General features: G+C 40.9%; 7 protein-coding genes across 15 annotated transcripts; 4 read left to right on the top strand and 3 right to left on the bottom strand.

The window, feature by feature from the left end:
* The first annotated feature begins 7,806 nt into the window (after window positions 1-7,806).
* cysltr1 (cysteinyl leukotriene receptor 1) lies at window positions 7,807-10,827 on the top strand. Of its 2 annotated transcripts, none has more exons than XM_031751425.2 (2): window positions 7,807-7,947; window positions 8,702-10,827. In XM_031751425.2, the coding sequence occupies exon 2, from the start codon at window positions 8,710-8,712 to the stop codon at window positions 9,742-9,744; it is 1,035 nt and encodes a 344-aa protein (XP_031607285.1). In that variant the 5' UTR covers window positions 7,807-7,947; window positions 8,702-8,709; the 3' UTR covers window positions 9,745-10,827. The 2 variants fall into 2 exon arrangements, with proteins under 2 accessions (XP_031607285.1, XP_031607284.1); XM_031751424.2 differs by having other exon boundaries at window positions 8,699-10,827.
* A 44,547-nt stretch (window positions 10,828-55,374) lies between these two features.
* Window positions 55,375-67,921, top strand: LOC116329414 (endothelin receptor type B-like). The gene is made up of 9 exons (XM_031751426.2): window positions 55,375-55,517; window positions 58,712-59,217; window positions 60,569-60,681; window positions 60,767-60,971; window positions 64,302-64,451; window positions 64,742-64,875; window positions 64,964-65,072; window positions 65,161-65,242; window positions 65,344-67,921. Exons 2-9 carry the CDS (start codon window positions 58,831-58,833, stop codon window positions 65,448-65,450), a joined length of 1,287 nt encoding a protein of 428 aa, XP_031607286.1. The 5' UTR covers window positions 55,375-55,517; window positions 58,712-58,830; the 3' UTR covers window positions 65,451-67,921.
* Window positions 67,922-70,769: 2,848 nt separating this feature from the next.
* polr1d (RNA polymerase I and III subunit D) lies at window positions 70,770-81,146 on the bottom strand. Of its 3 annotated transcripts, none has more exons than XM_031751400.2 (5): window positions 81,039-81,146; window positions 79,210-79,307; window positions 78,718-78,794; window positions 73,790-73,872; window positions 70,770-71,683 (listed from the first exon to the last, which is right to left on the bottom strand). In XM_031751400.2, the coding sequence occupies exons 1-5, from the start codon at window positions 81,075-81,077 to the stop codon at window positions 71,636-71,638; spliced, it is 345 nt and encodes a 114-aa protein (XP_031607260.1). In that variant the 5' UTR covers window positions 81,078-81,146; the 3' UTR covers window positions 70,770-71,635. The 3 variants fall into 3 exon arrangements, with proteins under 3 accessions (XP_031607260.1, XP_031607261.1, XP_039471620.1); XM_031751401.2 differs by lacking the exon at window positions 70,770-71,683 and adding an exon at window positions 71,690-71,941; XM_039615686.1 differs by lacking the exon at window positions 70,770-71,683 and adding an exon at window positions 71,690-71,923.
* A 477-nt stretch (window positions 81,147-81,623) lies between these two features.
* sybl1 (synaptobrevin-like 1) lies at window positions 81,624-85,024 on the top strand. 2 transcript variants are annotated; one of them, XM_031751398.2, is made up of 8 exons: window positions 81,624-81,846; window positions 82,258-82,436; window positions 82,630-82,687; window positions 82,958-83,095; window positions 83,238-83,328; window positions 83,618-83,685; window positions 83,837-83,929; window positions 84,045-85,024. In XM_031751398.2, the coding sequence occupies exons 2-8, from the start codon at window positions 82,291-82,293 to the stop codon at window positions 84,108-84,110; spliced, it is 660 nt and encodes a 219-aa protein (XP_031607258.1). In that variant the 5' UTR covers window positions 81,624-81,846; window positions 82,258-82,290; the 3' UTR covers window positions 84,111-85,024. The 2 variants fall into 2 exon arrangements, with proteins under 2 accessions (XP_031607258.1, XP_031607257.1); XM_031751397.2 differs by having other exon boundaries at window positions 81,625-81,846; window positions 82,216-82,436.
* A 194-nt stretch (window positions 85,025-85,218) lies between these two features.
* On the top strand, window positions 85,219-113,813 carry mtus1a (microtubule associated tumor suppressor 1a). 4 transcript variants are annotated; one of them, XM_031751413.2, is made up of 15 exons: window positions 85,219-85,410; window positions 89,613-91,646; window positions 94,492-94,714; window positions 95,738-95,971; window positions 97,255-97,347; window positions 97,725-97,844; window positions 102,633-102,850; window positions 107,256-107,322; window positions 109,398-109,612; window positions 109,740-109,845; window positions 109,985-110,058; window positions 110,158-110,253; window positions 110,847-110,963; window positions 111,050-111,147; window positions 112,774-113,813. In XM_031751413.2, exons 2-15 carry the CDS (start codon window positions 89,733-89,735, stop codon window positions 113,000-113,002), a joined length of 3,804 nt encoding a protein of 1,267 aa, XP_031607273.1. In that variant the 5' UTR covers window positions 85,219-85,410; window positions 89,613-89,732; the 3' UTR covers window positions 113,003-113,813. The 4 variants fall into 4 exon arrangements, with proteins under 4 accessions (XP_031607273.1, XP_031607274.1, XP_039471599.1 ...); XM_031751414.2 differs by having other exon boundaries at window positions 85,408-85,494; XM_039615665.1 differs by lacking the exon at window positions 85,219-85,410 and adding an exon at window positions 87,348-87,615.
* Window positions 113,814-113,921: 108 nt separating this feature from the next.
* On the bottom strand, window positions 113,922-119,989 carry pdgfrl (platelet-derived growth factor receptor-like). Its single transcript, XM_031751418.2, has 6 exons — window positions 119,742-119,989; window positions 118,488-118,758; window positions 118,257-118,408; window positions 116,272-116,565; window positions 115,551-115,687; window positions 113,922-114,977 (listed from the first exon to the last, which is right to left on the bottom strand). Exons 1-6 carry the CDS (start codon window positions 119,794-119,796, stop codon window positions 114,789-114,791), a joined length of 1,098 nt encoding a protein of 365 aa, XP_031607278.1. The 5' UTR covers window positions 119,797-119,989; the 3' UTR covers window positions 113,922-114,788.
* A 1,729-nt stretch (window positions 119,990-121,718) lies between these two features.
* Window positions 121,719-131,812, bottom strand: slc7a2 (solute carrier family 7 member 2). 2 transcript variants are annotated; one of them, XM_031751417.2, is made up of 12 exons: window positions 131,566-131,812; window positions 130,091-130,468; window positions 129,851-130,006; window positions 128,792-128,957; window positions 128,510-128,646; window positions 128,207-128,429; window positions 127,349-127,488; window positions 124,867-124,969; window positions 124,214-124,425; window positions 123,936-124,102; window positions 123,725-123,833; window positions 121,719-123,132 (listed from the first exon to the last, which is right to left on the bottom strand). In XM_031751417.2, exons 2-12 carry the CDS (start codon window positions 130,458-130,460, stop codon window positions 122,951-122,953), a joined length of 1,965 nt encoding a protein of 654 aa, XP_031607277.2. In that variant the 5' UTR covers window positions 130,461-130,468; window positions 131,566-131,812; the 3' UTR covers window positions 121,719-122,950. The 2 variants fall into 2 exon arrangements, with proteins under 2 accessions (XP_031607277.2, XP_031607276.2); XM_031751416.2 differs by lacking the exon at window positions 127,349-127,488 and adding an exon at window positions 126,956-127,092.
* Window positions 131,813-136,400: the final 4,588 nt, after the last annotated feature.

The following is a 136,400-nucleotide window of genomic DNA, read 5'->3' as shown; positions in this document are numbered from 1 at the left end:
AAAGATGACTGAAAAGGAAAAACTCAGTGCATCATGGGCATCCCCCAGCAGTCTACACCTATTGCAGCATAACTAAGGGAGGATTCAGGGTCACCCAAACAAACATAGAAAACATTTTACAATACATCCTGAGGCTAAGCATGGAAAATGATTGTCATTGTGACATATCAGCATGCCATCACACTGCCAGCTCACGCACCGTCTATCTATCATCAGCAAGGAATCCGGTCTTTAGGTGATGACGTATGAGCCCTGCTTCAGGGTCCAAACTACTCTGTGTTTATTAAGGCTGTTATGTTTTTAACATGTTTTAATGTTTTGTATCTTGTTCTATTTAATCTGAACAAGCCCCTAAAAACAGTCAGTGATCCCTGTCGGCCTCTCTCGGTTTTTATCACCACTGTTCATTTTAAAGCTCAGTTTTTAAAACCTTACGATGTAACTACAGCCCAGCCCCTGCAGCAGTATATTAATGACTAACCTCGTATTGTGGATGGATTATCTCAGTTGTTCTCCTGACTGAAGTTTGGTCCGTTTATAGCAGGAGTCGGCAACCCTAGGCACACGTGCCACCGTTGGCACGCAAAGGGTTAACTGATGGCACGCACGACCATAGCTGGACTGGCCATCGGGCATACCGGACATTTGCTCGGTGGCCCGATGATTTTGGTTTTTTGGTTTTTTTGGTGGTGGACTGACCAGACGCTGGTCGGTGTGTAAAAATAACTCAGTTGTTTGGTGGTGGCTATGGTGGAGCTTCCACAGATTCAGTAAAATTAACAAGTGGTGGAGGCCAGCAGGTGGATGAGGGAAGGGGAGGCAGGAGGAGGAGAGACCCGAGGCAGCCGCCGGTCGGAGGGTCAGGTGAACTAAACTTCAGGTAAGAAGTTAATGACCTGGGTCAAGTTTAGGTGGAGTTTATTTTCGTTGTGCTGACTTTTTACAGTCAGTTACAATAACTCGTACTGCGTACTAGCTAGCATGACGGAATTTATATATAGCTGGGCGGGTGCTATGATTTTATTGATAGTGAACTTTATTTTATTCATAAGGTTAGTTAGTAGAGTTGCCAACCGTCCCGTACAAACGGAATCGTCCTGCATTCAGAGAAATTATTACCCGTTTGGTGTTGAGCTGAGAAGGAACACAGTTTGTCCCGTACTTCAGCCAGGATGGAAAAAGACACAAAGCTGGAGTTATTGTGTCTTTGCTGCACAGCTGCATCTTCTTCTCCTCTCATTCTCCCCCCTCTCTCTCCTGTTGCTACTTCAATCGTGAAACTGATCAATGATCAGCTGATCAGCTTTTCTCTCTTGTTTATTTATCGCCCACTTTGCGCCAGAAAGAGGAAACTGCCGGATGTCGCACTAAACAACAGCAGCACGTTTAAGCTTGGTCAGCTGTTGTTAGAATTTATTTAATATTAATTTCTAGTATCAGCTGATGTTTGCTGGAGCCACAGCTGTAAAAACTGCTGGTCATGATATCGGTTTGTATATCTGGTGAGAGGGAAACATGAAGATGAAACCAGGAGATGTCCTTACTGAATCATCAGAGCTGAACAGGTGATGTAGAAACAGGTTTACCTTTTAGGTGACATGAATGAGTTGAAGGGAAGTTATGAACTGTTTCTGAGAGACAAATAACACCAGGATCCTTTTCTACGTAGCTGACAGCTGGTAACTGTGCAGGGGCGGGTCTAGCAAAGTTTTGCCAGGGGGCCAGGTAGGGCATTAACAGGGAAAGGGGGGCACAAGGAAATACTTTCTCATTCTCATTTAAAATGTCTGGCTGTTATTAAATAATTATCTGAAGCTTACAACCAAAGTTTTCATCTGACGTAAAATGAATAGAAATCATACATTTACCAACAAGACAGTGTACATCACTGTCACAACAGCGTTTGTTTTCATTCAAAGGCTTTATGGCTTTAATATCTGGGGGGCCGGTCTTTAGTCCAAATGCATCCATAGACTCGAGACACAATGCATTTTTGGGACTTTCAGGTGTATGGACCAATGTTTTATTTTCTGATCAAACCAGAAATCTTTAATGAGCAGCTAGATTTGTCTGGCATTAACTGGCTGAGTTAATGCCAGTTACTGCGACATCGAAGCAGCTGGAATCTACAGCTGTGCATGTTCATGGAGCTTGCATTTTCACCTGCGGGACATCACTACCTGACAAGTTTAACTGTCTTCAGAACATTGCAGAGGCCTTATTGACGGTATTTGGCTCTACATATCCGTGTGAGCAGATTTTCTCTCACATGAGTGTCCTCAGGTAGCCGTCTGAATGCTGGACACTCGGAGACCTGTGTCTCTGAGTGGGAGACCAGAGATCACATTAACATGTGTGTCTCTGTATTAACAAACAAACCATATTGGCCCAGTTATATAATGAGTAACTGTTCATATAGAGCTTTATTAAATTTATTGCTAATGCAATCATATGGCACACTGACTTCTGAGGAAATTTTAAATGGCACTCGCCATCAGAAAGGTTGCCTACCCCTGGTTTACAGCATCCTGCCATCCGATTGCATTTGTCCATAACCATCGGGAACCCTCACGTTAACTTTTATCGAGTGGAAAAAAGTTAGCATTCATCCTCCAGCTTCACTGTGTTTATGCTATGCTAACATAACTCACGTAGCACATCATTATATACCAGCTAGTCCAACTTCAGTAACCCTACAAAACTCAGTGCTGTTTAGTTTTTTGGCTTCATTTATGTTGGAAGTGATAGCAGAGCTGTACGTTTTAATTTTTTCATGCTATATTATATTTAGATGCTAACTTCTAACTCAGTTAAATGTCATAAATTCTGTTTTCATGGATGCCTGGATGTTAAACTTAATTGTTACACCTGGTAAAGCAGCAACGCTGATCGTTTTATTAAAGATGAAAGAATTTAGACAGTTTTTAACTCTCAGTGATGCCGCAGTGATCGTTTGACTTTGGGACCTGCAACATAGTTTGGGCCCAGATACGGCTAATGACGTCATAGGTTATAAACAGTGCACTAAATGAATACCCTCTGTTCCACATCAAAACCGTTATATATAATCTCAAATGAATAAGGAGCCTTCATCTGTCAGTCTGTCTATTTTTGAGAAATGTTCTTGTAATCCACCTCTAGTTGGTGACTCTTTGGCCCAAGCTGGAGGTTGTTAGGATGACCAGTGTGTATGGGGTGGTGGTGGTATTGGGGGCGTCCGCGTACACTGAGCCACATTTCTTTCTTGTGATTTCTTTAAGCAGCCTCCAGGAATAGCTCACTCTTAAAGCCAAATTTTCAAACAGCTATTTGAAAAGATCTAAAATACTCTTCACTTCACTCCAGTGACCTAAAGCTCAGACTGGGTCTCGCTACAAAAAATGTTTTCAGTTAATTTAATCTTTGTCTCTGTTTTCCTGATCTTAGTCACGGATGAGCGGCTGTTGAGAAAGTCTGAAACCCACAGTCTGCATATTCTGCACAGTCACATTTTGAGCAATCGCATACAGACATCCTTCTAGCTGTCTTCATTTCAAAACGAACTTTATAATTTACGATAATCTGTAAATAGAAGCTGCAAAACACTGGACTGAAAGAACACTCGGCTAGTCTACACAATGAGCAGATTTACTAGTAAAACTCTTGAAAATGTGTCTCTTGTTTGGCTGATTTATTTGAATAATTGAAATGTTAGTGAATACAAAGAAACCCAGGATATATGAACTGTCTACAATGTAACAGTAGGTACTATGAGTGATGATCTAATCAATGATTTGATTAGAATCTGCATGACCATTTAGGTTAACATGCTCATGATGAGACTCACAGACTTAAAGGACACTTGACTTAATGCATCTGGAATCCTCTTGAGCAGTTGGTGTCCTCAGTTTCCAGATGTTGACTGACTGCTGTTAAAGAAGAGGGAATGCTACACATAGGTAAACATGACTGAGCCGTGTTACTGGCAACAAATTCAAAGTACGCTCCTATTTTTCCTAAAACGGTTCATTGTCTCAGTTGAAACACTTGATATGTGCTCTCTTGTGAATAAAATATGGGATTATTACATTTGGAAATCTGTGCATTCTGATGTATTTTGATTTTAAACAACATCTCAACTTTGTTTTTTACAATCGGGGTCATACAAAGGTTGACACAGATGTAGACTAGATACACTTTCACACAAAGTGTGTCCTCATCTTTACTTCCACTGAAAGTGGCTTTTAAGTTGTCCTGCTTTTGCAGGATGCTACAAACAGTGCTTGCACAATGTTAATGGCACATCATCAGATAAACAACAGTTTCCCCATGAATATTTCTTTTGCTTGATTCTTGTTTTATTGCTTTTTATACGCTATTAGATTTATCTGTTTTTTTATTTGTTTGCATGCACTAAACTAGTCTGGTTACATCTTCGTTTGACAGGTGTTATGTGGTAAATATGGTAAAAATATGAAACACAACAATGCTGAGCATCATATAACCATACACACTCTGCATGAGGACTATAACGACTAGCAGGGTGTCATCTGAAGGGACTATATTCTTACATATGTGCAGGATACACTGTGGCTTAAATTCTTTATCATGATGGGTAAAATGAAGCTGTAACATTCAAAGAAGTATCGCTATTTCCACTGACCCAAAGCATCCGGGTGTTTGAAATAATATCTCTAGATCACTTACCAAGAACTCTGTATTCATGCACGAACAATGTCAGCTCCTAGAAAACCACAAAGCTTTACATGTTGTTTGTTTCCTATGACTGTTCTGGCAGGGTTCTATCTCAGAGGTAAGTGCTGAGGTAAGTGGTAATTTCAGAGATAAAGTGACCTACATAAACATCTGCACGATAGCACCGGCTCTGCAAAAGCCCACAGAACGGACCATTTTTAAAGTCAGGTATCACATTAATCTATGAAGACTTTCTTTCTCATATGATTTGAAACAGATTTGAGTTTAAGGGGATTACCCACATATTTAAGGGTGCTTTGAATCTCACAAGATCTCTCTTTAATCTACAACAGCTAATTGTGGAAATTATGGAGGTGAATAATGACAGACTCAACAGTGGTTTAAAAGTATTTAATTAAATTAAGGTCTATTAGTTCATGATGAGGAATGGCGGCTGCTTTTGTTTCCATGAAAGGACTGGAGCTGCTGTGAAGTCATAAGTGTTGTTGGGCCCATTTCAAGTATGTAGGGTGGCTACATCCAATAAACACAAGTTGACAAGAGTAATACCTAAATTTTGCGACTACTACCAAAAGAAGTCATGATTGTTTCTTCTAGCATTAATACTTGACACAAAAGAAGTCTGTGTTCCAGTTTACAGTGCGGCGACTGCTTTAAACACGCTTTTATGTTTAGTGTTTTTTTTTTCCAAATGTGAGCGTTAACCCACAGATAAGTCAGCTGTGTCAGCGCTTCCTCTTTTTTAGTGGGTTATTTGTTTCCCCAATCATTGCTAACCCAGTGTAAGCCACATACTTAGCATCAAGCCTAGCAACTAGCTAGTGAACGTCCATCTGTTCTTGTCCATCCATCTATTTTCTTCCCCTTATCAAATTCAGGGTTACAGGTGGGTGGCTAACACAGAGAGGCAGACAACTGCTCACGCTAATATTCACACCTAAAGCCAATTTAGAATCATCGTTAGCTTAGCATGCATGTTAGCACTCGGAGAACATGCAAACTGCACACAGAAAAATCCCAGCAAGCACATGGACCTTCTCGTGCTGAGGCAGCAGTGCTAATCACTGTGTTGCCCTATGACCATCACAGAAAATTTAGCATGCAAGATAAACTAAAACTGATACGCTGATAGCGCTCAAACACAGGCTAAAAAGTCAGAATATCTAACTTGTGTGGCTAATAAAGCTTAATTTTCTCCATAGCAGCATCTATCCGTAGCTATTCATATATTTAGCTGCATATCTAGCTTGGAAGGACTTGATCTTATCCTAGCTGAAAATGGGTAATAAACAGAATACTCGCCACTCAGGTCATGTTTACACCCACGGCCAATTTAGAACTAACAAGTAAACCTTTACGCATGTCTTTGGGTCACTGTAGGAAGCCAGAGCACCTGGAGGGAACGCACACAGGCGCAGGAAGAACATAGCAATCAGCAATTACACAGCTGTCGCAACCATGGCAACCGGGAAACAAGGCTCGTCTTTTTTGTCTTTTTCAAAGAGCTACAAGTTAGCTGGAAATGCTGAGGCGAGACAGCAAAAGAGGTCTGTGTAAATGAGCGATTTCAGTCAGTCTTGTAAAATTCTGAGTAAATGAGGTAAATCTGGGATGATGCACTCAACATGCTAAGCGTCTCCACTTCCCGCCCACATCGGATTGTTTTATTGCATTTTGCAGATCAATACAATTATGATCCACAAAGAAACCACAGTTCAGAATCCACAAAGTGCACTCGGGTTCATCACCAGTTGTTTTCAAGTGCACGCTCACAGATGCAAACAGATAACTTTAATCTGTCGGGCAAGTGTTTTTGAGTCTGCCACCGCCTATGTGCACTTTGATGTACTGATTAATGCTCTAGATGCGACTCGAGATTCCTCAATGCGCCATTAAGTTTTGCGATGGCGGAGGAAAGCATTTGTTGCCAACATTTAGAGTCAAATCTCATTGAAGTCACACAAAGAACAGCTACATGTGGTAAACACTTTGTAAGTTTTTCAGTTTCTGGCGCTCGTATTTCGTGGAATGTAAAATGGAATGACTCAGAAAAACACACAAATGTCCTCTCAACATCTTTCAACGTCTCAAAAGCCCTGCCCCCACCTACCCATCATTACTCCCTGCGTTTGGCGCTAATGCACTTTCAAGCTAATACATAACTGATTGTCTTATCATGTTAATGACACAGACGCCTTTGTTTTTCTTTGCTGGTGCTGAACCACTAAATGGGTTACAGATGAATTATCTTGCCCTTCCATCCCAAAGGCCGTTCAACTGTGAAAATGAGTTTGCCCATTTCCACTGCAGCATCCGCACTCCATTAACTTAGCGTAAACCACGCTCATTGGCAATATACAAAGGAAATGCAGCACAACAGCTGTTGATGATGTTGTTGTGTTTTCCTTCTTTTGGGGTAAACAACTATCTCTGCATCTCCTTTCTTTTGACCTAATCATCATCATCACCTGTGTCAACCCGAGTTCCAACTTGTAGTCGACATGTTCAGACGAAACAGCTGCGCTAAACTCACCAGTTTAGTCGACAGCTACATCCTAAACAACACGTTCATTACAAAGCGACTAGACATAAGCACCGATGTCACCTAAAGCAAAGACTTTAAGTGTTTCTATTTCTCAACGCTTTTCATACAATGCCCGGTGAAATTAGACACTATGTACACAATATGTTGTTAGAAGTTGCTGTGTCAACAAGGTGTGAGACTCGAACAGGTCAGGCAGGCTGATATAACCATCTAAGGGGGAAATATGAGAAAATAAATAAAGAAGTGATGGTGTTTGCATTGCACCAGGAAAGTGTGAAGTGCGTGGAAAATATGGGTTTAGGGTGTGTGTTCAGCAGAAGCAGATACTGGCCTATCAGGATAAACCAGTAACTGGCAGGAAAAAAATATCAGTAACAAATTTTGGCAAATGACAGCACAATATTGCCTACAGCAAAGAAGTACCACCTTTACAGTGGTTTCCCCCCACCCGCATCTGTGCATGAGCTAAAGTGTTTGTGATGTCACTGAGTTTGATGTGACTGTGCTGCGTGGTTAAAGGGAAAGACCAGCCCCACTTCGACTTGCTTTCAAAGTGAGCCTCTGAAGACGCAGCATCATTCTATTACTGTGACAACATCTGGTAGATGAAGCAGGCAGTCGGTCTGAGGCAGCATTGTGATTGCGGACGTCAAGCGGGAGTGAAGATCGACATACCAGCCGCGGTTTATGAAAACAAGAATTCACCGGTAAGGAGAACATGCCTTAGCTGGAGTTGAATTTGCTGGAATGTGGGTTTTATTTATACTTTTACTAACAGCTGTGGGCGACAGAGAAAGTGCTCAGCAGCGTGTAAGCTTATTGTTAGAAGTTACCACTCATTGTCTGAGCGGTGCAAATATTGCATTTGTTAATTTAAAGAGTGCTTTGTGAACGTCTTTCAATTAAAAGTGAAAGAGCAACAGAAAGTCTGTTTACTGAAACTGAATCAATGAGTTTTTAGCTTCACAGTAGTGAACGTGCATTAGAGTTACGCTCAGGTGCACGGTGCGTTACATAACAAATATGCACGCTCCTTAATAATTTATCACCTGACGTGTACATTGCTAAATGAAACAATTTGCCCTCTAGTGAAGTGGAGTCTGACAGAATGTGATCCATCTGTCAATAATGAGTCTGTGACAAGTGCTCACTATGAACAGTGTCTCAACATTTCACAAGACCTGCATCTAAAAGAGACCTTAGCTTATGAAACCAAAAACAGAAGCTTTACCATGTGACAGGATGGAGGTCAAAAGTGCTTATCTGTTTTCGGTGTTTCTTCCAGATTTGCACGACAGGCTCACAGACTATCTGAGAAACAATCTACCACATTAGGGTTACAGCACTTTACACAGCTCTGCGTTTTTGTTTTCTCATATGCATATTTTCTGGGGGCTTGAACCACTTTCATTTACACATTCTTATGCACGCTCATAATGCGCTTTCCCTCTGTCTCAGCAGCTACACAAATGGAGAATGTGACAGACGGCTTGCAGGACAACTCCAGCCGGTGCGAGTCCATCGATGACTTCCGTAACCAGGTGTACTCAACAGCCTACTCCCTCATCACAGTTCTAGGCCTGGTTGGGAATGGCTTTGCCCTGGTGGTGCTTATCAGAACGTATCGCCAGAGCTCGCCCTTTCACGTCTACATGCTGAACCTGGCTGTATCTGATCTGCTGTGCGTTATGACGCTGCCGCTGCGAGTTCTCTACTATGTCAGAAAGGGAGACTGGCATGAGGGGGACTTTCTCTGTCGTATCAGCTCTTACGCCCTCTATGTAAACCTGTACTGTAGTATTTACTTCATGGCAGCTATGTCTTTCACACGTTTCTTGGCTATTGTTTTCCCTGTGCAGAACCTGCGGCTGGTGACAGAGAACCGTGCACGCCTTGTTTGCGGTGCTATCTGGGTAGTGATCTGTCTTTTATCCTCACCCTTCTTGATATCTGGCCAGAAGTTTGATCCGGTAACGAATAAAACCAAATGCTTCGAGCCACCTCCACCTGGGAAAAGCTTGAAGAAACTAATGGCGCTGAACTATGTGTCGCTGATGGTGGGCTTTGTCCTGCCCTTTCTGGTCATCATACTTTGCTACGCTGGCATAGTCCGAACCCTGCTTTCCCGCACCCACGCTGCCCGCCGTCAGCGGGGCACAGGCACCAGAGCCATCCGGATGATTGTCATCGTCCTGCTGACCTTTCTGGTCAGCTTCATGCCTTACCACGTGCAGCGCACCGTGCACCTGAACTTTCTGTCTCGGGGGGACACTACCCACTGCGAGAACGTTTCCATGCAGAAGTCTGTGGTGGTGACGCTGTGCCTGGCTGCTGCCAACTCCTGTTTCGATCCGCTGCTTTACTTCTTCTCTGGGGAGGGTTTCCGCAGCCGGCTGTCCTCGCTGCGCCAATCCATGAAGGCAAGCACTATGCAACGCACAGACAGGCGAAAGCCCATCATGGCTTCAGAGTCAGGCGAAAACCAACAGCTGAAGACCGGTTAAATGGCACCACGAAGACAAGTTGTCAACGAGAACATTTTATCAGGCTTAGAGTGACTAGTGCTCTCATGCGGACAGAAGACAGAAGTTTAAAAATGTTGACAGTTTTAAGTATTTAAACAGAATGTCTCCAGAGGATGATCCTCACGTAAGTTGATATTTATTATGTCAAAGTATTTGTTAAATATTTAAGTGATGTTATATATTTCCAGTATAATGTAGCCTGTTGTGTTCTAAAGGTTGTGGTGTAAATGCAAATATATATGTTGTGTCACTGCATGAATGTATTTATATGATGGTGTAGTAGGCTATGATTTTTTATTTGAAGGTTCAAGAAGGTCAAGGTTCGAACTTTGTAACTTGCATATGAAGGGTTAACCTCTGCCTCATGGTGAATACTGTAGAAAGAGCAGTATGGTAAAGACTGTGGTTATTTACTTTCCTTTGTAATTATTCTACTCTATGCTGTCGCTTTTATTTTTCACACGACTTTGTGGAAACATTACTTTGATTTCTGGTTTTTCAGTACGAGTTATCATCATTTCCTGTCTTAGTTTATGTGTTTTGGTTTACTCTGAGATTTCTACACATTTTGGACATTTATTTTCTTTTTTTAAAATGTATAAATAGTAATAAATATTTCACATTTTTACAGTGTAATCTGGAGGAAGGTTTGCGGATTTAGAGGGTACCTCTAAAGCAATAGTTGACATTTTGGGAGATGAAGAGCGTACTCATGTGAAACTGCAGCCAATGACTGGAAAAGGGAGTAAATAGCTTGCATGGCGCTCTCCACAGGTAACACATCCACCTACAGGTGTCTGTAAGGCTCACTACTCAGTGCACATATTTAATCCCTCTAATGTTTACAGCTTTAGCTTTATGCTGAATTAAACGTCACTTTCACATAGCAACATGAGAATGGTGCCAGTCTATTTACTACCTGACGATAGCAAAAATAAGCAACATTTATTACCCAAAATGTCCAACTATTCGTTTAAGCACATGAAAATATGTTGCTGTATTCAAGCAATTTTTCAAGCCATGTATAATAACTGCATTAATAAAAGATTCTGTATGTGTTTATTCAAACTGATCGTTTGTCATAAAAGTCTATTAAATTCCCAGAGCCCTTACGAGCAGCTACACCCTCCGGCCACTGGGGGTCAACACCAGTACAAATATTGTTGGTTCTTGTGTACAGCTCATTGTCTCCCTTGCCATAGTATCTTTTTAGAAAAACAATGAGCCACTGTTTGCATTTCTAGAAACTGTGGAGATCTTTCACAAATTGAATTTGTGAGAAACATATAAGTCATATGACCATTTGTATGGTATGTGAGCATACAACCCCATCTCCCAAAATAGTTGGCACGCTGGACGATCATCTGATTTGTCAACTCTTTTATCGACACTCTGTGCCCAATGTTTGTTTTTTTCTGTTTTTTTGTTTTGTTGATTTTTTGTGGCTTGTTTGTTTGCTTTGTTGTTGTTGGGATGTTTTTTGTGTGGTTTTGTGTGTGTTTTGCTGGGTTTTTTGTTTTTTTTGGAGTGATTTTGAGGGTAAGTAAAGGCTAAGAGCATATTTCATCCTTCCATAAACCCACAACAGCCATACATGAATTATGCTTGGGGGGTAATTTAGAAATACAAAAACAGTGAGAGAAGACCAGACTGCTGAGGCTGACCCTGCTGATTAGAACATAGAAGGCCACTGTATTACCGCTTCATACACAGATAATATCAAGCACATGATCGGCTCCCCCTCCATTGGCACAAAAAGCTGTTTGTCTCAGTCTGGAAAACAGGAGCTATCTATCCCATAACAGTATTAGTGTACCTCACAGCAAGGATGCTAGCTATACAGGAAGCAGAGAAAGTCCCTGCTTGATTCTTACTCGCTTCTAAAGAGGGTATAGATAATGGTGCACTATTCATTGCAGGAAGTCACTCACATAGCGTTATTCAATTCATACTGTAGATTCATTGCTGTTTAATTGATTTAGCCTTCATTTATGTATCATACTTATTTCTAGCTCTGTATTGTTTTTCTGGGACAATCATTTCATTCATTGAACTCCGCTTAAGGCTATTTGAGGCCCACCTTACTAAAGACACTCTTGTCTGTGATTGGCCAGCATCTGGAAGAACGGTGAGGGGCAGAAATCGGGGCTTGTAAAAGTTGTTTTATTGTCAGAAAGGTTCGAAACCTGTAAACCTACTAAGTAATATGATTTTCTAATAATATTTTAATTATAATTAATAATTTTCCAGGTTGGACACACTTAAAAAAAGATCTTGACAGATTTCATCTGTTGAATGTAACAGAATATTCCTGTTATTCTTAAGTACATGAAACAGCAATAAAATTAAGACTTTTATTTAAAAAATGAACAAAGATTAATAATAATAAAGACCTAAAATAGAATTAAAATGTCAAATGTAAAATATAATTAAAAACTATACTTTTAAATAAACATAAAATTTGCTTTATTTTTTTTAAAGATAAAATTAAATAATATTAAAATACAATTACAAATTTAACATAATATCAGAAAATGCTATTTTTTAAATAGAAAAAACTTAAAGTATAGTTTGCCATAAATACATATCTAACTTTTTTTAAACTAATTTTACAGATGTTATTCAACCAAGATAATAAAATTCTGGAAAAGTATCAATAATAGAAAAGTCATGGATCGTTTTCAAGAGATTTGTTTTTAATAAATACACAAATTTGATGACTTTGAGGAATCATCCATGTTTGATCATTAAAAATATACTAAATATAAAAGATGACTTTAGAGATAACTCATTAAACTTCTATGATTAAAATATTAGTAATAGTAATAGTAATAGTAATAGTAAATTTAAATCAGGAGCATTCGGCAACAATCACATTTTGTATTTAAACTTTGAACAGAAACAGTGCGTAGAGGGACTCTTTAGTTTAATTTATATATACTAAATCACAGCAAAAGTTGCCTCAGCATGCTTTATATTGTAAGGTAAAGATCCTACAATAACACACAGATATATCAACGGAAGTTAAATTTCAGAGGATGCAGGAAATGAACTGACCTGACATGTTGAGGCAGTTAAAGAGTCGTGGACATTTACAGAGCGACACTGTGGAATTTTTAACTTTTTGCAGAAAATTTGAACACTTAGTCAGCAACAAGTGAAACATTTGTGGGAGAAATTGGGCCATTTATAACTTGAACCAGGTGAAGAATAACAAACAGACCTTACAAGTCTGTAAGCCACCAACCAGTGTTAATGTTTACTATTGGATAAGTACCATGGATGCAGCAGCTAATGTTGAGGGAGGAAAAAGGGCTGTTCACAGCCAGCAATGAGCACGATGCATCTGCAAACTCAAGCTCAAACTCACGTAGCATTGCTACTATAACACTACCTTTACTCCAGCTTGGCAGTAAATATCTATGAGCAATCACACTGACTATTGTTTACATATACTTAAAGTGTCAGCTACCATTAAACTAATGAAACCAATGCTTTTCTTTCACGATGTTTATATAAAGTTTATATAAAGGCAGCATATGGTGGCGTAGCATATGGTCAGGATTTAGCACTATGCAGTTAGTGGGATTCGGCTAATTGATGATGGGTGATTTGCCCATAGGTGGGTGTCTGTTTCGATAATGAATTTTAAGAACTGCTCTTTGACATCACTTTGGAGGAATCTTGTCCCATTCTTCTTTGCAGACTTGTTTTAATTCAGCAACACTGGAAATTTGAGCATGAACAGCCTGTTTAAGGTCACTCGAGAGCATCTCGATCCAGTCTGAGTTTGGACTTCAAACTCAAAACCTTCATTTGTTTTTATTTGTTTACTGTTTTTTTTTCTAATCCACTTTCACTGACTTCACCTTGTCTAACAGGTTCTATTTAAGTGATATCCTTATTCATCAGGTCTGAAAGTAATGAGGCCTGGGTGTGGTTACTGAAACTGAACTAACTATTCAGACTATTGTCCTCAGATATTTTACTCATACAGTAGGAGCGACTTTTAAACATGTTTAAGTCATTACTTAAAACTTTACCCACGTTAAATGTAAATGTCCAACACTCATTATATTATATTCACATTATACTGAATGGTTTTTGGGGGTTTTTTGTTTGTTTTTTAAGGGGAAACGGACTTACTTTTACAACATGTGTAAACGCTCAGTCTGTTAGATGAGAAACACTTGGAGGAGCTTCCTGGGAGAGCTGTTTCTGTGTCAGGCCTTTAGCCTTTCAGTCATATTTTCAAATTTAGTAACCTATATAATTAGAAAAGCTTGCTAAAATTGTTCTGAGGGATTTTTGTATTTGCCTTAGACAAAGAGATCACACTGATAAATACCACGAGAGGAACAGGCCCTGAATATGTAGTCGTCCAGGGTGTTTTTATCATTCTGTGTTTGAGAGGCTGATCGAATTTAGGGTTTTTATGGAGCTGATCAAAAACAGAATGGCCCAAAGTGATACAGAATTACCCCACAGATGTTTATTCATTCACTAATATCTAATTCATGGGCATTCAACAGGGAAAAGTAGAACAAGTTTTCAGGCATCGTCATTTTATATCATCACAATCAGTTACTGAGTTTTTGAGAGGTCCTTTTGTTGCTGTTGTTTTTATGCCTGGAACTTTGCAATGAAGTATTATGGGCAGAAATTAGAGTCGAGTACTCTTTTCCTTTGCACATGCAGCTATAATTTTTGAAAGTTTTTGTCAGCTGATTTGAAATCTTCGAAAAATGTTTTTCCATAGTGTCTTCAGCTATGGTTTTCCTGCTCGGTAAACAGTCGTATCTGTTAAACTAGTGTGTAACAAAAGCTTTCTGTTGAAACTCTGAAATCTCTAAACACAAGCTGATATTTTTCTTAGACTGGAGAAAGCACATCAAGAGCCAAAGGCCATACGTATGCAACACGTTTTCATCCCCGGGCGTCACATCCCGGCATTCTGTGAAATCCTGCTTGCGTCACAGAGATACACACAAGGTGTCCTTTGGCTCTCGTGCCTTGAGACAGTGTCTGCATTGATATTAAACGCAGGGAGAGAACAGCCTCTTTTTAGGAACGAAAAATGTAGCTTCAATGCAGCTTGAAGAGCTGGTCAGCTACAAGATCACAGTTCATGACCTGTGTGGGAGGTTTACACTTTGTTTTCCTCACTTTTTACTTTCACTTTCACTCACTGCTTGGTTGGGCTTGGCCACCACATTTTTTGTATTGCTGAATTTGTAAGCAACCACAGTCAAGGTGTGATTGACGTGTCAGTCAAGTCTACAATCAAGAGAAGCCTTCACGAATGGAAATATAAAAGGTTTAAGGTACAAACAATGGGTTACACTTGATTTGGCACTATATAAATAAAATTGAATTGAATTGAATTGAACAACAGGACGATCAGATTAGACTTTGCCAGAAAACATTTTAAAAAATCTCCTGCACAGTTCTGTAAAAAAGTTATTTAGACAGATGATCAGGATGCCCTAAAAACTCCCTGAAAAGCCTTTAGTTGATCCAAAATGCTGCAGCAAGAGTCCTGGCAGAGACTAGGAAAACAGAGCATAATTCTTCTCTATTGGCTTCTCTTCATTGGCTCCCTGTTAAATCTGTATCCTACTCATCACCTACTTGAATAATGTCTTGAATAATCAGGCCCCATCTTATCTTAATGACCTTATATTACCGTATCACCCCATTACAGCTCTTTGCTCTCAGACTGCAGGCTTACTTGTGGTTCCTATAATATTTTAATAGGAGGCTCCCAGTTTGGATTCAGGAGACAGACGCCCTCTCTAATATTACCATTAGATTTAAACTTTCCTTTTTGATAAAGTATATAGTTAGGGCTGGATCAGGTGACCCTGAATCCTCCCTCAGTTGCGCTGCTCTAGGCTCCCATGATGCATTGAGTTATTCTTCTTCACTCACCTTTTTCACTCACTATGTGTTAATGCACCTCTTTGCATTTAATTATTTGTTATTATTAATCTCTGGCTCTCTTCCCCAGCATGCCTTCTGTCCTGTCTTCATCCACTCATCCCCAGTCGGTTGCGGAAAACAGCGGCCCCTCCCTGAGCCTGGTTCTACTGGAGGTTTCTTCCTGTTAAAAGGGAGTTTTTCCTTCCCACTCTCGCCAAAGTGTTTGTTCATAGGGGGTCATATGATTGTTGGGGTTTTCTTTGTGTTAATGTGGGGTCTTGAGGGAACTGTTGTTGTGATTTGACACTCTATAAATATAATTGAATTGAATTGAAATGTCAAGACACAGAAGCTCCTCACAATGCATCCAAAGTCCATCACCCCAAGACTCTATGAGCAACAGAAAGGGGTAGGGCAAGGATTAATGAGTGCCAGAGACACAATCCAGGATGAAACATGGAGCATCTGTGAACAGATCAGGAAGATGGCCCCCTGGAAAGGAAGCTAGAAGAAGTGGCTGACATCAAGAAATCATACCAGTGGCTAGAAAAGCCTGGCTTACAGGACAACAGAAGCTCTGATCATGGATGCACAAGAACAGGCCCTAAGCAACAGATCCATAGAGGCAGAAGTCTACCACAGCTAACAGGGCCCAAGTTGCAGACTCTACAAAGATGACCTGAGACTATCTAATACTTAGTAGCAGGATATTTGTTGGGACTGTCTACACTGAGAGGCTAATCAAGTGGCTGAGACAGTACACAGGAACATCTGTGCCACATATGGACTAGAAGTCCCCAACTCCCGATGGGAGACACCACCAGTGGTGTTTGGAAACAACAGGGCAAAGGTCCCGTGGGACTTCAAGTTCCAGACAAGCAGCTGCTGGTCAACCAACCGGACATAGTGGTGGTTGAAAAGGAGGAGAAGACCACAGTTGTGACAGATGTGGCAGTGCTAGCAGACAGCAACATCAGGAAGGAGGAGAAAATAGAAAAGTACCAGATGCTGAAGGCACAACTAGAGCACATGTTGAAGGTAAAGTCCAAAGTAGTAACAGGAGCATTAGGAGCTGAAAGAGTGGTACCAACAGATCTCTGACCAGGAGAGCACAGTCCTAAGAACCGCCTCTGGAGGAGGACCCAAGCTTCAGGAACATATAGATATATGTGTTACATACAGCATGTTTGGCCTTGTGGTTTTGAAATTACTAACTGAATTTGGAGACTAGAGCCTTGAACATAAATAACTACTAGACTCAAGTCATATCAGGCAATTAGCCAAACTTCTTCCAATCAGAGAAGACCGCTACACTAAAAAAACCCCAGACAGTCACATTTGCTGTACTAACCCTCCAGACGAGGCCCCACCTGCTCTAACAGGAAACTTGTGAAGAGTGCAGCAGTGTCAATGACAGTAATTGTGTACCGTATTGAAAATATTTTTAGCCAGCAGTGTATTTTTGTCCACGCTGTGACGCACGCAGAGAGAAAGGCCCCTTCAGTCTGCATGACTTCGAAAATGTTATCATCCCATCACTTCTCTAAATCACATAAAGCCTTGTGGCATTTGTTTTCCACAAAACAAATGAAAACGAGGCCCCCTTAAAATGGATTGGGAACTGTTGGGATGTTACAGTGTTGGTGTTGTGTACGTTCTTGTTTGTATCCTGCACTTACATACCTGACGAGAACTCGTCTGACATCAAGTCCCTGAAGTAGGAAGTGCTAAAAGAATTAGGCTCTTGACAGGGTTTCTCGTGACTTTGTGCAATATTTCATATTAATTAAAATTGGCAAACGCCATAGTTTCACTGCTTTCTGTCCAGCCAGCTTACCTCTCCAATAAACAGAATGAATAAGACTCCTCTTGAGGGTTGAACACGGAATGAAATTTGCATTTGCAGATTCCTAAAACTCTCCAAGTCTCAAACTCCAAGAAGCCTAAATCTTGTTCAATCTGTGTGAGCACCAATGACCAAATGAGTCACAGACTTGCTGATCTTCTACCAACAAAACAAAACAAAACAAAAAAACTCTTTCGCCATGAAATTCTCACATAATCTGAATCAGATCAGTCTGAGCAGAACTTCACAGCTGAGTCCACACTACGAGAGGACTTTAATGGCAAAATCTGCAAATGAATGTTTGGCAGAAAACTTGACTTTGGGAGGATTATTCAAACAGAAAGCTCATTGTTCAGGGGAGGTCAAAAGAAGCAGTCCCTTTTGAAAATTTCAGTTTGACTCTTTGAGGCGGAAAACGGCTTTGTTAGTCAATGAGGGAAGAAAGAGAGGATTTGGAGCTTTGGTAAGGAGAAGACAGCTGTGATGCAAAATTCACTGAAATGCTGCAGCATGTCCAGATGCAGTGAAACTGGGTCATTCTGCTCCCAGTCTGTAGGTGCCTTATTCACGTCACTGCCTGAACGTTAGCAACACGTACTGGCCGGTTTGAAAGCTTCAAGACAAACTGGTTAGGAGTATACTGGGACAGTTTGTGAGCAGCCTGTACAAGTTCATCTGAACCAAAGAGACCACTTCACAGAGCAGATCTTGAGCAAATAAAAAAATGTAAACACAATTTGTTCCCTATGAATAGTAAAAAGTTATCAGTTATCATCATTTATAAGCATGCAATGCTTAGGTCATGCAATTTAAAACAACAAGAAAACTTTTGACTCATTTTAATTCTTCAATTAAACTGAAAACTTAATCAGAAACAAAAGACTAGCTTTACAAGGAACAACAAAAGCACAGTAATCACACTCCTCTATAACACAAGGCATAAAAGAAACCGTTTTATTAAAGAGCAAACCTGTGAATTTGAGTCCGGCTTATTACAAACTCATTGATCCAGGAAAACATTAGATTCATCAAAGATGTTACTTTTTGGCTCATATCTCGTGTTTCCTGCCATCGGAATGACCTTTTCAAACAAAACCGAGCGTAATAGCAAAATATTTTGACACTTGGAAATAACTGCCAGGTCCTTTGAGGTGTCGGAAGAAACTCAACTGATTCAGCAAGACTGGAGATAAGCTAAAAACCCTGTTTCCAGAATATAGGACGTTGTGTGTTATATAAATAAAAATAGAATACAACAGTGTGAAAAAACCCATCACATTTTAACTGATATTTGCATGAAAACATGACAAATCTGAAAAAGTGAAACATGCTCATTTTGATTTTGATTCCATCAACATGTTTCAGGAAAGTTCAGCTCAGTCTGGAAAAGTGCAAGAGGACAACTTCTGGAAACGACTGTCGGGAAATCATCAGGAATTCTTTTTAGAAATGATCAGCACACACTGCATGGGGGGCATTAGTGAACATGGCCTGGGTTATTCACAGTGAAGGTGTCATTAATGCTGATTAGACTGGGCAAAAGCACAACTCCTCATTTCCTTATATTTTAATTAGAAAGAGACAGACTTTGTGTTTGGTTTATAAGTGTTCTTGAGCAACAGTTCTCCAGGCTTTCTGGAGTTCTTTCAGCTTTTCTTTAGACATTTGGCTGCTTTTTCACCATTTTCAATCCAGTCTTTGTAAGAGACCATTTTCAGAGGAATGTTTTTTGTTTGTTTGTTTCTTGAACCACTTAACGCTGACTTATGAATAATTCAGTTAAAAAAGGCACCTAACTCAAGGAATGCACCAGTGTTGTGTCTACACAAAACAGAAAACTCAGCAAAGAAACAATTTTAAATTGTATCTTTGAGAACTTAGTTACTTGGAATCTGTTGAAAACACATCATTTGTTTCCGTTTCTTTCGTTTAATGTACAGAAAACGGCAACGCTGATACAGTTCGAAAGGCATAAAACAATATTTTTGCATCCAACAAGATAACTTCAAAGGAAACATTGGCTAAAAACTTAGCATATAATAATAATAATAATACATTTTATTTGAGGGCGCCTTTCAGAAACCCAAGGTCACCTTACAAAAAACACAATTAATAAAAGGAACAGTAGTCATAATATACATAAAATAAGTTAAAATTACAAAACAGAGCGTGACAACAGATAAAATCAGCATTAAAGCAAATAAGCCAGTTTAAACAGATGTGTTTTGAGCTGTGTCTTAAATACGGAGAGGGAGTCAATATTTCTTAGTGCAGGGGGAAGAGAGTTCCAGAGCCGGGGAGCAGAGCGACTGAAAGCTCTGTTTCCCATAGTAATAAGGTGTGAGGACGGAACAGTAAGATGAATAGCAGATGATGATCTGAGAGGGCAGGAAACAGTGGTGATATGGAGCAGGTCACACAAATATGAAGGAGCAGATTCATGGATACACTTGTATGTAAGAAGTAAGATTTTAAAATTTATCCTGGCTTCTATGGGCAACCAGTGAAGCTGCTGAAGAACTGGGGTAATATGAGCACTTAACGGAGTACGGGTTATGATCCGAGCTGCAGAATTTTGAATAAGTTGGAGTTTATGAAGGGACCTTTTAGGGAGACCAAATAAGAGGGAATTACAGTAATCAATACGGGATGTAATAAGACTATGGACAAGGATGGCAGCAGCATGAGGGGTAAGGAAGGGACGGAGTCGGTTAATATTACGTAAATGGAAGTAAGCAGACCGGGTTATGTAATTAATGTGAGACTGGAATGAAAGAGTATTATCAAGTATGACACCCAAACTCTTAACCTGAGGGGAGGGAAGGGTGGGAGAATTTTCAATGTAAATGGAAAAGCTGTGGGATTTGGTTAAGATAGATGGTGTACCGACAAGTAAAACTTCAGTTTTATTACTGTTAAGTTTGAGGAAATTGGAGGAGAACCAGGATCTAATCTCAATAAGACAGTCTGAGAGGGAGGGAGGTGGGAGGGATGAATTGGGTTTAGAAGAAAGGTAGAGCTGGGTGTCATCGGCATAACAGTGGAAATTTATATTATATTTTCGGAATATATAACCAAGAGGAAGCATATAAATAATGAATAAAAGAGGCCCCAATACTGAACCCTGGGGCACACCAGCAGAAACAGGAAAGAGAGTTGAAGAATGGGATTTAAGTTGGATAAACTGAGTGCAGTCGGAGAGATAGGAGGTAAACCAGGCAAGGGGGGTATGACTAATACCAATGGAAGCTAACTGGTTCAGGAGAATATTGTGAGAAATGGTATCAAACGCCGCACTAAGATCAAGAAGGATGAGGATGGATAGGAGACCAGAATCTGCTGCCATCAGAAGGTCATTGGTAATTCTTAACAGAGCAGTTTCTGTGCTATGATTGGGGCGGAAACCAGATTGAAATTGGTCATAGAGATTATGGTCATTGAGATGTAAATGAAGCTGGGCGACAACTTTTCAAGAATTTTTGAAATAAAGGGAGATTTGATATAGGCGAAGATTATCAAAGTTATTGGGGTCTGCACCAGGCTTTTTGAGAATTGGGATAACAGAAGCCTTTTTCAGTGCTTCAGGAACAATTCCAGTGTTCAGGGAGGAATGGATAATGCTGGTTATGAGAGGTGCTAACGAGGGAAGACAGGCTTTAACTAACACAGTGGGGAGAGGGTCAAGTTGACAGGTAGATGACTTAGATTTTTTAATGAGATTAGATACGTCAGTTATGGAGGGAAGAGTAAATCTTGAAAATAACTGACAGGAAGACAGTGGTATTGTGTGCACTGTGTCATTAAAAAGGTTTCAGGAAACTGGAGAATTGGAGGACAAAAGAAGAAGTGGCAGGTCTAAAAAACTAGTGTTGAAGTACACCGAGTTCACGGATTGTTTGATGGTAGCTACAACAGTGAGTGTCTGCAACCATCAGTAAAACACGGTGAAGGCTCTGTCATAGTTTGAGTCTGCATTTCAGACAGTGGTGTTGGAGATCTTGTCAAAATTGATAAAAACATGAATATGGAAAAGTACTGTCACATTTTGACCCACCGTGCTGTAACATCTGGAAGGAATCTGATTGACAAGAGCTTCATTTTTCAGCATGACAACGATCCAGAACACACTTCCAATGCAGTAAAACATACCTGGACAGAAAAACAGAGTGGATCAGAGCCCAGACGTCAACTTTGTTGAAGCAGTGTGGGATCATCTTGACAGAGAACAGAACAAAAGGCAGAAACATCCAAAGAAGAGCTTTGAATGTCCTTCAAGAAGCCTGGAGAACTACTCTTAAAGAATATTTAAAGAAATAACAAAGAAGCTGCCTGAGAGAGTTCAGACTGTGCTGAAGAATAAAGGTGGTCATTAAAAACATTCACATTTAAGCTCATTAAAATTGTACCATGTTCTTGTTTTATATACTGCACTTACTTCCCATTTTCCAAGCACCTCTCCTTCATTTAAGATCTCATTTATTTGGGCACGGTTATATTCCACATGTATCACAACAGCACGGCTATCGAGAAAAAGACTAAACTTCGCAGCTTTCAGTCCAAAACTGTCATCAATCAAAACCATTTGAAATAAAATAAAGGAGTCCCTGAACTGTTAAGCAACTGAAGTCATATATCAAGCAAGAATGGAAAACATCGTCAAAACTGGAACGACTCATGTCCTCTGTCGAGTGCTTACAGAGAGCAGTCAGATAAAGAAACGCGCATCGTTTTTTAAAGTATTCCTGGCATCAAATTCTAAATTAGTGTGTATTTTTCAAATAAAACTAAAAAATAAATCCTCAGTTTAAAAATCTGACATGTAGACTTTATAGGTTTTCCAAATAAATAAATGCTTTAAAGCGTCTGCAAGCCACTGGCCTCTGTTTTTACTTTCTTTTAATACGACGTCCCAGATTTTTTGGCATCAAGTCTCTACTACTGCATACTTCGGTTTAATTTAATTCAGTCGTTGCTTATTGAACAGCTCAAGGCAGACAATTCAGCTGAAAAGAAACCACCACGTATATGTAGTATAACATAATGACATCATGCACATAAGAACTTGAAATATGTTCAGGTTAAAATCATCAATAATAAATTATAATTGACTGGCAAAAGACGCTGGTGCGTGAGCTAAGCAGTGAAGCAACTATTCCTGCTGTGTTTAAGACTGATAGGATTTATGGCTTCTGGAATAAAACCCAACTATTTTTTCCTCATGCCGGGCTTCTTTTCCTCCCTTTTTCTGGAAACATCACAGGAAAACCTGACAGCGTGGTGAGCTGACATGACACAAAACAGAATCATCACTCACTCTCATCTATGACTATCACTGCAGCCACAAAGCAAGTGAGTTATCTGACCACAATCATCTTAAAACTTAAAAAGGTCATTTTGAATTTGATGGTAGCAACACGTCTCAAAAACACTGGGACAGGGTCGTTTTTACCGCTGTATGGCACACCCTCATCTTTCAACACCCTCTGTAAACATCTGGGGACTGAGGAGACCAGCTGCTGCATCTTTGGGAGAGTCATGTTGTCTCTTTCTTGTCTGATACAGGATTCAGGCTTCTCAACAGTGCTGGGTCTCCTTTTGTTGGATCCTTCGTTTATGATTTGGCACATGAAAAGTCCGACTGCAGGCAGAACAGTTAAAATTCTTCTACGTGGTTTAACATGGTGTTGCTGAAATATGCAAGGCCTTAATTGAAAGGCCTTGCATTTCAAGTGATTCTGTCTTGAAAGGTGCTATATAAATAAAAATTTATTATTATTATTATTAAAAAGACGTCATCTAGATGGATGTATATGTTGTTCTAAAACCTTTATATACCTTTCAGTACTAATGGTGGCTTTCCAGATGTGCACTAATTCAGGCAATAGCATCTGAGACAGGCTTTTAAAGTGAGCACTAATACCAAGCTGGATGGTCCCTGTCCACTTTAGGTCATGTCCACACTAATACGTTTTGAAAACGCATCGTTTTGGCTCTGTTTTGGCCTCCCGTCCACACTGAGACGGGATTTTTGGTCAACGAAAACAGAGCTTTTTGAAAACACTCTCCAAAGTGGATACGCAGTGTAGACTGCGTAAATGGAGCCTTTCGAAAACCATGACGCATTTTAGTCATATGATGCAGTCATGTGACCGAGTCAACTAAGATAGCGGAGGGTATTGTACAGCAGTTGTTTTGTTTGCTCTCAACTTTGACAGCCCTATTAAAGATTAATATCAGTCTGTACGTGCTCCAGATAGCTTTTCTTCAAATTCTTTAATTCTCACTCGCTTTTGCAACTTTGTACTTTTGTGTCACTCGCAGCAACAACTCCACCTCATTGTCAGTCCATTTAAAAAACTCGGTGCTTTTCCTCGACCTTTTGCCGCGCCGTTTCAAAGAGCTGGAAATTAAATAAACGGCAGACAGAAATGAGGCACGTTGAATCGTCTTACATTTCACGCATGCGCAGTAGTGGAACGTAAGCGTTTCAGTTGTTTCCGTGTGGATGAACAACTGTTAGGAAACGATTGAAAACGATAGTGTAGACACGGAGCCGTTTTTAGACAAAAACACCGTTTTCCAATTTATCCGGATGACTGTAGACGTAGCCTTAGACTGGAGGATCCACTTTCATCTTTTGCCAAAAGAATGTAAAAGTTTGATTCGTCTGACCAGAGAACAGTCTTCCACTTTGTCTCGGCCCATTTTAACTGAGCTTTGGCCCAGAGAAGATGCGAGCTGGCTCATGTTCACATATGGACTCTCCTTTGCATGATAGCACTTTAACAGACAGTTTTGTTTTTTATGGTAATAAAATATAGGATTATGCGATTTACAAATCACTGTATTACGTTTTAATTAAGATTTTACACATTGTCCAAACTTTTCCAGGATCGTGTTTGTAAAATATGAAATTAAATAGCGGCTCTGCGCACTTAAACAACAATGACATGCGATGAGTCTAATTACAATTAAACTGAATAGCTTGAATAGATCTAAATTTTCTGTTTTCCACACAATCTTGTGAGATTTTCCATGTATCTGTTATCTCACAAGTACAGGCCCAAGCCCTCTGTGAGGTGAGCGAGAGGAAACAGCTGCTTTTGAAGTTGTAGCTGAAGTGCCCTGGTGTGGAGGAGACTCAAAACAACCTGAAAATTGTGGGTATAATTAAAGGAGGCTGAGGAATAACATAACACAAGCCAGCTGCTGAGCCTGAGATATCAGCAGAGTCAGAGGACACAAAGAAACCAGGAAGGGAGAGGCGGAAAAGGGGAACCCAGGAAAAGCTGCCGGCTTGAGCAGAACCAGCAGGTTTGTTTACAGAGGAGTGCTTTTGCCTTGTATGTTACAGGACGCAAAGCTTTGCAGAGCTGGGAAATAACGAAGCACCAATACTTCTTTACTGTATTTAAGTAGAATTTTCAGGTCTCTGTACTTTACTTGAGTAGTCTTTAACTAACTTAAAAGTTAGGAGCCTGTGAGTTATTATTTCACATCATTGCAAACATTCAAACATCAAACTGATTTGAGTCTAAACAGTAAATTCTGAAAGGTAATCCTGTTGCCTGTTAACCAGATAGATGAGATGAAGGAGGCAAAACCGTGTGCCAAAGTCAGGGGCTAAAGTGGGTTGTGTTTCGATTTATCATTATCTAATGACTGCAGGTGTCCGTAAGTTGCGGTTGTGGTACTTTAGCATCTAGCTAGCCCTACTGAAGAGGCGCGAGCATAAAGGGAGCGACTTTTAAGTGTCAGGTAATTTCAAATGCAACGTTTATCAGCTCAGCAAACATCAGCAAACACACAAACATTTTGTGTGCAGTTTGTCTCACGGTGTGTTGCTAGCTAAAGGTCCAGCTGCTTATTTCACAGGGAGAGAAAAGATAGCGAGCTAACGTCACGCAGAGATGGAGAAAGATAAGAAAGACAGGAGAGGAAGAAGAGAGGAAGCTGTGGGCAGTGACCGAAAGAACTAGACTGAGGATACAAGCGGCGGAAATGGGCTTCCTCCGAAGGGTAGCTGGCCTCTCCCTTAGAGATAAGGTGAGAAGTTCGGCCATCCAGGAGGGGCTCAGAGTAGAGCCGCTGCTCCTCCACATCGAAAGGAGCCAGCTGAGGTGGTTCGGGCATCAGACAAGGATGCCTCCTGGGCACCTCCTGGGTGAGGTGTTCCGGGGCAGACCCAGGACACGTTGGAGAGATTATATCTTTTGGTTGGCCAGGGAACACCTTGGTGTTCCCTGGATAAGCTGGAGGGGGTGGCTGGGGAGAGGGGGGTCTGGGCTTCTCTGCTTGGGCTGTTGCTCCCGCGACCCGGCCCCGGATAAGCAGAAGAAGGTGGACGAATGGATGGACTGCTCATTTAAAGCTTACATGTAAGTCTTCAACATGTAAGTCTTCATGTTTTTAAATCAGATATTAGGACTGTACAGGCGACATTATGTTTTTTCATATTGCTGGAAAAAAAACTGAGGTAGAGTAACTGTGTTATTTAAAGGTGTCACGTTATGTGTAACTCTGGTTTAAATTATATTCTTTGATTTGTTGTTATTCACAGTTCTACCACAGCACCATACACAACAAAAGGTTGCATGAAAATACTCTGCAGGTTAGTGCAGGATAAACAGGTTAGCTTGTTGTTCTGTGATGGATTTAAAGGTTCTCCCGCCTGTTGAATCCACTTTAACCTCTCCACTACAACAACTCAGTTAGCTTTGCTCTAAAATAGCTGGTAGTAACGTCCTCCAAAGAGCTGCGTTTTACCGTCTTACTTTGAGTACATTTTATAGCCAATACTTTTTTACTTTTACTTGAGTAAAGAAGCTGAATCAATAACTGTCTTCAGCTTTTACTGGAGTATTTATTAATGACTTTATCACGTCTGAAGCTTTGTCTATACAATTTTGAACTAAAAGGTCGCTATGGAAAATAAGCTACATGCAGGCTAATTAAATAAATGGATTTTCTCATTAATTTATATTTATATATATGCTTTCAGGCTGATCAGACTATTAGGGAAAAAAGCAACAAGCAATAAAATTTGCACTTTGTGAATAATGACATGTACGCTATAAAAAATTACATAATTTATTTAACCACAATAAGTCATAGTGGATAGTGTTTAAAAGTAATTATAGACTTCCAGTCCTCCTCTGGCATTAACATTGGGGAAAAACTTTGGGCCAGGAGCTTCATGGTATGGTTTTCCATGGGCAAGCAGCTGCATGCAAGCCAGGCACAATGCCGGGCATTGGCTGGAGCCACCACTGGACTCTGGAGCGGTGAAAATGTCTTCTGTTGAGTGATCAAACACACTTCTCTGTTTGCAAAGTATGATGGACAAGTCTGAGTTTAGTAAATGCAACAAGAATATTACCTGCCTGGCTGCACTGTGCAGGGAAATCCATGAAGGGAATGAAGGGAAATCCAAATCCTTCAGCTCATTTTGGACAATTCCATGTTTCCAGCTTTGCGGGAACAGTTTGAGGAAGGCCCTTTCTGTTTCAGCATGACTGTGCACCAGTGCACAAAGCGTGGTCCATAAAGGCATGGGTTGTATGCGTTTGGTGTGAAAGAACTTGACTGAACCACAAAAAGCCCTGACCTCATGCTCTTCTGGATGAATGGGAAAAAATTCCAACAGACACATTCCAAAATCTTGTAACAAGCCTTCCCAGAAGAGTGGAAATTGTTGTGGCTGCAAAGGGGGGCACCAATTCCAAATTAATGCTAATGGATTTAGAAGTGGATGTTGTAAAAGCTCCTGCAGCTGTAATTTGTCGTGTGTAGGTTGTCCAATACTTTTGTCCGTATAGTATTGGAACATAACCATTACTATGCCTTTTAATTTTACTTTACCTTTTCCTGCATTTTATTTACCGCATACAGAACTAATTCAGATGTTTTACACCTGCCTGTGAGGCTGTGAGACTAGACCCTGGTAACACAAAGAGCTCAGCCCAGAGTCTACAAAAGAAAAAGGACGATTAAGAGCTTGTTCACACCTTGAGCTTATTTACTCTACTCGAAATCTGCTGACGAGCCAGTAAACTTGTACTTTGGTTTCTTTTCATGCAGAAAAATTCCAAGTGAACACCACAACAAACCACACGAGAACATTCAGTCCATTCTCAAAAATAAATACAGGATGAAGGATTATAATTTACAGCACAGATTTTCTTTTCCAGATAGTTGCTATAGTTTGTGTAATCTCCATGTGTACTCTGCTGTATCAAAGCATACATGCTTGCAGTGTACACCTGGTAGTTGAGTCTGAGTGAGGCTGGATTGTCTTGATGTGATTACCATATACACATATGCACAGACTGTGGACACCCTAAAATAATTTATATTGGGTTTCTTGGATTTCATTAAACGTGATTGTCATTGTTGGTCAATGAGACTGTGGGCGGGACTTAATTGACTGTACCCAATCCCTCAGTTCATTCAATTTCTGAAGCCGTTTTAGTTCCCGTCTCTTTAAGGCCATCCTCCTGATTGGCTGACCCGCATCTGACTTCCAGTTCAATTCAATTAGGCCAGCAGTCCCCAACCCCCGGGCCATGGACCGGTCCGTGAGTCGTTTGGTACCGGGCCGCGAGAGTTGAGGCTCGGGTGTGAAATTTATGGTTTTCAGGGTTTTTATCGTTAACTCGGTTCCCCTGGGTCTTTTCCCGTGTTGTAGTTGTGTGTCTTATTTTGAAAGAAATATTTACGTGTTACCATAGCAACGAGATCATTAAGGGGCAGAGAGGAGGATGTTACTCTCAATGTTGTTGGCGCATTTCAGGAGGACGCTGCTAAAGTTACGCAATTACACAGTGAATTCGTGTTTAATATTATATTTACAAAACACCACAGTTTTTGTTTTGGTCGTATCATTTTATTTTGTTGTATTTATCCGCCACACCTTAAAGGCCGGTCCGTGAAAATATTGTCTGACATTAAACCGGTCCGTGGCGCAAAAAAGGTCGGGGACCGCTGAATTAGGCCCATTTACATGGCATCAAATCACAGCAACAGTTGCTTCAAGGTGCTTTATACTCTAGGGTAGAAAGGAGGCTGAATCAGAACCAGGCTGAGGGAGGGGCGGCCTGCACCGCGGGCCTGAAGTGGTGCTGTGTTTTACTGCTCCAGATCCACAGAGCACACGTGAACCTCTGTCGGTGGGTGAGGGAGTTGCTACAGTAGGAGAAGACAGCATGCAGCGTTAAGGTTGTTTACTTTCTTTTTCAAGTGGCCATTGTGTTTACTTCCACCCATCACATGGCACCTGGTCACAGTCTCCTCATCAGGGCTGAGCTCGACCCTCAACATCTACCATCACAAAAACACACACACACACAATCACACACTCAGATGCACACAATGGGCTGCTTGTTATCTCCAGCGAGTGTACAGGAAGCCTCTCCTGCAGATTTCAGGGTCAAAGTCATGATGCCGGCATGGTCCCGCATGTGCCGCTTGCTCACGCCGCAACCTCATCAATGCAGCCTATTGATGCGGCAGCCATTTCCTCCAATTAACTGAAGACAGCACCTCTTATCCTACGGCCAGTTTTGTTGTTTTCACCGCCGTATATATTTCACATCTGAATAATCAGTAGTTTATGTGTAGTCAGCTGAAGCTGCCGCTGCTATTACATGGGACACCGACTTACGTAGGCTGTTGCAAAGCTTGTAATTAGCAATGTACCCAGCACATCCTGATCCCCGACACTGCGCCCATGATACAAAAAAACAAATCTGTTTACACCAAACAGTTCTCTTTGGTAGAAACCTTTTGCCCGGTTTTATGGAGCTCACATGCTCATGTTAAGCATTTGTCAATAGTTTTGGAGACAGGAAGTCTGAAAGTTTGAAGACCTACCATGTTTACTGTTTCATAAAAGTCGTACTGCAGTGATGTGTTTTTGAAGTTAGTTCTGCTTGGTGTTGCCACTGCAAAACTCAAGGGGGAACTCGTGGAATTGTTCATGAAATGAAGAAAAGTTTGCATGTTCTTCAACAAATTTATATTTTACATTCAAGACATGAGGGACGTAATAAACTTTAAAACAAAAAAAAGGTTTAATGTCTTCCTCCTCTTCCACCCACGGTGATGGCGATGACGCTTCATGCTGCTTTCAGAAAATTCAAGTCAGTGGAGCAGAGTAAAGAGAAAAAAAAATGTAAAGCAGATGTCCATCTGGGTTTGTAAGCACAGCCAAACCCCCTCCACAGCACCCATGTTGAGAGGCAAGAACATAAATTCTGATGAGATGCTGTACTAGAAGCCAAAACAGGTTAGAGATTTCAAAATTTTTATTCTACTGGCTTTCGCTGACCTAAAAATCCCATCAGGCTGCTCTGAGACCAACGCACCTAAACATGCAGCACAAACAGATGCAAAAAAGCTGGAGCTGTGGAAGAGATTTCACAAGCCTCGAGCTGTTTGGAATCAGAGTGTGCAAATAAAATGTGTGTGTCTGTGTGTAGCCTCTGGGTAAATGTGCAATAATGTAAAACAGGATTTGGATCACCCTCAGCTGTGAGCAGGTGTGAGGTTTTTTCCAGCTAGTCGACTTCCTCTCTTGTCCTCTTCTGTCCACTGACCTCGTTTTTAGCAGTCTAAGAAAATCAGCCACTGCAAAAGGGCTTCGCCGCAGATTCACAACATACATTTATCGGGTCAAAAAACAACTGGAGGCTTTGTGTCCCCAATTACGCCGTCTGCCAGCCTGTAATGGGATGCATGAGAGCTTCATTAGAGGTGGTGAGCCCCTCTCTGTCATCAGTGACCTCGAGATTTGCATGCGTACACAAACACACCACAAATGCAAGAGCACAGGAGGCGGCCAAAGACTCAAGATTCCTCGCTGGTGGCTGCAAACACATTTACACACACCAGGGTGGCCCGGCCTTCAGTGCTGCCATCATTCAACCAGAAGACAAAAGATTTGAATGCATCTTTGCTTCGATTCTTCTGCTGAAAATGTGTTTCAAAAAGAGCCAGAGTCACCTTATTATGCTACATGTTTTTATTTTGTGCAATTCTTCATTACTCATAACATTAACTGTTTAATGACACATCATATTTTTTAAATAAAGGACTCGTGGTATATATCTACAAGTTATTTTAACTTGGATTTAGTCAGTCTGCCAAACAGAGTGTTTTGTCATGTAGGTCAGCCCTTGCACAAGGACATGACGACTGTAGAAATGTCAGTGTGATGGTGCTTGTGTTACAGTCCAACTGCAGCACAAACAAAATAGTTGCAAATGTGTGCCATGAACTGAAATGGCTGCTTCAAAGATGGGGACCAGGTCTGCCACCACTCACAGTCCATCATCAAATACTCTGGCGCAATGTGATGGTGACAAGGTGGCAATAAAACTGCGTCCGTCTGCTATCGGTTTGCTGCCAGTTTGTGATAGAATGCAGTCAAGTTGGCAATTAGATGCAAACTCTGCATGTAAAACTCATGCAATTAACTGATGAATCAGCAAAGACTGAGCCAGAGCAATCTGCTGTCATCTACATACACAAAGATTCCAATTACTCAAATTCAGTATTTAGAACTTAGATGCTAAATAGTTGCAAACCTTCACCAGTCTGTCTGAGAGTGATTGCAGTCTGTCTGAGTTGCCTATCTGGCAACCTGAGCAACTGCCTTGAGATTGTATGTTCCTGAGCCATTATCCAGTAGATAGAGTGAGGACAAACTATGACAGACACAAACAATGAAGGCACAGACAGACCAACTAACAAAGATTCTTCTTCTACTGCTCTATAGCAGAGCGCATGGCCTGTTGATGACGTTCTCATGCTGTTTCTGAGTCAATACAGACACGTCATCATCTGATGAGCAACATAGCCAAGTGACATATACGTTATGTTTAATTTCCCCAAATTAAACAGAAGAAAAGGCTGAAGCTGGCTGGACAAAGTTAGCATTTTTCTGTGGATACTACATATATAAAGTGTTACATACGTGTTATCACTGGACATTAATAGGACCTTTGATAGTTGTCTAACCAAACAGTTGGGTAGTTTGTTAGCAATCTGAGACCCCTTTGTCTAGTCTGCTGACATAGCCTCTGGGCACACTGGGCAACATTTTAGTGTTTCCGATGTAGCTAAAGTCTAAAAACTTCCTGTTTTCCAGCCACGGGTCATTGTTCACAAAAGCTGATGGATTTTAAAACGTTAATACAAAGCTAAATTGTCATCAGACAACAGCCAGTGTTGTTGAATATCTGCAAATATGTTCTTTCATCTGCACTTCAGAAGGATTGTTTACCTGCATGAAACCAAAGGCTGCACAAGCCTGACTGAACAATGCTACCTGCCCTGAAAGCAGACTGCAAACAAATATTGAGACACACTATATGGACAAAAGTAGACGGGCCACAGCTCTTAATATTTAGTTTCAAGAGTTTTCAGTCCCATTGTCACAGGTGTATAAAATCAAGCACTAAGCCACATTTTACAAACATTGGTGAAACAATGGTCATTCTAATCAGCTCACTGAAATGAGCATTGTACGGGACACAGCCCCGGCTCTAACCACGTCGGCACCCTAGGCAAGATTTTAGGTGGTGCCCCCACCCTTGTATCGCAGTAAATTTCACTTCCTATTTACATATACTCCTGAAAGGAACTGAATAGCTTGTCTTTGACATTTTCTATACTGTACAGGCATTAAATACAGTGCTTTTTTCTGAATAAGCAAATTGTTCTACTTAGATTCAAATGTATTGTCATTACAGTGAATTATGGATTAAAATTTAGTATTAACATTCACGTTGTGCTCTTCAACACTGATTTAAAGTTTAATACTATAACCAGATAGCAAGAAAACTGTAGAAAATGTAACACCTGCTGAATAGATCAAATCTTTACAAATTAAAATTTCACTGAGGAGTTTAAGGTGGATGAAGTAATCTACTATAAGTGACTCCTACTGCTGAAGCTACGGTGGCCCTGAGAGGCCAAACAGACTGCAACTTAAGAAAACACCAGCAATAAGAAAAACGCTGCAAAAGCACACAAAACACAACGGAAATAGGAAAAACAGAAACAGAAACAGGAAAAAAGAAAACAGAATTAGAAAAAAAACATTTTTTCAAAAGCACAAGGGAAGTGTTTCTGGGGAGAAAATAACCGATGGACCAGTTGCAGGAACCAAAATATTCTAAGAATTGCGCTGGGAGACACTTAAAAGAAGTGGAGGATCGATCGGTTTTGTGAGGAAAGAAAAGATGAGAGGTAAGTGTGTTAGCCTACCTATTAGCCTAAAAATCCGTATCAGTATTATATGAATCATCAGATTAAAACACACTTACCTAGCAAGTTTTGGTTCCAACAACTGGTCCGTCGGGTTATTGTCTCCCCAGAAACACTTCCCTTGTGCTTTTGGAAATCAGTTTTTTCCTATTTCCGTTGTGCTTTTGCAGCGTTTTTCTTATTGCTGGTGTTTTCTTAAGTTGCAGTCCGTTTGGCTTCTCAGGGCCACCGTATGAAGTACTTTAACTGATTTTTTAAAACTAGCTATTTATTGATTAGCACACCATGCTAGGCTAGGCTAAAGGCTACTAGCGTTCAACAGCAAATTAGCAGGTTAACACTATGTTCTGTTAGATAATTAAAGCAGCAAACAAATGTTAAAATCACATTATATGTACTGTACCTCGGTCTCTGCTACTTTTTCCTCCTGAATGATCAGATGTAACTGATTCTACTGCAAGAGAGAGTCAAATAGGAACCAAGTCAGCCACAAAGCGGCAAACCACATAAAGATACAGACCTAGGCGCTGAGTGCTGAGGTGCATAGTTCTCAAAAGTTGCCAACGCTTTGGTGATTCAGTAACTGCAGGGTTCCAAACCTCCTGTGGTTTTAACATCAGCGCAGACAGGAGTTTAACGGCATAGCTTTACACGGCCGAGCCTTTCATCACCAAGCACAAAGCCAAGAATTGGATGGAGTAGTGTAAAGCATGCCACTACTGAACTCTGTCGTGGGCTTCTATGACAGAACACCTGCTGTAGGTGCAATGTGTAGGTGGCCAGTAGGTTAATTTTGAAATGAGTTACTCTTTAAAGGCTAAAACACTTTACTAAACCTGCTATGGAGGTGGCAAATGCAGGATGAGCACTTGTCAGAATGTTTTTTTCTAAAATGCTTCTTTTCAGTGAAGAAACCAGCGACTGCTTTTTAGGAATGTGGGATGTTATTCCCCCAGTAACCAACTGGAATCAAATCTACAAAATAAAATTATGGTGTCAAACATCTAAGACAGTGTGTGCAATTCAGAGGTCAGTTTGGTAAAGTCCTTAGCACTTCAGGAATTTAGAATTGGACAAAAGAAATACTACACTACTGTGCAAGTAGTCTGGAATTTTGCTAGAAAATTAGAAAAAAGATGGAGTGATTTATTGAAAAGTTTCCAAACATACATGGAAATACTGTATTTAAGGCAACAACAGAGTATGCAAAATTCTAAAGCGCTTGAAAACCAATATTTGTTATGGCCACCTTTATTCTTCAACACAGCCTGGACTCTCCTAGCCAAGCTTTCAGTAGCTCCAGGCTTCTTGAATACCATTTAAAGCTCTCCTTTGGATGTTGGCTTTCTGTTATTCTGTTCTCTATCAAAATGATCCCACACTACTTCAATAATGTTGCCATCTGGGCTCTGTGCAGGCCTTGGATAGTGATCCATAGTGTGTCTTTCTATCCAGGTATGTTTTTACAGTGTTTGGGATCACTGTCATGCTGAAAAATGAAGCTCTTGTCAATCAGATTCCTTCCAGATGGTACTGCATGGTGGATCGAAAGGTGACAGTACTTTTCTATGTTCATAGTTCCCCAACACTATCGGCTGAAATGCAGCCCCAACCATGACAGTGCCTCCACTGTGTTTTACTGTACCTGTCTCCTGACCTCCTCCATACATACTGATCATTATTTGAACCAAAGCTTTAACATTTGGACTGATCCATCCATAAGACTGTCACTAATTTTCAGTCTAGTTCATGTTGATTTGGCATGGATGAGTTTTTTCTCCCTGTTTTCATTTCTTAAGAATGGCTTCTTGACAGCCAACCCTCCACTGAGAGCAGTTCTGATAAGGTGAACAGAAGATGAATCATCTCTCAGGTCCTTTGTCAGTTCTTTTCTTAAGGATATGACTTTCAGATACTGCTCATCTACTGTAGATAGGTTTTCAGGTCTGTCATTTCTACTTTTTTCCTCCACCAGTCCAGTTTCCTCAAAGGACACACTGCACACCACGCCAAGTTTCCAGCTAATCACCAGCTCTTTGGGAATCACCTTGTTAGTGTAAAAATATTATTTCATGCCTGTCAAACTGTGTTATCCTTGGCATTTTTCATATATTCAGCTCAAGAAATGAAAGCAAAACGTGTGTTTTTGTGACAGGCTGTTAGTAACAAAGTGCCAAGAGATAACATTTTAAATTCAGTTCTGTAGACACAGCGTTGTGTCCTCCCTCTGAGTTAGGTGCCTTTTTGTGTTTGAATTCACTGGTCAGTGTTAAATGGTTTAACAAAAAACAGCAAAAGAAAAGAATCATTTGAAAATGGTCAGGCAGAAGGACTGGACTGAAGATGATGTTTAAAAATGGCACGGTCTGATACCATGAAGGGCAAATAGAAAGAAATAAGGAGTGGCTAAAGACTTGCACAGTGCTGCAGATTTTATTTTTAATTACTATGCAGATGTTTATTATCTCCAAACTCTCCAAAGGTAATTTTATGTAGTTTCAATCAATGTTCACTGGAGAAAACCATCAGGTTTTCAGTACATGTGATGCTCGATCGCTTCAGTGTAACACAGTGTTACAGTGTTTTGGTTTTGGCATACCAGAATTAAACTTGTAAAAAAACTCAAATGAAAACCATTTTAGGATGTTATAACAATCCCAGATTTCAGTCAGGGCCCTGTACTACTCACTGTTTCATACAGATGGAACAGCAGACTTGTTATACATGCATCTCTGCAAACACAGGGTGATGAGAGACACTATTGTACAGTACAGACCTGAAGGAAGCACCAAATGGTTGTTACCATCATTCACATGGTAGTAAAGAACTACCTGTCTTATTGTAATTTGCATTCAGTGAGCTGTTTTCAGGTGAATGGGTAAAACAATATTAAGTAGTCATATCTGTCTGGTTCTTTATTCCTTTCTGAACTTTTATTATAGTTCGTTTAGCTGGTTTCACGTGTGTGAAATGGCTAATAATAAAAGGTTAATAAGATCCTAGCTAAAGTAACAGTTACAGCTTCTGTATTTAAAATAAATACTTGTGTTTAGAGCTAGCAGGGAATATGTCTTATCCTTGATCATATAAGTAGCCAAATGCTTGACTATTGAGCAGAACAGTCCCTATATTTGTCCTTTTCACTGCACAGGGTCCACAAACAGTGGGAACAATCCACAATAGCTTCCTGAACTAAAGCCAAACTTCCCAAATTACAGAATGACTTCAGACCCATAGCCTCGACTTCTTTATTAATAAAATCACAAGAAAAAATATTTAAAACAGCAGTGAGCATCTTGACTCACTTTACTTCTAGAACCGAGAAGGGACTCGAGATCTTCACCTTAAGAGCTCGACTGACAATGCAGAATTGTTTGTGGACTTCAGCGCCACACAGCCAGACATGCAATTGCAGAAGCTCGCTATCAGAGGTAAATGTCAGTCCTCTTTTTCCTGTTGAACTCATGGACTCTACAAAAATGAGACACTGATCAGACTTAGATAAGTTAGCATAACTCACCCACCCAAAAAAGGTTGTTTTTGTGCATACATGGCTTTCTATATTTTGTGCTTCTAAATTCTGGACACATAGACATTCATGTGTCTATGTGTGCTAAATGGGTTACCCACTGGTTATGGTGTATCACCCTGCAGTATGACTAACAGCCCCATGGGCACAAATAAAATCAGTGATTGATTTATGGTCAGATTTTCCAGAACTCCTGAAAACCACAAGAAACCCACAGCAGAGGGTGATAGAAGAAGACAGATGACAGCAAAGGCCTCACTGCAGCATGACATTCAGCCTGCTTATGTTGTATTTCAGATGGAGGGGGGCAAGACAGGTGTTAGAGGAGAACCAGGCAGTACACCGAAGCTCCGAACCAATGAACATGTGGTATGTTTTTGAACTGGAAACCACATTTAAACCACATGAGAATGATTTGTCTGGATATTTTTTTCTCCCCTCAGTACAGATGTCCTCTATGAAAACTAGGGGGGAGAGAAATAGTAAATGATTATGTTTTATATGTGTTGCATGCCTCCTAAAACGTATCTCTCATACTGATAACGTGGCCCCTTTCATGCAGCATAAATATCAATCAAGAAAACATTATGCTGCATGGGAGATTTAAGTCTTATAAACATTTAACATCAAATGGAAATCCTTATATTTTTGTCTTTCTCCCCATATGAGGTCGCTCAGCATAAAATCTTCATTCAAGGGGACACAGTGGAAATGCTTACAACATACAAATAGTGCAGTTAGTTCACTGTCTTGTCCAGTTTCTGTTTAGTCTTGGTACTGGATGATATCTTCCTATTCACTCAGCATTTCCCAAAACTAGCAGTATGAAGACAGTTAACATCATTCAGACATGAGGGGGTAGGGACAAATAAGTATATACTTCTGCCTACTCCTTTTCAAACAAATAATGGAATGATATTTTGTAATGATTGTGTAGGCACATATTTGAAATAAAATGAACTCTCTTCACTCACACTCTCTTGTATTAACTTTTGCTTAACTATGTAATATCAGTTTGCTAATTTAGTATAACGTTACCGTCACTCTCCGCCAATGCTTTAATTGGAATGTTTCCGTTTTTTCTTTTTCCCTCTCTCTCTCTTGTTGCTCACCTTGCTCTTTGGTTTCCTTGCTTCTCTTTTCTTTCACTATGTCGATCACCTGTTTCCCTATCCATCCACAAAGGACACTGTCTATTTCTACATGCTCACTCTTCACGATCACGCACACACATGCGTTTAAAGGCAACACATTTACAACAGCCACACAGTGCACACAGATATAGGACACACACGCACACATTTGCTCATTTTAGTTATTATGCACACACATAGTCAGACCTATGGAGCTTCACGCTGCGCATTTTCTTCTCTCTATTTACAAAAAAAAAAAAAAAAAAAAAAAAATGATGTGTTTCCATTTTCCTCACCCGTCTAAGCAAGACACACAGCATATGTCATTAGCCACAAACACACAACTATGGGCACGCTAAGGTTTGTCTCATGGAATGTGCATGGAGCTGGCTCTAGGGAAAAAAGGTTAAAAATACTTAACCAACTTAAAAAACTACAGGCAGACGTTTTATTACAAGAAACCCACATGCCTGTCACAGGTCTGAATAAACTTAAAACACCTGAGTTTCCTAATGTGTTCTCAGCCTGTTATAATTCTAGACAAAGAGGAGTAGCAATTCTAATACATAAAAATATTAATTTCACAGTACTCGATACAGTTATAGATCCAGAGGGCAGATTCTAATAGTCAAACTATCTATACTTAACCAAAAGCTAGGTATTGTAAGTATATATGGTCCGAATGTTGATGACCCCTCATTCTTCCACGGTTTTTTAGTGCACTCTCCGAACACCTAGATTGCACAATTGTTCTTGGGGAGACCTCAACCTGGGACTAAATGAAGAAATGGATAGGCTCAATACAGCAGGAACTCAGCGTAATTGGCAGTCCACAAATATAATCAAACAGTATATGAGCGACTTTGGTCTTTGCGATGCATGGCGCTCCCTCCACCCTAACAGTAAGGAATATTCTTTCTTCTCACATGTTCATCACTCCTACTCTCGTCTGGATTATTTTTTGATCAGCAGCTCACTGCTGAGTGACATTTCAGACACTGAGATTCATCCTATAGCTGTCAGCGATCATGCTCCTGTATCTTTAGCACTAATGCAGAAGAATAATACCACACCAAGTAAAAACTGGAGATTTAATACATCGCTGCTCAAAGATGAAGAGTTTATCAAATACTTTAAAAAGAATGGACTTCATATTTAGACTTTAATGACATTCCTGGAACATCAGCATCTGTCCTCTGGGAAGCAGGGAAAGCCGTGATGAGAGGTAAAATAATCTCTTTCTCATCACATAAGAAGAAAGAAGAAACAAAATATTCAAGAACTGGAAAAAACATCAAATCCTTAGAAAAAGCCTATGTATCACACCAAGATCAAGAAATATTAAACAATTTACATAAAACAAAACTAGAATTAAATGAAATTATTAATAAAAGACTAAATTCTTAGTACAAAGACTTCGCCTGCAAAATTATGAACATGGTAACAAATCCGGACAATTTCTTGCTAACCAGTTAAAAATCAATAAAGAAAAAACAACTATATGTGCTGTTAAAGATTTATCTGGGAATACAATATATGATCTTAAAAAATAAACAAAATTTTTAGGGATTTCTATGAAACTTTATATACACCACAAATAAACCCATCTAAAAACGAAATTGATCAGTTTCTGGACAACATAACTCTTCCAAAATTATTAGACACCCAAGCAATGGCACTGGATTCACCACTGATGCCAGGTGAACTCCAGGAAGCCCTGATAAGTATGCCCAATAATAAGGCTCCAGGTCCAGGCGGCTTTCCTGCAGAATTCTACAAAGAATTCTGGACGATTCTAACACCAGTTTTTCACAGAATGTTGCGGAAATCAAAGAAAATGGTAGACTACCACCAAATATGAACTCTGCAAATATCAGTCTCTTACTAAAACCAGGCAAAGACCCTGTATATCCCTCAAGCTATCGTCCAATATCCCTTATAAATGTAGACCTTAAAATAATCTGCAAAGCTCTCTCAAAGAGATTAGAGAAAATAACCCCCTCTTAATTCATCCTGACCAAACTGGCTTCATAAAGGTAGACACTCATCAACAAATACACGTAGATTACTTAATTTAACAGACTACTCATGCAGCAAAAACATTGAAACCATAATATTGTCTCTTGATGCAGAAAAAGCGTTTGACAGAGTTAACTGGAAATTTCTATTTGCAACTTTACACAAATTTGGTTTTGGAACCTCTTTCATAAACTGGTTAAAAATATTATATAATTCCCCAACAGCTTGTGTCAGAACAAATGACCAAACATCCTCCAGCTTCTGTCTCCTGAGGGGCACCAGGCAGGGATGCCCACTCTCCCTTCACTGTTTGCAATTTTTATTGAGCCACTAGCAGCAGCAATTAGACAGAATTCAGTAATTAAGGGCATAAAATGCAAGAATGTAGAACATAAAATCAGCCTTTATGCGGATGATGTGTTACTTTTTCTCCAAAACTCACAAACCAATATCTCTGGGGTGATTGAATTGATAAATTCTTTTCAAGAGTCTCAGATTATTCAATCAACTGGTCAAAATCTACAGTTCTTCCGATTAATTGCTCCTTCCATAATTCTTCTCCTACACCACTGCAATCTGGAAATATAAAATATTTAGGTATTAATGTCTCTCCTAAGCTTTCAGAATTAACTAAATTAAACCACATCCCGCTTTTAAAGACAGTAGAAAGCGATCTGGCTAGATGGAAATCTTTACCCATATCACTCATGGGAAGGGTTGCCGCTATAAAAATGATGGTCTTGCCAAAAATAAACTATTTGTTTTCAATGATCCCAAATAAGCCATCACAAGATTGGTTCAGATCTCTAGACTCATGTATTTCTAAATTCCTTTGGAAAGACAAACCCCCACGTATCAGCTTAAAAACATTACAAAGGACCAAGGATAAAGGAGGATTAGATCTGCCTAACTTTAATCACTATTTTTTAGCCAACAGGCTTCAGTTCATCTCTAGATGGTTTAAACACAGCTTCTTAGATGAGCCCTGGCTAGATGTAGAACAGGCACTATGTAATAATCTAGAAATTTCAGACCTACTATTTATCAGCTCAAACATCAAAAGACATGAATGCTTTAAAAGCATCAACATCAGCTCTTCTCTGACAGCATGGTGGGAGTTTCTAAAAATGACAGCGTCCTCATTAATCCCATGCAAACGTACACCTATCTGGAATAACCCTGACATATTACAAAACAATAATATAATTAATTTTCCAGAATGGAGTTGTAAAGGAATTAAATACTTAGAACATATATTAGAGGGAACAGAATTTATTCCATTTGACAGGCTAGTTACACAATATGGGATCAACAAGAAAAGATTTTTAGAATATCAACAAATTAAATCCATAGTAAAAAGAGATTTAACCTCAGTCAAGCTGAATTACAAACACCACCAAGTGCGGTACACTTTCTTACTCTTAAATCCCCAAATTATTATCTAAAATATACAGAACACTTTCTAAAATAGATGAATCAATATCCCTTCCTATTGCAAAGTGGGAAGCAGATTTATCGGTAAGCTTAGACCAAAACTTCTGGTCTCAGGTATGCTTAAAAACCTTTAAATTGATTAAAAATCCCAGTCTGCAATTAATTCAATACAAAATACTACATAGAGTGCACTATACTGGTCATCGGATGTTCAAGATGGGCTTTACATCTTCCAACAACTGCTCACACTGTCAAGGCGATACACCAGACAATTACATCCACGCCCTTTGGTTCTGTCCACCAGTGCAGAAGTTTTGGCGTGAGATATGTGAACTTATCAAAGTGTCTGAAATGTAACATTCCAGCCTCCCTTTAGTGTGCTTGCTGAGCAACTTGGATGAGGTCACTGCAGAAATAAACACAGCCCACATTGTTTTTACAGCCCTATGCATTGCCAAGAAAGCGGTCCTCCTTAACTGGAAAAATAAAAATAATCTTAATTCTAATCAATATAAAAACCATTTAATAGATCACATTAGTCTTGATACAGCCTCTGCCACCACATTTGATCAATCCCTTTGGGCTCCTTTGATCGGCTTCATCACCTAGTGGGGGTGGGGGGTCATGGTTTGGTCCTACCTTCGCTATTGTGGTTGATGTGGAGGTTGCGACGGGCTTAGGGCGCCAGGAGAACCCCTAGAGACGTTATCCCTGGAGGGCTCAACGCAGGGGGTTGTGGTCATAACCTGGTGAGTGGCTCTGGTCGCTCTTAGAGGGTGTTCTCCTCGTGGCTGCGTGCAGCGGGGCTGGGGGATGGTTTGTACTGGCGGACGTAGGTTACTGGCCTGGTAGCCTGGCTGCCCCTGAGTGGATCCGGGGCAGGCGGGGGGGCTTGGGGTTCGGGGGTGCTTCGTCTCTGTGATGGGGCTCTGGCTGGGCCTTGGGGGCTTCGGTCCTCGTCGGTGTGTCGCCGAGGTTGTGGGCGGGTGGGTGCACGGGGGCTCAGCCCTGGCGCAGGAGGCCTCTGGTGCATCGGCCTAACTGGGGGACTCTTCAACTGGCAGGGAGGTTATTCCATCCTAGCAGAAGTCCTCTCTGCAGGTGGGGGAAAGACACAGGAGAGGTGGAGAATAAACCTAACCTGGGTGTCTGTTGTCTTGTGTAGTCTGGAGATGATTGAATGTTGGGGTGGGTATAGTTTCCTCTGCGGTGGGGTGGGGTGGGCTTCCCCAGGTCCTGTAGGGCTTAGCGGTGCTGCTGCCATAGGCCCCGGTCTGGATGGGCCTGGGCTCCCTTGCCTTGGTGGGTACTAGAGGACGGGGGTGCCTACTGGGGTCAGCCGGGGAGCTGGCCCTAAGGAGGGCATTTTGCCCTCCTTCTTTCCTCCCCATCCCGGCTGCCTCCCTCTTCCCGCTCCACCACACCCACCCACACAGGTAGGGCCTTGGGGTGCGGGTGTGTCACCAGGGTGCAGGGGAGGCATTCCCCCCCCTCTGTCCCCTTCTGGCCACCTGCGCCTCAATTTTATTTCACAACTTAGACATCCACATTATTCACACTCTCATAACACACACACACACATATGTAGGGCCTTGAGGGTGACCACGTTAACGGCGTCCAGAGGACGGTCTGTGTATTCAACCCTACCTCTGGCGCCGGTGCCCACCTCTCAATTTTAAATCCATGTAGACATTGAGGGTTCTCGGGAGGGGCCGTGCTAACACCTGCTGCTCTCTGGCAGCAGCACCATCTCCCTCCTTGTTTTAAATGCACTTTAGAACAACACGCAGCAACACTACACATGAGCGGGAGGAGGGAGGTATGGGGTCTTCACACACCCCGTTCTCTACTAGCCATCGGGCGGGGGCTGGGAGGAGGTGTTGGCCGTCCGATTGGCCTCCCTGCTGCTGCGGAGCCTGGGCGGTCTGCTTGCCTCCACCCCGGGGAAAGGGTCACATATCTTGGGTCTGGGTGCCGTTTCCCCTCTGGGGGCGAGGCACCTGGACCCGGGCATAGAGTATGTATGGGGAGTATGATTGTGTGTACATGTCTATGTATGTCTGTCCCTACGTTGGGTGAGTGCTGAGTGTTTGTATATGTGTGCATGAGGGTGGGAAAGCATGTTTATGTCTGTGTGTGCCTGTTTGTCTGTGTCTATATGTCAGGTCGGGTCTTAGACTCCACCTCCCTGGGTACTCCCAGGCCCTCCAAGTGTGGAGGCCTATCTCCCCTCACCACACTCCCTGCTGGTAACTGATGCCCTCAGGGGTTGGTGCATTGGTGGTTCTTGGTGTCCGGGGCTGGGCGCTCAGGTATGCACCAGCTCACTCCCGGTGGCTAATTGGCGGGGCCTGATGCCTGTCGCTCGGTCAGGCCTCTTCCGGAGCAAAGGGGGCCCTCGGGCCTCCAGCCTCGGGGCCTGCAACTCGGTTCACTCTGGCACAGCTGGCTGCCGGCAGAGCCGGCGGGCACGCCGGTGCAGCCCCCTCTGGCTTCTGCTCCGTGGCTGCTGGGTGACCCCCTCGTCTGGGGATCCCCTCAGCCCTTCCCAGGAAGGTGGCACGGATGCCCCTCCGGTGGTCCTCCTTGGGCTCTCGCACTCTGGGGCCTCTGGATGTCTGGAGCCTGGATCTCCTCCATGCCTGCTTCATGCCCTGGGGGACGGGGCTATGGGCCTCCACACCCTCTAGCAGACCGTTACATGGGGAAACCTTTTGTATACAAGCGCGTTGATCCACACAGGTGTACACACGGGTGTTCACTGTTCGTAGACAAACTACACTTTTCGTAGCTGCTACTTCAAAGCACATTGTGCGCTGTCTGTCCTGTGTGCTGCACAACAACTTTCAATATTTAGTATTTACTGCTGTTCACACTTAGCTAGATTAACGTGATGGTGTTGTGTTTAGTATGTTGCTTTGGTTTTTTTTTTTGCTTGTCTTCTCCTTCTTCTCTCAACAGGTGATCCAGGATTTTTTTTTTTTTTTTTTTTTTTTTCTCCTCTTTGTCTTTGTAAGTGCCCTTTCTCACTGTCCCTTTTCCTTCTGTTTTCTTTTCCTTCCTCTCTTTCTTTCTCCCTTTCCTATCCCCCAGTCATGTCTGTCCCATCTGTAACAACTGAAAATAAAATAAATAAAAATAACTAAGTTTGATCAAATGGACCAATACGGCAATGCCATGATGATCCATTTGGCAAAATAAATCCATTTGGTATCCTTGTTGGTCTTCAGACAACAATTCTGACGGCTAAAGAACCAAATGGGACAGACAAAAAAAAAAAAAAAAAAAAAATAAAATGAACTGAACTGAACTGAAATGAACATCTACCAGTCAGTGTATTGTACTAAAGATGTATTAAAGCTTCATGAACAGCCGAGCATCGACAAGTGAGTGGAAGATGCCACTGGTTCAACCTTCACATAGTAACAGTGTAGTACAATGATCCCTCGTTTACCGCGGGAGTTTCGTTCTAAAAATAAATGGCAATAGGTGAAATCCTCAAAGTAGCCAGCTTTATTTTTTACAATTATTATAGATGTTTTAAGGCTGTTAAACCTCTCAAAACACACTTTATACAGTTTTCTCAGACAGGCATGAACATTTTCACACTCTCTTGTTTAAACACTCTCAAAGTTCAAACCTTCGTAGAAAAACAAGTCCAGTATTATAGAATGAAACCAAAGATCAAACCCTGTTTTCAGGTGCAGAACATGGGAATAGAGCAGCTGCCAGAGAATTCAACATTAATGAATCAATGGTACGGACATAGAGGAAGCAAGAAGAATGAGTTGAGTAAAGTTTGACTTATCTGACTGTTTTGTTTCGCTTAATGTGCCTTATAATCTGACAAATACAGTAACTTCTACCTTCCCTTAGCATGTCCAGAAGTCCAACTTTTTGTGCGATGGTTAGCATCATCCTCTGCCTTTGGGTGCTACTGCAGGTGCCTTTGACGGTGCAAAACATCGACATTGTTGTGTTTGTTGGGGAAAAACTTACAAACATACAGGACAGCACTTCAGAGTCACACTGCTAGCGATCAAGGATTTATGTAAATTTGATAAGCAGAACGGATTTCAGTACTGTACAGGAGACACGGCACGGAGGAGATGGATTGACAATGGTTTACAGCCAATCAGGACGCAGAACACAATGCGCTGTCAAAATCAAAAACAAAAAAGGCATGCAAAATTGCACACAAAAAAATCCACGAAACAGCGAGGCCGCAAAAGGTGAACCACGTTATAGCGAGGGACCACTGTAATGCTAATGTAGCAATGCTAGCATCTTAAACCTATACAGCCTCACTGTAGAACCTTCACTTCTTAAAAGCCTAAAATTCTTTTGCTCATTTTTGGACGACTTACTTGCAAACACACAAGGCAAGCAAACTCTGAGATTGCTAAAATGATGCTCAAGCCCTGACATTTTGAACATGTAATTCATGTAAAGCACATTAGCGAAATAAAGAATCTAAGACATGAACTGCTGTTTTTAAGATATATTTTTAAGATATCATTAGAGATAGAGCGTTAGTTGTTCCTGGAGAGCATTCATCCAGCTGCATGGTATGAATCACTGGGTTAGTAATGCTAGCTGATGGAGTAATTTGAAAACAGCCTTGTCCACTCAAGACAATTTTGTTATGTGTGACAGCTAGCAGTTCATCCTTGCTTTGGCTGTGGAGTTTTCACAGGAGCCCATTTTTAGCTCACATTAGGGCCCAACCATCTCAAATCAGCCAATTTTTTAGCACATTTTCTGCTCAAGCATCTCCGATTGGACTAAAAGTTTCATGGACTAAAGCTTTAACATGTGTAATAATTTCTGTGAAATTTTAGCTTGAAATTGAAAAATGGTCAATGAACCCACTTTCTGGACATTGAAACCTGTGGCAATGTTTTAACATGAATACCACAAAAACTACTAAAGACAAAAGCCTGAAACTTCCACTGATCTTTCTTACCATAAAAATGCAGGAGAACCTATAATATTGGGACAGATACCAAAAAAAAAAAAAGTCTGACACTTGGCTTGTTAAGATATGAAAACAACTTCAAGCTGTCCTGTAAAGTTCCATATTTAAGCACACAACAATAGAAAACTTCACACTGGAAAAAATAATTAATAATAATTCTGAATGGTATATACTTCAATTTCACAATGCTGCAAAATGAAACACGCAGACTATGTCATAACATGAAAATGAAGAAATTGCACTTTTCATTTAACTTTCATGTTGGACTGAGCAACTATGACAAGTTGTTCCACAAAAACAAAAATATCAGTGGACTTTCCTTTTAATAGAACAAAACATTCAGCATATAATATACTCATATATTCATATCCAGATGGCACTCTTATTATAACTCGGAAAATCTTGTTTAATATGTGCATATTTTTTTTGTTTTCGAGACCTGAGTCACTCAATCTCAAATCATTAGAGCATTTTCTGCTCAACCATCTGCAATTTGCATAAAGATTGTAAACGTCAGTTTCTGCCGGACATATCTCTTCAACATTTCCTTGAAATCCTTGTTGAGCTTTCCAAGAAAAAAAACATTTATGGTCAAGAATTGTTTCATATTATCTTTATGTTTGTTTGTTTTTTTAATCATTACTTTACTAGAACACAATGAAGTAGTCCAGGCTGAGAGGAGAATCATTAATGCCAAGAAAAAGCCTCTAAGGTACAGGTGTCTTGTACTCTTAACTTCTAATCCTAATAAACCAAATGATCGTCATCTATGCATTTGCATCGCAGGATATTATTGCAGTTGTTTATGTATATTTTCCAAATTCAAGCTGTATAAACCTAAAAGCTAACTGGATTTAAACATATCATGTGTATTTGTGTAATGAGGGAGGGAGTGCTCTTAGGATATCAACACCCTATATCAACATGTGCATCATTGTCAAGCAGTTCCTTTTCCTGAGATAATGAAGAGTTTTAACTGACTCTGAAAAGGCAAAAGTGCTCAGAGACACGACCAAGGTAAGAAAGGCTGAAACCCAACCATCAAGACTGGACCAAGAAACATCTGAAAACAGATTTTTCAAAGGTTTTATAGACTGATGACATGAGAATGACTCTTCATGGGCCAGATGGACGGGACTGTGGCTAGACCAGTAACATGCACGGAGCTCCGCCTCAAATCAGATGCCAGCAAGGTGAACGTGGGGTTAGATTTAGAATTTGTTGGGAGGTTTTTTATTACTCTCACTTTTTCTATTCTTCTAGGAAAGCCAAACCCTCACTTTTGCTTCCATAGATATTCAGATTTTACTTTAACATTTTGGATTGACCAGGAACTCTGTAGTTAATCAATAGTAAAAAATTAACCCTCACAAATAAGCTTTGGCTAATAATTGTTCCCACGGTGTATAATGCTGATACTTAGAGGTAGAGAGGCCAGTTTGTAACAGTTTGGACATATAAAGTTCACTGTGCAACAAATGAAGCATAATTAAAATGTAGATATATGTAACTGGCTTAAGACTGTTGTTTTTACCTGTTGGTGTCTATTCCACATATGTTCAGAGCTACTTAGTAACCAAAACTGTTGTCAATAAATGTGGTTAGTTGACCAGTTTTAATTGGGAAGATATTGTTGCTGTTTTAACCATGTTTGCAGGGATAAAAGTCACATGCTGGGGATTTTTTGCAGAAGACCTATCCCAAATCTTTCCCATAAAAATCAGTCCAATAAGGGAACCAAGCTTATCAGGGAAGGTCAGATTTATTAAGTTCACATGTCAGCGTGTGAGCTTATTGAGGTTTGCAGTTACAGAACTTCTAAATCTGTCATGCACGTTTAAATTATTCTGCAAGCTATTGTTCCAAACTGAGAACTACTGAACAAGAAAAATTCAAGCCCTTGAAGTTATCAGTCTGCATCCATCCCTGATGCTGTCTTTGTGTATCAGACGTTTCCTGCACAGGGCCTTAGCGGAAAGGAAGTACCCACCTATCCTGACTCTGACACTAGCTATCTCGTACTGTTATGTTGTTGCTAAATAGACCCTTTGCCCTGAAGCCAGCACTGCAAGCGTTGCTTATTCAATAATAAATCGGATGTGTGCAGCAGGTTTCCTAGATGCTGATGTCATCTGGAAGTCACTGTTCCTGTTCCCAAGGGTAGAACCAGCCAGGGGCTGGTGGGAATTGTTCCAGTGCTGAGGGAGGGTTATGACATGTGTGTATAGTGTGGCTTTGGGTTTATCACTGAGCTACTAATTGGAAAGGCTGTCAAAAATTTAAAAAAAAACAAAACAACTTTGTGCAGTGTAAGGTACCTTTTCCCATTTCTCACATCATCAATCAAATTTATGCACATTTCTGAAAAATTACAGCAGACGGGTGTGGACAGAGCAGGGAGGGGGGGATTTTCATTATAGCCCTGTGATAACCCTCTCGTCAGTGCTAATATCATGTAGCTGACACGAGTGAACCATGCCAACACACATGCACACATGCATAGGCCCAGCTATACACTAAACATAATACAGAGCTGCAAAACAGATTGCTACCAGATGTGCTTTTCCTCTGCACCAACTATATGACAATTTCCAACCTTACTCAAATACTTACCGGAAAACTGCAGTTATCGTAAAACATAATTTTCTGGTAAATATTTGGCACAGAGATCTCATCATCCAACACTCTAAGAAATTCATGACAAATCGTTCAGGTTGTATCCCTGACAAAATCACCTGTTGAGTAACGCTGCAATTTTCTCAGTCTTCCGTACATTTGAAATCCAATGATATTTTCTTTATTCGTAAGAGAGAAAACAAAATCACAGAGCTGGTTTGGATTTCATTAAAGAATAAATTCCAAGCTCAATGAAGAGGTTTCTCTCTAATATATTCCCTACTGTTCTTCTCTCTCCTGCCAAGTGGTATCGTGCTACAGAAACAGCAGCGTGCAGAAGAGAAAACTATTAGAGTGTTAATGGTGCTGTCTTTGGCAGGACCATGTGCACCTTCTGCTCAACTCATCCCCCGATCCTGTCAGTCTGAAGCATTATTTTTAGGATTATTTCAGAGCCAAAGCTCATCTTTAAGTCCAAAGACAAACTGATCAGCCAATCCATGTAACAATTTGTCTTAGGATTTATCACCTTTATCCTTCGCCATCACTGAATTATACTGCTATAGGCCTCGGCTCTTCCCAAGGTAAAACAGTTTCTGTATTTAAATATTGAGAATCTTTAAGCAACTGATGCCCATTTCAATGGCAGATTGTTTTTGTTTGGTTTCTATTCACAGTTTGCTTGTAATTGAGTACTTTTGATGGTATTGATGGTTTAGTTTATTATTAGCTTTTTTAAATTTACCAGCAGCAAAGACGATGACCTCCAGAGAGAAGCTGAAATGTTGGCTCAAATATCAACTGGCTACTCCAGAAGCCCTGAAAACAGACCCGACAATGTGTTTCCAGATAGTCCACAAAGCACTGAGCACCTCTTCTCTCCTTTTCCCTTCATGCCTTTGATCCCACTATGCATTAATGTTGTCTTCTGAGGGTAATGTTCCATTTGTTGTTGTAGTGTCCACTATTATGTCAAAATGATGGACAAAATAAGGAAAATGATGCAATTCTTGTCATAGGTCTGTTCTAAAAGAAATCTGAAAAATGCTTTGAATAACGCTTCTGCCACAAAGAAAAGGGACTCATGGGAAATTTCCTATATGAATGGATCCTCCCTTTATTTTTTTTTTTCAAACCAAAATGTTTAAAAACAGTCAAAACCAGAGTAACTGAAAATCCCACTCATCTCTCAGTTGTACACAGCGTCCATTGTTGCATCTTCAGGATGATTTGTACTTATATTGGAAAACCAGTACTTCCATAAAACAGTCTATCTGCACCACAGCACTATTGAACAAAGGCTAACTTGGACTTGGTGCAAGGGCAGGAATATGCAATCCTGAGACAGTGGACCAACACGAGTTCTTTGCAGCTTTAGCAACAGTGATGAGTGAAGTCTGGCGAGGAGGTCTAACAATGCTGTTTAATTTCCAGCATCCTAATGTAGCAATCTTCCTGTGGAGTCCAAACTCCACCTATTCAACTTCATCACTCATATACAGTTCCAGTTCCATCAAGCCAAAGCATAAGTGGTTATTGTCCCCTGAGATTTAAGTCTGTCTGGTCACTGAAAGATTGAGCTCAGCTGTGCTCTAAATCTTTGTTTCCCCTCACAAATATCCAATCCATCCGGAGCTAGCTTGGCTGAATAGAGTAAACAATGAACCATTATTTTGTCAGCACTATAGTAAAGACACGCAGTTCCAACTGTACCCTGTTCACACATTTGGAGAACATGGAGGGTATTGTGCATCCAAATATTCACTATTCTTTGAGTACAAAGACAGTGCATTGGTGACGCCAGTTGGACTTCCAGGCAAGAAGCCTTAAAGCATGATGTTCTCCCTCATTTCCTGTCACCACTCCAGTGGCTGCCATTGACAAACAGCTAAACCCTGCAGAACAGAGATGTTTTGGGGGTTTAGCATCATTTTAGTGAAAGATACTGAGAAAAGAAAATAGATTTTTTTGGAATCTCTGGACCTTTAGAGAAGAACCACAGAAATTAGATCTTTCTGTAAAAGTTACCAAAACTCATCAGATTGAGCTACTTTGTGTAGAAACACAAGGAATGAGACACTTTATCTGATAACTTTGTTCCTTATGACTTAAAATGTTTTAAGTTATAAGGAACAAAGTTATCAGATAAAGTGTCTTGCGCCACAGACCCGTTTATGTCCAACAATATTTTCACGGACCAGCCTTTAAGGTGTTGCGGATAAATACAACAAAATAAAACAAAATAACAACAAAATAAAACCAGTACTGGTACCAAAAAACCAGAAGATTCATTCATAACACAGGGGAAAAGACCCAGGGAAACCGCCTTAACGATAAACAACGATAAAAAAAAATAACAAGAACTGATAAAACCCCCGAAAACCATAAATTTCACACCCGAGCCTCAACTCTCACGACCCGGTACCAAACGACTCACCCGGGGGTTGGGCACTGCTGACTTACAGCACATAGTGTAGTCTGACCACTAGTTCAAGGAATTTTTCTCTTAGGCTTTCCTCTTTATTTCAATCTACCTTCAAAAAGGCACCACCTCTTCAAAAATGATTAGCGTGTAAAACAGAACTTTTAATACTTACCACTCAAAAAATATCTCTCCTTTAACATCTGAATGATACAACATCAAGAGCCAGAGGGATGCATTTTAAGGTTGCTATGTTCTACATCACAGCAGCACACCAATTGAGGAAATCCGTAGAGGAAGGCTCAATGTTGTAAAAAGAGCAGTTCTGGCATTTGGCAGTACTTTATGTTCTTATTGCCAGTGAAAGCTGACGGTAGCAAGTGGGCAGAAACAGGAAAAGCAAAACTGCATGCAATCCCCTGATGATTTTGTCCTGCAGGCTATTCTCACGGTTGCTGAAAAAACTGGATATAAGATGTAAACTTCACAATAAGATGCAAACAGAATGAGTTGTTTGACTTTTTGAGCAGCACGGTGGTTAGCGTTGTCACCTCACAGCAACACTGCTTCTAATCCAAACCTCCTGGTTGACTGGAGCCTTTTTGTGTTGGGTTTGCATGTTCTCCCTGTGGGTTTCCTTTGGGAGATCACACTGCCCCTCATAATTCAGAGTCATGCATGCTGGGTTAAGTGTGATTCTAAATTGGCCATGTGAATGTTATTTGTCTCCATGTGTTAGCCCAGCAGTGGGCTAATTGTGTCCAACTTTCAACCATCAAGCTGTTGATTTAAGGTGAAGTTGAAGAATTTCTTCATTATTTCGTCCACCTTGATCAATGCAGCATTAGCACTGGCTGCAAGAAAGCTCTAGAGCATGATGGTACCACCACCGTGCTTGACAGTTGGTACAGTTTCTTAGGTTTGAAAGCCTCACCTTTACTACTGTGAACACACCTCTTGTCATTAAAGCACATCAAGTGCTCAAGTAAAGAAGAGACATGCTATATAAAAACCAGTTCAACCATTCATTGTGACCAAATAGCTTGATCTTTGTCTTGTCTGACCATAGCTTGTCCATGTGAGTCATTTCACCTTGAAGGTGTTGATTTTCGAGTGGATGCTTCTTTCTTACTCAGCCCCGTCTGAGTCTATGGTGATGTTTCACTGACAATGCTTCACTGTGGACAGTGACACTGGTGTTTCAGGAGTTCGTATTTCATGCCAGACTTGAGCCTTGGTGGTTCCTGTGTTGTTTCTGAGCATCCTAACCAATTTCCTGTCATCTGAAGGTGACGGTTCTTCCAGCATTTGACAAAGTGTTGACATATCAGAATAACTTGTTCTTATATAACTTGTATCTATGTACAGTTGTCTTATGTTGCCCTGTTGAGCAGAGGATGGATGGCATTGGTTTGGGAAGTTTCTTTTTATTTTATCAGTACTTGCTGGTGTATGCATGTATATTGCCACTAAAACCCTGCTTTTACTGTCTGCTTTATAATTAGATCAAAATAAAATATAATGTAAGTTTTCATAAGCACATATTAAGTCTTAGTTTAGCAAAAAGAAACATTTAGCCTCCATTTGTCTTCACATTTAGAAGAAGAAGATGCATTCACTGCTTGTGCTGCTTGGCCTCTCTGGATTTATGTCAAAAGACGAGCCTACATGGAGAGATTAATTCGAGCTGCTGGTGCTGGCCGGTATTGTTGACCAGTAAATTTTACATATTCTCCCATTATGCAAACTGTCAGGTTAGCTACACCCTAGAAAGACTTCTCTTTCAGATATTCAGATCAACAAAAAAGTAATCAGTCATCAAGTTCAATCCATTTTTCTGCCAGTGCAGGATTTCATATTGCAGTGCTCATCATTCATTTTATCAGATACAAAGCCAAAATTTGACACAAAGAATCTCCAGAGTCTTCTTAAGTTTTTGATGTTATTTGAGGTGGTGCCAGAAGCCCTGACTAGCAACCTTTCCAGTTTGTACCCCACCTTTTCCCAAAGGTAAACTGGGATAAGCTCCAGCCCCACCACAGTCAAGGTCGGATAAGCGGTAAAGGGGAAAAAAAGAGATGGTGCCAGGTTAAAACAGTCCTGTCTGCTGGGTAAGGCTCGCCATGTTTCATCAGGTTAGATGCAGCGCCCCTTAAGTTTTTTAACCAGATGAACTCAGTGATATCAATTGTTAAAAACTAATGTTGGGTGACCAAGCATTGTTCAAACCCACAGATATTTGTTTTCAGTTAACATAATTCATTACAAAAAGACGTCAAACATCTCTGAGTTTGCGGGAAGACCTTATTTACAAAGTGATGGAGTAATGGTGTTGTGGCATGATGAAGAAGTGTGGCTTTATTTCCAAAGTTTAAGAAACTCCAGAGTTCAAGAGGTTGAGCAGGCATAAATGAAAGATACAAGAACGATTCTTTTTGTGGCTTTTCTGGAAGCGGGACATGATGTGTTGAAATTGGATTTATCACATTACAGCTGAAGAAAGACGAATGAACTGTGCACTTGTGTGGCTTCAGGAAAAAAAATAGCTCAGATGGGTGAAAAGAAATTAAGCAGCAGAAAAGCTTCAGCAATGATAAGAGGGGTTTGGGGGTGTTTTTTTTAAGAGTCTTAACAAGTTTGGGGATGAGTTTTGCCCCAGGAGGCTTATTGTGCAGCAAGAAACATCATATCCAACAAATGCTCATCAGGTTCCTCCCACTGGACATCAGCCTGAAGGTGGAGCCATGGAAACTTAACTCACACATGAAGATCAATCATTGTCTTCCTCTATTGTCTTTTTTCAACCTCTGTTCTTTTTTGAGTAGAAAACAAAATAGACTCCAACTTGAAGAGCTGTCGTATTTGCTGCTTTCCAAGTTCAGAGTTTGGCTGCTTCCTGTGGTAGAGGAGGAGGAAGAAGGAAGAGCTTTAAAAAGTGCCTGTGTCCATCTGCCAAGGCCAAATTCTCTAGAAGCACAACAACACATCCTCTCCTCGGTTTCTCCGTCTCCTCAAGCACACACAGGTGCAGAGCAATGCTGCATTAAGCAGTGTGTAATGGTGATAATGTCTGTTAATGGTTTAATAATATGAGGCTGTGGTAATGACAATAATGATGCACCAGGAATAGTCGCGTCCCAAAATAGAGCAGGGGATGGGTGCCATTAAACAGACTCCACAGAAAGGTCCTTTGTTTTGTGTAAGCGTGTGTGTGTGTGTGTGTGTGTGTGTGTGTGTGTGTGTGTGTGTGTGTGTGTGTGTGTGTGTGTGTGTGTGTGTGTGTGTGTGTGTGTGTGATGTGAAGGATTCACACATGCAGAGGGTAAGTGTGCAAGCATGCATTTGTTACAAAGGGAAATGATTTTATCTTTATTGTATGTTTTGAATTGTGAAACTCTCTAAGATTGTAAAAAAAAAAAAAAATGAAAGCACACAGTGTGTCTGTGTTTGTTTGATAATGAGTGTGTTGGACCTTTTGAATACCTAAATAGCACTTAGTCATCAAAGTAACAACAATGCATGCAATAAAAACAAGTGTTAAGTTCACACCTGCAGGTTAGAGTAACAGCAAAAGGCAGGTGTGAAACCCTCAGATCCTACAGCCTCTAAAGATGTTTCCATATTAGAGTCATGCATGCAGTCATATCATAAACATAGGATACCTTTCTATAACAGTGCATGTGTCGATGTTGCAACTGCCCCCCCAATAGCTGGGCTCAGTTACAACACTAACTTCCTCCATTTGAATAAATCATGTGAATATTTTCATTTCATGTGTAACAATCTTTCAGTCATGTGGGCAATAAGATAAATAATACGTGCTTTATTTGACCCATTTTGGGGGAAATGATCATATTACAGCAGTTAAATCATAAAAGATTTCAAGGGGGCAGCTGTGGCAAAAGGTTGGTGGTTCAGTCCCTGGTTCCTCTAGCCTGCATGTGGAAGTAAACTTAGGCAAGTTTCCTCTGATACAACCATTGGAGTGTGAGTGTGTGGCTGAATGTTACCTTAAAGAAATATCAGTGTGTTTGTGAATGGATGAATGAGGCTTCCCATCGGTGGTCCAGGTGAAGCAGTGTTTTAATAACTGAGATAGATTTGGTGAAACCCACCTCAGTTTTCCCCTGGAGATGGAGTCGATTATTCTGAAGAGGCTCATCAGTGGAGAACGGCTGAAGGCAAAAAAGATTCCCATAAAACAAGCAAACAGCAAAGGAAAGGTCATATATTACACATTTATTACTTGTGCGTTATCAGCTGGAACAATCCGATACGCTTTTTATCTGCAGTATTGAAAAGATATATTTAAAAAGTCTTCCTGCATTCATCCTGACAACACAATGAAAAGGATGGCTGTGTCTGATTGGCTGCTTTCGCAACCTCCCGGCTTGGGTATTAAAACCCCCCGACTTGTTGGGAGGCTGCTCAGAGCGCAGGCGGAGCAGGGAGGGGAGGTTTTACGCACTGCTAAGCACGGCGTGAACTCTGAACGCCTGGAACTCACAAAAACAGCATCGGGCCAATCAGAGGAATATTGATCTAAAACGTTGAGTTTGAACACATCATAACAGCGCGGTCCGGTAAGTCGAGTGAAGCTGGTATTAATTTAATAATTAACATTTGATTCAATTTAAATATGGAGAGGCGATCACAAATTTTTGTTATATACTAGACTCCCATCTATCTATTTGCAGTTTTGTGTATTTATTAACTGCTCTTGTGCGTCTGCGACTGCATTCTCCAGGTTTTTGAAGTTGTCAGAATGATCACTGTGCATGCCAAATATGTTTTGTTGCCATGTCATAGAGTTTTATATTTACTGCTTTGAACCCCATTCAGTCCTTTGTGCCGGACTTGGTGAATGCTTTAACCTACTTTCAGCCTGTCCTCTGATGCTCCTGCATCATCGTGTAGTTTTCGTACAGCCGCAGAGCTGAAAACGAGCGGCTTGTGCACCGCATCATCAACTGATCTCAGGCTGCGACCTTTGTCGCTTCCAGAACCCGCAAGCGTGCAGGCTTTGTCTTTAAAATGTGTGGCATGAATGCATCACAACACCATCAAAAGAGTAAAGCTTTAAAGAGCTGTTGCTTCTTGCTAGATGCAGACAGGATTTATCGGATCTTTTCACCCTCGAGATCCTGCAGGGCATTGTCATAGAAACATTTAACACTTTAATAGTGATTTTTTTTTTTTTAAAGGAGGCTGTTTAACTATTATCTAAATTCAGGTTTGGTGGAGTTGGAAACATTTGGAAGCATCGGTTTTTATCCCCTCACATCCATGTAAAACGACACTGTGATGATGTGACTTGATTGTAGACATTGCGCTTCCAAACAGCAGTGACAGCAGGACGAAGTTCAACAAACATTCCCATAAACTTTACTTATGCGGGATTTGTTTACTCTGATATACAAGCTCCCAAGTTCTTTGTCTAAAAATACAGTTTTCAGGTTTATGCGCACTTTGTTCTCACTTTTTTAAAAACTGCATAACTTTCAGCGGCTGTATTCTGCCGCAGGGAATCATTTCAGTCATAAAGGCATTCGAAGCTTTATCTGATTATTGCACTTTTATTGCCAACTAATTATCTGGCCCGCGCTATAAAATTAATGATAAAATGAAGCCACCTCCTTTCCACAGCTTGAGATGAAAACCACATGTTGCTTTCAACAGTCACATAAAAGCGCATTTATTGTGTGCTGCTCGGATAATTCCGAATGTGAAGATCACAAGAAAATGAAGACAGTTTGATGTAATTTCCTCACATCATGGACATCCTGGAACTTTATGCTGAGGATAAATGCCTCCTAAAATCTTCCTGCCATCTCTTACTTTGAGGTCACTCTCATGACTTCTGCCCTCTCCTTCATTGTAGCTCAGATACCCCCCTCTTTTGTTCTGGCTCTCCCTTTCCTGTGCATTCCTCCCTATTTTATTGTCCTTCCAAACTGTACGGTAGATCAAGTTGTCAGTTTTCTCCTGTCCTGGCCTCTTGTGTCTTCCTGCATTTCATTGTTTTTTAAAAACACAGTTTTCAACACTTCTGCGCTCCCACCTTCAGCCCCCACGCACAGGCATACATTATCTGACCACCACAGTATCCCTTCCACTGCTGCTCAGCTGGTTGCCAACTGTCCCCCTCCCTCTCTCTCAACCTCTTCAGATGTGGAGCCAGCAGAGCTAAAGGTCGGAGATGGTCTCTAAAGCCAAATCTATTAGATTAAGAGGATCGGGCCAGTTAAAACTCAGGTTTCCAATTAAATCAGACAATTCTGCTCTAACATAGCCTAATGAGCTGCCATGTTACACAACACAAAGGCATCATTCACATGACCGAGACATACGTTTGGACGATGGCCACATTTTTCAAAACTGATTTCTTGTGATATGTGTGTGAGTTGACCCATGTGATTTTCTGTCTTTGTGTGTGAGAACAGAACCAACTAGTGTTTTTCAGTCAAATGCATTTATGAATAGCAGTTGTCTTTGAGCGAGTGTGTGTGTGTGCATGCGCTCAAGCGTATGTTGCTTCTTTTAGTGCATCTGCATAAAATTTTGCAAATGCAAGTGTATTCTGACATGATTATTTAAAAGTAACCCTGTGTGTCCGCAAATTGTTGCCTTTCCAAACCATCATGTCAAGAGGTTTGCACATCTGCGCCAAGATGAAGATTGTACCCATGTGTGTGTGAGTGTGTGGGCGTGGTGTGTGAGCGTGTGTGTACGTCTTCACCCCAATAGCGTGTCTCTATAGACGCGGTTGTATTCGTCAATCAGCCCATTTATCCCTCCATGCTCCAGGCCATTCTGAGGGTGTGTGTGTGTGTGTGTGGGTGGGGGGGGCATGATTCTTGAGAGGGCTGAAAGCCAAGCTAGAGTCCTCTATGAGTGAAAGAAAGAATCTATGTCAGAGCGCACAGGACACACACAAACACTGTTTTCATCAATATTTCAACCCTCCTGCTCGGTTTTTGTTCACCGGCCTTTATTTTACAGCTTATTTTTCATCGCACAAAAACGCTGCTGTGATGATGTGTTTATTATACTTGTACATGTACTCAGTTAAATATATTGAGACGCCTGTTGATTCAAGAGCAAATTGTTTACTCAAGATTATGCTTAACATGTTTGCTTTGTGTTATAATTACTTAGAAGGCGTACTTTCGACATCAGGCTCAAGCCACAATAAGCTGGCTCATTGGTGTGGGGATGATTTTGCTCTTAGTTAATCCATGAACATACCGCAGGGCTCGCTGAGATTGTTAAACAGATTTCTTTTTTATTTTTAATTTCCTCAAAATTTTTTCCTTTATTTTTTTTCATCATAAACCAAAGCACAGGAGAAATTTAAATTTGCACCTGGTGATGTTGGTCATGCTCAGAGGGGCATGATTACATGTAGTAAACTTTTTAACAATCCATTCAGTAGTTATTTTTATAATTATTTTGCACAGAACCGTAAATGTGAACCCCGTGATGAAAAATCACAGGATTAGCAACAAGTACACATTTTATAGGGTAAACAAAAACACAGACATGCTTTTGGCGTTCTAGATGAATCAAACGTCATTAGAATTCATCCTTTTCAAACCATAAATATCTTTTTATGCGCCCTGAGAACCTAACATTTGTTAGAAATACTTTAGTCCAAAGTGGTGAACTCACTATCGTTGCTAGTTTTCACCTCAGCATGCATCCTGGAAGGCTTGTGTCTTCATTTCACACATGCAGCAAGTTTTCTGTTTTGATGGTTGAACTATTTTCTCTGCAGGACAACTTGGACTCGGACGTTTCCAGCTCTGGAGCAAGGCCCAGTGGGTGGATGCGTGTGTGTGCCTTAAGTGTGTGTTTTCTTACTTCTGTGCACCTTTGGGTGAGGCTTCTGTGAAGATGAGGGCCATCACACTGCTGTGTCTTCTGATGGTTGCGGAGGCTGCAGCCTCCAGGTTTGTCCGTGACTCCCAAAGTGGGCTTGAAGCTTTAGAACCCGCCAACAACAACGCATCAGTTGTTCTTCCACCCTCGCAGCCAGGCCGACCACGGAGCTCGCACCCCCCCATGTGCATAAACCCCACAGAGATCAAGCAAGCCTTCAAATATGTGAACACCATCATATCCTGTCTGATCTTTATCGTGGGAATCATTGGCAACTCAACACTGCTCAGGATCATATATAAGAACAAATGTATGAGGAATGGACCCAATGTACTCATTGGCAGCTTGGCACTGGGAGACCTGTTATATATTGTCATCGCCATCCCCATCAATGTGTACAAGGTAACCAGATTTATTCTATGTGTCTTTATGATTCTTTTCATTGTTGAACATAGACTGTACACAAAAGATGGACATGCAAGGCACAGCTATAATTCACTGTGATAATAAATGGGATGCTAATTTTGGCTAGCTAAAAAGAGACTTAAAACAAAATGAACTTATCGGCAAAATTAATCAAACAATGACTCTAACCACATGCTGGAGATGAAATGACACCCACCTGTCAATCCAGGTGGACACGTGTGGAGAATTATGCATAAACTAACTAAAGCCTTAATTTAATTACAATTAAAATTACCTATACTTTAATAGTTTACAACTTTAAGTTAATGTACCTCCCCTAACAATAACTTGGTCGTCTATGGTGATTGGCTCGCAATGGGAGACATCCTCAAGTGGCCAAGGAAGGAACTGCATTTTTATTTTTCTATTGTTTTTTGGGGGGGGGGGGGGTCTGGCTTCATTTTGGAGGTTGTGACTTTTATGTGATCTCTGTCTCTCAGGTCTCTAATTCAGTTATATCTTTGAATAAAATTCAATTCACTGTTAATACAAGTGAAAGTTTTGCATGACAAAGTCTTCATTAAACAATTTAGCCAACTTACACAATATGTAAAAACTTAATATTGATTCAGTTTACCAAAGCTGAGGATGCATCTCATTTAGTGTGACTTCAACCTAAGGGAATTTACATAGCCTAAAACTTTTAAAGTATCTCTTTGCAAATCAGGTTTATTTATTGCTTTGCAAGATTTGATGTTGCAGCCTTATCTACCTAAAACTTCAAGGGATTGTCAAACCCATAAAAAGGCAGATGTAAAGTGTTATGCTATGATTTTCATAGAAATGTCTTTATTCACTTGCACTATCCACTGGTCAGAGGTTTTAGTGTAGCCAAACAATCCCAGCCTACAACAGGTTGTTAAACCAAAAAACAATATATGAAACTTTTTTCGTGGGACTATTAAGATGTATTTCAACAGCATGATTTAATGAAGAAACATTTATAGTGTGAAGGCTTTACAACCTCTGGTAGATTAGCGAACAGTACAGATTGCTGTGAGCAGCTGAGAAATATAAAGTCCCTTCTGATATTCAGATGTGTGGCCATAATTTGTTGTTACACACGCTGTCCTGACCCTGAGCAGAACTTATTACCCCTGGGAGATGGACTTGGCAGTCACGAGGAACATGCTGTTGTTGCTTTTGGCATTAGAAGCTGTATTAATGAAAGAAGACACGAGGAAGGAAGGACCCCTAAATGGACCTCAAAGAGGTCTGCCCGCATGTTTACACAGGTGAACTTCTTACATTTACAAAACTGTCTCCTCTCCGTCTCTTTTTCCTGCAGCTGTTAGCCGAGGACTGGCCGTTTGGCGTGTACGTCTGTAAGCTGATGCCGTTCATCCAGAAAGCATCGGTGGGAATCACCGTCCTCAGCTTGTGCGCACTCAGTATTGACCGGTGAGTACACCACTACTCCACACACATACATGGACACTGACAAGTGTTAGTATTAAAAGCAGCTAATGGATGTCTCTGTTTATAGCTACCATGCAGTGACGTCATGGAGCAGAGTGAAAGGGATGGGAATCCCACTGTGGAAAGCTGTGGAGGTGACACTGATCTGGCTGCTTGCTGTGGTGCTCGCAGTTCCCGAGGCGCTCGCATTTGACATGTTGGAGATGCCATACAGAGGCACCAAGCTGAGGGTTTGCCTGTTGCATCCAGTACAGACCACAAGCTTTATGAAGGTAACCACCAGACTGTCACAGTCAAGTCAAACTTTACAGCATCACAATGTAGAGGTCACCAGTATGAGGCAGAAAAACTGCACATGTACTTTTTATATAAATGTATTAAGGTCATAAGATGTTAGTTGTTGCAAAAAGGTGTCCTTTGCAACCTAATTTCCATCATTGTGCACAGAAATTAACAAGATATTGTTAAACTCTTCTACAATAAATACAGAACTACATTTTGGCCTATACTCTTATTTCTGCAACATGATCACGTTGTCCACTATGTTAATTTAGGATGTCAGCTTGATAGCATTCTCTAAGAACACTGGCAACTAACTAACAACTGGCAATGATGACATTCTGATTAAAATGCGGGACACTTAACACAATAAATAACATACAAGCTCTTCCTCCCCTCATCCCCAGCCAGTAACGGCAGATGGCTCCCTGAGCCTGGTTCTGCTGGAGGTTTCTTCCTGTTAAAAGAGAGTTTTTCCATCCCACTGTCACCAAGTGCTTGCTCATAGGGGGTCATGTGATTGTTGGATAGTTTTCTCTGTATTATTGTAGGATCTTTATCTTACAATATAAAGAGCCTTGAGACAACTATTGTTGCGATTTGGTCCTATATGAATAAAACTGAATTAAATGTGACTATTGTTTTGCTATAAACAGAAGAAATTTGAGATATGCTAAACTAAGGGTGTCATAACATTTTAATTTATATACAATCAGTTCGCAAAACATATGATAAATAGCCTGAGAAATATGAAAAGAACTAAGTGTAGTAACAACAACATGTCTCAGGCATTTTGCCTTCAGTATAGAAAAACTAAGCTGATGTAAATCGAAGAAATGCATCAGCAGCTCCTTGTGTTGATCACAGAACATCAGTTTGCCCGGAGAAGTCGTGTGTAATGTTTGTTGGCAAGAATGTGGCAAGAGTTCGATTCCAGGCTGAACTTAATTTATAGCAGAAAGAGCTTAAAATGATGTCGGTACCTTCTTCAAACAGTGTGGATATACCTCACAGAACTACTGTTTACTTATTAAAGCCTCCCGTGGGCTTCAAAATTCATGTCAATAGTCATTAACTTGCAGCTGCACATTAGTCCCACTTACAGTGTCTGGCATCAGTGATCTACACCAAAAGTGGGAAAGAAAATCCACTGTCCTGTTTTGTATTTTTTTAAAGGAAGTGATCGGGATCTGCACTAAACTGAAATAGCTGTCCTTTGTCCTTTTGCACCGACTTTCATAAAATCAAGTTTGTTAGTCTTTGAAAAATCCTGCCAACAATTACAGACAGGGAAGCAGTTTAAAGAAGAAAAACAACACACAGTGCCTCAATTAGGCCACCATGTGCTTCTAGAACAGTTTCAGTGTGCCTCGTCATTGGTGACTCACAAACTCATCAAATCACACGGCGACCCCTCTGCAGATAGGTGAAACTGCTGCAGCTGATGGGAGAGGAAGTGACCTCTCCCATCAGGATTAAAATGTTTGATGCTGCCGGGTCAAAGGTTCAGATTTTTCCTTTAATCTGTCTGCCGTCTGAACCTCCGCCTTAGCTGAGGAAATATGAATACCAGCAACATGGAAAAACTCCAAACAGCTGGATACTTACATCTTTCTTAGAAATATGATCTAAACAACTTCAGTTTGGCAGAGAGGAGTTATGTATCAATTCAAAATGTTTGATAGAGATTATTAAACTTTCCCACAAACACATGGTCAAAGTTATCCAGCGTGTTGATTTGGATCTATTAGGATTGGGCTGAGGGGGAATAAACCCCTTGGATTTTATTCAGCTTGCACCTGATGTTACTTTCGAGTGCAAATGTCAACAGAATGGTTCTCTTCAAAGCAAAGCGCCTGGACAGCAATGATACAATTAGAGTGTTTCTTTAATCAGGCTCCTTTTATCGCTCTGCCAGTAACTTATTAGTGAAAGCAAAAAAATGCAATACAACACACTGCAGGCAAATCATGTCAAAGTTACTTTTTAACAGTTCATTGATAAAGCAGCAGGATCAAAATCACAAAGATATTTTGATTCTTTTAAGTCTGGAGGAAGGAACCACAGAGTTCAGTGGAAACAAAGCATGAAGCTGGCTTTTAATGTGTCGTCATCGGTGACAGGATTTGTATTATCTTATAAACCTACAATGTCAGCTTTGATCAATAGTCAGGTTTAAGCTGATTATTGCTATGAATCAAAGTATACAGTACTGTTTATTCGTCATAAGCCACTCCTCATTTCTTTATAGTTTATTTCCAAGAAGTCAGAGTTTCTGTGATTTTTTTAAAGTCCTCCAGGCTTTCTGAAGGTCTTTCAAAGTTTTTCTTTTGTTTGGACATCGCCTGCATCGTCACGCACTTTTAGTCCGGTCCTTATGCTTAACATTTTTAGAGGATCCTTTTTTCCTTTGTTTTTTCATTTTTTAAGCTGCTTAACGTTAATCTATGAATAATTCAAGGGATGAGCCAATGTTGTCTACACATAACAGACAACTTGGCAAAGAACCCAGTTTAAATCGTATCGTTAGGCACTTTGTTAATTGCAGCCTGTCACAAAAAAACCCACATCATTTGTTCGCATTTGTTGAGCTGAATCAAAAAAGAAAAACACAACAAAGCTTTAAAGCCAAATAATGTTTGCATTAAAATAATATTCTGCACCATCAATGTGTTTCCCCAAAAAATGTCTTGGTACAAAAGAAAAAAAAAAGAAAGATGTATACAATTATCTATATCAGAGGAACCGTATCTGAAAATTATGTCCTTAAGAAAAAAGAAAGTTGTCATTAGCATGTATGGAAAAGTTCAGGCGAGATGTACAGTGTCTGTAGCATCTGTAAAACACCGTGGAGGCTCTGTCATGTTTTGGCTTTCAAGGTTGTTGGAATTGTACAAACTGAGATTTTTCCTTGTATGCTGTATTTCCATGTATGTTTTCACCTATTTCCACTTTTCCTAGGAAAATAAAATAGAAATGAGGGGTGGATGAAGACTTTTGCACAGTACTGTAAATTATAATACATGCAATTTCATAGAAGTTTAACAAAGTAAATATTCAAGCTGACATATCAGCAACAATATCCATTATCCAAACATTATCCATATTAGCAAAAATTAGCAAAGATGCAGCTAATGCACCAAAGACGTACAACAGGTCAGGGAAACAGTGATTATGTTGATGACGCAGAGTTCAAATGAGACACAAATGGATTTATGTACTTAGACCAAAGTTGCACTGTACCTGCCTCTTAGAGCTTTAACATGACATTATCTTGAAAAATAGATGCTATTTTTTCCAGTACCTTTGTTTTTTTCCCCCAGTTCTACAAGGAAGCGAAGGACTGGTGGCTGTTTGGCTTCTATTTCTGTTTCCCTCTGGTCTGCACGGGAATCTTCTACAGTCTCATGTCCTGTGAGATGCTCAGCCGCAAAAAAGGCATGCGCATCGCACTCAACGACCACATGAAGCAGGTAGAGATGCAGATGACAGCAATGCTGGGAACCATTACACCGATGAGCTTATGCAATGGCGATGTCTGCTACAATTTATAAGAATCACTTCTTCTCAGAGAGTACTGGTCACTCAAACTAATGACTAAATTCACTGGCACAGTGGACACTAGTTTGTGAAATACAGCTAACCATTGACAGCAAAACTTTCTTTCTGTACATCACACATTACAGTAACCTGTGAATTATAATAAGATCAGGAGCTGGGTGATTTACTGTTCCTCTGATTTCGTTGTGTGGGTGTGCTGCAGAGGAGGGAAGTAGCAAAGACGGTGTTCTGCCTGGTGTTGATTTTTGCTTTCTGCTGGCTGCCCCTTCATCTCAGCCGTATTCTGAAGAAAACAGTCTATGAGGAGGATGACCCCGACCGCTGTGAGCTGCTCAGGTAGGCACGTAGATAGCCAGTGCCATTGTTCTCCATTCTGAACCTTCCTGTAGTCTTGCATGTAAACCTTGGCCTTTTTATCTGTCAGTTTCCTGTTAGTGATGGATTACATTGGAATCAACATGGCCTCCATAAACTCCTGCATTAACCCGATTGCCCTCTACTTTGTCAGCCAAAAGTTTAAAAACTGTTTCCAGGTATGCAATAAAATTACAAATGTGGCTTTACTAGAAAAACTATTTGTCAAAAATCTAAACTTTATATATGTGTGTTGCTGTTTCGTAGTCCTGCCTGTGTTGCTGGTGTTACAGAACATCTCACGTGGATGACCGAGGCTCAGGAGGACGCTGGAAGGGCTCATGCCACGGTAACGGACTAGACCGCTCCAGCTCCCGTTCCAGTCAGAAATACACAAGCTCTTCATAAATGCAGACACACTAATTGCACACCTCCTCCTGTACACACCAGTGTTCCCATCAGGGACAAACAGCAGTCTCAGTGCCGACACACTGGCCTTCAGATCAGAGTCAGAAGGGGAACCTGGAGTCACTTCTACAGGACTCGCCGCAGACTGAAAGACTCAAAGATCAACCCCAAAATGCTGATGAAATAATGGAAGTGTGCCTCCTCAGGCTTCAATAGTAAATGCAAAAGCTTTGATGAAACCAATGCTACATAAACACGTTCATATTCCTATGCTGAGGCCTCTCTAGAGGACAACTCAGTGACACTAAAAATGCATTTATACAGAATGTTTATTCAAACCACTATGTAAATGTATGTACAGTATTATTTACATATAGAGTGCAAACTTACCATCATATTTAGCCTTAGTATTTCGTGTAGCTATGAATAAGCACTGAAAAACACTACCTGTTGAAGCTTTATTACCTCACGGGGAAAGCTAGAGGGAAACTGTGACCCTTAGTAATTTTACAATGTAGCTTCTATTTTTCTAAGAAAACAACACAAAACACACGAAGAGCTCGTGTTACCTACTGACGTGAGGTGTCCACATGTTGTTATTGCCAAATATTTCACCTCTATCGGAGAGCAGTAATGTTTCTTTGGCTGGAAATTAGTCTGAATATGCTTTGTGAGAGCTGTTTAAGTAATACATTTTTGAGCCATGTAAAAGCTTTTTGGAAGGAAAAAGAAATTTGCTGGATAAGCTGTGTGTAAGTGAATGATTCTAAAACTCCACATAACAAGGGAAGGTTAAAAAGTTCCACAACACAGCCCATAAAAAGCTGAGGTCAGACATGACTTAAATGAGGCGGCTGCCAAGGTCAATCTGAACAGCCGTCGACACCTGCGATTTCATCATGGACCTGTATGTAACTTGTGCAGAGAGCAACCATCGGCTTTTGTTTCAGACTGACTCAGCTTTTATGTTGAGGATCATTACTAGGAATGACAGCTGGGTCCTCAGACCCAGAGACCAAACGGGAAATTACAGTGGAAGAGCTTGCAGCTTCGAACGAGGAGTGTGACCAGGAGCACACATATTCTTCTTATTATCATTATTATCTATTTTTTTAAACAGTAAATTAGTCTCCCTGGGTCAGACACTCGAAGCAGGGTTAGGCTGTAATGTCCTGAGTAGGGTTATACTAGAATTCCGACACTCAGGAATAAACTCGACACCCAACGCAATTTTTAACACCACAAAATAGGCATACTTCTTTTAAAATATTAGAACAATGCTGGTTCATGCAAAGGACTGAACCACAGCCCTGTTCATTTTCTGTGCTTCCGCTGACTTAGTCCCACGTTTTTGTTGCTGAACAGAGTTGAAGAGGTAGGCTGCCAGTGAGAAATATTTACACAAATAATTGTGCCTTTGTGTTAAATTAACAGTCCATTAACTTTACAAACAGGCAGGACCTATAACATTTGCTGACTATCTCCAAAATTACCATTATTATTTCATTATTAGCCATAGCTGCTAGCTTAATAATAACAGACAGCTAACGTGGGTTAGCTGCTAACAGTTAAATGGCTAATGCTAACATTTATGCCAGTCAGGTTAATGTTTGTGATAACTATGTAATACTTAATGCGTTTGAAACAGGAGTTTTACTGACCTCTCAAACTTCCTCAGAAAGACAGGATATAAGTCTTTTTTAAGATGCTTTGCTGAGTCTGTTGATGTGTTCAGCTGCTAGTGGGGGAGGGGCCAAGCTGCATGAATTTGTCTGTCTAGACTTCTGTGGTGAGTCTTTGTAGAGCCTACCTACAAAGTCACCTGTGTAACTGACCAATGTCACTGCCAGCATTTGTGTATGTGCAAGTGCATTACATGTTAATTACCCTGTGTCTGTGTTTTACATGCCAGCCAACAGAAACAAACGAAATGCTTTTTGAAGACAAATCTAATCTAATGTCATCTCACAATGAGAAAGACAAAGGTAGCTGTAAGTAAAGAGAATACAGCACTTAATAATTACATATAAATCTAATATAAAAATTCCCCCATCAGAAGGAACGCATTCATTCTGTATTCACAACATTGTCACTTGGGGAGAAATAATTGCACGTTACAGTTCATTTTAAGAAAATGGGACAGTGCCAATATTAATAACTCAGTCCAGTGATAAAGAAAAGCCCAGGATGAACCCATTTTATGTAGCGTGCTAATTTCAGTACAGTGTTTCTAAGATTTGGTTAGAAACGGTTTTACTGTTCTCAGTAATCGTGAAATGTGCGTATTCTGGGAATCCAGACAACGTGTTTGCCGTCATTTGGAAGACTGAAATGGAGCACACTGAAATATGTTCATCATTTTAACGCCTGGACACAACATCTATCAAGTCAGCTGATCATGCAGTATGTGACTCATTAAAATCTATTTCTTGCCATTTTGAGCCTGCTTTTAGCTGCGTCTAAGTGATTGTACAACTTTGTAAGTTTCCTTTGTAAGTGGGATCAACAAGCTGAGACATGTCGGTGATTTGACCTGAACGATCAAGTTAAATGTTTATATCCCCTTATGTCTGAAATCACATTTATATTAGTATGCAGTAATAAATATCATTTTATAGCACTTGTGTTGTTTGAGGGTTTTTGTTTGAGTCATTACAGGTCAGTAGAGATGCAGTCACTAATTGACACATTACAACATGTTACATAAAGTAGAAAACGGTGAAAAAAACAACCTGTCTTCTCTGTCAATAACAGCTTGTAAAAGCTTAAATATGATATTATAAACATAATGTTTTCTTTTTCTCAGAAGAAGCTGCATTTGGTTTGCATTTGATATCACAGATCATAAAATGACAACTTGTGAAATGTCTCGACTTTACGGCCGACAAATAGAGAAGCTGATTCCAAGAAGCGGGTCTTGTGGTGATTTACTGTAGCCCGAATCTGAGAAAAAGATCTTTAACATCTGTTCACATTACAGATCTCTTTAATCTCACAAAACTGGCTGTTGTCACTAAACAACATAGCTGAGTCCTGAGGTCAAACGGAGACGGTGCTGCACTGGATACCTGGAACAACCGAATTAAAGAATTTAAGCATAAAATCCTCTATTGGCACATTTACAAGGACTTTAAGGCAAATATTTAAAGATTAACCTCCTAGGACCTGGCATCCACATGTGTGGACATCACATTTTGGGTTATTTAGACCAAAATACTGAATTTTGCTCTAGAAGGGCCTGATATCCACTTACGAGGACATGATACTGCTACTGTTGTATCAAAATTTTAAATGAATATCCTCATATTTGGCTCTTATTTTTCTTAAAAACAAAAATAAGGTAAAAAAAAAAATCTGGTAATTCTTTGTTTTTACATTCATCGGGCCCCAATGTGACCAAATATCAAAGAGAAATTAAAAATGCATGCCGTGGAAGAGTTCGGGTCTTAGGAGGTTAAGGGCAGAAAACTAATATTCACTTTATAGGACTTTCTGAGTTCCTACACCAGACACTTTGGAATGTCCCAATATGTTTTACATAAAACGTGGTATGGGCTGGAACTTCATCCTGCTTCTATTCAATTCTAAACTTCGTGACGCTGACAAAACCACATCAACACTCAAAATTATTGTTTGTTAAGAGAATTATATATTCTTAGCAATGCTTCAGTGTCCCAGTGCTGCTGTCAACAAACACATGTCCAAGTAAACAGTATTTAAAGTTTGTGACCATGTTTCATGTGGTTCTCTGTCATTATATGAGTTTCATGTATTTTGCATTTGTGCATGACTGGCACATTAAACTGGGATTTCGAATTGAATCATTTTGAAAACCACAGCAGTGACATCAATGCATTATTTCTCTATTACTCATCCCACGTTACAGTGGTTATTGAGCACTTGTCTTTCTACATTTCTGCATTAAAATGACCTTGAAGATTAAAAGATTTTAATGAAATTGAGAAAAAAAAATGTTCTAAATTACACCTACGTGGGATGGGGCAAAAAATTAAGAATTTCTAGATTTAGTGGATAATTTGAAGGTAAAATTAGGAGACACATGTTATCAATCCATTGGATGAAAATCGGGCGTGGGTGGTGGGTTTTTGGTGTTTTTAATGGAACAACAACAACAACATGACTGGAACAACAGGGAACAACAGGCTGATCTTTACAAAACACATTTGAGGGAGTGGATCGTAGTTGCTGTTGATGCTCATGCAGCTGGAAGAGGTTACAAAACCATCCCCAAAGAATTCGGACTCCACAAGTCCAATCAGTCAGACAGATGGTGTTCAACTGTGAAGGAGAGGTCGACAATCAAAGATCATTCCCACAGCTAAGCATGTAACAGTCATCATGGTCACAAAGGAGCAGTCGCAGGCCTCTCTCCCTCTTTCTTGGCTAATGCTTGTGTTGATGACTCCACCATCAGGAGAACGGCGAACGGCTTCAAGGACAGAGCGTACACAGCGTACACAGTTTGCTCAAGATCACATGGACGAGTCACAATACTGCTTTAACAATATTTTATGAGCAGGCGAGACTGAAATCAGTTTTTGGTGAATTGCAGCATCTGCAGAACCATGTGTGAAATATGGTGGTGGTACCATCAGGGTTTAGGACCGTTTTGGTGCATCTGATCTAAAATGACTCAACTTAATTTTGAACTTTAAAGAAATGTCCATACACAAAATTCACTTGTTTTAGCTGCCAAAGTAACCCTTTAATTCAAGGTTGTCAAACATAAGGCCGGGGACCAGAATTGGCCTAGCAAAGCCGCTGGGCCACCAAAAAGCTTTGGAAAATGTCAAGGAGGCTATAAAGTTTCGACTTTAAATTGTATTTTCATTTATTTTTCAGCTTTTCCTACTTTAGAAAGACCACCCTCATTGCCAGTCAGTAATTAATTGGTAAACAATTAAAAGAAAAGCTTTTTCACCGTTTCTGTTTTGTTTTCTTACAGTGGTTCCAACATTCTCTTTAAATGTACAAAACTTAAAGTTTTCTATAATTTTGTAATTTATTTCTTTTTTATTACAGCAGCATTTTTTTGTTCATGTAGGAAAAACTGAGACCAACTGTTACAATACTTTTTTAAATATTTATATATCTCAGGGATTTAAGATGCACGTAAACTTCTTTAAGTTTCATTTGTTCGTCCTACTTAAGCTCTGAGCTGTACGACGCATACAGTGTACAATAAGTTTGATATCTTCGGTCTAACGTGTTTACCAACCGCTCATCTGTCAATCAGAGTATCTTTGTCACTCTTTGGTAATTACTTTGATTGATTGCTTTGAAGATGGAAAAAGTTTCATTCAGATCCTGCTCACTTTATGTTGTCCAGTGACTATTTGTTCCATTAATACTGAAAATCCCTGAATGTCAGTGACACTGTGGTCACATCAGTGGTACTTGATGTGGCTCATGCAGTCATGCAACTTTTAAAAAGATGGCACAACACATTCTCTTAAGTTGATTTTATTAGCAAAAATTGACAAATGCTTTTCTGGTGACTTGTGGTACTTTGGTTATGTTAGCAAATTTGTGACAAATTTTGACATTTACAGCAATTACCTAACAATTGTAATTCATTCTCACAATGCCTGCAGTCCTGAAACAGCGTTACTCCAAACCTCGTTTCTCACACTGCGTATGTATTTTGTCGCAGCTGGTTGTTGTTTTCCTCAAACTCTTTTCCATACTCGAAGAGCGCGCCTTGCTTGAACATGTGACTGAGATGCGATTAACCTCAAATAACTTTAACCTTGTTATTCACACTTCACTCCCCTCATATTTCCCCTCCGATTCTTGGCACTGCGCGCAGTCCTTCACACCACATTCTTCTTCTAATAAGGACATTCGTCAAACACAGCTTCAAAGGACAGATGAGAGCAATCTAGGGAGAGACAACATTTAGATCTGGACATCCGTGAAAATCGTCTCCCTATGAAGGAAAAAAATAAAAATAATAATACGAAATCCATGGCTTAAAAAAGAAAAATCAAAGTCTTTGCTTGAGGAGTTTAATGTTTTATATTTGTTTCACTCATCATTCCAGCATTCAGGGAATGATAAACACAAAACTTATTCACATTTATCATCATTAATCAATTTGAAAATACTACAAATACAAAAGCTGCACAGATGTTTGAAACTGATACAGACTGTGTTCAGGAATCGGAGAACTTGCCATTCCTCCTGCTCCCCAGTATGTATATTTAAATAATACAGGAAAAAAAAGTAAAAATGTCCAGGTAACTCATTTTCACGGTGTGGGTGCAGAACTGGTGTCCCCGACTCCCCCGCTGTCCCTCGTGCCAAACGCTGTTCATTCCATGGGTTGCTCCTGTCTTTCTTTGAACTCATTAACTCTTGCCTGGAACAAATTTAAAGAACGTCCAAGTCAGAGGTGGATTTCAGGCAGCATGTGGGAGTGTCACATTTAATTAAAGTCAGCTGACTGTCCTTTCACTTAAAATTACTGTTTGCTAGAACGCCCAGGGTTTCTTTCTCTGTCCTGTTACGTGGATGGAAATTCAGGTTGGCTTCTTGTTGCTTTCCCCAGTTTAGAAATGAGAGCACCAGGTCAGCTTCTCCACAGGACTCCACGGGAATCCTGTGATGGGAAGAGACCCTGCGGTAGGAAGAAATTGTTGGCAGCTGCTAACACGGGCTGATGATCCTCCCTGCACAGCACACAAGACTAGCACACCAATTGCCTTTGTATTTTTTACTTATCTGTGGTAAGTCAATGCAAAAAAAAAAAACCCAAAAAAACCTTTGAAATAATTTTTTTTTTAAAGAAAAAAGAAAAAATGGATTTGACTGTGCCTTTAGTTATTTCATCTTTTTTCTCATTAGAATAGTACAACAAAATTAAAATGCTGTCCCACATCGGTGCTGAAGAAAGATAAGCAAAACAAAATAAATGAATACCATATATACAGAATATACACAGCATGTGCAGTTTGCACGCTTGGTTTGAATATTCTCCGCTCTATATTTTGCACTTTGATAAAGGAACTCCCAGAGATCAGTCATAAAAGTATTTGAGGTCCCACCTCTTACGTGCAATCTGTGCTCTCTTTGCAAATACCACTGTGCATTTTTTATCGCCAAAACCAGTTTGCGTGGGCGTAACACGTTAGTAAATCTTTTATGTCTAGTGGAGGAACAAAGAACATGAAAACAAACTGGACAAGTTGGTGTTCAGTCTGAATTTAATAACTTCAGTTGGCTTCAAACTAATCAATGAAGGTGACGGTGTGCATTTGTTTCAACAGGTAGCCAAAAAGGTCAAGCTGAAACTTCCACAGCTCAACAACCAATAACCAGCTTCCATCCATCAATTTTCACAACCTTTTGTCCAATCTGGGGTTGTGGAGGGAGTGGAGTCTATCCTAGCTATACCCTGAAACGTAGGGTAGACTCTGGCAGGTTAGCAGGCTATTGTAGAGCCAATACAAAGACACAAGGAACAATTTACAGTGATATTCACACCAATAGAGTCCATAAGTGGCCTAATATGCATGTCTTTGGACTCTGGAGGAACCCATGCAAACTCCACAAAGAAAAGCCGGGTCACTATCAGCGGGGTCACCCAGGACCTCGCTGCTGTGAGGGGACAGCACTAACCACTGCACCGCTGCCTTATCAGTCCAGTACTGTCCACTCTAAATGCTTTTAATGGTATAATTTAGGTCTCCGTGTTCTGACCAATCACTGGCAGACACATTCAGCGACAGCTTCAGTGTGTAGTAGCAGCAGCTCCACCCAGACCGAGCTGGACATGAAGCCTCCTCTCTCATCAAAATGGAAAAAAAGAAATGATTCCATAACTGTGGAATTTACTGCTCATGACACGAGGCCTCAAGCACTTATTTCTCAGTCATTTATGTGCCCGAATCACAAGTCGATAGAAGTTCTATTTTCAGAAATCATATGAGTATAGGCAGGTGCATGCTTGTTTATAATAAAATTAGACTAATAAAGTTAGAGAGTAGATTGCACTCATGGAACTGTGGCTGATTTAGTTAATCAGGAGATAACATGCAGACATGACCGTAGGCTGGGATTTCTGCAAGATTCCAGCTCTATCATCTATTACAGGAAATTTAGGATGTGTAAATGATGATTGGCTGGATGATGTCGAATGACATCTCCATCCATGTTTTACGAGATAATCGCTGTGGTCCAAAGGGACCGTGCATTTATACTTGAGCCGTCACAATAGTGAAAACAAGTTATCTGCCCTCGACTGATGATGGCTCCCCCCCCCATTCCCCTCGCACACGCTTAAATTAGAGCTGATTAAACCAATTCTGACCAGCTGTGCTGGAACCACAAACTCAGACTTTCCTGTCTCAGAATAAAGAGTTCAAGGTGATTCTCAGAGTTTATCAAACCTGTTTTCTGGAACGCACCCCGGGTCATTTTTCTATGTAAGACACATGTTGTGTACAGAACAGTCACACATGCTTACCTGAAATGTGTTGAGAACATGTTGACAAACATCGCTGAGCTCGTTCAGGCCTCTCCGCAGCGGCTCTGCGGCTGGAATTCCCCCTGAAGCAGATAGCAGATACTTCTGACGAAAACCACCACCGACAGCACAAACAGAACAAAAGCAACCGCAAACAATGTAGGCAGTCTGTTAGCCACTCGTCTCTGGGTTTCATTTAGCGCTGTGAGTCATCGTGCGCCCATGATGAGCGCAAAAGCGGACGCTCTGCACAAATTTACTAATGACAAGCGTCACCAGCATCGTTAAGAGAAAGAAGCATGCATTAACCACATTTGAAACGTGGGATCGTTTTGTCTTGCCCAATTTGATATTTCAAGTGTCGACATAAACGCCACACTTGCAAGTGACACATCGTGAGTGCTACAGAGAAACTCTGCCAACGAACTGACTACACCCTCACCGACGATGGCTTGTAGGCACGCTACGCGCTCTGGTTGGCATCTCGGTGGGGAAAGATTCATTCTGCTGCAGAAATAACGAGCCCAAACACGCCTCGAAGCTTTGCGAGAACTACTGGAGGGCCAAAGAAAACCAAGGAATCCTGGACATTTCCCCCACAGTCAGATGACCTGATCCTTGTAGGACATTTACCATATGGGGGACTGACTGTGCTTTTCCTTATTCTCTGTTATATATACTTTTACAGTGGTGGATACTCATGTTCTAAATAATGAGGTCCGTGTATGTACCAGCAATCGCTGTAAGCCAAAAGTTGTTTTGTGCTCTTGAGTCTTTGTCAGGTTTTCTCAGGTGCACAGCTCTTGCCATGACCTTAAAAAACTCCCCTCGTTTAATTCTTTTGTTTGCAATGGGCGGCCAATCAGAAGAAAGCTAAAGGTAGGCGTGCCTTAAAGGAAGAAGAGCTAACAAACAAAAAAAAAAAAAAAAAAAAAAGCTTGTTTCAGATTTGCACACAGTTGAGAAAATAATCATTTGATGACCTGCTGGAATTATTACGTTTGTTCACTTCCAAAGAAATAAACAGTCTCTAATTTTATTGTAGTTTCATTTTAATGGAGATACTGAAGACACACATTTCATCCAAGTTATAAATGGATTTGCATGTGTAATAATGTTCTGAGTGGTTCGCCCACATCTGCAATTTAAAAAAGACCTTCAGTAGAAACGTAGGAGCTAGGAGCACCTGTGTGAAGAAAAATGCAGTTTTTCAACAGACTGATAACACCACAGCCATCCTATTTTATATGACAGCAATACCTGCAACAAGCAGGAGTCAGTCTAAAGTCTACACCATATTTTTTCAGGGTTTTAGTAACATTATTTTGCAGAATTAGATTAATCTGAAAATATATTACAGTAAGATATTTTATATTAATTAAATTTCATCAGTATTCAGTATTTTTTTTTTAAAATGCCAGTAAAAACATTCATGGGCCAAAAACGCTGAGACATTGGCCTGGGCCTTTTGGATTTGACAACGTTTATAATGATTAAGATGAATTATTAACATCTACACCATCAGATTGTCTGGTTTCTGCAGCTGTCAGTTATTTTAGTAATTGATTATTCCATTGATTGATTGCTTTTAAGTGTGCTAGTGAACCAGTGCATTTGTGTGACTGCAGTGAAGTCAGGCGAGCATATCAGCATTCTCAGAGCTGTTGGCTCTGTGCTTTGATGCAACATTTCCTGCTGCAGAAAACAGTCTTTACGGGGTGCAAGGGGAAAAAAGATTTAATAATGTAATATAATATTAAGATAATATATAGTAATATTAATCTTAATCTGCTAAATAATGCTACTAAAGCCTTAAATATGGTCTAGTACACCCCATGCCCCCCCTTAGACTCACCCCTGCTTGCTGCAGGTATCGCTGTGATAGAAAGTAGGACAGCTGCCGTCAGCCTTCAGCAAGCTGCCTGATCTAAACATCATATCAGACCAAGTTCACAGTTCATCTGCATATTTTAATGTAAGTTCTGTAGCTTTAATGTAGATTTTTGATTTTTAAAGCATGGATGGGAGCAGCTACAAAGTTCCTTTTTCTTCACGGAAACAAACGTTTCTGTTTTATACATTAAAAAGAGCCAACTTTCACTTCGCCTGAGCTCAGCGTTTAGGTAACAGCTCTGCCTCTTTGTTCTTCGCCGTGTTCTTCTACGGCGCCACAAACAACAGGGACAACTTTGTGCAACAGTTTTTATTGATGTGCGCCTTATAACTACTCATCTGTTTTTAGTCGGTGAAACGCTCGTGTTTACACTGTGACATGTGATCGTTACAGAGTTGCACATTGAACGAAGCATTGAAGTAAACAAATCTGTGTTGAGGATTTTTTTTTAGAATCTAGTTACTCGATGAATCGTTGAAGCCCTAAAACGCTGTCACAGAGATTGCTGACATGCTCGCTTGTCCTCATTCCAGTCACACGTACTCACTTGTTCACCAGCACACGTAAACATGCAGACACACACACACACACACACACACACACACACACACACACACACACACACAAACTAAATCTAGCTCATCCAGGTGACACAATACTGTCAGAACTCTTACTGCTAATCTAAGAGAGCCAGTGTGTAATTTTTGACAGATATAGTTTGCACTTAAACTACTAAAAGCAATGAGCAGTTCATATTAAAACACCTGTTGGGGTTTTAAAGAGAGACAAATCACATGCTTCCGTTTGATAACACTGTCATAAAATAAAATGATTATCATATTATTGTCTATGAGCTGGAAAGCGAGGAAAGTCCCTTCTAGCTGGAGTCTTACTACAGATAACAGCCATCAAGCTTCACTCATACCCTTTGTACATCAAATAAGCCACATGTGTAGGATGTGACTTTAAAGATAAAAAAGAAAACATTTTTAAAATGTTTATTTATTTTTATCTGATTCCTTTGATTTGGATTAATCAAAGGAATACTCGGCTACTGAAATAATCGTTAGCTGCGGTCCTAATCTGACTCGGTACAACCCAGCCATAATTCTGGCTGCAATCAATCAATTACAGATGTCTTGATCTTAATCTGTGTATAAAACACATATATTTTCAATTTTATTCCATTCCAACTGCTTTTGGTTAATTATTTGCCTGTTTTATTTTCTCTTTTTAAATCTTTTTATGACTTTTAATCTTATGTGCAGCACTTTGTGATTCTGTCTTGAAAGGTGCTATATAAATAAAAATTTATTTATTTATTTATTCAAGAACAAGCTTGGTGAGAAGGTGCAATTATTCACAAATGGAGAATATAAAATGACCATCACTCGCCCTCAGTTTGAATCTCCATGCAAGATCTTACCTCATGGGTGAGGACAAGAAAGACGATGGATAAGCCCCAAACTAAAGCTTCTCAATGACCTTATGGCAGCTGGGATCACAGACCCCAAGTACACCAAGTGGTAACACACTACGTAGTAACGGATTGAAATCTTGCAGCACCCACAAGCTCTCCCTGCTCAAGAAGGCCTGTCTTTAGTTTGCCAGTGAACATTTAAATGATTCAGAGAAGGCTTGGGAGAAACGCCTGCGTTCAGATGAAACAAACATCTAACTCTCTGGCTTGTGTTTTAAAAGAAGAGAAATGCTGAGTTTGACCCAAAGAACACCATCCGCACAGTCAAGGAGGTGGAAAAACTATGATTTGGGGCTGTTTTTCTGGTAAAGGCACAGGACGACTTCACTGCAATGAGTGGGCGAAGCTACGTACCATAAAATTCCTTCCCTCAGCCAGAACACTGAAGATGGATCTAAGTCACGTTTTTCTTGGCGATAAAATATTTTTTCACTCAAACACAAGCAAATCAACTCATAACTGTCATGTAATGCGTTCTTTTCTGGATGTTTGGTTGATATTCTGTTTTTTCCATTTAAATAAAACTGCCATAAAATTAGAGGCAGTTTATTTCTTTGTTAAAAAGTTTGTATATTCAGCTGGAGATTTAATAATTACTCCCCCCTGTGTACGTGTGCCAAAATCTGGAATAGAAATAGTGAAAGTGGGAACTAATACATGGACAGCTTTACATAAAATTACATTAAGACATGAATAGAACGCCCGACTGAAAAAGACAAAGGAAAAACTGAACTGAGGCCTGGTTAAAAGAATATTTCCCTTTTTCTTATGCTAAACTAAATATAGAGCGACACAAAACCGGGATATGGGAAATGAATGTTCCTCATGAGCGTCTGTGCAAGTGCAAAAAAAAAAAAGAAACAATTCAGGATTGTGTCAGTGATCGTTAACTGAATATGCTTGCTTTTGTTGGCTGCCATTGAAACCAAGCTGTCAATTTTTAATGTCGCTGCGCTTGACTATCTTGTTTTGATAATCTAAGCGATTAACCAAAAAAAGATGTGGCATTAAAAAACAAATGAAAAGAATGCTGCGGTCCTCCTGGCCCCCTTTTATCAACTGACACGGATGACCTCAATCCAGCGTTGTGATTGCGGTCTTGGTGGAGAAATTTAACGACCAAAATAAATACAGATCATTTCAAAGGGCGATCTGATGCCCGAAAGTGTAGTGGAAAAGAGGGGGAGTATTTTTTTATTTCTCCTTGTGCCTCGAAGGTAATCGGGTTTAGCTGTATTGAAGCCGTGAAGAAAAAAAGAAACCTCCAGGCAACCAGAAACTTGGTTCAACAACAAAAACAAGCTGTTTTCTCAGTCTCGCCGAGTCCTTTCATGTGACAGGGCTGCTCTTATCTTTTGTGAAAGCGGGTGACAGATTTTTTTTTTTTTTGCAACCGTGCAAGTGGTTATAGCTCTCAAACTTAGGGCACGTGTGTGTTATTATTTGCAGTATATCCTGATCAGCCTTTTTACCTTGCAACGCTGCCCAAAACCCTTTATTCTCAATAAACACAGCCTTGACGGAGCGGTGCGTATTAACAGAGACGTCTCTCACCTCGTGTCTGAATGCGAAAGTTGATCTTGCTCTCTGACGGATGGGTGATGGTGTAGCCGCAAAACTCCACATCCGCGCTGGCAAAAGAGAAAAGCGGGGAAATGAAGGTGAGGTTTGCGAGCATTCTCAGAGTTTTGCTCAAAAAAAAAAAAAAAGACTGGTAATGACTACATTTTTTTACATTAGCAGACCCTCTCCTGGCAGGATGACAAGAGAGCCCCCAAAACAGGGAAGAGGGAGAAATCACATGCTTCCTTTTGATAACACTGTCATAAAATAAAATGATTATCATATTATTGTCTATGAGCTGGAAAGCGAGGAAAGTCCCTTCTAGCTGAAGTCTTACTACAGATAACAGCCATCAAGCTTCACTTTGAACGTCAAATAAGCCACATGTGTGGGAAGCGATTTGAAATATAAAAAGAAAAAAGAAAACACGACGGTGACCATGCTGAGTTCAAAGGGGGAAAAAACCAACACAAAAACGCTCACTTCTTCATGATCATGTATCTGAGGGAGTTCCCTAACGTATGGTCCTCGTCGTGCAGCACAAAAGTCACACAGCCCTCATCTGCCCCGTCGGCCTGGACCTAGAACGCAAAAAAAGCCCATTCTTTAAACATCGCACAGCCAACATGGAAGAGAAACATTACACCAGCTTCCTCCTCTGAGATTAGTGAGTGGGCGAGCCGCTCACGCTCATTATGCACTTCCAAAATATTCAAAACATACAGAGTTACAGATGCAAATAAAAACAGACACTGATTACATGCACAGTTGGGTCCAAGAGTATTTGAGAAAGGACATGATTTTATTTGATTTTTTTGCCTCTGTACGCCAGCACAGTGGATGTGAAATTTAAGAGAAAAAAAAAGAAAAATCAAGATGTGACTTGGAGCTTTAATTCAAGTGTTTTAACAACAAAAGTGGACCTACTGTGCACTTTTCCAGCTCCATATTTTGCTCACTCGACTCTTTGTTTGGGTCACATAAAATTTTCTCATTTTTAAACCAGGCCTTTTTTAAACTCAGGCCTCATAAACTTTATCAAACATCTACAACACACAATTTTACCCCCGTTCCTCCTTCTTTTAGGCCAGCCTTCATCTGATTGGCCACCATTCACAAAGTGAAGATCTGCACTGGACCAGCTAGAGCTTATTTAAAGTGCCTGACTTGTCCATGTTAGGGATATCCACTCTCAACAGGAGAAACAATAGTTTGTTGTTTAGAGTAATATGAAGCCTGAACTTTTTAGCTCTTAGGAATCTTTTTTTAAATGTACAAACACTAACTTCATTATTTTCAAGTTTTTGTTTTCTTTATGGAAAACCATCAAAGAATTGCAGCCATTTTTATACGACAACCCACACTTTTACAGCTGCGAAGGCATGCAGGCCTTCACTGCGTCCGTCTTTACCTGCTGTTTGTTTGTGGCTCTCTCTGCTTTCAGTTTTGTCTTCATCAGTAACTGAAAACCATGCTCTGCTGGGCTGAGCTCTGATTTGACCATTCAGGAACATTTCATGTCTTTGCTTTAGGAAACTCTTGGATTCCTTTCTGTCTGTGTTTTGGGTTATGGCACTGGAAAGCACCGCCTTATCAGTTCTAAAGCACTTTGGCTGAATCTGAGCAGAGAGTACTCCCTGTACGCTTCACAGTTCATCCTGCTCCTTCTATCAGCACTCACATCATCAATAAAAACCAATGATCCAGTTATACCGGCATCCACACATGCCCATGCAACAACACTGTCTTCACCATGCTCAAAAGATGATGAGGTCCTTCCCCTCTTATCATAGTATCCCCTTCCAAGGTAGTTAAAGCAATACTTTTAACCCCCACTTGAATTAAACCTGAAGCTTCATATTTCATTTTTAATTGGTATCTTTATTTCACATCATCTGAGGTAGGAAAATTCAGAAAAATGCATCACTTTCCAAATACTTATGGCGTTTATCTTCACAGGATATGAACACTGTTTAACTACTGCCCCCTACTGGAGATACTGTTAGGTACCCGTGGACTGAGAAAAATCCGCATCTAAATTAAACAAGTAGGTACCCTCATGTTCCAAATTACTGTTTGTCTCCGGTGCTGGTAATGCTTCAAAAAGACAGATTTTAGCGTATACTTAAGTTAGATTAACGCCGGTTAAGTTTATTTACTGCTAGCCACTGTAGCTACCCACGTGAGGAGCGCACAGGCGGTCAAATCGCTGCCATTCGCTTTTTTGGTTAATCAATCCGATCTAGAAAAAATAAAGACGAACCCATCCAACCGCGCACACCATCAAACCACACACGATTTTCGCTTTTTACCATTTCTAGTACTGCTTTCTTTTCTCCTTCCCCGGCCATGCTTCACTTTCCCACCGCATCCGTCAACAGAGTAAGGTTTTGGACTGTGCTCTTTAGCCCTGAATCTGGTTTGACAGGCAAAGGAAAGTTCAATACGACTGAAATTTACCTCAATGTTTTGGTAACATATGTATGATTGTAGCCATACACTATCAAATTATCAGATAATAATTTTCATTTAAAGTGACGCAGCTCTGTAGTTGGTAGAATATTTGTCAAACGCGTCGTTTGGCAACTCTGCAGCTTAAGTATGGCTTAAATTTTTATTATTGTTGTGCCTGGTTGCTTAATACATAACAAGTTTACTTAAACAAAGAGTTATTTTTAATATTTACCTGATAAATATTTATTTCAATAAAAGCTAACCTGTTGAGCAATTAACAATGGTAAGTTTTGTCACATCTCTATCTGCAGGGGAAAGCGTTATCTAGCGTTCAAGTCGCCTGGAAGACTCTAACAGGGCGAAATTCGCGCCCCTTCTATAACAAGTTGTTTATACGAAGACGTGACGATGAACTACGTAATATGTAACTGGGGGTAAAAAAAAAAATGTAGTTCCAAAAGGGAAACAACGACGTTAAGCACATAGAGCCAGAAATGCGGTAAGAACTACACTCCCCAGCACGCGCTTGAACGTGTTTCCGGTCTGGACGATTTGCGAAGCAGGCAGAAGTCACTCGAAAAGGATTAGCCAACTAGCAGCTGAAACGTCTTTAAATGTGGGAATTTGCGCTAAATGAGCCACTTTAATCGTCGTTGAGACATCCAGGTAATGAATATGATGTTATGTGACTATTACGTACGTTAGCTCGGTAGCTAAAAACAACCAACATGGCGTCAAGCGGCTAACTACCTTTCTGACGCTGATATGTACGTTTAATGGTCAACAACAGTGTTAGCTAGCTTGTTGTTTCCCAAATTTTGGTTCATCTAGTATTAGCTGGCATTTTACTCTAGCATGACAGCCTGCTCATGATTGGGCATTTTCCTAGGGCGTGCTAATGGCAGTAATTGGATTTCTTAGTTACACCTATTCACATGTCATTTTATTTCCTTCTTCCTGTTATCTGTAACTATTTTTGGCTGTTTCACAAGAATTATTCTTCCCTAATCATTATCGTTTGGGTTTACCCCCCAGCCCAGCAGTAACAACTCGCCTTCCTTGTCCTTCTACCTCCAGGGAGGTAATAAAGGTGAAAACCCAGCTGTTGCCATGGCAATCCTGTTTGCTGTGGTGGCTCGAGGAACCACTATTCTTGCCAAGCATGCATGGTGTGGGGGTAACTTCCTGGAAGTTACTGAGCAGATTTTAGCTAAAATTCCCTCAGAGAACAACAAACTGACATACAGCCATGGCAGGTAAGGGCGTGTGCGTGTGTGCGGCCTGTGTCATCCCCAATTGGCAGTTTACATCCTGTTTGTGACTGTGCCTACGGCGGTGTCATGTGATAAAGTGCCACAGAGTTCATTCCTTGTAAAAACTGTAGGAAAAACAGCCCTACTGTATAAAACACCTCTCATCTAACGATTAACCCTTCTGCTTTATTTCTAGCTATCTGTTTCATTACATCTGCCATGACAGAATCATATACCTGTGCATCACGGATGACGTAAGTATATATTTGACAGTCATATATTTTTATCAGGGGTTTGGATTTGCAGTAGGCCATTTGTAGATGTTATGAATGTATTTTAAAAACCTGAATTAGTATAAAAATAAATATAAACCACCCAGCCACTGTAGGAAATGGACACATGTCCTGTGTTATTGTAGAAAACCTAGCATTACTGCTGTTGCTAAAGATGAGATAGGTTTTGAGGCAGCCACAATTTATTATATGCAACTTCTTATAAACCTATTTGACTCTTATCTTCTAAAGGACTTTGAGAGGTCACGTGCATTCACCTTCCTCAGTGAAGTGAAGAAGCGTTTCCAGACAACATATGGCTCACGAGCGCAAACAGCCCTGCCTTACGCCATGAACAGCGAGTTCTCCTCTACACTGGCAGCTCAAATGGTGTGTATGATGAAAGCCTGAACATACCAAGCAATGTTTCCTGTGACAGCTCTGTGATGTCTTAATATTTCTGTGGTTTAAAAGAAAAAAAAGGAAACAGAAGAAGACGTGAAGAAGTGTGACGTGTTCCTTTTCTTTGCAGAAACACCACTCAGATCCACGTGGACCCGATCGTGTCAATGAGACTCAGATGCAAGTGGACGACCTGAAGGGCATCATGGTCCGCAACATAGGTGAGCGTCTCTTCAATTTCCTCATTTTGTATTTATTCATAAATAAATAAATAAACAAGGCTCTGAGATGGAAAAACCTTAACTTAAACTCTAATAAACCAAGTTAGATAAAACCTGTAATGTGTGACTGGTGTGTGGTGTGACTTTCGCCCTTAAATGAGTGCAGTGTTGTATCATGAGCGACCACCTCACTTACAATGCATGATGTGCTGTGTTTAGTGAATTACTCATATGTATTGTATTATGTGTATTCACACTAAATTCACTGTTTGCATTCATTTTTTTACAGACTTGGTAGCTCAGAGAGGAGAAAAGCTGGAGCTGCTGATTGACAAGACAGAAAACCTGGTTGATGCAGTGAGTTTAACTACAACTGATTAGGCTCTGTTGCTTCTACTTATTTTCTGATGAATGACATTTGTCATTATGTATATACTGCAACTGCAGTCTATTAAACAACAAATATTGTTACTGATTACATTTTTTTCCCTTCCTCCTCCTCCTTCAGTCAGTCACATTTAAGACCACGAGCCGTAACCTTACACGAGCCATGTGCATGAAGAACCTCAAGCTGACTCTAGTCATTGTGCTGGTTGCCCTTGTGAGTACAGACGCCGAGATGATGAAAACAAGTAGTGCATTGAGCTTGGCTTCTCTGTGCCTTATTTAGTGCAGCAGTTGTGAAGGAAGTGAACTCTGTCTGTGCTCTTTTTCAGGTGGTGATTTACATTATTGTCTCTGCTGCCTGTGGAGGTCTCAACTGGCCCTCATGTGTCAAATAATGAGAGGAGAGCGGGGACAGAAGAGAGGGAGATGAAGGAAAAGGGACAAAGGGGAGAAGTGCCTGTTTAACTCTGCTTGCCAGTGGACACAGTAGAAAATACCACGTTCCTTGCTTTTTACTCCTTTGGCTTCAGAAGAGCTGGAAAACTATTTGCTTCTCCTCATCCTCCCACCTCCTTTCTCACCTCGACTTTGACAGCGCACATTTATATGCCTTCTGGACCTGGAGTCCCACCTCATACCCACACTAATGGACAGCAGCCACGTGGCCTAAAACTGATGTGGAACAATGGTCTTGTCTTATGTTAGTCTGGTGCATTCATCTTGTCTCATGCACTTGATTAGCTGATGTATCAGTTACTATACTGTCCTGCACCTGCCTGTGTAATTAATCCATATAGATTTAACTACAAAGGTAGCAAAATTTGATTTATGAGTGTCCTGTTTAATCTTGGATGCCAATAGAGTATGTGGGTAACGTGTTTTAAATGTATCACAAGGGACTCACGGTGTAGTGTATGGGCCTCTGTTGAAGAACTTTAAACACATTGTTGACTAAACTGATGCAGTGTACAGATTTTCTGATAAGTTTTATCACTTAGCACAGTTGTATCTTCTAAGGTTAATGTTGTGAAATACCCTGTATGATCATAAAAATAAATATTGTACATTTGATTGATGAAGAATGGTTGTTTTAAAGCAAGTGTGATTTCTGCCTGTGGAGTTGAGGCTTCCCTTCACCTTTTACCTCCCTCTTTGAGGTTCAGTGTGCCCATGTTTTCTTTCTGTTAACAAAATGCACTTTTTATATTATGTTGTACATAGATTTGCTTCCTGACATCATATGGCTGATGATCATTATGTAATAATTGTACATCCTCATTTAAAATAAATAAAATCTGATGGAACTGAGTGATTTGCCTCTAAACCAGGAAAGGACAAAAAGGTGTTATGACATGTATTCATTTTAAAAAGGCTAACTGAATGTATCGGTGTGTATTGACCCTACGTAAATAGCACATGCACGGAATACGTTTATTTTTATTTTACAACTAATTATGTGAGAAATATGGCCAACTCACCGTCGGTGTCTCCCAGAGGTCAAAGTTAATGTAAACAACTCTTCTTCAATCACTCCTCCCTGTTGATAGTTGAACTCTGGCACGGTGAAACACGTGACACCGTGAAGTTTTATACGACAGAAATACAGTGAAAAGGGGAGAAACGAGCACGTGGAACTGATTGTCCACCGGCACCTTGAACTCTCGCTCCCGTCGCTGTTGCTCGCCCCTGTGACAGGTAGCTAGCACGTTTTGACATTTCTGTGAAAGTACTCTTTATGAACTCACTTGCCTACAGTATGATTTAAAAGGTGGAGAGAATGTAAGAAAGTTTTTGTTTTTCTTCTTCGTAAATATTTAATTAGAAAATTAAAGGTATCGAAAGTTACACCTGTTTTCACCAGAAAATAACGTTAACGCTAAACGCCTCGGCTTGTTTGCTAACCGTTCTTTATTTGGTAATTTTGGCTAGCCGTTGAAGTTAATCTGTGTATATATTGAACTATTTTGTAGCTACAGTCAGAGGGGAATTGCTAACAGACCGTAGACCCCGACTTCAATGAGCTTTTTCTTTGCTATTTGTAGCAACATCCTATGTTTACTCCTGAAGAAATTCTAGACCTGAGTGACTGCTGGAGGAGGCCTCACACACGAATGGATATTCTATCCGTCGGGTTCAGGGGCCGAAGATGTTTTGATCAGAAGTTGCTGTACTAATGACCATACATGTGAAAGGGCCAGGGAATGATAGTGCTTCTCTAAAATGCCACCTAGCAGGGTTCATTCTATTTTTGATAACCCCTGAATAAGTTAATTTATGATAAGCTTTCAGTTGGCACAATGTAGAACTTAATGTTATTAAAATTTTGTTTGCATCATTGCTTTGAAGAGGGGAGACTTGCAACGCTGCACAGGCTCAGTGGTTTAACCTTGTTTCCCTGCGCTGTCTGTGACCAGCCTTTTTCCCTGAACAGAGCTTGCTGTTTTAGTGTTGGACAGTCCAGTGACTGGGCTTTTGATGGCTGGCCCTGCTACTCATAACCACTCTCTGTGTGATACTGATATGATCCAGTCAACCAGGAAAAGGCCATTTGGGGCATTGTATGCAGTGCCTGAGGGGCTTCATGAACAGAAAAGCATTGTTCTGTTCCTCTCACTCCAACTTTTAAATGTATAATTTAATTTGCAGGCAGTAACTTGCACTACATTGCTCTGAAGGAGAACAGAGACACTTAAATATGTCCTTTAATCAAACACATTGGGTTCATTAACAAATACCAATGCAGAATGATTCTGAAAGGTTCTGAAAACACAGGGTCAAGTACTCTATGTAGCTGTTGCCAGCTCTTACAGGGATTTGTGGTTGGCTATCCTACTTGTTTTGATGTTGCAATCTGGAAATCTGCAGTGTTTTAAAGCTGCTTTTAACTTTTTGCATTGTTGTGTAAGACCAGTGTTTTTTGTTGTTTTTAAAAAGCTCCAATCATGTTTATGTCAAGGTCAACAGATTTTATAAGGTGTAGGACTCTTAAAACCAAGAGCAGGGATAATAACTGTGCTCCATACCATGAGTTACATCTCAAGTCAAGATTGGACTGCAGTGTCTCGGGTCACAGGCCTTGTATAGATTAAGCAGAAATAGCTTGGGTCTTGGGGGTCTCAGTCTCTGGTGTCACATCACTGTTGTCATTTCAGGATCAGGTGTCAAAATGGCTGTGCCATCAAAGAATGATGTTGTCAGACTGAAAACTGTGTTTTGCCATCATTGTGTGAGTTTGAATGCAAATTCCAATACTGATGTACGGTTAAAAACGTTCATAGCGCAACTTTCTCCTCTTGCTAGGCCTCACATCATTCTGCTCTACTTTTCATTTATCCGTTGCTAAAAAAGCCGCCTGATCCATTCCCTCATAAAAGAGGGACTTTGGCTGCTTAGCAACAGTGAATGCCAAGTCGGTCTGGCAGCCCATGGCCACTCCCCTCGGCATGGATAAGGTAACGTGTTGCTCTCTGCCTCACTTGATCCTTTTGTGAACTTGGGGAATGAACCCTGCAGTGAGCGCCGCCTCTAGCTGGACCTTGGCATGCTTGCACAGGCAGAGCAGTGTGCAGCTAAGTTACTGAGTTTGTCTGAGACAGGAGCTGGTTAGATGGATTGATGATCCACTTCTGCAGCAGGCCTACAGGACGGAAACACATTACCTCAGGGAAGGGAGTGAAAGGAGTGAAGCTAACAACTGCATGAGGGGGGCACGCTCACTCAGACTGTGATGTTACTGATGCACGGCTGATTCTGAACACGAGGATGGGGATAGACGCTCACCCAATTGCCTGCTTAGCTGGCTGGATTTTGGACTTTGGAAGGAAAGTAGTAATGGGATTGTCTGTGAAAGGCTAAAACGAGGCAAATGGAGCTACAAAAAGTGCTTTCCAGTGCGATACAGTAAGCTTAAAAGCTAACTAAAGATATTTTCTTTCTTACTGTAAATCTCTGGATGGAGAGGATGCAAATGGCGGTATTGAAAGTTAGTTTACACTGTAGCCCAGTACCTCTCCTTAAATCACAGTTGTGCTTCCTTCTTTGACTGTTCCTTATTTCTGTCTCGGTGTCTTGTAACTTGAATCTCTTGGTTTTATTTTCCCATAAACATTGTCAGCTTGTCAGCACCTTACATAATACACCATGCCCAGGCTTATTTGTAAAAACCAAAACAACTGCTCTTTGTCATTATTGAGTTTACAGCATTGGCCTTGAAGGTGCACTTCAACAGTTCAATGTGCACTTCAGCTTGTCAGGGCTATGTATTATACTTCATTGTAGAGATTGCAATGTACAGTAAGGTGTGTTCTCTCTGCCTGTTAAACAAACACATTCATCCAGTTTTTGACCACTGATCATGTTGATAAGATTCACTGAAACTGTTGGAATTTTTTCAGCTCTGATATTAAAGGCGAGGCAGGATAATAAATATAATGCCGTGTTTCTTCAAAGAAATAGGCTGTGATTTTGCTTCTTGAGGGTTCAAGCTTTAGTTCAGTTTTTGTGTCATCATAGGATTTCCCATTTCAAAGAGTGCTTTATTTGAATAAATGTAACTACATTGAACTTATTTTTTAAGGTTGTTGAGATTTTTTATTAAAAAAAGAAAAATCAGTATAATCTGCAGGTGTCTGCGTGACTGCCAAGTTGCATCATACTTCAAGAAGAGCCAGGTCTTTGCACAGGGAAAGAAAAGGGTCATTTTTCTGGATTGTTTTCATAATGCTGCAAAATATCTTGGCACTAAAATATGCAAATAAGCCAAAGGCTTATAGGCTGTTTCCCAACAATGGGTGGCGGGCGCTTAAGTTAGCATTGTTTTCCCAATAAAAGGATGAACATGAGGGAAACAAAAATCAAATCCTACAAGAAAAAAGCTTTAAAACACAATTTATCCAATTTTATCGAAATGTAAACAGTCAAAGTCAGTAAGGGTTTTTTTTTTTTTTTGGTTTTGTTGTTGTTGTTGTTTTTTTGGGGGTTTTTTTGTGTTTTTTTTTAAAGTAGCCAGTAGACTGTATGACTTTATCTTTGTGTACATCCAAGTGTTAATTGTTCTTAAAAGCAGTAGCAATGCTAAAAGCTGTTTATGTGTGTGCATTTTCAAGTTGTTGGTGACCCGATGTCTGCTTTTCCTGTGGTCTGTACCCCAGTGGATTTTGTAGTTGTGGCTGGCGAGCTCTGCTGTCCAGCCTGCTTGGATAAACACAGCAGTGCATAGCAAAGCTGTGGAGACAGTTCATTCATGTTTTTACTCTCACATGAGCCACGGCAGCGTAAAAACATTCCTCCTAAAAGTTGGTCCATCCTTGCATTGAAGCTTTTTTGAAATCATGATTCTACAGAGACATCAACACTGACCGTATATTTTCATGCAATTCTCAGTTTGAATATAAAATGCATCATACTGAAAAGATTACAAATTGTTTGGGTTGGTTGTTCACACAGGCTCACCAGTTTTGCTGAGCTGTAGATTCAGTTTCCTGCTCTTAGCTGACATTAGTGGCATCGTGTGTTGTTTTCTATTTCAAGGTTCAATAAGTTGTGTATTCAGGGTTGCTCTTCTGCATACCTTGGTTGTAATGAGTTATTTGGGTGACTGTTGCCACAGTTGGCACCAACAATCATGTCCCGTTAAAAGTCACTTGCATCGCCTTTCATCTCCACTCTGATGCTCAGGTTGAAATTCAGCATATTTGTCAAATATCTTGGGTTACTGCCATGTGATTGGCTTAATAGATAATTGCTTTATGGAGGAGTTAAACAGGTGTACATAATGAAGTGACTGGTCAGTGTATGTTGCTGCTTTTATGCTGTTCTTTGAACATACAAATGTATTGACAGGCTATGGTGCTGCTTTCACCAAAATGGTTTCTTTTTCTTTTTCTCCTCTTTTACAGAAATCCTTCCCTGGTCATCAGATTTTAATGGGCTAAGGTGCTGCCAGCTGAAGGCATAACTAAGCTGTTCAGCACTTAGGATACACAAGGAAAAAAAAACCCCCATCAGAATCCTTAAACATGGCCAGTGACCAACCGGAGAGCATGGTTCCTCCACCTCACAGTGACATAAAGCTGATCCTTTCCTCTGAGACTCACCCATCCACGTCTGTGTCACCTGACTCCAGCAGTAGTATTTCGTACATGAACGTCAGAGGAGCCAGCAGCTCTGCTGACATTAACGTACTGGAACATCGCCTTAGCCAGGGCTCCCCTGTGGATAACCTTTACAATACCACCTTAACACATGGGGATGTCTTCTTTGGTGTGACTCCAAACTTGAATCAAACCTTCATTGCCACACCTGTGAATGATGGCATTAATTTTTGGAAACAAAACTTGAGCCTCATGAGCAATGAAGACGTGGAGGCTTTTATTAGGCACAGAGGGGATGAAAGTAACAATACTGTAATGTCTCAAAGTTCATGTGGGGCATCCTGGAGGGGATCCAATGAGAATGACTGCTGCTCTCTGAGCTCTGGGGAAATGGTAATGAGGAGCAATAGTTTCTGTCTGGAGGACCAGTCACTCTTATTAGTCTCTTCCCTGGAGGAATCATCCATCTCTCCAGCTGCATGTCGACCAGAATCACCTGCTGTATTAAACCTGCTGTCGACCACTACTCTAGACGTCTGCAACAAACCCGCAGAGAGAGTCCCAGAGGAGAACACAGGCCATCCTTGTCTTGGTGCGACTTTCATTCAGGCAGACAACAAGGAGCTCCTCGATGAGGACAATGAAATGGCAACATCAAATTGTTTTGTAGCTTTGCCAAATGGAAATGAACGGGGGCTTTTCACGACGTTTATCTGTGAAACCTCTCCAGACTATGGAAAAGAGGCAAACTGTACCCGTGCTGAAGCAGAACCTTTGCCCCCATTTTCAGCGGCATTTACACCAGAACAAGGCAAGACCTTTGTGTCCACTCTGTCAAATACACAGGAAATTGACGAGGGTGTTTGTACTTCCACTCCAGTGCAAAACATTGAGAACCAGATAAACGACCTCCTCTCGTCTTCTTTCATTAGAAATGTGAGCAGCCCAGGACTTCACCCTGTTAAACAGCAGCAAATATCTGTCACTAATAAACAATGTTTAGACCCAGGACTGCCACCTACAGCAAGAAAAGCTAAGAAAATAGAAATGAAAAGGTTTCCCAAACCTGACTTCAGTCATGTAAAATCCAAAGTCATAACAAGAGATCCACAGCAAAGCTCAATGCCAGGTACTGTGTCACAACATAGACAATCAGAAGTTAATTTGGGGAATAAACGTACTGAATCCCTGAGAAGAACCCCAAATGGTACGTTTCCTGCCAAGAGAAAAAGTAGCACTACATCTGATTCTGCCACCAGTAAAATATTTAATGATGGACAGTTAGAAGTGGATGCTGGAGCTGCTAATTTGGGATTAACAGTGACACAGTCATGTGAGCATACTGCTGTGGATGGCCAGGGCAAGAGCAGAGAAACCCCAGCAGGCCAGTGCAGTAAACCCAGCTCTCAAACAGAGGGGCCCTCTTCCAGCCAAGTATCCAAAACCTCTGCACAGCACGCTTGCAGCCAGAGCAGCTTCTCATCCCTAGAAAAATCCCCGGGTAAAAGTGGCCCCAAACCAACTCCAAAGAAGGGTGTGTCAAACAAAGCTGTGGCCAGATCAGGCTCATCTTTGGGTCGGGACAAGTCTTCGGTCTTCAAGACATGGCCTCGCTGCTCATCTGAGAGTTCGTCATCAACATCCAGGACACCTAAGGAGAAGCAAACAACTCTAAAGTTCTCACCTAGTTTTTACATTACTAAAGCTGACACCCACCAGAGACAAACCAAAGCAAAGAACCTGAGCTGTTCTTCCAAGAATAAACAGGCCGTACAGACTGAGGACGTAAATGGCCCTACTCAAAACTCCTCCAGAGAGGTCAAGAAAATAAGCCTCGTGGTGAGTAGATGGAGCATTGATTTTGAAGGTGAATACAGTGGCTTGCAGAAGAACTTTTCCACATTTTGACACATTACAGCCACAAACATGAATCAATTTTATTGGAATTCCAGGTGAAAGACCAAAACAAAGTGATGTACACGTGAGAAGTGGAACGAAAATCATACATGATTCCAAACATTTTTTACAAATAAATAACTGAAAAGTGGGGTGTGTGTAATTATTCAGCCCCCTGAGTCAATGCTTTGTAGAACCACCTTTTGCTGCAATTACAGCTGCCAGTCTTTTAGGGTACGTCTGTACTAGGGCTGGGTATCGTCACTGATTTCTAGAATCGATTCGATTCCGATTCACGAGGTCCCGAATCGATTCGATTAAATTCGATTTGATTTGAATCTGGGAAATTTTGACAGTCAGAAATATTATAATTCAGATCAGTACATTTACATATTTTTGTATCTATAAAAACGAAGCTGACACACGCAAGACTTTATCAAAGGTGTGAGCGTCACAGCAGATGCTTTTGTGTCAAAGTAGCTGAAGATAAAAAAAACAGAAAAACATGAAGGTGGTTTTCCTGGCCTGGGATTTTATAAGAATATTCTGCAGTACATCAAAAACGAAAGAAAACCATGAATCAACATATGAACGTTACCTCTGACGTTACAGCGGTTTTATTAGAGACACGGCTAAGCGTTTTGCATAATTTTAAAAAGTTTAAATTTGTTCAGTATTGAACGGCAGAAATTAGGTTTTCTTTTCAGAAGTATGTAAATGGAAAAAAACAGCGGCCGACAGCGCTGTAAACTGTAGATTTGTGCATAACAAGCAAGCGAATAATGCAGAAAACAGTACAGAGAGAGAGCTGTGCATGAAGTGTGATTTTTATTGTGATGGAAGCAAAACCGTAAAAGTCAGAGGAAATTCATGACGATATTTATGTGAAGTGTAGTTTGGATCTTCTTTTGCTGCTGGTTCAGTCAGTTTTATTTCTATTGTTTGGAGAGAGATAAAACTAACAGCTTTAGAATCGGCGCAAAAAGGGCGTGAACCCAAAGCGCGGACCCGCCGACAGATCGGAATCAGCGAGCTGTCGGCTTTCAGCCCCGACCGTGTCCGTGCCGTCGGGTGAGAAAGGCGACATCTCACTGATTCTGATCCGCGCTGTGTGTTTCTGTCTCTGTGCAGAATCCGTGTACCTGCTCTCATTTACTGTCTTAGCTGTTTGGTGGTTGTTGAAATTTTGTGAGATTTCACCAGAGATTCTGGCATTTCAGGCAAAATAAATTTATATTAAAAAATCGATTCAGGATTTTAATGAATCGATTTCATGTTATCCAAGCCAGAATAGATTTTAATCGATAAATCGATTATAAAAACCCACCTCTAGTCTGTATCAGCTTTGCACATCTACAGACTGAAATCCTTGCCCATTCTTCTTTGCAAAACAGCTCCAGCTCAGTCAGATTAGATGGACAGCGTTTGTGAACAGCAGTTTTCAGATCTTGCCACAGATTCTCGATTGGATTTAGATCTGGACTTTGACTGGGCCATTCTAACACATGGATATGTTTTGTTTTAAACCATTCCATTGTTGCCCTGGCTTTATGTTTAGGGTGGTTGTCCTGCTGGAAGGTGAACCTCCGCCCCAGTCTCAAGTCTTTTGCAGACTCCAAGAGGTTTTCTTCCAAGACTGCCCTGTATTTGGCTCCATCCATCTTCCCATCAACTCTGACCAGCTTCCCTGTCCCTGCTGAAGAGAAGCACCCCCAGAGCATGATGCTGCCACCACCATATTTGACAGTGGGGATGGTGTGTTCAGAGTGATGTGCAGTGTTAGTTTTCCGCCACACATAGCGTTTTGCATTTAGGCCAAAAAGTTCCATTTTGGTCTCATCTGACCAGAGCACCTTCTTCCACATGTTTGCTGTGTCCCCCACATGGCTTGTGGCAAACTGCAAACGGGACTTCTTATGGTTTTCTTTTAACAATGGCTTTCTTCTTGCCACTCTTCCATAAAGGCCAACTTTGTGTAGTGCACGACTAATAGTTGGCCTATGGACAGATTCCCCCACCTGAGCTGTAGATCTCTCCAGCTCGTCCAGAGTCACCATGGGCCTCTTGGCTGCATTTCTGATCAGCGCTCTCCTTGTTCGGCCTGTGAGTTTAGGTGGACGGCCTTGTCTTGGTAGGTTTACAGTTGTGCCATACTCCTTCCATTTCTGAATGATGGCTTGAACAGTGCTCCGTGGGATGTTCAAGGCTTGGGAAATCTGTTTGTAGCCTAAGCCTGCTTTAAATTTCTCAATAACTTTATCCCTGACCTGTCTGGTGTGTTCTTTGGACTTCATGGTGTTGTTGCTCCCAATATTCTCTTAGACAACCTCTGAGGCCGTCACAGGGCAGCTGTATTTGTACTGAGATTAGATTACACACAGGTGCACTCTATTCAGTCATTAGCACTCATCAGGCAATGTCTATGGGCAACTGACTGCACTCAGACCAAAGGGGCTGAATAATTACGCACACCCACTTTTCAGTTATTTATTTGTAAAAAATTTGGAATCATGTATGATTTTCGTTCCACTTCTCACGTGTACACCACTTTGTATTGGTCTTTCACCTGGAATTCCAATAACATTGATTCATGTTTGTGGCTGTAATGTGTCAAAATGTGGAAAAGTTCAATAATAATACGATATAAGAATACTTTTGCAAGCCACTGTATGTATGAGTGTCAGAGGTGGGGGGGGGGGCTACAGGGGGCTTTTTCTTGTGTGTTGTCGTCCATCAGGGCCAAATGCACAAGACTTGCAGACTAAGTGAAGAATTGTTCTCTTTTCAGGCAGAGACGGCAAGAGCTCATTTGGATGATGGTAAGACTAGATGTGTACCTTGGCAACCATCCCCAAGACTTGCTAGGAGAACACCACTTTCACAACCTCCACCTGCCAGTCCCAGACCAACCAATTTGTCAGCCAGGCAGAGACTGGGATCCCTGGGGATGAATGAATTCAGGATCCCTAAAGCTGTAGGGAAACCTCAATCCAAGCAGACGAGCATTACAGGTATGGGTCATGTTTGCTTGATTAAACCTGTTATGTTGAACTTGGTCTGTGGCAACAGTTCAGAAACGTTAAAAGTTAAACTTTATTGTCTTGAGGAAGGCAAAGTTCACCTATAAATGCATTAAAATACTAGACAGGAGGCCACAGTCAATGCCTTGGACAAAGTAGGGATTTCTTAACTGGATTTTTCTGTTATGTAAACAGAGTTGTGTAATAGGCCTTTTTAACCTTTTGGCTCAAAGCACCATAGTTTCTTTGTTTTTTTTTCCAAGAAGTTGGGCATGTAGTCCAACTGATAAAGCAGGACTATAAACATTTATAATATTCACCCAATACTTCAAGAAGAAACAACTGCAAATTCATTACTTTTCAATGTGCTTTCATACTAGAATTAGGTTGTCATGGCATTTCCTTTCCACTAGAGGGTGACATTGAGCAAAGTCTGTATTGGCTCAGCCATCAGTTTTAAACTCCAGTCTCTTATTCAGGTGTTTGTCACAAATGGACAGCTTACTCAGTGCTATTGTTAAATGAATCCTGAGGAAAGGAGAGAGACTGTTCATCTGATGGGAAGCAGTCTGCAAACTGGAAAGTAGGGGAATGAAAGGGAGTTGTTGAGGTCAGCAATGGTTTGAAAGGAGGACAATATTTAAACCAGTTGGACCTTTAGCACAGTAAAATGTCATGTTCCAGCTGTACACACAGCACATATAATTTATATTGAACTACAGCATTTTTGTTTATGGATTGTTGTTAGATTGTGTGATTTTTAAATATTTAGAGTTGGTAAGATTTCAAAGTTCCCAAACTTATGTTTCAGTGACTGTTAAAACTGAAAGTAGTCACACTTTCACATTCTAGTTTCTGTGCCATTGAATGTGGTTTTAGCTTTAACTTTAAAATATCCTTATCTTTACCTGGATCTGACACATCAAAAATACCTAGAACATGACTCTTTATATGTATTAGTGAGCTTATCCTTAATAAAGAGGTTCATGCTGCTGACCTCATTTCCTTCCCCAGGCTGTCAGAGAGCACAGGCAATAGGAGAGCCATCCCTGGGATCTGCCTCAGCAGCCAACATTAAGCCCCAGGTCAATGGACTACAACCTCCTCAGACTCCCACTCAGCCCTCTGTTATAGGTCCTCGGTCCACCCCTGTTAGTAAACTACCACACAGGACTTTGGGGCCTTCTAGGAGCCTTACTCAAACCAGTGTTCAGCATGCGCTATCCCAAAGCTCTGGGAATACACAAGGTGAGATTAATAAGAATTTTCTGTCGCTTTTAGAAATAGGATATTATTTCTAGAAATAGTGCCTGTATGCTGTTATATAAAGGTATAAAAACAGTTATGAACTGTTTTCGGGGATTAGCCATGATGTTTATTGGAGGGCTTTTAAGGACACATGTGGCTAGGATGATGACCTACTTTGCCCTGGCTAGGATTGGAATTTCCCCTTGGGCAGTCTTTCTCTGATTGCAATACTCCACCTCTGCTATGATTTATAGGTGCTTGACATCTTAAACATAGATTTTTCTGATTTCTTCTGAAAGGATGTAGAAACACGTTAAACATAAAGCTGAATGAATGAACGGAACCCCAGGAAACCAGTGGAAAATGATCTGCATTGTAAGGGTTTTCTGCTTTGGAGCTCTGAACAGCCAATCAGAATGTACTGATGTGTCATGAATAGATGGAGCAATGTTTTGATGTGAGCTTCCCGAATCCTGAACAGCATAGAGCTCTCTGATTGGCTGAGAGAATATATTTGTCTAAGTCGGGGACCCCCTCGTTGGTTGTCATGGCAACCGCTCCTATTCCACTCTAGTTCACACGCAGTGTTGCCTGGAGGAGAAAGAGCAGACATACACTACAACTGATGCCGTCTGAGGTGGATTAAAACGAGCGTTTCTTCTGTTTCTGATTGAAAACCAATGGCTGGCTACACTGGGCTTCGAAGCTGCACTTGGACGGAATTTCCAGCTCATGTTTTCAACAGTTCTTCTTTACTTACACAAGGCAGTGCAGCATCCAGCTGTGACCTCACTCTCTTGACCTGCCTGCTCATTGGATCCTATCGCTTTTGCATCATCCCTTTGTTAGCTGCATTTAATGGAAAAGATAGAAACCTATGGAGACGTAAGTTGGACTAGCAGCTGACTCATTAGTGGGGTTGCCATGGCGAATTATTTACTGTTTTGGATCTTATCAATTTGGATGACATAACCGTTTGTTTGGCGTGCAAAAAATTTTAGATTCAATTCTTTTTGCTATTGTTTTGGTCATTTTGTCATCAACATTCCTTATAATACACTCTTTTCCAATAATTAATTTACATTGTTACATTCTACATTGCACATGCTAGAACTAAAATATTCTTTATTGTCTCTAAATGGCTTCAAATGACTTTCTGACAAACTACTAGTGATGCTGAAGGTTGTTATACTAATTCCCAGTGAATTTCCAGTGCTTGACACATTCAGAACATCATGGCATACATTGCAGTATTTAAATAGTGTCTGTAATGCTTCCAACAGTTTCTGGAGGAGTTGCACACAAAGCAACCCCATTCAAATCTGTGGTACCGAAAGCAAGGCTCATCTCGACCTCTGGGAAAAACACTGGACCAAGTAGGATCACACTACCACACGCCACACATATCACAGTCTTTCATTGTAAAATGTGATTAAATTTAAGCCTTCTTTGAATGACCACTGATCACTTTTTGAACAGGGCATTGATTTTTTTTTTTTTTATCTATCTTTTAATGACCTTGATAAATGTGACCTAAGCTGTTAAAGTTTGTACAGTATGGTAACGATGCTTGATATAAGCACTGTTTAATCTTGATTAAATTAAATTGTCTCCTCCTCCTCAAACTAGTTTTAACTTAAAAGCTGTTTTCTGTTTCACAGTTGTCATTCACTCAGCAGGCAGTGTGTCACCTTCATTATGGGTCAGATTAACTCCAGCCTCTTTTCTCTCCTGGATCTTTTGCTTGTAACAGCTTTGTCTACGGTAAACAAGCCTGCTGCTTCCACTGGAAAAGGAGCATCAAATTCTATAATTGGTCCTCTGTTAAAGACAGCTTCTGCAAAACTTGCTCGATCAACGCTGGTTGGATCTGGTAAGACTGGTTTTATTCTTATGTATTTTACAGAATTTTTAAAGTCCTTGTTTGTATTATCTAAGTTTAAACTAAACATCAGCATGGTGTAGGTTTTGTTCCATGTGATAGTGTGGTGGACCAAAACAAAAACAGTGCATTATATACTATTAAAGTATAACAGCAACAGATGAAGTTTTAATTTTCTAAATGTATAGACCTGTTAAACCATCAATCCATCCAATTGCTTCTGTTTGTCTGGGACTGAGTCGTGGGGGGGCATGCCTCCCTCTCTCCCAGCCACCTCGTCCAGCTCATTCGGAGAAACACCAAAGTGTTCCTGGGGCAGCCGAGAGCTATCTGTCCAGGGTACCCTGGTTCTACCCCGGGGCCTTTTCCCAGTAGTACATGCCCAGAACATGATGCCCCAGAGGCGTCCTTGTCAGATAGCTGAGCCACCTCAGCTGGCTCCTTACAATATGAAACAGTAGCAGCTCCACTCTGAGCCCCTCTCTAATAATTGACCTCCTCAACCCTAGGACAGCAGTCCTCACTCATGCCTTATCGACTGATCTAGCTGCTATTTAAAGAAATCTATATGTGAGTATAAATACAACATGGACCAGGCAAACAAATTGTGCAGACAAGGTAGTGTGCTGTCTACTAATGACTAACAGTTTCATATTTCCACTGCTGCGAGGAACGTGTGGCATATTAGTCAACCCAGCTTTGGACTTGAGAGTTGCTCTCTGTGATTCATACGCAGTGCTTGAAATTTCGGGGCTTCTCATCTCTTGCTGTCTTTTATGGTGTCAGTGGATTATGTCTTTGAGCAGAAGCTAAATTGAAACACACATTAAATTAAACCTGATTTGTCATCATACTGACCTTGCCATGAGCTTCCTGTTATCTATTACTATCCCACTGCCAGGGACACAGGGAAAGAGAGTAATGCCTTGGCAACTTTAAATTCCCATTGGCTGATGTTCTCATGCTTGCTCCTCCCACCCGTTTTTCTGCTCCCTAGCCCCACCCTCCTCTACTCTCTCCCCTGGCATCCTGGCAGCACTACAGCACCGCCATCATCCAGCTTGGAGATGCTGCTTTGCTCTGCTTTGGGAGATTTGTGCATTTTTGTGAAAAGCTGACGGCTGACTTTACAGAGGATTAAGAGATTTTTGCCCCCCGCCCTTATCACATCTCTCAGACTGTGCCACGACCACTGGCCAGGCTTTGACCCTTTACTGTGCACAGCTGGGAATTAAATTTTGAGTTGGGACCTCTGCCATGCCGAACTGGGTGCCCTCACTTTTTTCAAGGCCATGTCAGTGGAGTAGCTGTTACTACTGCTTTTTATTGATTTATTTAATAATTTTCCACCAGACCTTATCAGTGCTGCTGTTACCTGAGGCATGATGCACTGAGAGGCACCACAGCTCGTGGTTCTTAGCCAGCACCAACCATCTGAATCGTAAAACGGGTTTTTGATTTTTAAATCAAACTGTTAGCTGAAGACTTTGGTTCTTTTGCATTGTTTTTGAGATGTTATGGTCTCCGAAGCTCTCCTTGTCCAACATCCACGTGCGTCTGACAGCCAAAGGTTTACTCCGAAATATTCAGCTGCTCTCAGGATGCAGGAAGAACACTGTGGTTTTCCAAGCAGGTCTGTCAGTTGTTTTGGTGTTAAATATTGTTGTCGGCGTTATTATGACGTTTTGAGCGGTTTCTGTGCCGTTGTATTCAAGCCAATCAGTTTGCCATTCAAGTAGATCTGTGGTGTTAGTTTATGAAATCCATTTTTAGCTATATACTAATTGGCAATGCAGATGGCTCCAAAACATGTGACACTGGGCTGAAGTATGTAATTTAACCAAAAACTGTAATTTTGTTTGTTTGTTTGTTTGTTTGTTTGTTTGTTTGTTTCTCTCTCTTTGACATTCAGTGTTTGTTTATATTATCTTCAAGCGTTGATTATGTGTCCAAGCGTCCCACTGGGATTTCTATGACTCTTGTTTCAGTCAAATGTGCCAGGGTTATTTTGGTTCTTTATGTCTAAGTGACTCCATGGGAGTCTTGTTATAATTGTAGAACTGCAAGTTTGCTTAAAGCTCTTGTACTTTTTTTTTTTTTTTTTCTTCTTCTTCTTTTTTTTTCTTTTCTCAAATGTGATAAATTTGTTTTATGAAGCAATTTTGGAAGCATTTTGTATCCTTCTTTGTAATTAAATGGTATCATTTCTTTATTTTAAGTTCTAAACTGCTACTGTATCACTGATTCACAAGTATTAAAGCTCATGCATTTTTCTTATTTTCATTCATTGTCATACTATTAGAGTTGTGCCCCTTACTGTGTTAGCCAAGAACTGTAACAAGCCCCTGATTGTGAGGGGTCTCATCATCCATCATGCTTTGTGCTATGACGTGATATCTCCTCACACCAGCAGAGCACAATGCTGTGGAGTCATTAAAGCTCTCTGTTTAAGTATAGAAGTTAGTGGTACAGTTATTATTCTTTGAGTCTGAAATGAAATGAGAAGCTTGTCATTATTTTGTATTTAGACACTTGGATGAGAATAGCTGTAAGTCCTCTGTTGCCATGGAGCAGTAGCCAAAGAAGGCGATTATGTGCTTATGTAAAGGAAATTTAAATGTCATGTGGGTGCAGATTTGTGTGTTTATGTAAAGCAAAAGTGACACGATGCTTTTAAAGCATTATAGAAAGGTTTAATAGTAACTCCGTGACAATACGTTTGTTAATGTTTGAATATTTCCTTAATGTTTTGAGTTTGTGTTCGTGTTACACTGGGTCGTCATCACAGGGGAAAAGTGAATGCTTCACTTAAACAGTTTTACAGCCTGGAATGTGTAAATGTATGAAGCATATGATACAGTAGATAATCTTTTTCCTTTCCTCACAAGCACGTTTATATAACATGTTGGTGAAGTTGAGAGGTTCTCTATTTGTTCTAGTTTCCAGCCAGCAGAGGGCGTTGTAATTCAAACGAACCTCTGCTAGGTTTGTTCAAAGCATTGCAAAACACTTGTAGTTCCAATCAAAAGGACTTTCAATTTAGTACAACATAAAAAAAAAAAAAAAAATCAAAACTATGAACAAAATCCATATTGAAATACTTGTGTTTCATGTTTTAGCTTCGTTTACAAAAAAAGAAACAGTGTAGACACTGAAGTCTGTTAAATGTAATTCAAATGGACGGAAGGTTTGTAAAACGTTAAAACTGAAAACAAAAGCTTGGGAATTTGAAAACCTGCTGGTGTTTTTAACTACATATTTCCATGTATTATTTCAGGAAAAATGTTTGGTCTTGAATCATCTGAGTCCCATACGTCAGTCTTTTATAAACATAACTTAGTCAGGATCACAAGTCTTGTGATTCCAGCTACACGATGGTGACAATTGCTAACCAAACATCTAAATATTTAGAATCTTTCCGTGAATGATGCAGTAAGTCGTCTTTTTTTTTTTTTTTTTTTTTGATCGCCTCGGTGAAGAAAGGACAGGAAAGTGGGGGCAGAGAGAGAGAGAAAGGCAAAGACATGCAGCAGGTCGGACTCGGGCCGACCGCGCTCAGCCATATGGCATGTGGTCGCCCGCTCAACGCACTGAGCTAAACCAGCGCCCATGGTGCAGTATGTCTTAACAGTTGGAACACATGTAGTTGTTGCAGAACAAGAGCATTTTGTTTGTCTTAAAGGCTGTGCCTGACGCTCGTGCTGAACAGTTTACTCTGGAAGCCGTAAAGTAAGCTGCACATCCGGATACAGAGCTTTGAAAACTCAAGTCTGTCTGTATGACGCCAACATTTTATGGCTGCAGAATGATGAATCTGTTTTTATGTAACTCTAGTTTCTCAGAGCAAGACTGCATCGCTTTCATCCCTCCAAAATCTGATTAATGAATGAGTTGCTGTCACAATGTTTAATTTGACTCAAAAATGACACTCTTACATACAAGTTCAAGATCAGTGTGACTTAATTCAAAAATGTGTATCCAAAAGGTCAACTTAACTGACTTTCATGACTATTGTTCAATGTCTAAACATCAACCTGAGGGAGGCTTACCACTGAAAGGTGATAATTGGTCCCAGAGTAACGAGTCCCACAGGCAGCTGCATGTAGTAGCGGTATATACCAGTCATTAAAGCTGGGATTCCTGACATGTCCCAGGCTATTTTCAGTACTATGTCATGAAACTGTCTCTTAAGAGCTAACATGAAACATGTCCATTAGTATGTACATGTCCATTGTCAATTGATGTTGGAGCTTGTGTGTTTTGTTTTGTTTTTTTGTTTTTTGTTTGGTTGGGGGGTTTTTTTTCTCCACAAAACGGCATGTGTAGTGAAATTTTCAGTCAGGTGTTCCTCTGTTATAGTAGAGTAAACGATGTGTTCATTAGTAGGACTGATGGTAGCTGTTGCATATCAGTGATGTATGTATAAGGCTGATCAACGCTGGCCTTGCTAAAATAAGCCGTCCTTGGAGACCAGTGCCTGCAGAGCACTAGACTAAAATCTAATTGTATTCAGTGAATCTTTATTTATTTATTATTTTTTTCCCTTTTTCCCTTCGGGGCCATCAGAGGAGCAGCGCTGGGATTCATCAGACTGCCTGATTGGACAGATGCATGCATAAGTGCTTTGACTTGGGTCTTGTTGCAAATGTGCACCTGACATGAGTGTCATGATTTGTACTGTATTGTCAGACCACCTGCAGTGATTTTGGCGGGGAGTTTGTTGATGATCGGGGTTGTCACGACACGAAAGCCTCATTTTATTTTATTTTTTTCCCACAGTGGACAAGAACAAATCCAAAGCTGGCTCCCACCAACAACACCCCCAACAGCAAGCATCACAGCAGAACCAGAGCAACAGGCCTCAGGATGCAGTGCCAGCGAGTCTCACCGAGGTTGACAGAATAAACCAAAACGTCCAGCAGCTCAAAGGACTCCTGAGAGCCAGTAACTGTAGATTTGAAGCACTCTCCATTGTCTTGCAGCAAACATTGACTGGGGTAAGAATTGATTTATTTCATAAAAACACTTGCATTTGCAGTTTATAAAGTATATTTTATGACACACATTTAGTTAGTTTTGAGACATGGCAATCATTAAGTTCAGTGAGTTATTGTTTCGGCTCACGTTAGTTTCTTGTGATCATCTGTTCAGAGTGGAAACTGTTATTGAGCAGTGAGTTCAGTTTGACGTTCCAGTAAGCGCATAAAAATAAAAAAAAAAAATTGCTCTTCATATTAAGCTAATAATTTTTCTACACATACACAAGTCCATTGTGCTTGAATCATAACTACAAGTGTCGTAACATCAAATCGTGCGTTCTGACAGAGGGGAAACTTAATGGCATTACTGTTTCCAGGAACAGCACGGGGACTGAATGTGTGAGAGGTTGAGCACAGATATACTGGGATGTTGTCCAGTATTAAACAGTCCTGCTGTTGTCTTTTGTTTTGGTGTGTAATAGTTGTAGGTGTGGCTGCATCCCAGAAGAAGCCCAAAAGTCTCCCCTTAAAACAAATGTTTTATGTGTAGTTGTACATGAGTTCACAGGTTGTACAGGTAGCCAAGCATGACTTACTTTGCACTTACATATGTATGTTTAAACTTGCTTTTATGCTTCTAGGCTCATGGTTATGCTTACTGCAGGGCTTTTGCAGATCTATCCTAATAGTCATACTCCACCCAACCATCAAACTGCCTTATTTAGTTGTTGTCAGAGCAAAACTATGTAGATAATGTAAGTGAAATTGTCTCTTTGTTTGAATCCATGTGTTCTCAAAGAGAAGAAGTACTGTTTGCAGGACACAGTGTTTCAGCTCTCTGGGTTTATTCAGGAGTGCCTTTGTTTGATTACATCATATATGTTATGCGTCAGTGGCAAAAAGTCTGGTCTGGTAGGATTGTTCTCTCCTGGTCACTTTGTGTTTTGCAGTGGTCAGACACTGATATGTTCGTGTCTGTAAATCTTCATTTAGCACCCCGGTGCTGTAAGCTCTGTTTGTTGTGGTGTAGTTAGGGCGCTCTGCAGCTAACAGTAGTTTCAGAACATGAAGCCACTGCTTCTCTCAGCTGTAATGCACGCAGTCACCTTTGTGGGGTTTTTTCCTTTGGCCTTAATTTCAGCAACTCCTTTTACTTCTGACTTACTCCAGATTTTGACACCAGACAAATTTATCATTACTGCAGTTACGACAGAGTTCATCTTTGGCCAAGAGAAACCTCAGGGGACTCGAGTCCAGGAGACATTTTTGTCTTTAACATGATTCATCATTCCAAGCAATCAAAAAACAGCAATAACTTCTTTAAAAGCTTGTGTGGTTTACTGCACATTATTTCCCCCTGAATTCATTTTTCATTACTTTTGTTAATGTCTGAAGTTTATCTGCTAGTTTGTGGAAACATCTTCTAGTTCTTACTGATCTACAGTATGAATTCTTCCCCACAGAAATAAAAGCCAGAAGTTGGAGCATGTTCCTGAAGTATGGAGTCATGCCTTTCCTTACTCAGGGTGGAGTCAGTTTGGTGCAGGTGTCCAACTCCAAACTTTTCAGGCTTTTCCCACCACTGCCTCTCACCATTTCTTTGTCCTCATTTACCCCATCTCCCACACAATGGCTAAAACGCTTTTGGTTCACTTAGTTTGAAAGGCCAGTGTCCAGTAGCACAGAGAAGTTATAAAGATCAAATTTAAGTGATCATTATTTATTTATTATCAGTTTGTATCTGAGAAGTTGATTCACTGGACAGCCTCAGTCTAGCCATAATTTTAACCCTGACAAGTGGATGTGCTCCACCTGGTGTCATCTAAGCACTGCGTACTTCTCGTAGAGCTGACATGAGCACTAGAAACTGGCTTCAAAATGATTTATATACATGTATTTTAGTAGCTTGTGAATATTTTTAAATCCTCAAAACTTTGTTTTTGTTTTTGTTTACATGCAAACATAATAGATTTTTTTCATGTGGTCTCAGTGCAGTCATGAGAAACACATTTGGAGCAGAATGCGTTTAAGTCGCTGCTTGTGTCATGTGATGTAATGTGACAGCTGGTATGAGGCACAGTGTGTGATGTTGTCACTGATCTTTGCCTCATTCCCCTCTGTTTGGACGGCTGGGTTGTGAAACTGAATGCATCAACGAATATTAAAAACACGCTCGTTCCTCTAGGATACAAAAGTCTCCTCCCACTGATTCAGCTTTAACTATTGCATGTCCTGCTTCTTTTTGCTACCCCTATAAGATGATACTATTTAATGCTAATGCTTACAGTATATCAGACGCAGGGACTTGCCTTTTATATGTAATCTCAAGTCACTGAGATTGTGAGATACAGATCTAGTGATTTTGGATGTCGGGTGTATTAATGTTCAGATGTGTTATACTTTGAAATCTGGTGGTCACTGATCATACCAAGAATAGCTAGCTGGACCTGGCCCTGACACTTTGAGAATGCCCCAGCTGTTGACTTGATATGGTTATGAACAGCAGCCAAGAGCTAAGCGAGGACTGTTTCTTATCATCTGTTTGGATGGGGTGTTTGCCATGCCTTCTCTTAACACTTTCCCCACCAGAGTGTTGTTTTGACAGGGTGAAAGAGAGATGCTATAAGACTGGTTTCCTCTTAGCACAGAAATGCAAGCACATTACAAAATATCCAAAATACAGTCTTTATTTATTTAGCTATTTATTAAATTTTTTTATTTATGCTCTGTTTGCTCGTTAAGTCTCAATATTTCCAGGAGACGGGAACGTGATCTACATCAGTCACTGGTATATACACGAGGGACATTTCTCCTCTCTGGACTAGGCTATAAGAGTTGTGCAGCGCAGAGGTTTGTGCTGAGTAACGATATCAAATTAAATTAGCGAAAGCATCCACTGCCTGACAAAACGATCTGTATTTTGGATAATGAAGCAGATTTTTTGCTTACACTGTAGGGCTGCATGGTAGCAAGTTGGGTTTTTGTTGTTGTTGTTCAATTCCTGGGTGAAAATCATGTGATATTTTTATATATTTTTAAGAATAAAAGGGCACTGTGGGATTGTAGTTGATGGGAACTAAATTCAAAGAGGAAAACGTAAGCAAGTTGAACTGTAGACATTTTCTATACTGCCAGCTAGTGAACAAATAATATTTAAATGCTGGTGAGCAACACGATTTACGGTCAGTGAACATAAATCACACAGAAGCTGGAAATTTCCTGTCACAGCATTGTATCATCATCTTATAGAAAGACGATGCCCGTGCAGCCTGTAGCTCTACAGCAGGATGTAATATAATTGTGCAGAGGGATGAGGGGTAATCTGTTAGGATGGTGGGGGATGGTGGTAATGAAGCCTCTCCATGTATCCCCTGGGTAGGTCACTGCACAGCACAAGTCCTGCTCCAGCAGCCTGTCAGACAGCTCTGAACAATTTATCTGTTTGCTCCACTCCGGCTGCCTTTACTGCTGTCTTAAAGTGACCTCACCTCACTGTTGAGGAGGCTGTTCTCATGCACACTTTAGCCTGCCCCTTCTGTTGTTTTAGATGGAATACGGTAATGCACTCTGCAGTCACTCACCACAGCCAGGGAAGCGGCTTTTTCAGTCCTGCCTCAGATGTAGTCAGAGCAGTCTGGAAGGAGGTGGCGCGCCCACCTGGACCACTGTCTGTCCTGGAGTACGCGGGGGGGGACTCCAGCACCCAAGCCTCTGGCTGAGGCTGGACAATGGGCTGTTCTGGCAGCAAAGCATGCCTTAGTGCTCCCTGCGCTGCAGAGAGGGTAACTAGCTTCTACATTGTTCCACTCTGCAGTGAGGAATAGATGCAGGACAGGGTGAACACGTATTTGCTAATGTAAACTGATCAGTGAGGTGATGTTTGGCTTGTCTTACCTGCCTGATTTCTCATATCCATAATTAAATAATGCCAGGTACGTGGTGTGCTGTGCACAGTGTCAGGTTGTTGATGTGAATCAGGACAGTAAGTGAAACGTAATAGACGGGAGATAAACAGTTTTTGGATCATCTATGCGTCAGTTTGAAGTCTAGCAGGAGCACTGCAGCTACAGCACAGCCTTTCCACTGCAAAACTGACTCAGAAAGAGAGAAGTAAGGGAGTTTCTTCTCTCTTTCTTTTTTCAGTTCCTCTCAGTATCACTTGTTCTGGCTTTTTCTTGTTAGCTGCGTTTGCTGGTTGTTGTTGTTGTTGTTGTTGCTGCTGCTCTTGGTGGTTTTTATGTGTGCGTATTTCCAAGGCAGTATTTTAGTAGGAAAACTGTAGTAATTCGATGATTGCATTACCTGCATTTCCCCTTTTGTAATCTTGACTGTCACAATTTAGTCTTGTTACTGTGCTGAAACAGAGCTGTAGTAATAAATACACGAGTGTGTGTGTGACTGTTTACCTTTTTCTTCCCTGCAGCGTGATGAAGCCACGCAGCAGTGCAGGGAGCTGTCCCAGGAGCTGGTCAATCTTAGAGAAGAGCTGGGTAAGTCGGGTCACCTTGGCTTCATGTTAAGTGTTTGCTGTGTAAAGAAACACTGCTGGTGCAGGTTTGCATTTAGTAACTTTGTCTGGATTTTTATTTTTAATCACTTAGGTTTAGATTTTTGTTCAGGTTGGTAGAAATTAAGGAAATCTTTAAGGGTGATTTGACTTTATCTTTAATGCCATGCCCTGTTTGTGGTCACGGGTTAACTTTTGTGTGTTTCATGACTAAAGATTATCATTTCCAGATGCAGATAAAGCTTTGACCACACAGACTGTCCTTGCAGCACTTTCTTTACTTAACTGTTTTGTCCACTGAAAATCAGTTGCCAAGGCAAGTGGTTGGTTGTGTTTGTCTTTTTTTTTTGTTAGAGTGATTTCCATTTCCCACAGCGTGGCAGTCTGACCTCTGAACCCACACAGGAGGGGCTGGTGGAATGCCACACCACATGAGGCCTTGTGAATTCTTGGAGAGAGTGATCCGTGTTTTATGTCCAGCTTAAGTGCTGTCAAACAGGCCCGAGCACACTCAAACATAGCTCACACACCAGCCTTTATCTCTTTTACCTCAGGCAGCAGTAGTACTGTGGCCCCTCCCCTCCCTCACAGCCGCGGGACTTCCACATGACTGCTCTTATATGCTGAGCGCTGTTGTATTTGCACTGAAACACATTCTTCATTTCTGGGAAGCTACGTTCACCTCAGGCAGACTTTTTGTAAACTTGTGTGGATGTGTGAAGTTGTTGGAATTATTTTAGGAATATTGTCTCCCTTTCAGTTAATTTCCTTATATGTGTACTTTACAGCTTCTCTACTTATCCAAGGAGCAATTTGTTGATGGTATTTTTGCATTGCTTCCAAACCCCATCTCACCCAAACTGTATGAGCCACAAGGTGTTTTATGTGGAGGGGTTTGGACATTAAAGTCACATGACTGCAGAACGCTTTGCTCCTCTTTGTTGAACTATACGTGCCAAAGCCTGATAGATTGTCCCTTCGTTTGCTTGGCCTCTGTTCCTGGATCTGCTGCCATTATTCCACTCTGGATAAGGTGGATCCTCATGCTCAGGCAATGAAATGTAATTGCTTGACTTTCTTTTTTCTATTTTTTGGTTTGGGAGATTACCTTTGGTTTGGAAATGATCTACAAACATTCATTGTGCAGTGACACCCTGAGAACATCAAATTGTACCTGCCACACATGTGTCACTACAGAGCAACATCTGGATTCAGCATTTGACAGCCACTGCTGAAGGTGCACATAGTTGCAAGTCCTGAATGTTTTAGGTTTTTTGTCATTCTTATTAGTGTTAATTGTACAATAAATAATACATTATTGTATTATTTGGTTCAGTCTGTTACTCTTATTGTTTTGGATCAACTGTAACCCACATAATTTCCTTAGCAACTATTAAAGTATTCTGATTTTAGAGGAGCACAACCTGTTTAACATGGAAGATTTTTGTTCTTCATAACTGTCTTAACACGATCAGTCTCTCTGTGCACTGACTGACCTGCCAGCTGACAGATATTTGCACTGTTTGTGCACAGACACTTGAGCTGCAGACAGTTTATGGAGTTTGCTTCTCTCACCCACTTCAGCCCAGATATAAACACTTGTCAGTGGAAACAGTTTGGAACTTGTCAGGCTGATTTGGAGATGGAAAACAAAAGCCATCAATGGCAAATAAAGGATAAAATGGCCAATGATCATCTTGGAAATGGTTTAAGAAATCTGCCTTGAGATGTTGTGAAAGAATTTGGACTCATTTCTATTTCTTCTTGTGTCTGGAAATGACATGCAGTGTAGCTGGCATCAGCGCTCAAGTGTGAGAGGCACCTCCCCTTGAAAGTCAGTTTTTCCATTCCTTTTGGAGAGCATTTGGTGACACATGTTCACATCGACAAGGACTTTGCTAAAAAGGCTTTTATTAGAGGACACATCAGATTTCTTACAGTTACTAATGACAATTTTCCTCTGACTTTGCAGCTGTACAGACTGATATTTAATCAACAGAGTAGCTGAATACAATGCAAGCTGTCAGCTTTCACCATGATAAAACTTTGTCCTTCCAGTTTCCTCTGTTCATTCATCTGAGCGTCTGGAGAAGGAGAATGAGGAGTTGCATGTTGCTCTGGAGGATGCACTGCACAAACTGCAGGAACAGCACCGGAATGACCTGGCTGAGCTGGAGAAGAGGCTGCAGGCCTACTACCAGGCTGAGAGGGACAAAGTTCACTGTGCCTACCAGGAAGAGGCAGACCAGTCCAAAACTGTCATGCAGCAGCAGGTTTGTCTCTACAGCATCTTCTGATTCTTAGTTTGGCAAATTTTAAGATGATTTACAGCCTACGTTATCTAGTAGTCAATTTTATTTAATCCCGTGGGGAAAACTGAGTTTTATGTTTTGTTTAAAGATTGAAGAGCTTAAAGCAAATCATGAAGCCATGAAGCTGGACCTCGAGAAAAGCCATGAAGAGCAGCTGCAGTGTGTTAAACAGCAGTATGAGATGTCACTGGAAGGTGAGAGAACAATCCAAATATTCTTCATCACCTGCATAATGCAGGCATTAAATATTGGAACATTTGTCTCTGTTTTTATTCCATGCATTTTCATTGTGTTCATTTCATTTTGTGATACTTTAATCTGCAAACCTTTCAGAGCTCAGGAAAGTCCACAACCAGGAGCTGGAGGCTTTGGACAAAACCTTGAAAGATGCTGAAGCTTCTCTCTCTGTGAGCTTGCTCTTCTGCTTTTTTTAAGTCATCGTACAACAGGACTGTAGCTGACTTTGTAATGGTTTGCTCAGTCTTTGTTGTGCTGTACATCCACAGAGTCAAATTGACGAGCTGACCTCAGAGAATAATGCTCTAAATGAGAGGCTAACTGCTGAGGAGAGGAAGAGGAAAGAGCTGGCTGAAAACAGTCAGGTAATCTGTGCTTATTATAGCTCAGATCTGATACAGAAGCATCTTGTGACTGTGGTGTCGTTTCCCCCGAGCATGAAAGGTGGAACATAGATTTAAGATAAAATTGCAACAGATGCAAAAATGTCTTGATATTTTGTTTCATTCTCGAGTCTGCCATGATTTGTGTTTGTTCAGTAATTAACCCTCATTAACTCTTCTCTACTGTATGAATAGGTGTGAATTGAAATGAATGAATTGAAATATGCACTCGATTCCTCCCCCACCCAGAGTTAATTTTCCCACAGTGCTGTTGTACAGTAAGGCTGCCACTCCTCATTAATGTAAAGTGGCTCTAATTGTACTCAGTATTGTGCCCCGGCATAGTAATTAGGCTAACTACCTCACATTACCCCGTCACTCCATATTTGTTAGTAATACACTTATTCAGAAAAAATGGCACGAGCAGCAGTTTAATAAAACTACACATGATCAGTAATGGAGTGCCTCATTAACCACCCACCACCACCACCCCCCGCCGCCCATATATGGTCTGTATTTTTTTGGGCTTCATAAAGGATCCTAAGCAATTTCCCTCCATGTCTTTTCACTCACAGAAGGACCCTCACACTCTGTATCTGGAGCAGGAGCTACAAAGTCTCAAAGTGGTGCTGGATATCAAAAACGCACAGCTCCACCAACAGGAGAAGAAGCTCATGGAGATAGACAAACTGGTCAGACGATAAAGAAACTTAAAGTTCAGCACTGCTGCTGAGACTTTCCCTTTTAAACTCACTCTCTTCATTCATTTTTTTTCCAGACCGAGAAAAATGTAAAGTTAGACGAGAGCCTTAAAAAAGTCCAGCAAGAGAACGAAGACCTCAAAGCCCGCATGGAAAAACACGCTGCTCTTTCAAGGTAGGAGTCCGCCATATGGGTTCATAGTGATTAATGCCACAGAGTGAAGCAGCTGAACAGACTCATTTTAAATTACTGCATTCATTAAGTGTATGCAATGACCACCAAGCTTTTTCCTGTGTGCCAATATAATTCCTAACCTCTAATGCACCTCCACTCTATTCCAAAAACTATCGATCACGCCACCATCCTGGTGCCGCAGCTACTCACTAAGATTCCAAAAAAGTGACTCATATTCCCTTTTCCATCTGAGGAGGTCAGTGGGGTTGTAGAACCTTTTTTTTGGGGGGGATTGCTTTTACGACCCTAATTCCAAAAAAAAGTTGGGATGCTTTGTCTTGTCTTTGTCGACGCCCATAATTTCATCAACGGATTCAGAGAATTTGGAGAAATCTCTGTGCGCAAAGGAAAATGCCAGAAAGGAATATTGTATGGCTGAGGTCGTCGGTGAGCACTGCATTAAAAACAGGCCTGATTCTGTAAGGAAATCGCTGCATGGGCTCACGAGCATGTCTAGAAATGACTGTGAACGCAGCTCACCGGGCCTCCACAGCGTCCCAACTGTTTGTCAAATAGGGCTGTAAAACTGTGACCTTTATGCCTTCAGGTGGAAGTCACTGAGATTCAAACTCATCCAAATATAGAAAACACACACACTTCAGTATTAAGTGTGTGTGTGTGTGTGTGTGTGTTTTGTTAAATTAAAGTGTGTACTTCGGTCATTAAGACTGGAAGAGGCCTGCTAAATTAGTAAAGTCCTTCTCAGAAGAAGGCAGCAGTGATAATTTCATGGTTTCATCCAGGAGCTGAAGCTGCATCACGACTGCTCGCGTACATATTTCAGGATGTCAGTTTGAGCTCTTGTTGGCAGAGCTGGGGGCACATCTGAGTAAGCAGAGACATTATTTTATAGAGTCGACTGACCCAGAACAGCATCTAGCTGTGCATCTCTGCATCTACTATTTTCATATCGTTGCATATTTGAGTTGTGAATGCACTTTGTTGCCAAGTACAGTGATCTGATTGGTCACATCTGTTGATTTGGATCCAGAAAATCTGAAAAATCAACCTTGGTTTGGAAAAAACAATACTAGGTGTGTCCAAAATAATATTATTGAAACATAAAATATTTATACAGATTTTGTGCTTCAGGTGTGTAAAGGCCTTTAGTCTGTGTCTAAATTTGACATAAAGTCAGTTGTGATATAAAGTGCAGCGCAGTTGTCCGAGGATGTCTTAGGTTAATATATTAATGTTTCTAAAACTGTAAAATTGGAAGGAATAAAGTCTAAGAATGTGTTTATTAATGAAACTTGTCAGAGAAACACAAACACATGAGACAATGCTGAAGAATTTTAGATCCTCCTCCTCTCAGCATACCGAGGTCAAGGGGATCTTTCCGGAATGCTGACCCCATTTCCAGAGAACTGATTGGCCAGTAGGTGTTGTTTTCATACGTGGTGTTCTCTAATCTGGAACCTGCTCTGGAGCAGGTTAGCCTTGCAGCACAACTGACTGTCACAGTACACCCCAGTAAAAAAGCCCTGAAGCTACGTGTATACGATGAAATGCTTTGTTCAGGCCTCTGCTCATCTCTGACTCGTCTTTTGTGTTGATGCACCACAGGCAGCTGTCCACAGAGCAGGCCATGCTGCAGGAGTCGCTTCATAAGGAGTCCAAGGTAAACAAGCGTCTGTCCATGGAGAACGAGGAGCTGCTGTGGAAGCTCCATAATGGAGACTTGAGTAGTCCACGCAAGGTGTCCCCCACCTCCACCTCTCCTTCCCACTCCTTCAACTTCCAATCACCTCGCAGCTCCGGCTGCTTCTCCAGCCCTCCCCTGTCACCCAGATAACAACGGGCTCCTGCTTCCAGGAAGCAGAACACTGCATTTGAGTTATCCCTCTGGGCTTAAGAGCCATCTTTGTTTCCTTTGCATTTAGCAAAACATCAGCCTGACCTTGGCTCATTCAGAATGAGATGAACTCTGACACTGCAGAATTACAGAAAAAAAAACTGCACAGAAGCACTTAATAAGCAAGGCCACAATGTTTGCCTTTAGAATTTGATTCTTTGGATGGAGGAAAGAGGAAATCTCAGGACTTCTATGTAATGAAACACTTTATTTGTAGAGGCTTATCTTTGCTGAAGCTCAGCATAGACACGCAGTACATGCAGTAAAATACATGCATGTGTACACGTGCAGGAGAAGGAAAAAAAACATTAGTCTTCATATTTTTTTTGTTTGTTTTTCTATAAAACTAATAAGTATGTTCAGAATTTCCTTGGTTATGTTATTTTTAAAGGCTGTTTTTTGTTTGTTTGTTTTTTTTTTCTGGGTTTTTTTTGTTTGTTTTTGTTTTTTTTGTTTGTTTGTTTGTTTTAAGTTGTTTGGTTCTGGATCGTTTGTGGCCTTGTACGGTTTTGTTTTCATGTTTTGACCGAGGGGCAAGTCCAAGTCTCTTTGCATGTGTAGCCCGTACCGAAGCCTCCTAACACAGCTTTAAAGTCAGTGTCTTTGCAAAGAGCTGACCAGAAGCGGCTTTGCTCGTCTGTGTCAGAGACCATATCTTGGAAATGTCTGAGTATTTTGTGTGGAATTTGTATAATAGATGTGCTGATCCTGTTTTAAATATTCTATTAATAAAGTCTTGTATTAAACTGAAGCTGTGAAATGGACTGTCAGTCAAAACTGGTAAAAGTGGTATCCACATTTTATGTTGAAGCTCTATTTGTGAGCTTTTCTTAGGAGATATTGAAGTTATGCTTTGTTTTTTGTTATCTTTAAATGCCAAATTTCCCTCACTTTAGTTGACTGAAATGCTAAACCACAAACGTTCATTTCATAATCCTAATCCAAAGTATATTTCAAAATCCTAACCACTAGTAACTTTTCAGCAAAGTGGAGATATCAGCAAGTGTTGCACTGGATCAAAATAAGCTGCAGCCCTCAGATCACATTCCACATACGGAGCACATTAAGACGCCCGCCTGGCACACAGCTCCTTCTCAGACAGAGCGGGACTCTGACTCCTGCCACTCTCCTGTGTTTTTCTTCCAACTTCATTACTCTGTTTAAATGTAGCATGAAGGCTAACTCTGATTAGTCAGGGATGTTTGATTTGGTGTCCAACACAGCCCCCTGCCAGAAGTGACAGCAGCCATGTGGTGTCGTCATGACAGCCCCAAATGATTCTGACTCCTCCCACCAGAGCTTGTGCTATTACCTTCATTTATTATGTTATTCTGAAGTTAAGAAAATTGTGTTTTCCAGTTTTGCTGACTTCTGGGATCACATGACACACGTTATAAAACAACTTTTCTTTTATGTGATGTTCCTGAGATCTTGAGTAGTTTGGAGTGTGGTGATTGGCTATTTACTGTTCTTTGGATTTCAGGTATTTGCATGCTTAGGCTCACTGTTGTGCTGCAAAATGACACCTCTAAATATTTTTTTTAATAGATGTATGTGACTGACTGTTGTCCATAGCTTGCTTTTAATGACATGAACTTTTCAACTTGGCAAAAATGTATTTTTATTTATATACATGCTGATTTCATGTGTTTCGTAGATAAAAAAGGCACACCAATGTGTCAAATCTTAAATATCAGATGGAGCCAGCAGGTGGGGTTGTTTGGGGCTATTTGGAGATGATGGTGGTCGCCACGATTGTCTCGCCATGCTGGCTCTTGGCTTTACACATGTATTCTCCAAAGTCAATGGTTTCCATGTCCTCTACCGTCAGGATGCTCTGGGTGACGCGCGTGGTGTAGCCCATACCTCTGTTAACCAGCCTCCAGGAAGTCTGGATGTGAACGGGGCGGGAGCCCTACACACAACATGAACACATGATTTCCTCCCACTGTGACAGTTATCAGCAACAATAAAGAGCATAATTGCCATGCCATGTAAACCCATTTTACTTTTATCAACAGAAAATGGATAAATCCATTTTTCAAAGTGGCAACAGAATCTTTTACTCCTAACCGTCAGCTTTTAAGGAGAACATCACGTATACCACAGTTGGGTTTTTTTTGTTTTTTAGGGCATCTACAAAATACTCAAATGCAGTGAGTAAATTTTATAGTGAGAACAAGGCTAATGAATCATTAAAGTGCAACTAAATAACTTCTTTTAAAACCAATTATTAAACTAAAAAAATACTAAATTACATGAAGTATAGATTTTGACCTCAGCTCTGTCCTGTAGACTCCTTTGTTGTTCTTCTAAATAATAAAAAGTTGGACAGAATTATAATTATAAAAAGTACATTTTAAGGCCCTTTTAAAAACACGTTGATTCATTCTTAAAAACTAACTTTACCGATTTAAGGACTACGATGATCTTTTTCATTTTTAATACCTGTAATCGGGTCTGACTTTTAGTCCAGGATTTCTCTTACCTGACCAGGATAAGTCCAAGTGAAGCTCACGTCCACGTCTGGCTCTCCCAGCACTGTGCAGGTTACATTGACGTTGTCGCCTCCTCTCACAGAGTCTGGAGAGGCTTCAAGGCTCACAAACGGTGGCCCACTGGGAACTGTCATCAAGAGAAAGGTAAGTTCCATCTCCTTAATGTATTAAAGTCACTTAAAAAAACTCAAAAAAACATATATACACACACACACACATACACATACATATATACATATATATATATATATATTTTTGATGGTATTCAAACAGTTGGACCATACTTGAATCCGGATTTTTCTCCACCTGCCAGTCGACCGTGCCACAGCAGCTTGACTTTATCTAAACCGCACAATAGTTCCATTGCATGAATCTGCCTCCCTTTTGCAAAATCCACACTGTGTTTCCATTTTAGTTGGCAGGCGTCCACATTAACCAAGCACAGCAGTGAGGATTAAAGAGGCTCTTGACATTTTTGAAATACAACCCTTTCCTGGAAGCCGATTTAAAAAGTAGACGTCGTAGAAGTAACCAGCGCTTGATTCATAACATTGTGAAATGTTGATTATCGCCACTTAGAGTCAGTAAGATAAACGGTTATGCGTAGCAGTTAGCTCCACAGAGCAATAGCTAGTGTTTCTACATGCAGCATGTTCATATCTTCCATTACTGTATTTATCATGAGGTGTCATGTGATTGACATGTGCTCACCCTCCACATAAAGCAGCTGGTACTTTGTGGAGATCTGAGGGGTGTCCATTGTCTCAGCCTTGCAGTAGAAGACTCCCTGGTGCTCTGGCCTCGGGTTTTGCAGGATGAAGCCCTTGGTGGGATCATATGCCATCTGGGTCATATTTGCTGTGATTTCCACTGGGGGGACCTCTCTGTGCAGGGACGTCTTGGCCTGTGGCTCGGTCACACGGCAGGGCACCACGGCAGGCTGGTCTGGGCGCAGATACACAATCTCAAAGTGCATGGTGGATGGAACGAAGAGGTTGTCTTTGTCTGTTTGGAGAAAAAGTTATTGATATTTTTGTTAAGAACTTGCCCATCCCAACTACCATAGGGTGAGAGGATAGCTAAACTCTGTTCAGATCGCCAATCTGGTGCAGAGCTAACACAGAGATACAGATGTTGTTACATTAACACCTATGGCTGATTTATAACCATGTTATAGAAAGACTTTATAAAAAGACTTTTTTTGATAATCACGGTTAACTCAGAGCAGGGAGTTGGAAGTGTTGACAATGGTTTAAATTCTTAGCTATTATTTGAAATAAAGACTGTTTTATTCCACTTTACTGCAAACATTTTGCTCTGAACGAACGACTGATTAAATCATTAATGAACAATTATTGAATGCAGATGCTTCACAGAAGTTTTGGACAAATCTGTCCTGTGGAAAAAATATTTATTCCAGTATTCCAAGTATTCCAGCCAGCGAGGACCGACATTGCAAACAGATGGAAAGAACTCATCACCTGCTGAAGCATCAAATGAAATGATGCTGTCTCACAGTATATATGGTGTGAGTACTGGGCAAAACTCTTTCCAGAGTTTTTTATGCTGGATCAAAATTCTGATGGTACTTTTCTGTGTTCATAAATCCATCAGTTGTGACAAGATCTCTGACACCGAATCCCAAACCATGACAGAGCCTCCAGCGTTTTACAGATGCCTGTGGACTCTCACTCTCCTGACCAACTCTGTACATACTGACAATGATTTCGGCCAAAAAGATCAATTTTGGATTTTCAGTCCACCGTTCTACTGAGACCATTTTTGATGAGGCTTCAGTGCAATCGTCCCTAACCATCGGGAACCCTCGCGTTAACTTTTATCGAGTGGAAAAAAGTTAACATTCATCCTCCAGCTTCACTGTGTATAAACACAGTGAAGCGACAACATAGCTGTGTCGCTAGCAATCACGTAGCACATCATTATATACCAGCTAGCCCAACTTAACTAACCCTACAAACGTCACTGCTGTTTAGTTTTCTGTGTTTTCTATGTCAGAAGTGATAGCAGAGCTGTACGTTTGAATTTTTTCAGAAATCTCTCAGTCAGAACATGCTATATCATGTTTAGGTGGAAACTAGCGAGCTAACTTCCTGCTAACTTCTAACTCTGTTAAATGTAATAAATTCTGTTTTCATGGATGCCTGGATGTTAAACTTAATTGTTACACCTGGTAAGGCAGCAACACTGATCATTTTTATTAAAGATGAAAGAATTTAGACAGTTTTTAACTCTCAGTGATGCTGCAGTGATTGTTTGACTTTGGGACCTGAAGTCGATGGAGTTTTGGACCCAGATTCCTCTGCGAGGCTCCTGACTATGGTAGCCGTAATGCTCCAACAATCCATCAAGCGGTGCAGCTTCGTAGCTTACCAAAGTCATACTAAAACATTTTTGACAGTTTTGAGCGCTATGTACCACATAAAATTGGTTCGAGGTCAGTGAGCACAACCAGAATTAATACATAAGGCGCACTGTCGATTTACGAGAAAATTAATGGATTTTTTGTGTGCCTTATACTGCAGAAAATACTGTAAGTTAAAAAGCAGTCAAGGTCCAAAGAAAAACTTTGAGAAGACCTTCAGAAAGCCTGGAAAATTATTGCTCAAGACCACTTTAAAAGGTTAGAAGAAAGTCTGGCTCCTTGGAAGCAAAATATAAATAAATTTTAAAATTACCTTTGAAATAGATGTATGAGACGTAGGCGCGATCGTGGTCCTTCTCACACTCTGTGCCATCACATACTATCACCCAGCAGCTGTAGGCCCCCGTGTCGGCAGCAGAGGGCGACGTCAGGATCAGTTGACTGTACTTGTCGCTTTGCTTGATGCTGCAGGCAAGAACCAAAATATAAGACGCTTGCATTTAATGATTCACTGCATTAAGTAGCTCGTGTTTCCTTCCACCACCTGAGGCGTGAGTTATTGAAAGTATCCAGGTAAGTCGGGTAAGACCATCCGATTTTGCTGCCTTTGCAGCGCAGCTCCATGTTTGTCCCAGGAGTCAAAATGGTGCTCTGGCCCAGGCGGAGGAAGCGGCCTTTATCCAACACCTGCGTCAGGAGGGAATGGCCTCTGCCTCGTCCGTCTTTCAGCGTAGGCCACACCTTTACCCGTTTCCCACCTGGCCGGATGCGGTTCTCTCCGATGTCTTTTCTTCGCTTGACCTGCTGGCAGGAACCTGCGAACACAGAGCCATAGAGTGCAGAGGGGAGAAACTAATAATAAATAGATAGATATGATAGATAACATCTCATTTAACTATCTATAACTTCCGAGGCTGATAACGAAACCAACAGGGGAAGCGCAAAAAAACTGCAGTTCCTAGAATGGCCACTTGAGGGTGGCTCAAGTTAGTCCCCAAAGACTTTCATTTTAAAATGACCATGATACAAATAAAAGAAAAGGTTTCATTTCCAACTTCATGGTGAACTTTTCCATAACCCATGTGAGGATGTTGTGCAAAACCCTAAAATGATCCATTGTTAGGGTTACAATGACTAACACTGCAGCTCTGTCCATTTGAGTTAGCTGCTCTTTCTCCAGCTGTGGCAACATTAAAACAGGATGTGTAAAAAGTCCAAGTTACTGGCACAGTATGACCATAGCCGTTTCTCTCCTTCTGCTTTCTTGTTCTCTGTGAAACACACAAACCGTTAAAGACAAGAAAAATCAGCTTGAAGTGTAGACTTTCAGAATTTGTTGTTTTATTCCTCAGAGCTGCATTAATGGAAACTCAGAGAGAGGTCGGTAGTACAGGCCAGATAATTAAAAACGCCTGCTGCATACCTTAGATCCAGCTGGTTTGAGTTGGTCTGCAGGAGCACTTTGGGAAAAACTTTCAAAACCTCAAATCCTTTGCATGCTTTTACACTTTGCATACATAAAATGCAAAGAGTTTTTTTTAATCAGTGGCTGCAGACCTCAGAGGGAGTATAAACAGAATTTAAACTTTGCAGTTTCTGAGTGAGATCTACTGCGTGATTGCACCTCCCATTCTACGCCCACCACATAGGCCGATGCCCCCAGCCAGTCCTGATGCATCCTCAGATTGTCTCATTCTCCCTCTTCTGCCTTGTTACAGCCAAAGCTGTCGTGATTACGTTAACAGCCGTCTTTCTTCACTAACAAATCGACATGACAGATGTGGAAATGGAGACTTACCATTTTGGAGCTCTACCACGAGCAGAGTCAAGCAAAGCACAGCCCAGAGGTTCATGGTCAGAGGGTCGAGGAATCTGCAAGTTCAGGAGAGAGATCGGGGGGATTCGATGAAGGGGTGAAGCGGGTAAAGAAAGTCAGGCTTGGAGCTTGGCTGGAAATTTGCAGGCTCCAGCTGCCCTATTTAGATTTCCAGCTCCATCCTCCTCACAGACTGAACGGAAGAGGGAAAATAACTTCAGAGCTCCTCTGTTTACTCCCATTTCTCTGATCTGAAGAGCAGAAACTTGTAGTTGGAAGCCCTCTGCTGGTCCTCAGTGTGAACTGTCCTTCTTTTAGACAAGAAAAGTCAAGGCACATGCCCATACGTATATTGAAGGAAATTGAGATATTAATAGTCCCTCATTATGAATAGCTATATATATATGTGTATATACATATATATATATATATACATATACATATATATATATATATATATATATATGAAAAACACCCAGCACGCCCCTACGGGCGGTTTATCCTTCAAGCTCGGGTCCTCTACCAGAGGCCTGGGAGCTTGAGGGTCCTGCGCAGTATCTTAGCTGTTCCCAGGACTGCGCTCTTCTGGACAGAGATCTCCGATGTTGTTCCCGGGATCTGCTGGAGCCACTCGCCTAGCTTGGGAGTCACCGCACCTAGTGCTCCGATTACCACGGGGACCACCGTCACCTTCACCCTCCACATCCTCTCGAGCTCTTCTCTGAGCCCTTGGTATTTCTCCAGCTTCTCGTGTTCCTTCTTCCTGATATTGCTGTCATTCGGAACCGCTACATCGATCACTACAGCCGTCTTCTTCTGTTTGTCTACCACCACTATGTCCGGTTGGTTAGCCACCACCATTTTGTCCGTCTGTATCTGGAAGTCCCACAGGATCTTAGCTCGGTCATTCTCCATCACCCTTGGGGCATCTCCCATTTTGACCTCGGGACTTCCAGGTTATACTCGGCACAGATGTTCCTGTACACTATGCCGGCCACTTGGTTATGGCGTTCCATGTATGCCTTGCCTGCTAGCATCTTGCACTCTGCTGTTATGTGCTGGATTGTCTCTGGGGCATCTTTACACAGCCTGCACCTGGGGTCTTGCCTGGTGTGATAGACCCCAGCCTCTATGGATCTTGTACTCAGAGCTTGTTCTTGTGCTGCCATGATTAGTGCCTCTGTGCTGTCTTTCAGTCCAGCTTTGTCCAGCCACTGGTAGGATTTCTGGATATCAGCCACCTCCTCTATCTGCCGGTGGTACATACCGTGCAGGGACCTGTCCTTCCATGATGGTTCCTCGTCTCCCTCCTCTTTCTTGGGTTTCTGCTGCCTGAGGTATTCACTGAGCACGCTGTCAGTTTGGGCCATCTTCGTGATGTATACATATGTATATACATATATATATATATATGTATATACATATATATATATATATATATGTATATGTATGTAACCTGAAAAAATGTGAGCAGTTCATTGGGAATCCAGAGAGAGCTGGAGGGTCTTTTTTGACCCAGTTTGCTAATTATACCTTTTATTTTTATGTCATAGAGCAAAGACTTTAGACTGTTAGAGGGTACTTCATTGATGTCATTGTCAATGTTTTCATGAGACTGAAGCACACGTGAAGCTGTCACAATGCTCCTTTCTCTGATTCTTGTGTTTTTCCAGAGATAAATCCTGAAGAGGATTACTTTCTTTGAAATGAGCCTAAAAAGCATAGATCACATCTACAAATGTGAGTATTTATCTTTGCTTAGAGTTTATATGTGAAAGTCAGCTAACTTTTAATAGTGAGTTTTTGTTCTTGAACAATTTTTGAGCAGCGCCTCCAAGTGGAGAGTGTGTGTGTTTATGGACACTCCTGTTTTTGAGACGTTTTTGAGGAAAAAAATACAAACTAAAAAGTTCATCTTCCTGTGGAAATTACAAGTGATAAGACACATCTAAACAAATACATTTTATTTTATTGTATTTGTGCAGTTGGTAATAAGTGACACTCCGTTACAGCATCTTCTGCAGTACGTTCTTCATCCTGTACCCTCATCGCAGTCCCCTGCACGTCAGTGTAGAGCTTCTTTGTAGCAGAACACCTTACTAACACCTGCTGAATTTGTTTCACAGTTTTTCAGACCACTGAGCACATCGATGAACCACAGCTTCAATGCTCTATCTATGGAAAAATGCACTCCAAGGAAAACACCAGCAGTCCTTAAAAGCCAAGAGGAATGAATACAACCACGCAAAATCTCTTGAAACCAGTTACAAACCGTTTAAAAAATATATATATACATGAGGAATGAGGAGCTTATTTTATATACAGGAATACTTTGTTAGGCAGCGATGACAAGAGAGGACATTTTCATGAAGGTTATATTAACAGCATGTCTACATCAAAATATCACAAAATATCAGACAAACAGGAAAATATATGTGATAGAGTGAGAGCTCTGCATCAAATAACAGTCTTCGTATTTATATAGTAACAAGGTCAACAAACTCCAGGGGGAACGTGTTAATGAGACCACAGCAACAGTTACAGAGATCTCATTAACTATAACAGAGGTTTCTATGGGTTGTTACATAATACCTACACATGGCTGAAAACTACCACCAACACTTGGTGTGCTTTCAGGTGAGTCACGTCAGGACATGTTATGTGCCTACAAAACTATTTCACACATTGTACATTTCTCTAAAAGTTATTATGATTTATACACAGCTAGTAGAATTATACGTGTAATGACCATCAGAAAGGGCTAACAACCAAATGCTGGGCCGTTCACCCTTCTGCACTAAGCTACTGGTGTATCAAACTCTACATTGAACTTTACATTGATACCTTACCTGTACAAACCTGTCAGTGTATGGAAAAGCTCCTCTGCAGCCTTGCTCTGACTGCTTCAACGCTAAAATAAATGAAATTCACTCTCCAGTGTGTTACCTGTCCATTCTCCCTCCATGCTTGTCCACAAATGTGACTCATGGGATGTGGTCCCATCCCAGTCATAGAGCGATTCCTCATCATGTGCCACTGATACGTAATACTGATGCTGCCTTTGCAGACTGAATGTGCTTGTAAGTGAAGCACACACGGTGAAGCTGTATATACAGGCACATCCAGGAATAGCTGCTGTGTGCTTTTATGCATCTGTTCCCTCACACAGTCTGTGAATGAGCCGGCAGCCTTTAACACTGGCTGGTCTTTTCTGAGCAGATGAAAGACTCCTGTTCCTTTCCTTCTGCATCCACATTGTCACGCTTCTCCTGGTTGCTCCTGGTGTTTTCCTGTGCCGTGCCTCTTTGAAGCTGGAGCTGGCGCTGACGCTCCACACTGTGCCACATGCCATACCCAAAGTAGATCAAGAAGCCTGAGAAAAGTGGTGATGGGACAGGGGGAGATTACTTACTGGGAACAGCTTGACTCTGTTCAAAGGTAACCAAAGTAATCTACCAGCATATCTAAAGCTCTATTATATCTTCATTGTTTACTCACTTTACCCTTACAGATTAATTTCCAAAGGGAAACCTTAAGAGTGTCAAAAAATAAACTTTTCAAATTGCCATTTGAGGCTGTTTTCAAGAGTTATTCCCTGCATATCCTCTCATGGTAAAATGTATAAATCCACAGCAGAAATAAACAACTTTACATGCTGATGTTTAAAAAGACAAAGAAAAGGTTATTGATTATTAGCATAGACAATAATCAAGGTTATTTAGCACTGGTTTCTGAAATCTCGTGTTGAAACTTTGATCAAATAAACAGATATGACAAGGAGGGATGAGTATGGCTGCGAAACCATTTGCTCATTGGCCAACAACATTTGATTGACAAGTAATTAGCCAACAGGTAACCCTCCGTTTTAACATAATATGACTGAAATTTGCAAAGCAGATTAAATATGTATGACCCAAATATACTTCCTTAAAAATTTATATTGGCTCATGGCTAAAGGCACTCACCAACAGCCATCCACACAGAAAAACGTATCCAGGTGTCTCCACTCAGCTGAACCATCAGGTAAATGTTGACAAATATGCTTAAAATTGGCAGAAAAGGCAGAAGAGGTACCTAGAGAGGCAAAAAATCACACCAAAATAATTAGTTTTAGTTGCTGTTATCTCATAACAAAGGACCTAGTATTAAAACCAGAGTTACAGAGCTGGTGCATACCATGAAGGAGACCTTCTTCTTAGTCTGAGGCTGCCTGATGACCATAAAGATGGAGCTGCTGAAGACGAGCAGACACACGGACAGCGATGCCAGGATCCACACTTCCAAACCCAAAACGGAGTTGATGTGGTATGTGGTGAGATAGCTGATCACACACACCACCAACACTGTGGATTGAGGACATTCACACAATTAATTGTGACACAGAAACCTTAAAAAACAGACTGAAGTCAATCAGGAGAAAAAATCCTCACTGAGAACGTAAACTGTGAACTTACCTAGAACGCCAACGGACATGTTGACAACACTGGACGAACGCTCGGAAGGTGTCTCGAGAGGGTGTAGAATAGTCTGCAGCGTGGAGCTGCCTCCCTTTAGCATGTTGAGGTGGGACTCTGACTCTGTCAAGTCTGACTCACCCTGTTCAGACGCGAGGCAATCCCTCTCACCTTTACTCGCCTGCTGCTCCAGAGCTCCATCTGGCTGATACCTGGAAGAAAGACAAATGTTGGTTTTTACTGAGGTTCAAACTCCAGATTGCTCTGCTGCAAGGCGGTGTTATGTTCTGATGTAGTCTCAGTGTTCTGCACATCTATCAACTACTGTGTATCCTTCACAAAAGCACTAGACTTTTTAATTTAAATGATTCAGTTTGACTGAACAAGCAAAGTGTGTCCGTGTTTACTGATATTTACAGAGGTGTGCAGCAAGTTCAGTTTAGCAAGTAAACACCTTTATTTACTCAAGCAGCCACTGAGCAGTGTACAGTCAGACCATTCACAGCCCTTACATCACCGGTGTGATGCAATAACAAGCAAGGCAATCATTCCTGTGGGCATCTGTGTAAGCTATTAGAGACGCTCCTGCAGAATATTACACAAAGATGATTGTGCTCCAGTTAAACTTTTGAGTTATCTAAAAATGTACCAACCTGAGAAGCAGTACACACACAGCAACCAGCGAATAGGCCAGCAGAGTTCCAATGGACATCATGTCCACCAGGGCTTTGAGGTCAAACAGGAAAGCCATGATGGCTAAAGTAAGCAATAAGAGAAGGAAAGAAATGAACACAAACACTTTCACCCTTAAAACTAAATTTCAGCAGGTAGGATCATTACTGATCACAGTCACAGCACACGATCCTTCACACCCACATACAGTAACATGGAAAAGCCATTTCCTTCTAATTGAACGTGACAGTCACCAGATGCAAATTAAATTTCATGCAGACGTGTTTTCACTAGAGAACAACAGAGCTGAATATTTCCACAGTATGATACAACAGCTGTATTCATCTCCATATTGAGTGTCATTTGATGTGAGATATACTGCCGTGTTGCTTGGCTTGTATCTCAGCACCAGACTTCAGTATGGAAGTTTTCTCAGCAGCATGGTTCAGACGCAGAGCAGTGGTATGTCCGCTGCTTCTCACAACATTATATTAAAGCAAAAATATCAAAGAAAGCTCCCCTGCTTGGTACCATCAGGTGCTCAGCCTGTGGTGGTGGTGCAGGTGTGCTGGGTCTCTCCCAGGGCTCACATCTGCCAGCCACTTCACAAAACTCTGCAAGTCTAAGCTGGATGAGTGCGATCCACAGAAGGAGAGCTTTAAAATAGACAATCTTAATCCTGCGAGAGCCAGTGTTAATTTTGTCTAACAATCATTTTCATCATAGGTTTTGCAATGATCCTTTGTTTTCTGACCACGACGGGACGCTAAATAAAAACGAATGCATGAGGACAAAAACTATGATGAAATGTATCAACGCTTTCGTCAATAAATAATCTAATTTCAGTCAACTGAATCAACTTTACATTCAGCTGTTTAGTTTAGACATTTAGCCAACTAAGACTAAGTTTAAATAATTTGGATGACTTATTTATGACTAAAACTGAATTATGTTTTAGTTAAGAGACTATGATTAAACTAAATCTGAATCCAAAATTAACACTGGTATGTGCACCACACTGACACACAAAGGCCAGACTACTTGAATCAAGTACATCCTATTTTATTTAAACTTTTTTTCCCAAATACTTAGATTATAAAATAAATACTTTTTTACTTTTTTCAGCAGAAATGCACAGTGATGGTCCACTGTCAGTAAAGTAGGTAAGCGTGTGTGTGTGTGTGTGTGTGTGTGTGTGTGTGTGTGTGTGTGTGTGTGTGTGTGTGTGTGTGTGTGTGTGTGTGTGTGTGTGTCCTATGCCTAGGTTTACGTGACTGTGTTGAAAACTTCACCTCAGCTCTTCTCTGCTCTGCTAAAAGTCTGATGCCATGAGCGGTTGCTGTGCTTTGAGCTAATATTGGCGTTTATGACAACTTGACCCATTCTGTTTAGCATGTTCACCATATTAGTTTAGCACGCTGAACACTTGTCTTTTGCTGTTTGTGCCCAAACACAAAGTACAGCTGAAGCTAATTCAACACCTCCAGAGCTGAATTAGCCACCTGCAGTCGCCCAAATGGCCACTTGAAGCTGCTTCCAGTTTACTTCCATGTCCACAGCCTGGAACAAAGAAATTATTTTATTCTCGCTAGCTTCCCTCTGCACTAAACTGGAACTCTCCATCATGGTTGTGGTGTTGTTCCCTTTTGGAGCATTTTAATTGAATTATTTAACAAATACCATCAACTGCCAGTACTTGTGTTATTTGCTTAGCAGATATCTGTGTGTCTGTGTATCTTTCTAACCATGCCTGTTTAAAACTCTTCCATTATTATTATTATTATTATGGCCAGCACTTGTATTTAGTTACTTTCTAGCTTCTTTTTCAAAAAGTAGCCAGCTGGATTTGTGGACATGTGGTGAACATTTCTAAAATCAGACAATATCCTCGGAGATGGAAACTGTCTGAACTGGGTTGTTGGTTTTGTCGCATGCTTGTGGAAACACCATCACCCAGTTTATCATGCAGCCACCGTCACCAAATGATCATCTGTAGAGAGATTATTTTAAAAGAAAAACAAAAAAATAAAAACACCACGATACAACCCCATGATAGATCCGGCAGCTTACCCGCAGTGGTACCTGCCGCCATGGTGGCAGCCACAGGCGACTGGCGCTTACTCACTTTGGACATAAATTTGAATAGAATACCATCTCGTGCCATGGCAAAGAGAATGCGTGGTAGAGGGAACATGGAGCCCAATAGGCTAGGGAGAAGAGGGTTGATGGTTAAGTTGAGGGCTTTCTGGGAAAGAAAACATGACACCTGCACAACTGTGAAAGAACAACAGGTGTATACAGACATACGAAAAGGTCCTTACACGCTAGATAATTAATAGCAAAAAGCATAATGGCCCAATTTGATTCAGAACCAACATTGACTGCGATGTGTCTTTCACAGTTGATCGGTGAGGAGAAAGATTAGCTTAGAGTGATCCCACTTGGATTCTCCCTGGCTCTCACCTGCAACTACACCGGAGCTCATAGTGGCAATAAGTGGGGTCTTCGTCTTAGGATTGATTCGGGCTAAGGCTTTGAAAAGCACCCCATCCTCTGCCATAGCATAGATTACACGAGGCATAGGGAAAATGGAGCCCAGCAGACTGCATGAGATAGCAGAGACATGCAAGACCAACACATTAGTCAAAAGCCCCAAACCCAGACAGTAAATCACACACACATAGGGCTGAAACACACACTGGATGTCTTTCTTTCCTGAAGGTAGTATCATCATTTTTTCAAGTTTAACAGCGGTGTGCGATCCCATCAGGTTTTAAAAGGGATTACACTTTTCTTGCATAAGGATATTAATGCCAGTCACTACAGTAAAAGCATACACGAATTACAGGCACTGGCAAAAATACAACATTGCTTTGAGTCCAATCAGCTCATCTTCACCTCAATGAGATTTACCAAGGTTTCTTGATAGTAAACCGATTTATAGACCCTCAGGGAAGAAAGACAGAATGGAGACTGCACCATTAGATAGTTTGGAGACACTCTCCAACTTTCTCATTATATGAAGAGGCTTTAAATGTAAGAATGACATCACAGAGTCATGCAGGTGTCTCAAAACAGACACAATTACATATTGCACCCACCACACCACAGATTAAGAAGGAAGAATCAATCCATTAACAAGACACACCTGGAGATATGTGGTCAAAACTTTCAACCAAATCTCAGCCCCATTTATCCCCAGCTGACAGCGTCCACAGTGATCACAAATGTAGCATTATATCTAAAGGTTTGCTGTAGCAACACATGTGTTCATTTTCTAATGCATGCAGCTTGATTTGTTAAAACAAATCCAGCGGTTACCTTGTGGATAGGGCGCATAGTGAACCCACAGCCACCACGTACTTCGCAGGGCCCCAACCCACATATTCAAATGCCATAGGCAGGGGACTTTTTTCGTCCAGTAGGTAGTAGGGCATCATCAGCGTGAGGGCAGCTGACACGCCAAAGTATGCCAAGAAGCACACGGTCAGTGACACCACGATGCCAGTGGGAATGGCCCTCTGAGGGTTTTTGACCTCCTCACCTATCAGACACAGACGCATGAAAACATGAAGCTCTGCTTTCGTAAAACTCACAATAAAACTCAACCCGACCGTGACTCACCTGTTGTTGCAATGCAGTCAAAGCCAACAAAAGCATAGAAGCAGGTGGCAGCTCCTGCTAAGGTCCCACTGAAACCATAGGGCATGAATCCTCCAACGCCATAATCGCTGCTCACATTGGCTGTCACAGACAGGTTCCTGTAACATGCACACTCGTGACTGAAAGCAATACTGCTTATAATGCTCTGCATGTTGTTTCGTATTAACTGATGTAGTAAAGGGTAGGCGTCTTTGCACTGGGCCCCTCTGAGTCTAGGATTGCCTCTGCAAATAAATAAATTACCTTGTAGCTATGGTGACATTTATAAGGGAGTCTTCGGTTATCTTCCAGTTGTATGTGTCTCCTTTGACAAAGCCAGAGATGATAACGAACAAAAGCACGAGCACATTGATCGATGTGAAGACTTTATTGACCCAGGCTGACTCCTTCACTCCAAAGGACAGAAGTCCTGAATGTGTAGATAGAAAACAGAGCTCAGATGCTTGTTGTAGAATATTTAAAATGTCTGCACAACTCCAGTAAACTTAAATAAATATATTACTGATTTGGATCCTAAAATCTAACCCTGCAAGGATTCAAGTCCAGCTGTCACTGATTGCCGGCTGATTATAAAAAAAAAGTTACCTGCTTTGTATCAGCATGCTATATTAGCATCCTGGGTAAAAGGTTATGTCTGTACTGGTTTCTATGTCATGAAGGAGGATTATCAAAGTTATCACAGCTTATCTTGAGAAACACATGGATGTCTGTACAAATCCTCAAATGAAACTAACAGAAGTGTGTGCAACAACTGCAGAGAATGGAGGCAGAACATTATTTGCCTTGTTTCCCAACTCAGATTTTGTTGTGGATTATCTTACATTTGCATAGCTTGTATATCTGCCATCCTCACAAAAACAACCAAACACTGGTGGACTGTTACTGAGTCCTACTGACTTAATGTAATCATCGTATTGGCAGGCTAAGAGCAAAAACCCATGATTAAATTGTTTGAGGGTCAAAGGGTTGAACGTAACAAAAACAAGTACAATTACGCAAAATTCTCCAAATTACTGTATGTGAGCAAGACACAGCTTATGCTTTGACTTAAGTGATGAAAATCTGTAGGAGCTGCAAAAACAGGGTGCATGTGTGCACCTAACAGACTCACACAACCCTCTGGGGTCCCTCGCCCTCTTTAACACGAGAGTCCCCTGCTTTCCTGTTTTAGATTATGTCAGCCGTGGCTCATAAGCTTGCTCAAGATGCAGTCAATTCTAAATTTCATTTACTCGCTGGAGCCTGTGTGTCAACGGTTTGACTTGAAGCTTGTGATTTTCAGCTTTTGTTTTGCTGCCTTACCAGAGAGCAGCAGAATCAGGCAGACCGCAAAGAAGTCAGGGTACTGGGCCAAACCGGGAGAATTCATGCTGAAGTGGGTTTTACAGAATATCTCTATGTGTCCTCCTATCATTTCATCGAATGTGCCGCTCCATGCTCTAGCAACTGAGGAGGTGCCTGTGAGGAAACAAAGAAAAGATGCCATTGGCGAGCCGGTGTCTTCTTTGCATAAAAGGAATTTGAGCATTGCCCTTAACTCACCGATCACATAAGAAAGGATTAGATTCCAACCAGTGATGAAGGCCCAAATCTCGCCTACAGTGACATAGCTGTAAAGGTAAGCGGAGCCGGTCTTAGGGACTCGGGCGCCAAACTCGGCATAGCACAGGCCGGCCATGACGGAGGCCAGGGCGGCGATTAGAAAGGAGATGACAATACTGGGACCGGAGTCTCCCTTGGCCACCTCTCCAGCCAGTACGTACACACCAGCCCCCAGAGTGCTGCCCACTCCCAGAGCAATGAGGTCAAGGGTTCCCAAGCAGCGGCAGAGCTTGGAGTCTTCCAGGCTGTTTAGGTCGACCACTTTCCTTCGTACCAAGGAGCGGCTGAATGACAGAACCTGCTTCAGCATTTTGACACCTGAGAGAGAGCGAAGAGAAGAAAAATGTTGAATAAACCAGTCTGCTCACATGTTGTGGGGCATGAGTTGATGATGTAATAGGACGGATCTATTAATATGAGACCAACCTGTAAAAATCACAGTGCAACCAAGAGAAAGAAAATCACATCTTAAAAATTCCTCACAGGGCTCCAGAACTGCGCAACCAAAAGGGCAGTGTGCAAGTGCAGTCTGAGTTAGCTGCACCTGCTCTGCATTTTGAACTTACAGCTTGTTCTCTGCTGACAAATCACAGGTTGCACAACCTCTGAGATTAACCAAAAAGTGGGGGGTCGAAAGAAACGTTAACCCTACAAACTATGAGTTCTAGGAATTCTGCCAAATGCTGTTGCTGGCAAAAGGTCCATACAGTAAAGACTCCAAGCAGAATGCATTGTTCAGGATTATCGTGCTACTCAAAGAGCTGCATTCATGAAAGACATTCCAGCAGCCTTCTGTACTAATTACATATAAAGGACATTAAAAGACAGACTGCACAACCTCCTTTGTGTTCATTCAAATGTCTCTTGTTCCATTTATGAGATCGATGGGGAAGCTGTCTGAAAATATTTGCATGAATACAATATGTTAAATAGGCATGAATACTCCCGCTCCATTGTGAATTCCTGCTCATTCTCTTTGACGTTAGAACTCGTTCTTTAAACTTAAACTTTGATCATCGTGACCATAAAATAGCACTGACAACAGTCCAAATCTACACTGATGTCTTTGCAATGCAGATTTTTATTTATTTCTATTTAATATCAGGAGATATTAGTTTTCAGTGTGATGGCTCATTAATATTACAATGTGGGCAGCATCACAGAATCCCCATAAATACAGTGGATGTAAACTGAAGATAGCAGAGAGCAAAATAAGATTTTGGCAAGTAGAAGTTGTAGTTTGCTGGGAAAGAGGTCGTGTGTGTTTCAGATTGTGCCATGACTGCATGCAACATGTGGTACAGATCTTAAAGTGAGGCTCACCAGACTCCTCACAGCTAAACTGTTAGTTTGCAAAAACAAAAAACTTTCACATGTTTGAACACTTTTCTACTTCATTAGACATGCGGACCTACCTTAGAACAGATGAGTAGGAAAACGAGGGGTTCACGCTGAGACACAGAACCAAAGAAAGCTGCTAGACGTCTCAGTTATTTTCTTCTGCCTTGCACTGCTTGAAAGATCAGCTGCACAGTGAAGCTCAGGTAAAAGTGAGGCTACACCTACAGATCTGCGCTGGAGCCTCAAATCTGTCCAGTGTGCTGAGCGCTCATTCACTGTGCTGTCACATAAACTATACAGAGCAGCAGTTTTCACTCCTCCCCTCAATCGCTCAGTGTTTCTTCATAGGATTTGCCCCTGCCTTACCCCTAAACTGACGTCCCTAGAGGAGGGACGCAAGAGGGGAGGAGGAGACCCAAGGGTCTCCTCCTAAAAGCGGGGTTGGGGAATGGGTGGAAGAGGGGGGGACATGTCCATGCTTTTGGTTTGTGGGAGTAAGATTCTGTGGAGGAACTGCACAATAAGCTCCCTTCACAAGATAACACAGAAAAAATGAGGTTTTACAGTAATGGGGAAAGGATTTTTTATTTTTTTGTAATTTCTAATACAGAGTCAGGCTAAAAATTCCCAGCTGACCACGTGCCTACTGACCACTGGGCAACATGATTGGGCAACTTTCTCTGATAAACGCAAGTACTGTTTACCCAGTGCAGCGCACAGGAGCGCTGCTAAAAGCCCTGATTGGTCAATGAAGGGTGTAGAAGTAGTGCAAATCCTCCTAATGGAAGACAGATATTGCTCAATGTACCCTGAGCCATGACCCATGACTACAAAATCAATAACACAGCTCGCCATGGTACGCCTCCAGAAACGCTTGGCATCTCCACAGGAGCTTCACTTATGAGCTCCAGCTCCTGGAGGGAAAAACAAAGAAAAAAAAGTCCCATTTTTCCATCAAACACAACCTGCAAATTACAACTAAAGGTCGAGTTTGCAGCGGAGGCTGTATTTTATTTTTTCTGCCAAGACCAGCTCAAACCAGCTTAAAACCTCAGTGGGAAGGTGGCAGCTGGGCCCTAGAAACACCTCCAACCCACAGACCAGAGATTCGACAGCATGACAACAACAAACTCTCTCTCAGTTTGGCCATCCAGCCAAGCAGCCAAATATCACGGGCGATTGCCCACCGAGCCTTGGCTGCAGGGGCGGATTAGCTGACCGGCATGCTGATGGGAAAGCAAAGGTTTTCTTTAGTAGTGCGCTAACAGGAGACACAGCATTTAATGCTCATGCTCTTCACATTCATATGAACCAAACTGAGGGTTAAAGCAATTTTTTTTTTCTTTTTTAAACTGTGTTTTTTGGTGCTTTTAGGAATGGACGAGCTTTCCTCACATACTGTTTACACTGTAACCATGGAAAGGATGGAAAGGACCCACCGAGCGCGCTGTATTTCATTGTTGACATGTGCTAATTGTGTGAAGCCAATTGGATGCCCTGATGGCTGAGTGACCCAGCTCCAAAAACGTGATCGTGGTGGTCAACAGATTGAGTGGTGTTTGTCTTGCAGATAGCAGGACTTGTTAACACGGTCCAGTTAACACTACTGTGACCAGGAAATGTTAGAGTGAACAATTATTGATAAGCCAGGCTGCAATTACAGAGATGCCCAGATTTAAAACATAAATGCCTGGGAGAGGAGGACACATTTATGTGAAAACGCCAAAGTTACAGGGTTGGAGGATGCCTCTGATAACCTGAAGTAATGAAAAACAAGACATGATTTTTGATTTCAAATAAGAAAACAACAAAAAGAGCAAAGAAAAGTTCAGTGTGGCAAACCAGTGTGTTAAAATGCTGCTGCTGTAGATCAGATACTGAGCTGAACCAGCATCATCGTGTAGCTTACTGTAAAGTCAAAGGAGAAACTCGGGTTAGGTTAGGTTGCTTAGAAGGCCGGAGTGGTTTAGATGCCGAATTTCATGAAATGGCGTAAAGCCTCTTTATATTGCTTTTCAAGAACAGTCTGGGGACTCGAGCCCGAAGACATTACCTGTTCTTAATTTGACATAATGCTGTTTTTATGAGCTACAAAGACTTCTGCTGAAGGAAAAGTCACTCGGAGCTCTACTGAAAGTGATTTCCTGTCTGTATCTGGGTCACTGTGCGCTGTAGACAGTTGTTTTAGTGGGTCACACTCCTGCAGAGAATGTCAAAAATCACAAACGTCCATGCTTTAAGTGTTGAATGTGGGTCATGATACAAGGACTCAAGCCATCAGATGTTTCTTGCAGCATATTTGCCAATCGCAGCAGATTCTTTTAAGCGTGATCAGCACTATTCAAGTATCATGTTTGAGACCCTCGAGTGAAAATGACTTCCAAACAAATGTTCCCACAAAGCTGGATGGTTTTCTAGGCAATTTCGCAACATTAAATACATATTGGGTGTTTGGCAATTACAACTACTGGACACACATCGATAATAAAACACATAACTTGTTGGATTCTTTTAATTATATGTGCTGGCTCGTCTCTGCCGAAGTGTGACATTAGAAATGAACTTTCTTTATACTAATTTCACAATAAAGTTTTGTTTTGTTTTCAGGGAGAATTTCTCATGCATGAATGTATCAGGAGTCACTAAGTCACAAATCCCTCCTGGTTAGTTTTACTGCTTTTATTCTGTTTTCTTTTCTGGTTATTACCCGGCAACTGATGGGCGCTGCTTCTCACTGGTGTACGCTGGGCTGCAGATGATAAAAATACAGAAATGCTCGCTTGAGTTTTGGTATGAGTTGCCAAAACTATAAAGATGTCTGCAGAACTTGATAAAGTGAAATGGGAGTGGAGGCTCATATAGCATCCAATTTCAAATCATGTGGGGCCCATCTGTCTTTGTACTCATAATAGCTTTAACTATAATAATCAATCTGTGCATAGTCAATACTTAGACAGAATGCACAGTATTGTATCCTGTCTGCTAATCATCGACATGTGAGGCCATTTATCATCCTTATTTTGCACAAATTACATCAGGTTTTGCTTTGCTTTCAGGCTGGTGTCAAGCAAATGACAGTGGTGTTTAAATAGAGAGAGAGGACAGAGTTTAGTGCACGATATTTCCAAATCAAGTATCGATTGTCTCGGTGTAGTATTAAAAATGTCCTCATAATGCAGAATGAAGAAACTTGGTAAAAAAGAAACCTGCATATCAGAGCTAATGATAACCAGTCATAATGATTAGGGTATCTAATAAACCTTCAAATATCAAACCACCAGGATGTAACTGTGCCTGATTAGACATGTTCTCCTCAGTTCCTCTCTACCCTGGCCCTTTTTGTTATCGCAATACTTTGTCATTTATTTTTCCAACCTCGTGCAAAGATTTCACACACAGTACCAGCTGGCTCCCTGGAAATGGTTCACATCGGAGGAATGCAGTCTCATCTCAAGTCTCATCTCTGATTTTCTTGTTTTGACATGCCAAAGTGTCTGTGGCAACAGAGCTTCACATATACTTCAGCTGGTCTAATCCACCAGAATCACTTAAAACACTCGACTAACAAGAGAAATTCAAACCAGTTTAAGCAGTGCGTGGTCTGTCCACACCAGCAAACTGACTGGATCAACTGGACATGCTGAGTGTAAATCCTTTCTTAAATTCATGACGACCAATTTACAACATAAACGATCAATCCGATAAAAATGTGCACATTTTCCTTTTAAATAAACTGAAATTGGTAAATGTATGTCATTTTCTTGACCTTTAGTTAATGTTCCCTTAAAGTTCCTTTAAAAATGCAGGATCATTTTCTAAGGAGTATTTTTGCCAAATCTTTTTTTTGTTCCTGCAGGGAACATTTCCTGAACATTTCCTGAAAATGTTGCTTAAAGGTTCTCTAAAAGTTAAATATCTTTCAGAGAAAGTTGCTGTATAGTTCTATAAAGGGTACAAGAACTGTCAGCTTCAAGAAACGTTAAGAAAAATTAGTTTTTGACACTTTGAGAGGATGTTTAGGGAGCCTTCATGAACTGTACATAAAAGATGGACACACTCACAGTGATATCCTCTATTTGTTTTGAACTGTGTTTTTTGAAGCTTCAACATTAACATTCTGGCTGCAGCCATGTTATATTTTTGAAGCCAGAAGGTGAAATGCAAAAGCTTGATTTAGACTTTTGCATAAAATCTATGTCCTAATTTATGTAGTAACCATAAACTCTGTTTATCCCTACACCGCAAACTTCCACAACATTCAAGTCGTAAATTATGCATCGACCCAAAGTGTAGTTAAATTCCTGACAGGTACACATCAAGTTACAGAAAGGTTAACGTTAGTTAAAATTAGTTCCAGTTATGGTGTAAGTTACGATTACACAAATGTATAATTCACATGTTATGCTAGCAAGCTTGGTTAGCAAGCAGCATCCATAAACTGCACCAGTGTATCACACAGACATGTATACTTTTTAGTTAGTGATAAATGGTGGTTTTCACCACACATAAATACATATTTGTCAGATAATTCCAGTAAAAATGGTCCAAAATTGTAGTCTTGGGGACAGTTTAGCAGAACTTATTTTATAGGGATTGGAGCCTTTTCCGCAAACTATGTATTTTTCCAGAACTATTCAGTATGACGTATGTCTGTGAAGGTTCCCAGTCATCCAGTCCAAGCTCATGGAAAGAGTCTGGAAAGAGTTTGGAAAGACTCTGGACTTCCTTAAGTTGCTTGAAGATGTTTCACCTCTCATCCAAGAAGCTTCAAGCATCTTAAAGAAGTCCAGATGCTTTTCTTTCCAAGCTCCTTAGACTATTCAGTATATCGGCGTAACTTTGTGCTGAACATTGGGGGTGTCAAGATCTCTGTCTAAATAAATAAATAAATCTGGGTAAATTCCCAGAT

Source organism: Oreochromis aureus, linkage group 2, assembly GCF_013358895.1.
Source record: "Oreochromis aureus strain Israel breed Guangdong linkage group 2, ZZ_aureus, whole genome shotgun sequence".
Classification (NCBI taxonomy): Eukaryota; Metazoa; Chordata; class Actinopteri; order Cichliformes; family Cichlidae; genus Oreochromis; species Oreochromis aureus.
This window is presented reverse-complemented; position numbering and strand designations above follow the sequence as displayed.

Coding starts and splice junctions, on each gene's coding strand:
- cysltr1 (XM_031751425.2), top strand. CDS start 8,710: ATGGAGAATGTGACAGACGGCTTGCAGGACAACTCCAGCCGGTGCGAG.
- LOC116329414 (XM_031751426.2), top strand. CDS start 58,831: ATGAGGGCCATCACACTGCTGTGTCTTCTGATGGTTGCGGAGGCTGCA. Junction 59,218..60,568: donor TCCCCATCAATGTGTACAAG/GTAACCAGATTT, acceptor TTTTTCCTGCAG/CTGTTAGCCGAGGACTGGCC. Junction 60,682..60,766: donor TGCGCACTCAGTATTGACCG/GTGAGTACACCA, acceptor CTCTGTTTATAG/CTACCATGCAGTGACGTCAT.
- polr1d (XM_031751400.2), bottom strand. CDS start 81,077: ATGGCCGGGGAAGGAGAAAAGAAAGCAGTACTAGAAATG. Junction 78,795..79,209: donor AGATACATGATCATGAAGAA/GTGAGCGTTTTT, acceptor CTCTTTTGCCAG/CGCGGATGTGGAGTTTTGCG. Junction 71,684..73,789: donor ATGTTCTCAACACATTTCAG/GTAAGCATGTGT, acceptor AATTTGTTCCAG/GCAAGAGTTAATGAGTTCAA.
- sybl1 (XM_031751398.2), top strand. CDS start 82,291: ATGGCAATCCTGTTTGCTGTGGTGGCTCGAGGAACCACTATTCTTGCC. Junction 83,096..83,237: donor CTACACTGGCAGCTCAAATG/GTGTGTATGATG, acceptor TTTTCTTTGCAG/AAACACCACTCAGATCCACG. Junction 83,329..83,617: donor CATCATGGTCCGCAACATAG/GTGAGCGTCTCT, acceptor ATTTTTTTACAG/ACTTGGTAGCTCAGAGAGGA.
- mtus1a (XM_031751413.2), top strand. CDS start 89,733: ATGGCCAGTGACCAACCGGAGAGCATGGTTCCTCCACCTCACAGTGAC. Junction 109,846..109,984: donor GTATGAGATGTCACTGGAAG/GTGAGAGAACAA, acceptor CAAACCTTTCAG/AGCTCAGGAAAGTCCACAAC. Junction 110,059..110,157: donor ATGCTGAAGCTTCTCTCTCT/GTGAGCTTGCTC, acceptor GTACATCCACAG/AGTCAAATTGACGAGCTGAC.
- pdgfrl (XM_031751418.2), bottom strand. CDS start 119,796: ATGAACCTCTGGGCTGTGCTTTGCTTGACTCTGCTCGTGGTAGAGCTC. Junction 118,409..118,487: donor TTCAATAACTCACGCCTCAG/GTGGTGGAAGGA, acceptor TCTTGCCTGCAG/CATCAAGCAAAGCGACAAGT. Junction 114,978..115,550: donor CTTGGACTTATCCTGGTCAG/GTAAGAGAAATC, acceptor TGTTGTGTGTAG/GGCTCCCGCCCCGTTCACAT.
- slc7a2 (XM_031751417.2), bottom strand. CDS start 130,460: ATGCTGAAGCAGGTTCTGTCATTCAGCCGCTCCTTGGTACGAAGGAAA. Junction 130,007..130,090: donor AATCCTTTCTTATGTGATCG/GTGAGTTAAGGG, acceptor GTTTCCTCACAG/GCACCTCCTCAGTTGCTAGA. Junction 124,970..127,348: donor GAGCTCCGGTGTAGTTGCAG/GTGAGAGCCAGG, acceptor TGCTTACTTTAG/CCATCATGGCTTTCCTGTTT.